We start from the raw sequence: 141,233 nt of genomic DNA, 5'->3' as shown, positions 1-141,233 counted from the left end.
ATACAGAAGAAAATAAGAGGAATAGCAGCAGCAGAAAAAGGGAAAGGAGTCGAGGCAAAAGTAGGGTACAAAAAGATGATATGCGCAGGAGAAGTCTGGCATTGGGATACTAAATTAGACAAATTAGTGAAAGCATCTTCGCACCCCAAAGCAAATCCAAAAAACTAACAGAGGAAGAAACCACACACCGGAAAACAATGACGACGTATGCAAAGCTCATGGATGACCCGATATGAATTACGAAGAGAAAGAAAAACCCGAAAATTAGAATAGGAACATGGAATGTTTGAGGAACATATAGCGAAGGAAAACTCAAACAAATAGATCAAGAATTACAAAGGTATAATATAGATGTAGCAGCTATACAAGAGACGAAACAAAAAGGCAAATTCATCACTGAAATAGACAACTACATATTATTTAATAGCGGAATTGACAACAGAGAACTAGGAACAGGATTCATGGTGAAGAAGAGCCTGAAAGGAGCAGTAAATACCTTCAAACCAATCTCAGAAAGAATGAGCTATATAAGATTGAGAAGTAAGTACAGGAAAATAAGCCTAGTGAATATACATGCACCGACTGAAGATAAAGATCTAGAAGTAAAAACAGAATATTACGAAGAACTAGAAAGAGAATATGTGAAAATACCAAAGCATGACATTAAAATGGTTATAGGAGACGCCAACGCAATGATAGGTAAAGAGAATTGCTACAGGCCAACAATCGGGAAAGAAAGCAAACACCCAAAAACGAATCAAAATGGAGAAAAACTGATAAAGTTTGCAGAAGAAAATAAAATGGTAGTCAAAAGCACCTTCTTTGCGCAGAAAGAGATCTACAAAGGCACATGGATGTCACCTGACGGAAAAACGGTCAACCAAATAGACCACATACTGGTAGAAAGGAGAGATGCCCAACTAATAACCAGATCAAGAAGCCACAGAGGAGCAGAAGCGAATTCAGACCACTTTCTAGTAAGAGCAGACCTCAAACAAGAAATACCGAAGAAAAAAGAAGGGAAGAAGACGCAACGTGATATAAATGTAAACAAACTTAAGAAAGCTGAAGTACAACAGGAATACGAACAAAAGATGAATGAGAGAATAAGATAATAAGATCAACAGAGCAAGACATACCTATAGAAGAGAGGTGGGAAGAACTACAAGAGAACATATGGAAGACCTCGGAAGAAGTACTAGGGTTCGTCAAAAAAGACCACAAAAATAGAAACGAATGGTTTGACGAGGAATGTAGAAAAGCAATAGAAGTGGGGAGGTCAGCCAGACAGAAATATCTAAAATCAAAAAATGAGAAGAACCAAAAAGATTACCAAGAAAAAAGGAAAGAGTACAAGAAGATATGCAGAAATAAGAAACCAGCAAAGATGGAAGAACAAATACGACAAATAGAAGAAAGCTTCAACAAGAATGAAATAAGGAACTTCTACCAGGACGTGAAAAAAGAGAAAAGAGGCTATCAACCACGAGTAATATATTGTAAAGACAAGGACGACAACCTGATAGGAGACGAACAAGCAAGAATAAAACGATGGGCAGAATACTTTGAAGAGCTGCTAAACGGACAGGATACACAGCAAGATACGAACGAAACAGTGAACGACTCGGATGACCCAGATGAAACAATAGAAATTGACGAAGGAGAGATCAGAGAAACACTAAGGCAGATGAAAAACAACAAAAGTCCTGGTAGAAACGGAATAAAGGGCGAGATGCTAAAGTACGGAGGAGAAGCAGTAGCATCAGAGATACATCGACTAGTGCTAGAATGTTGGAAGGAAGGAAAAATGCCAGAACAATGGAATGAAGCAGTACTTTGCCCGATATTTAAAAAAGGAGATATTACGAAATGCGGAGATTATCGCGGAATAGCGCTGCTAGACGTAACGTATAAGGTAATGGCCACTTGCATCAACCGAAGACTAAAGCAGCATATGGAAAAAATAGTAGGAGAATATCAAGCAGAATATCAGTTTAGGAAAAATAGATCTACTGTTGACCAGATATTTATATTGAAGCAACTACAAGAAGTACATTACGAGCAGGGAATCAATTTATATCTGCTGTTCATAGACTTTAAAAAAGCCTATGACACGGTTAACAGGAAAGAACTGCTAGAAGCCATGAAAGAACTGGGAGTCCTAAGAAAACTAATAAAACTAACAAAGATGACCCTGCAGAGCACCAGAAACAGAGTCAGGATAAACGGTCTGTTGTCAGAACCATTCCAAGTAAGAACAGGACTCCGGCAAGGAGATCCAATATCAACTAGTTCAATCTAGTACTCGAAGCAATAATAAGGAGAAGTGGCATCCACAGAACGAGCACGATATACGAAAAAAGACACCAAAATATAGCCTTTGCAGATGACGTGACATGTATAACGAGAACAGAAGCAGAAATGAAGAAAATGACAAAAAATCTAATCAGAGAAGCGAAACGAATGGGTTTAGCGATCAACCAAAAAAAAAAAAAAATGGCGACGTCTGATACGGACGTACCTACCAGTGATCCGACAATTTTATTACAGTTAAAGTGTGAAAGATGCAAGAAAGTTGTCACAAATGCGTGCATTCGTTGTGTAAAATGTGGTGTAACGTATCACCGTAGTTGTGCCTTTACTAAAAATGAAAGAACTAAGTGTTTTCATTTTCTTAGTGAAAATGAAATGCAGTGTATTCACCACCAAGTTGATGATCAAGTTGATACAGTTGATGTCGTAACTTTAAATGAAGATGAACCAATGTCACAAGCCATTATTGACTTTCTAAGTAGCAACAAATTTTCGGGAATTCTACGTGATGCAATTGTTGCAGCTACTGCTCCGTTGCTAAACACTATTAAAGAACTTAAGCAAGAACTCTCAGATCTGAAGTCTACTAATATCGATATGATACGATTATTTAATAACTGGCCAGAGAAGAATTTAATAAAATCATCGGATAAGGAGGTTGGTGCTTTATCTGACTTTTTTTTTTTTTAGACGGTGATAGTAAAACTTTTCGCAACGGAGGTCATCGAACTCTGCTGTTTAAAACCCAAAAAACAACGACTGAAAGAACTATAAACACCAACTTGATTTCGGATGTCCCGTCAAATTCTAATTCAATACAATTCAAAACAAATAGTAACTATCTACAAGTTCCGAAAATTATTAGTAATGATGATGGTTCACCGAATTTTAATCTCGAACCAATTATGCCAACGACAAAAACACAGAGTCAAGGGAGCATCTATAACAAAAACACAACATCTTACAACAACAGCATTCTAGTTGATGCAGATGGGTTTCAAACAAAGTTGTCTGGTGAATTAAATACCAATGATGTCAATGATGGGTTTAAGAAAGTGACATATAAGAAAAGGAATGTCAATGTCATAAAAGGTAAACGCAAAATTGATGATAGCATTAAGTTCAAGGCTGCTCCTAAAAAAACCCATATCTATATCGGTAATTTATCAGTTGATTCCAGTAAAGAAGATTTGCAGGAGTATCTTGCTTCTAAATTTCCTAATAAATTATTTGAAATTGAAAGTCTACCTCGTAGGGCAAACGCTCAAAGTATTGCTTTTAAAGTGTCAGCAGTGGAAGGGCTGGAATCTGACCTTCTGCAGGAGGAACTATGGCCAGTTGGGGTTAACATCAAGAAATTCATTTTTTTTCGGATGAGAAGCGAAGGGAGGTCAGTGCCTCTGTGAGCAGGGGTAATCCCATCAACATAACAATCTACTACCAGAAAGTCAGGGGTATTAAAACCAAACTGAAGGACATCTTTTGTGCTTGCTTAACCGAAAATTTTAGTGTCATTATACTAACTGAGACTTGGCTAACTGAGGATGTTTGTGATAATGAAGTGCTTGATGATCGATATGCAATATTCAGGAATGACAGATGTGCTGATAATAGTATTAAAGGTCATGGTGGAGGTGTCCTAATTGCAGTAAGAAAATTCCTATTGTCAACTCAAATACCTTTATGTACGGTGTCCGTTGAACAGCTCTTTATCAAAATCTCTATAAATACTCATACAATTATAGTGGGTACTGTATATCTACCTCCTCTATCTGATCTATGTAAATACTCTAGTCATGTTAAGACTGTGTGTCAAATATGTGAAATGTATAGCGACTGTGATATATTTCTGATTGGTGATTATAACTTACCAAATGTTAGATGGTATCAGGATGATGAATATGTTGGTTATATTCCTTGTTCACTTGGTGGTGAACGTGAAATTTGTATATGTTATAATTTTGTAGCTCTTAGTTTTAGTCAACTTAATGGGTATATAAATGATTCAGGTAATGTTTTGGACCTGTGTTTTACCAATTCTAACTTTTCTCAGATAATGTTATGTGATCCTATCTCTAAAATTGATAATAACCACCCTCCTTTTGTTGTTGATTGTGGGAATTATTGTAATATAAATGAAGGTCATAATTTTGTTGAATATTATTATGATTTTAAGTGTGTACCGTATGACTATTTGAATAATTATCTTGCTACCATTGACTGGCCTGCCATCCTGCACAATAAGGATGTTGATACTGCTGTTGATGTTTTCTATAGTTATTTTTATGCTGCATGTACCAAATTTGTACCGCTCAAATGTAAAACTTTTTCCACTTACCCAGTATGGTTTAACTTAGAAATTATTAAAATTATTAATGCTAAAAAGGCTGCTCATAAATGCTATAAGATTACTAAAAACATGTCCGACTATGCTAGATTCTCTGACCTTAGACAATTATGTAAAATTAAAGTTAGGCATGCCTATGATGATTACTTAACTAATGTTGAGAATGATTTAATAGTTAACCCGAAAAAGTTCTGGAGGTATATACATAATAAATCATCTAATAATCATATTATTTTACCTATGACTGTCAATAATAAATTCCTGCATAACTTCAGTGATGTATGTGAAGCATTTAGTAAATATTTTTCGTCAGTCTATTCGTATAATAATGTATCTAACTTCAGTATTGACTTCAACATTAATTCGATAAATCTTAGTAGTATAAACTTAAATTTTAATGATGTTGCAGGTGCTTTGTCGAGGCTTGATGTAAACAAGGGTGCTGGTCCTGACTGTATACCCCCTAGATTTTACAAAGAATGCAGTTCATTGGTATTATCCCTTGTAATATTATTTAATCTTTCTCTTCAATCCGATAAATTCCCGTCTTCATGGAAAACTGCATATGTGGTGCCTGTGCATAAATCTGGAAGTAAGTCAGTTGTCGAAAACTATAGACCTATCTCAATTCTATCAACACCTACCAAGGTTTTTGAATCATTAGTACATGTGCATGTTACCTCTGCTCTTAAAGGTTTTTTCTCTGATCATCAACATGGCTTCATTAGCAAAAGGTCAACAGTAACTAATCTGTTGCATTACACCAATGACATAACGACTATTGATGCTGGTCATGAGGTACATGCTGTATACACTGATTTTAGTAAAGCTTTTGATAAACTCAATCATGAAATTTTGATTCATAAACTTATGTCACTTGGAATTTCTGGTTCATTGCTATCATGGCTTGTCAGTTATCTTACCAACAGATATCAGCAAGTGAAATGGAATGATTTACTATCTGATTTCCAGCATGTGCCTTCAGGAGTTCCTCAAGGTTCAATTTTGGGACCTTTGCTATTTTTGATATATATTAATGATGTTAGCTGTAATTTTCTTTGTAAATTTGCCCTGTTTGCTGATGACCTTAAAATGTACAGTGTTATAAAAGACGAATCAGATATGAAATTATTGCAACATGATCTTGATTGTTTAACGAAATGGTGTGCTAAAAACTTGATGGTATTAAATCTTGATAAGTGTCAGGCTATTAACTTCAGTAGGAAAATAAAGCCTAATAAACCGTGTTATTTGATTGACAACAAAATTCTGAAAATAAATACTGTGATCAAAGATCTTGGAGTCTTCCTAGATAGCAAATTAACCTTTAAATTTCATTGTGACTTTGTTATCGCCAAAGCAAATAAATTGCTTGGGTGTATTAAAAGGTTTACTAGGAACTTTACCGATGTTCGCACCCTGACTATATTGTTTATTACATTTGTGCGATCTATACTTGAATATGGGTGTTTAATCTGGGCCCCATACTACAGGACTCACGTTGAGAGAATTGAAAAAATTCAGCATAAATTTATAAGATCCATGCTTCATAGGTTACCCACGAATGTAAGTTCTTCCATGGAACTTAGTAGATCCTACTTAGGACTTGATTTATTAGAATCTCGTAGGCTTTTTCTAAAAGTATGTTTCGTTTATAAAGTATTAAATAATCAATATGACGTACCGAATATTATTAATTTACTGCAGTTTAACGTCCCTTGTTATACCCTCAGGTCAGTTCCGTTGTTCTACATAGATTTTTGCCAGTCTAATTATGCGTTACGATCACCCATGAATTCTCTAATGTTTGCATGTAATAGTGTAAGTGATTATGTTGACTTCTTTGCGGACATGTTACCCACTTTTAAGAGAAATATTAGAGCTATATTATTGTAATCTTTTTGAACCATGTGTACCTTGTGTTATCGTTCTTTCCATGTACCGATGTATGCTGTAAAGGCTTTTTGCCGTAAATAAACTATATATATATATATATATATATATATTAGGGTGATTCAAAAAAAAAAAATAATTTTTTTTTTCGTGCAAAGAGGTTCAAAAGTTTCTTTTCAACGTAAAAAAATACCAGTTAAAATTTGAGCTCTTAATATTAATATTAAGACCGTCCGCATCGCGTTTTTCTATTTCCCATAAGAATAACATGGGAAAATTTTTGTTTGCACCTTCTGATTTTTATTGCTAGCCCGTCGTGTGTCGTGAAAAAAATTCAATCACATATTTTTATAGAGAATTGAACGCTCTACAAAAAGTGTCTCCTATGATTGTGCGAGAAACCTGATAGTTGAAGAGTTATTTTAGGCTAAAGTTAAATTTATCCAAATTTTGACGTTTTTGATGCATTACAATAAATTTGATGGTCTTATTGGAATAAATCACCACAAAAATTTATACACATTTTAAATTTAGTTTTTTAAACAGTAATTGTTTATAATTTTATGCTATAATAAGGCCAGTAAAACTCTTTCCGAACATTTTCAGCATCAGTGGGTTAAAAAATCATAGTCAGGTTTCTCGCAAAATCATAGGAGACACTTTTTGTAGAGCGTTCAATTCTCTATAAAAATATGTGATTGAATTTTTTTCACGACACACGACGGGCTAGCAATAAAAATCAGAAGGTGCAAACAAAAATTTTCCCATGTTATTCTTATGGGAAATAGAAAAACGCGATGCGGACGGTCTTAATATTAATATTAAGAGCTCAACTTTTAACTGGTATTTTTTTACGTTGAAAAGAAACTTTTGAACCTCTTTGACACGAAAAAAAAAATTATTTTTTTTTTTTGAATCACCCTAATATATATATATATATATATATAAAACCAAGAGAAAACGAAGTTTATGAAGATGGAAACAAAACAAACCCCAGCAAAACCACTGAAAGTAACTACAGAAGAAGGAACAACATACGAATTCGAAGAAGTAAATAGGTTCAAATATCTAGGAGTAGTAATTACAAACAAAAATGAAATGAACGAAGAGATAGAAGAACGGATCGCGAAAGCAAAAAAGAGTGTAGGAAGATTAAGCAGATTTCTGAGGATTAAGAATGTAACACAACGAACAGAGAAACAAGTATATAAGACAATAGTAAGACCTACAGTCCTGTACGCTAGTGAAACATGGACGCTAACGAACGAAAAGGAACAGAAGTTGGAAGTATGGGAACGCAAGATATTACGAAAGATATATGGAGGTATAAAAGAACTAGACCAATGGAGAAGAAGAACAAACCGAAAGATCGAGGAAATATACGGAGAACCAACAATCACGAAGATAATCAGAGCACAGAGACTAAGATGGCTAGGCCACGTCGGAAGAGCACCAGAGGCAAGGACAATCGGGAAAGTATTAGACCGCCTAAACAGAGGAAAGAAAAAGAGAGGAAGGTCAAAACTGAAATGGATAGACGATGTTCGAAAAGATTTTCAAAACTTAGGCACTGAAGATTGGAGATCCAAAGCAGCCGACAGGAACAAATGAAAAATTATTGTAAAAAAAGCCCAGGGCCTTTAAGGCCTGCAGAGCTGAATTATATATATTATATAATAAATTGACTGATCCATTTTTTTTGAGTCACCCTGTATAAGAAAATCTGTCTAATAAAAATCCGACACGGCAGACAAACGGACAGATAGAAGAACAGACGGACGGACAGACAGACAGACAGACAGACGGAAACGGGAAACCTATTTCTTCGTCCTCTAGGGGTCATGATAGGTCGAGATCGAGAAAATGTATAAAAGTTACTAACATACCTAACATTTAAAGTTAATTACTTGTTAAATGTTCCTCAGAGATTAACCTTACATACTTATATGACTTTTTCATCGTTAAAAGTAATCAGTATTTGTCATAAAGAAAATTTAATTTGTTATTATTTAAAAGTGTGTAATTAATTCATGTTTATCAAATGTTGTATTAATAAAGTGCTTTACATTATAAACAATGAATATTAATTCTGATACGAATAAATCCTCCGTCATGCTACTAAAACCCGAAATAAATGAGAACACACATTTTTTAAAGTCATCGTCTTCCCTTACCGTCGTAACAAACAAAACCTCATTGATAAAAATTTGCTTCTTCACTGCAACATGTAACAAAGTGGCAATGTAATCTTCATTACAGTTTACTAGTATAACAATCATGAATATTAGAGTATATATAACTACAACAATTGCCAAATGTAATATTATCGATTATTAGTGTCTCTGGTATACTTCTAAGTAATTAAACCAAAATGTTTCAGGTAAGTGTATCAAGTTCAACAGTATTGGAGCTCTTGTTTACATTCATCACAATCTCCGTGTTAACATGGTACCTCTACTACCTCTACTGCTTCAACTACTGGAAGAAGAAGGGAGTTCCAACCATCGCCCCTCGATTTCCAGCTGGTAACATCCTGAAACCAATCATAGGCAAAGAAAACCTCTTTGACGCGATTGCTAAATACTACAATGATTTTAAAAGCAAAGGACACAAACACGCTGGCTTGTACTTTTTCAACGGTCCCATATACTTCCCCATCGACCCCGAAATAATAAAAAACATCTTAACCACCGACTTTGACCATTTCATGGACCGAGGAATGTACTTCGACGAAGAAAAGTTCCCTCTTAGTGCCCACTTATTCTCAATCGAAGGCTCAAAATGGCGAAATCTGCGTACCAAACTATCTCCAACTTTCACATCCGGAAAACTCAAAACCATGTACGAAATTTTCGTCAAAATGACCGAAAATTTCATCCGCACCATTGAACCAACAGCTCAGAAAGGTGGCGAAGTGAATATTAAATACGTGTCGGCAAATTTTACAGCTGATTTGATCTTATCAACTGCCTTTGGTTTAGAGGGTAATACCTTAAAGAATCCTGATAATGAACTATCACAAATTGTAACGAAACTCTTCGATGTTCCGACGTGGGACTTTGTTAAAACTGTCATGGTTGAAGGATTTCAGAATCCCGGTAAAATAGTGAAGGCACTTTTGAGCAACAGATCAAAGGAGTACATTTTCACTGAAATCCTCAAAAACGCCGTTAAACAAAGGGATGAAAATAATATCGCCAGGAAAGACTTTTTGTCATTACTGCTTGAAGTTCGGGACAGAGAAGGACTGAGTTTTAACGAAATCCTCGCTCAGTGTTTCTTGTTCTTTTTGGCTGGATTTGAAACGTCTTCACAAACCATTAGTTACTGCATTCACAACTTGGCTCACAACCAGGAAATACAAGAGAAGCTTCGTAGTGAAATTTTTGACAATTTGGGAAAAGATTACACAAAGTACTCTTATGAAGACATTTTCAATTTACCGTATCTGGACCAAGTTTTCAATGGTAAGTCACTGAATTTAACAAAAGAAGCCGTTTTTTGATTATTTTTCTTTGCAGAGACATTACGTTTGCACCCTGCTTTGGGTTTCCTTAATCGAATTTGCGTAAAGAACTACACAGTTCCTGGAACCGACGTCGTCATCGAGGAAGGGACACCGGTTTTAATTCCAGTTTTGGGACTGCAGCGAGATCCTGAGTACTTTCCTGATCCTTTAAAGTTTGATCCCGAAAGGTTCGGTAAGGATCAGTCGCAAGTACCTTTTACTTTTATGCCTTTTGGTGAGGGTCCTAGATTTTGTATTGGTGAGTTATTAGAGGAATCGTTGACACAATTATAGCAATGTTTTGTAGGAATGCGGTATGGCAAACTTCAGGTCAAGTTAGGACTTGCTGCTTTGTTATCACAGTTCAAGTTTCTTCCCAGTCCAAACACTCCAAAGACTATCCAGCTGGATAAATATTCCAAAACACTTGTCATGACGCCTTTGAAGGGGATCACAGTAAAGGTCGAAATGTTGCAAAGTACAGTGAGATCTACAGGTTAACAATTTTTAGTCGTTGTTTTGACTTCTATTAATATTCCAACGACAAATTCTGTTTTCTAAAGATCTAATATTTGTTGCATAGTTTGTTTTTTTTTTGTAAACGATTTAAGATAAATAAAGTTATATAACAAGCTCTCTCGCTATTATTCAAAAAAGAGTTTTCTCAAAAAAAATGTATTTGATTAGCGTACAAGATAGGGATATGTGGACAGATATAAGGTAGAGGTTAAAAAATTGACTTTATTTGTATCGTGATTACGATCTACAATTTTTCAACTCTTACAGTGACCCCTTTGGCCGGCACTCCAGCCAGAGTTTTCGAAAATTTATCAAGTTCAATATATTTGGGTGTGCTTGGACTCGGGAAAAACTTGAACTGGGATATTAAGGCAGCAATGCCTAATTTAGTTTGAAGCTTTCCATATCGCATACCTACAACGACACGAAACATAATTCAGAAAATAAATTATTCCAACTATGTATCATTTACCAATACAAAATCTAGGTCCATCTCCAAAGGGCAGAAAACTAAACGGTACTTGCTTTTGATCTTCATTAAACCTTTCCGGATCAAACTTCAAAGGATCAGGAAAATATTCAGGATCGTGCTGAATCCCTAACACTGGAATCAACACAGGCGTCCCTTTATCAATAACAACATTCGTCCCCGGAACTTGGAATGGTTTGACACAAATTCTGTTGAAAAATCCTAGTACAGGGTACAGTCGCAAGGTTTCTACAACAAATATCCTAAAAAATGTTATCGAACAAATTTACGATCTCACCATTGAAAATTTTGTCCAAATACGGAAGTCTGAACATGTCTTCGTATTTGTATGTCCGAACATCTGGTCCTAGCTCATCAAAAATTTCCTTTCTTAGTTTATCTTGTAGATCTTGGTTGTGAGCCAATTCGTGAATGCAGTAACTAATCGTTTGCGAAGAGGTTTCAAAACCAGCCAACAAGAAAAGGAAACATTGTGCTAAAATTTCATCCGAAGTTAAACCTTCACTATCTCTAACTTCCAAAAGCAAAGACAAAAAGTCTTTTCGCTTAATTTTATCTCCGTCTCTGCGTTTAATCGTGTCTTTCACAATATTTTCAAATAAATGTTCATTGGTGTGATACTCCAAAAACCCTTTAACAATGTTTCCTGGATTTTGAAACCCTTCCATAATCACCGTTTTGAAGAAGGTCCAGGTTGGAATATTAAACAAACTGAGCACGGTGTTCCCAAGTTTGCTTTTAGGGTTCTCCAAGATATTACTTTCCAAGCCGAACGCTGTTGAAAATATAATATCCGCAGTGAATCTTGACGAAAGATATTTTATATTGATTTCGCCACCCTTCTGAGCTATTGGTTCAACAGTTTCCATGAACTTTTCAGTCACTTTTAAAAAAATTGCGTACATGGTTTTGAGTTTCCCGGACGTAAAAGTTGGAGATAACTTGTTCCGAAGGTTTTTCCATCTTAAACCTTCTATGCTGAATAGGTTTCCGCTGAGAGGAAATCTTTCTTCATCGACGAACGTGCCCCTGTCCACGAAACACTCAAAGTCGGTAGTTAATATAGACTTAATTATTTCTAGGTCAATGGGAAAGTAAATGGGGCCGTTGAAGAAGTATAATCCTGCGTGTTTGTATCCCTTTTTTCTAAATTCCTCGTAGTATTTGGCTACTGTTACGAAAAGATTTTCTTGGCCCAGTATTGGTTTTAGAATGTTACCTGTTGGAAAATTCGGAGGGCTAGTTGGAACCCCTTTCTTCTTCCAGTAGGTGAAGCAATACAGGTAGTAGAGGTACCATGTTAATAGAACTACTGTGGTGAATATGCACAGAATTTCTGTTACTGGTGAATTCGACACACTTGGCACGACCATGGTAGTTTGATGAGTATTTTCCACTACACATTTGCTTAGAGATAATTACCAATTGAACCATATTTGATGAAGATAACACACAGTAATTTAATTATAGTAACAAATATTTTCGTTATTGCTTAATATTAGGATTTTTTTTTATCTCAATCTTATCGGATGTGTTGTAGTTCAAGATTAACGTTTAACTTTCAACTATAAATGTACTGAAGAATACAACGTAAAAAAAGTTGGAAAGAACACCTTCGTTGCAGTGGTGTTCTTTTTTTACTTTTAAAAATGAGTAGATTCAAAGTTTATCACATGCTATTTTGACTTAGTAATTATTATTACAATTATTATTATTTATATGCATCCAAATAAATAACAGCTGTAATTCTTTTTCTTGCTATAAAAACCACAATTCATAGCATTCAGTGTAAGCAAGCACATTTGTTATCACAACAAAAACTAATAATTTAATATCGAAGATTTTTTTAAATTTTGACTGGAGGTTTCAAAAAGTTGTCATACGAAGACATTTTCAAGTTGCCATATTTGGAATTTGAAAAAGTCGATTCTTTCAGTTTTTCTTTTATTTAATAGAAACCTTACGCTTGTACCGGCTTTGGTTTTCTTTAATCGAATCTGTGACCCTATGACTGATGTTTTCGTTGAAAATATTATTTTGTCCACATTTCATAACTTCTGGCTCGAGATTTATAATAACTTTTAAACTAATTTAAAGATGTAAGTCCACTATGAAAAAAAAACACTTTCAAAATTATGATCGTTTATATTAATATCCTCGTGGATTCAAGAAACGCGAGTTAAGTTTAGTAAATGCTTGCGGCTTGAATTTGGACATTTATTCTTGTCAGAGCCGCTTTAAAGCGCAGTGTTCCCGAGACCAGCTCATTTCGATTTTGATCGTATTGCATTCGTATTTTGTTTGTGTGTGATTTGAGATTTCACTTCACGAGATGACATGTGAATTTTTTATCGTTTAAAATTGTTGACAAAGTGTTGTATAATTTGACTTCATGTAAATCAGCTTAGTGTTACGTGTTTTAAATTTGCGAAATTCAAGTATTTGCACTGATTCGCACATTTATATTTGATTTAATTTGTTGTAATCTAAGAGGTTTTGTATCCTTAGCAAAAAACCGATTTGTTTCTGTCATTTTTAGTAACAACTATTTTTACCACATTTTATTAAATGCGCAATGAACAATTAATCTTGAAAGTGATGTAACGAAGATATTAAAAATAACACATTGTTTTGACAGAACTAATCGTAAATTAATTGACTTTGTTGCAGATATAAGCCAGATTACCTTCACATAATCTCTTTTAAAAAAATTACTACGCAACATTAAAAATATTAATAAATGTAAAGTCTCAGTTTCAACAGCAAAAGAACGAGTAGTTACAATGTTCCACCGTGAAATTTTGTGAAAATCGTGTTAGCAGCAGATTTCCAAAATCCAAGAAGAATGTTTGATTTTTAAATAATCCTTTTCCTAAAAGTTTTATTTTGCAGAGATTGTATGCCGTTGTGGTATTGTGCTGTTATATAAGAAGAAACACTGATCCTGATTCTAGTTTTAGGGCTAAATCTAAATCCTGAATTATATCTTATTCCTGGAACATTGATTAAGATTAAACCGAGATAAAACGGGACCTGGAAGGAAAATTACTATCAGAATTGTGAAACTGTGAAAACAAAATACAAACAAAAGAAGCTTGTTAAGTAAATTTATTTCTTCATGAATTGATATAATAAGTCTAAATATAAATGTTCATTGCATTTCAATAATCTCCACCAATAAAATTATTAAAAAAACGAAAAGTTCGACGACTTTGTGCATAAAAAGTCAAAAACATTCATTTATACTCCTGAAACTTTAAAACTGAATATAAAATACAACCAAAATTCTGCTTATTGTTTTTTATTTTGACTTACAAAAACTCATTTTTATAAATATGAATGCTTGGTACAAGGTCACGTTATTTTTGATAAACTCTCATTTATTATACAGGACAAGTCATAATTTGTTCATTTATGCGTGATACACCCAACAGTCTACGACCATGTCTTCAGTGACAGAACTTCTGTGTATATTTATTTTAATATTTTTGTTAACGTGGTACTTGTACTACCTGTACTGCTTCAACTACTGGAAGAGAAAAAAGGTTCCCAGTGCTACCCCTCTCTTTCCAACTGGTCACATTTTGAAGCCAATATTAGGCAAAGAAAATATTTTTGTGACCACAGCCAATCATTACAAAGAATTCAAAAGTAAAGGCTACAAACACGCAGGTCTGTATTTTTTCAACGGCCCTGTGTATCTACCAATTGATCCAGCGATAGTTAAGTCTATACTAACCACCGACTTCGAACATTTCGTGGACAGGGGAACGTTCGTAGACGAAATAAACTCCCCTCTTACTGGAAATTTATTCTCACTAAAAGGCCTAAAATGGAAAAGTCTCCGAAGCAAATTATCTCCCACGTTTTCGTCAGGGAAACTCAAAACCATGTACGAAATCTTCATGAAAATGACCCAGAACTTCGTGAGTACCGTTGAACAAACAGCTCGAAAAGACGGCGAAGTTAATATAAAATACATATCGTCGAATTTTACTGTGGATCTCATTTTTTCCACCGCTTTTGGTTTAGAGGGTGATACTTTGCAAAAGCCTGATGGAAAATTGTCACAAACCACGAAGACTTTTTTCACTGTTTCCACGTGGGAATTCTTTAAAAATGTGGTTCTAGATGGGTTCCAAAATCCGGGAAATATAGTGCGAGGGGTATATGGAAAAAAATCTTTAGAAAGCTTCTTCATGGAGCTTGTCACTAACACGATTAAACATCGAAGCGAGCAGAAAATTATCAGAAGGGACTTCATGGCACTGCTTCTCGAAGTCAGGGATAAAGAAGGTCTAAGTTTCAACGAAATTCTCGCCCAATGTTTCTTGTTCTTTTTGGCCGGATTTGAAACCTCTTCTCAGACTATAAGTTACTGTATTCACGAATTAGCCCACAATCAAGACATACAAAATAAACTTCGTGAGGAAATCTTCAACAATTTAGGAAAAGATTTCACGAAGTACTCTTACGAAGATATCTTCAAACTTCCGTACTTGGACCAAGTTTTCAATGGTGAAAATTTTGCTTATCAAGTGGAGTGTTTTTTCTAACTATTGATTTTAGAAACGTTACGTTTGTATCCAGTTTTGGGATTCTTTAACCGAATGTGTGTTAAACCATACAAAGTTCCTAGCACGGATGTTGTTATTGAAAAAGGGACGCCTGTTTTGATCCCAGTTTTGGGACTACAACGAGATCCTGAATATTTTCCTGATCCGATGAGGTTTGATCCTGAGAGATTTAGAGAGGGACAGTTGCACGTTCCTTGTACGTTTTTGCCATTTGGCGAAGGACCACGATTCTGCATTGGTACTACATAAACATAATCATAGAAAATAGTCGGTGTTGTTTTTGTTTTAATTTCAGGTATGCGATATGGAAAGCTCCAGACGAAACTAGGGATAGCAGCTTTGGTATCCCGGTTCAGGTTTTCACCAAGCTCTACTACTGCAAGACATGTCGAATTTGATAAATTTTGTAAAGCGTTAGTGATGGTACCTAAAGAAGGCATAAATGTGAAAGTAGAAGAACTATAACCATACAAAACCTATTAGATAAGTTAATTAAATTGTTTATTTTTTACTTTTCACAACAGCTTGCACTTGAACTTATCATTTAAATAATAAATCTTGTCAATTATTATCCTAAAAATAGTATTATGTAAAAAAACCGATTACAATAATATATTTACGTCAGATCTATGTATAAATATTTTATCGTAAATTAAAGTTCGTTTGATAATAATTTGCATTTGCATAAAAATAAACATAAAAGCAGAGACAAAAAAATCGCCTAAAGTTATATGAACTATAATCAGCCAAGTCCATTTTCTTAGATAAATTCTAGAAGAATTTTTTTGTTTATGAAAACGTGGTTAGATTAAAATGGTAATAAAAAATAGTGTGCCCAGCAAAATTATTATTTATTAATATGTAAGAAGTACTTAAGAGAGCAAGTCATACTATAAATTTCAGGTAAGATTTACGATTTTGACGTCATCAAGTTTTTGGAAGGGGTAAAAATATGACTTTTGATTATTGATTAAACTCATCTCTCAGGTTAAGTTAAGGATATTGGAGTAAACATTTTTATTGTTATATTAGATAACATGATAACAGATTTACTTCCGTTATCATTTTAAATAACATCTCTTTGGTTTGTTTACAAAACATGATGTTATGTAAAAACGAACAGATTATAATTAGATTTTTGCGTCAAAGCTGTGTTTAAATAAATTATGATAAATAAAAGTTCGCTTGATAAGTGACATTTGAAACTGTACAGACAACCAGTTTTACATTAAATTGACGTGATTAAAATTATCAATGCTTTCTAGAAAAATGGGGAAAAATTTTAAACACCAAAATTGATAACTTCAGAATATAGACAATATTCTAAGTGAAACGTAATTTTTTTAAATGTTTGCTCTACTTGGCCATGACGCGTACGTCATCAGTGCAACTGAAACGGCAGTCGTAAGCGTCATGGCCAACTAGGCCATAAATTTAAAAATCACCCATATTATTTTTGAGAACAATAAAGACACTTGGGAGTAACACTAATTACCAGGAACCATTATTAAGTTTCATCCTAACTAAGAAATAACAAATCTATATCAACAAACGAAGTGAGTAATACCAATGATTAAAACAATAATACGATTATATTTTCCGAAAATTCCAAAAATATATGTAACAAAACAATATAATTTTTTAATTTAAAAAAAAAAGCTTTAATTGACCTTGAAACACTAACTACATTCATTGTTACTGGTTTTTAAATCTTATAAAGAAATTTATTCGTTTTCAACTACAATTCGTAAATTTAAAAATTAAACATCAGATCAACGTTCTTCCTTTCCTGTTATGCATTTTGGATTTTTTTGCGAAAATCTGGACGCTTAAGGTAAAAAGTTAAGGCAGATTCATAAACCACAAGTACAGGAGTATGTTATTTTACGAAATTTGAATGGCATTTGTTGCACAAAATTTTGAGATGACTTCATCAAATTGTTGGTGGGGATGATTAAACAAATTTTAATTAGTGTTTCATCATCTACAGTCTACACGATGTTCCAAAAATAGTAGTTTTAGAGATTATCTACCTATTAGAGCCGTACTTTAGGGTTCATAGAACGTCGAGAAAACATAAAAGTAGCCGTTCAACAGATGAACTCGTTTAGCTTACGCTGGAAAAGTAAAAATATGGATGTCGACGGATAATACCCTATGATCGAGAGAAAAAAAGTCGTCTGATAACCTTTGAAATTTAATATTAAAAAATTATGTAGGCAACACCAACACGTTCATTGTTAATCAATTTGATATTACAATCAAATAAAGTACGGGATCCTACAAAAACTGCTGAAAATGACTACCATCAGCCAATCTCATTACTATTTTTTTTTTTTTTTTTCTAAATATACACAGGTTGATTTCAACACCATATAAGTATGAGCTTTTGCAATTAAACTCCGCCCCTGGGCTCAGAAGGAACAACATCATTACAACTGAGATGGCGGTGGGTAGGCGGGGCTTCAATTTTGCCTTTTTGATCTTTTCATGGCAAGATATTGAAAACATTTTACTTTTTTTTCTAATTGTGCCTTCTTTTCACAACAGGAAACTTGAAACATGTTTGAAACGGTAATTTTTTTAGGGAAATACCGATTTTGCAATTACGCCCCGCCCCTCAGTCTACCAACGAATGAAAAATCATCACGAGTAAGATCGAGACAGATGGGTGGAACCTATCTTTGATTTTCTTTTACTTAATAAATTTAGTTTTCTTTGAACAACACGATACTCAAACACATGTTTTTAATTTCTTGTAGAGAAATAAGGATTTTGCAATTATGATCCGCCCCCTTGCCTGACGACGAATAAAACAAATCATCACAATTGAGTCAGAGCGGGTGGGCGGGACTTATATTTTGCCTTTTGTTTCTTAACAAACGTAGTCATCTTTTTATAACAAGAAACTTGAAATGGTACATTTTTATGGACAAATATGGATTTTCCATTTAAGCTGCGCCCTTCGATCTGACTACTAAGTAAAAATTCATCACAATACGGATGATGGTAATTTTTTTTTTTTTTTTTGGAAACATCGATTTTACAATTAAACTCCGCCCCTCGGTCTGACAACGAATGAAAAATTCATCACATTTGAGGTTGGGGTGGGTGGGCGGGGCTCCATTTTTGCTTCGTTTTGCTTGACACATACAGTTTTCTTTCAATAACATTATACTTAAAAACATGTTGCTAATTTCTTGCAGAGAAATGAGGATTTTGCAATTAAGATCCGCCCCCTTGGGTCGGGACGAATAACATAAATCATCACAATTGAGACAGGGAGGGTGGGCGGGGCTTACATTTTGCCTTTTTTTTCTTAACATACGTAGTCATCTTTTCATAACAAGAAATTGAAATGGTACATTTTTATGGACAAATATGGATTTTCCAATTAAGCTCCGCCCCTCGATCTGACAACTAAGTAAAAATTCATCCCAATACGGATGATGGTAATTTTTTTTTTTTGGGAAACATCGGTTTTACAATTAAACTCCGCCCCTCGATTTGACAACGAATGAAAAATTCATCACATTTGAGGTTGAGGTGGGTGGGTGGGGCTCCATTTTTGACTTCGTTTTGTTTTGACACATACAGTTTTCTTTCAAGAACATTATACTTAAAAACATGTTGTTAATTTCTTGCAGAGAAATGAGGATTTTGCAATTAAGATCCGCCCCCTTGGCTCGGGACGAATAACATAAATCATCACAATTGAGACAGGGCGGGTGGGCGGGGCTTACATGTTGCCTTTTTTTTCTAATATATGCAGCCTTTTTTCGCAACAAGAAACTTGAAACATGTTTAAAATAGTGAATTTTCGTAGGAAAATGTCGATTTTGAACGACTGAAATCGTGACCGATGGGTGGAGCTTACCTTTGGTTTTCTTTTTACTTAATACATTTAATTTGAACAACAGAACTCTTAAGAACATGTGTCATATGGTAATTACTCGAAATAAATAAACATTTTGCATTTAAGCTCCGCCTCCGGCTTACGACGAATAAGAAAAATTCATCACAATTGAGATAGGGTGGGAGGGCGGGGCAACATTTTGCTTTTTTTTTCTTAACATATGTAGTCATCTATTCATAACAAGAAACTTGAAATGGTACATTTTTATAGACAAATATGGATTTTCCAATTAAGGTCCGCCCCTCAATCTGACAACTAAGTAAAAATTCGTCACAATACGGATGATGGTAATTTTTTTTTTTTTGGGGAAACATCGGTTTTACAATTAAACTCCGCCCCTCGGTCTGACAACGAAAGAAAAATTCATCACATTTGAGGTGGGGGTGGGTGGGCGGGGCTCCATTTTTGGCTACTTTTTGCTTGACACATACAGTTTTCTTTCAATAACATTATACTTAAAAACATGTTTTTAATTTCTTGCAGAGAAATGAGGATTTGCAATTAAGATCCGCCCCCTTGGCTCACGACCAATAAAACAAATCACCACAATTGAGACAGGGTGGGTGGGCGGGGCTTACATTTTGCTTTTTTTTCTAATATATGTAGCCTTCTTTTTACAACAAGAAACTTGAAACATGTTTGAAATGGTAAATTTTCATAGAAAAATGCCGATTTTGAACAACTGAAATCAAGATCGATGGGTGGAGCTTACCTTTGGTTTTCTTTTTACTTAATACATTTAATTTGAACTACAGAACTCTTAAGAACATGTGTCACATGGTAATTCCTCGAAATCAATAGACATTTTGCATTTAAACTCCGCCTCCGACTTACGACGAATAAGAAAAATTCATCACAATTGAGATAGGGCGGGTGGGTGGGATTTGTATTTTGCCTTTTTTTCTTAACCTACGTAGTCATCTTTTCATAACAAGAAACTTGAAATAGTACATTTTTATAGACAAATATGGATTTTCCAATTAAGCTCCGCCCCTAGATCTGACAACTAAGTAAAAATTCATCACAATACGGATGATGGTACATTTTTTTTTTTGGGAAACATCGATTTTACAATTAAACTCCGCCCCTCTGTTTAACAAAAAATGAATAATTCATCACATTTGAGATTGGGGTGGGTGGGCGGGGCTCCATTTTTGACTTCTTTTTGCTTGACACATACAGTTTTCTTTCAATAACATTATACTTAAAAACGTGGTAGTTTTTTGTAGAGAAATAAAGATTTTGCAATTAAGCTTTGCCTCTCGGTTCACGACAAATAAAAACAGTTATCACAATTGAGAAAGGAGCGGGTGGGCGGGGTTTGTATTATGCTTCTTTTTTTAATAAATGTACATAGTTTTCTTTTCACGACAATAAATTGAAAACATGTTTAAAAGGGTAAATTTGTAGAGAAATGTGGGGAATAAAATTTACGATTTCAAATATATTTCAGTTTTTTGTTGTGAAGGGAAGACTATGTATATAAAGAAAAAAAATGCAAAATATTCACCCCGCCCACCCACCCTATCTTATTTGTAAAGATTTTTCTTTGTTCATCGTGAGCCAAGAGGGGGGCGGAGCTTAATTGCAAAATCCGTATTTTTCTACAAGAATTACCATGTTTTTTAGTGATCGTATTGCTCAAAGTTTAAAAAAATATTAACTATGGACATCAAATTATGAGTGATCCCCACAAATCAGTTACATTTTGGTTAACAATTTGACTAAAATACACATAAACTTTTACAACAATTAAACCAGTAGTTGCAGAAAAATCCCTTTAATAAAACCGCTAACAGACGACAGACAGGCAGACAGAAATGGCAGACATATGGTTTCATACTTTAGAAACTGTGAAACGTCGACAAAATAGAATAATAAAAACGTGGATTCCAATGCTAAATTATATGAAAAGGCTTCAAAAAAATCATAAAATGGCTTGTTTTATACCATATTTTCAGATATATCTTTATTTAAATTGAATGATTTTTGGACAATTTATTCTTGAATTCACCTGTATCCTTTTTACTGAGGAAACAACAAAATTAATATTTACACAAATTTTATATAAATATGACGGAAACAGGACACCTATTTTTCCTGTTTTAGAGATGATGAAAAGTCGAAAAAACATTAAAGTAGCCATTCTCTGGATGGAGCCTGTTACAATATTTCCTTACGCCCGGGAAGTAAAAAGAATAAAATTACAAACAGAATACTAAACAATAGTACCATAAATACTAAACGCAAAATTAATTAAAACAAAATATTGCAATAAAATTTTAAAAAATACAGGGTGAGGCACTAAGCGTGCGTTCCTTAATATCTCATTTATTAGAAAGAAAAAAAAAACAAACGGTCAAGGAGCAAAGTTGCTCTAAAATTATTTTTTACATATTTTGACTGACCTTTTCTTAGACTTTAGAACCACAGTTTGTTCATTTTTAAAATTCCGAAGCGACGTTGCCATGTTATTCCAATTTTCTTGATTATTTTAGTAATAGGAGGGTTCAAAAAAAATTTGCAGTAGCCTTATTTTTAAAATCTCTGTTACAATACTGTTACAGAGTGTTTATAAAAAAATAATTATTACAATTTTTAAATATCCATATTTAATTTTTTTTGTTTTTAAGGGAGACGTCGCCATATTGGAAGAATGAGAACAAAAAATAGTGTCAGACACAATAATAAAACACAGGCTATTGTATTTAAGAATACTGAAATATCGATATTTGAAAATTGTAAAGTTTCAGATTTTTTTATAAACACTGTACATTAAAATTGTTTTAATTGGTACCACTACAAAGCGCGTAGTTTTATTTATTTCTCCACAAAATACGGTAACACTGATTTTAAAAATATCCCATTTGAAATTTTTTTGTAAATTTGAATTCCATACAAATTTCAAGAAAATGGGATAACGTGGCAACGTCGCAACGAAATTTCAAAAATATTTTTTTATGTTTATGAATTTTATTTTTTATCATCTGAAAGGGAAATAAATATCTGACGTTATATATCATTGAAATCGTAATTTAACTGTCGATAATAATAATATATAATAATAATAACTGATAATTCATATTTTACCGTCTACACGATATTCTTAAAATTTCACAATTAGTTTTGTCGGCTCGCAGTTTATCTCCAACACACACACGACAGACAAAAACGGGCGACCTACTTTTTCATATCCTAAAAGCTATGAAACGTAAAAACATAATCTTAAGGAAGAATAAACTATACACTGTAAGAAAAACAAAAAAGATAGCCAAGGTTACTTTTCCTGTTTGTTTCTTTTATCTTTTGTTTCCAAAATATACCTCTAGATAAAAACCATTTTAGCACTGTTATTAAAATAAACACATGTCTTAAAACATGCAACCGTTTCAGTGTACTGTATAATTACTGATAAATTACTGTTCATTAACAAACTACAACAAAAGATTAGATCACTCTAAATCCACTACACTTATTTTGTATAAAAATGTTCCTTCCAAAGTGACAGTTGATATTCGATCTTCAAACAAACATGATACTATTAAATTCAGTTTTTGTGGAAACAGTGATTACGTTTTCGGTGTTTCTAGTTCTAGTGTGGTACGCCTATTATCGTTATTGCTTCAACTACTGGCGAAAAAGAGGCGTCCCAAGCCACCCTCCCGATTTCCCCACTGGTAACATAACAGAGGCCGTACTAGGAAAAGAAAACCTCTTCAACTCCGTTGAAAATTTTTACCACCATTTCAAGAAAAAAGGATACAGACATGCCGGTTTGTACTTTTTCAACGGCCCGGTTTACCTCCCCATTGACACCGACATCGTAAAAGCAATTTTAACAACAGACTTCGAGTACTTTGTTGACAGAGGGTCGTTCATAGACGAGACGGAGTTTCCTTTAAGTGGACACTTGTTTTCCATCACAGGTATGAAGTGGAAAAATCTACGAAACAAGTTACTTCCAACATTTTCCACCGCTAAGCTTAAATCCATGTACGAAATTTTCCAAAAGAACACCGAAAGCTTCATGGAATGTGTTGAACAAGTCGCTAACAAAGGTACAGACTTGAATATCAAATACGCAGCTACTAACTTCACAGCGGATATTATTTCTTCGACGGCTCTTGGAATCGAAGCTGGTACTTTGAAAAACCCCGACAATGAGATTTCGAAGATCACTTTTCGCATGTTCAACCCCCCGTTGTGGTTGTATTTGAAACTGGTACTGCTGGATGGGTTTCAAAATCCTGGTAACATAATCAAAGTTACACACTGTGATAGAAAAGTTGAAGATTTTTTCAAACACTTAGTTTCAAAGATAATGAACCATAGAGAAAATAGTCAACTAATTAGGAAAGATTTTATGTCGTTGCTACTGGAAATTAAGAAAAAAGAAGGATTGTCGTTTGAGGAAATCCTGTCTCAGACTTTTCTTTTCTTTCTTGCTGGGTTTGAAACGTCTTCACAAACCATAGCGTTCGCGATACACGCCCTTGCCCATCAACCCGACCTACAGGATAAACTTCGAGACGAAATTTTCAAAAACATGGGGAAAGATTTTAGGAAATATAGTTACGAAGAGGTTCTAAAGTTACCATATTTAGACAAAGTTTTCAATGAAACTCTAAGACTGTATCCAGTGCTGGGTTTCCTGAACCGAATTTGTGTCAAACCCTATAAGGTTCCTGGGACTGATGTCACTATCGAGAAGGATACTCCGGTTTTAATTTCAACTCTAGGGCTTCAACGAGATCCCGATTATTATCCCGATCCGTTGAAATTCGATCCTGAAAGGTTCGACGAGAGTGGGTCAACGGTTCCTTTCAGCTTTTTACCATTCGGAGAAGGACCCAGGATTTGCATAGGTAACAAGATCACACTTTCGAATCCAAACAGACTTTTCTTTTTCCAGGGAAACGATACGGAATTCTTCAAGCCAAATTAGGAATTGTTGCTCTGATTTCCCAGTTCAAATTTTCACCAAGTCCTCAAACCCCACCGTTCGTGGAATTTGACAAACTTTCAACTTCTCTCGCCATGACGCCCTCCAAAGGAGTGACCGTGAAAGTCGAAAAGCTCAAATTTTAAATAAAGTGAATGTTTTTTATTGGAACTTAACACAATTTCAAAATTTTATACTTATATTATATTTTTTTGATTTTTAAATAAATGCCACCCTTTACGGTAAACACAACTGAAGTAGTACTAGGGTCAATGACAAGGTGTCGAGATGACTCTTTAACAGGAACAAACTGGAAGTCGTTCAAAACAGCAGCAAGGGCAAGTTTGGTTTGAATCAAACCTAACCTAAAACCTAAAAAAAGGTTTACCATACCAACTTTCAAAAAAAAATTGAGGTACCTATACAGTTCCTGGGACCTTCACCAAATGGTAAGTAAATAAACGGGGTCACATCTTTTTCATTGTTGAAACGTTCTGGATCAAACTTCAGTGGATTTGGAAAATAGTCGGGGTCTCGATGAAGACCCAACATTGGAATGATGACAGGTGTGCCTGGATCAATAGTGACATTAGTCCCAGGTATTCGGTACGTCTTCACACATTGTCTGTTAAGCATTCCAACAACTGGATACTTTCTCATGGTTTCTGAAAAAGAACGATTATTGCTAGTTGGTTGACAAAAAATTCGGACAAACCTTTAAGACACTTATCAACATAAGACAGACTTAAAATTCCATCATAAGTGTACTTGGAAGACTCAGTTCCTAGTTTTTCTCTAATTTCTCTTCTTGCTTTATCTTGGATTTCTTCATTGTGGGCAAATTCGTGCAAGCAGAAACTTAGAACACTTGACGACGTTTCGTAACCAGCTGTAAAAAATAAAACAGCTTCGGAAACAATTTCCTGTAAAGTCATTCCAGTCGATCTTAGTTGCATCAAAATATTCATAAAATCATTTCTCAAGACATTATTTTTGTCTCTATATTCTATCGTATCTCTAACTAAGTCGAAAAAGTACTTCTCTAGACTTCTATTATCCATGAAAAGTTTGTTAATGTTTCCTGGATTTTGAAGACCTTCTTCCACCACCAAGCGAAATAGTTTCCAAGGAGACAGGTAAAAAAGTTTTGAAATGGTTTGTGAAAACTCACTCTCTGGATTTTTGAGACTGTTGACGTCAATACCGAACGATGTGGTACCAACAACGTCTGCTATGTACCTCAAGAAAATGTCCTTCATGTCTACTTCTAGTTCCTTCTCAGCTAGTGGTTTCAACGTCTTTAGCAAGTTTTGGGACATTTCCAGCACAATATTGTACATACTTTTGATTTTCCCTGATGTGAAATTAGGTGTCAGTTTTGCTCTAATAGCCTTCCAGTCATCTCCCGGCATTGTGAACATATTAGACGATAAAGGCACTTTTTTCACGTTGATGTACATCCCTCTATCCACAAAATGATCAAACTTAGACACTAAAACCTCCTTTACGAAAAAAGGATCCACCGGGAAGTAAATAGGTCCATTGAAAAAGTATATCCCTCCGAATTTGTGACCACCGTTTTTGAACTTGTGGTACAAGGTTTGCAAACGGACATAAACACTTTCTTTGCCCAGGGCTGACACTCCTAAGTCTCCTACAGGGAAAGTAGGGTTAAGTTGAGGGACTCCTTTTCTTTTCCAGTAGGTGAAGCAGTGGCTGTAGTAGATGTAAAAACCCACAAGGGTTGTAAATATAAACACAAGGAAAAGTTCGATTACTGGTAAGAACATGGTTCACGTTATCAGAACTGTTATTATGAGGTACGAGTTAAGTGTTATTAAAGAATAGGTACTTATCTTTGACATTGACATAAGGATGAACTTGAAATATGTTAATAGAAATTCGTTTGCGTGTGTGCCAAAATCTAGTTCAAATCGTTGTGAGATAACTGAAGTAGTTCCTGAATGTTGCTGTTCACTGTTGTTTTCAGATCAATTATTGAAATCAGTTTGCTTTGCATTTGTCTTGACAAACGTATACAAATTTGAATAATGTTTTATCTTTTGATAAGTGAAATAAATTACTTCATTTTTTTTTTGAGTCCAAGAAAATCTAACGAAAATTTTGCAAAAAAAAATACGACGAAGTAAGAGTTTTTCAACTCTTCAAATTTTCGATTTTTCAAATTCCCGATTTTCAAGTTTTTAAATTTTCAGTTTTTCAACTTCGATTTTTCGACTTTTCATTTTTTGGGTTTCTCAATTTTTTGTTGTTTTAGTTTTGGGATTATTCAATTTTTCGATCACCCAGTTTTTCGAATTTTCGATATTTCAGTTATGGGATTTTTCAGTTTATATTCTTCATTTTTCAGTTTTTCAATTTTTCGATTTTTCAATATTTCAATTTCTCGATTTTCAATTTTTCGGTTACTCAATTTTTCAATATGTTGGGATTTCTCAATTATTCGATTTCTCAATTTCTTCATTTTTCGGCTTCTCAATTTTCCAATGTTTCACCGTTTATCAATTTTTAATTTTTCGATATTTTAATTTTTCAATTTTTGACGTTTCTGAGTTTCCAATTTTTCGATTTCTCAATTTCTCTATTAACCGATTTTTTTGATTTTCTCATTTCTCGAATTCTCGACTTATATAGTTTTTCAATTTATCGATTTTCAAGTTTTTGATTTCTCAATTGTTTAACTTCGAGTTTTCGGCTTTTCATTGTTTGATTTCTCCATTTTTCGATGTTTTAGTTTTGGAATTTTTCAATTTGTCTTTTTCTTGGTTTTTAGAATTTTCGATTTTTCAGTTTTGACATTTCTCAGTTTCTTTATTCTTCAATTTTTCGATCTATTTTTCAATTTCATGACTTTAATTTTTTTATTTTCAATTTTTTGGTAACTCAATTTTTTAATATTTCAATGTTGGGGTTTCTAAATTTTCCGATTCTTGTAATTTTCAAATTCTGGATTTCTTCATTTTTCGATTCCTCAATTTTTCGAATTTTCGGTATTACAGTTTTGGAATTTTCAAATTTGTAGATTTCTTGGTTTTACGAATTTTCGATATTTCATTTTTGAGATTTCTCAGTTTTGTTAATCTTCAATTTTTTGATCGATTTTTCAATTTCTCGACTTTTCAATTTTTCAATTTTTCGATTTTCAATTTTTTGGCTACTCAATTTTTCAATGTTTCAATGTTGGGGTTTCTAAATTTTCAGATTCTTGTAATTTTCGAATTCTGGATTTCTTCATTTTTCGATTTCTCAATTTTCCGATGTTTCAGTTACACGATTTTTCAATTTTTAATTTTTCTATTTTCCAGGTTTTCAATTTTTGACGTATCTAAGTTTACAATTTTTCGATTTATCAATTTATCAATATTTCTATAAACCGATTTTTTGATTTTCCCATTTCTCGACTTTTCGATTTCTTAGTTTTTTAAATTTTCAAATTTTCGATTTTTCAATTTCTCAATTTTTTACTTTTTCATTTCTCAATTTTTCAATCTCGATTTTTCGACTTTTCATTTTTTTGATTACTCAATTTTTTGATGTTTTGGTTGTGGGAGTTTTAATATTTCGATTCCTCAATTTTTCGAATTTTGTTCAATGTTTCTATTTTTCTCTTTGCCACGTTCTCGATTTTTCAATTTCTTAGTTCCTCGATTTTCAATTTTTTTAAATTTCAATGTTGGGATTTCTCAATTTTTCGATTCTTGAAATTTTCGAATTCTCGATTTCTTCATTTTTCGATTTGTCAATCTTCCGATGTTTCAGTTTCGCGATTCTTCAATTTTTCGCATTTTCGAAATTTCAGTTTTGAGATTTGTCAATTTTTTATCTTTCAGTTTTTCGATCGAATTTTCAATTTCTCGATTTTCAACTTTTCAACTCTTCAATTTTTCAATTTTTAGTTTCTCGATTTTTCAATTTTTCAGTTTTTGACGTTTCTAAGTTATCAATTTTTCGATTTCCCAATTTCTCTATTAACCGATTTCTCGACTTTTCAATGTTTCGATTTCTTAATTCAACTCTTTAAATTTTCGATTTTTCAATTTTTCGATTTTCAAGTACATATTTGATTTCTCAATTTTTCAAATTCGATTTTTTGACTTTTCATTTTTTTGATTTCTCAATTTTTCGATGTTTTGGTTTTGGAATTTTTCAATTTTTCGATTTCTCAATTTTTCGCCTTTTTGAAATTTCAGTTTTTAAATTTCTCGGTTTTTTATTCTTCAATTGTTTGATCGATTTTTCAATTTTTCAAATCTTCAATTTTTCAATTTTTACTTTTTCGATTTTTCAATTTTTCAATTTTTGACGTTTCTAAGTTTTTAATTTTTCTATTTCACAATTTATCTATTAACCGATTTTTTAATTTTCCCATTTCTCGATTTCTCGACTTTTTAATGTTTCGATTTCTTAATTCAACTCTTTAAATTTTCGATTTTTCAATTTTTCGATTTTCAAGTAGGTATGTATTTGATTTCTCAATTTTTCAAATTCGATTTTTTGATTTTATATTTTTTTGATTTCTCAATTTTTCGATGTTTTATTTTTGGAATTTTTCAATTTTTCGATTTCGCAATTTTTGGCCTTTTCGAAATTTCAGTTTTTAGATTTCTCAGTTTTTTATTCTTCAATTGTTTGATCGATTTTTCAATTTTTCAAATCATCAATTTTTTAATTTTTAGTTTTTCGATTTTTCAATTTTTCAATTTTTGACGTTTCTAAGTTTTCAATTTTTCGAGTTCACAATTTATCTATTAAGCGATTTTTTTATTTTCCCATTTCTCGATTTCTCGACTTTTCAGTGTTTCGATTTCTTAGTTTAACTGTTTAAATTTTCGATTTTTCGATTTTCAAGTAGGTATTTGTTTTCTCAATTTTTCAAATTCGATTTTTTTAATTTTTTGATTTCTCGATTTTTCGATGTTTTGGTTTTGGAATTTTTCAATTTTTCGATTCCTCAATTTCTAACCAATTTTTTTATTTTCCCATTTCTCGATTTCCCGACTTTTCAGTGTTTCATTTCTCAACTTTTCAATGTTTCGATTTCTTAGTTCAACTCTTTAAATTTTCGATTTTCAAGTACTTATTTGATTTCTTAACTTTTCGACCTTTAATTTTTTTGATTTCTCAATTTTTCTATGTCCTTTCATTTATTTGATTTCTCAATTTTTCCATGTTTTAGTTTTGGGATTTTTCAATTCTCCGCATTTTCAAAAATTCAGTTTTGAGATTTCACAGTTTTTTTGTTCTTCAATTTTTCGATCGATTTTCAATTTCTCAATTTTCCAATTTTCCGATTTTCAATTTTTTGGTTACTCAATTTTCCAATATTTCAATGTTGGGATTTCTCAGTTTTCCGATTCTTGCAATTTTCAAATTCCCGATTTTTTCATTTCTCGATTCAGTTTCACGTTTCTTTAATTTTTCAACTCTTCGATTTTTCAATTTTTAATTTTTCGATTTTTTAATTTTTGACGTTTCTAAGTTTTCAATTTTTCGATTTCTCGATTTCTCTATTAAGCGATTTTTTTATTTTCCCAATTCTCAATTTCTCTACTTTTCAGTGTTCCGATTTTTTAGTTTTTCAACTCTTCAAATTTTCGATTTTTCATTTTTCGATTTTCAAATTTTTTGATCTCTCAATTTTTCAACTTCGATTTTTCGACTTTTCATTTTTTTAATTTCTCAGTTTATCGATGTTTTAGTTTTGATTTTTCTTCCATTTTTCAACATTTCGATTCTTCATTTCTTCGATTTTTTGACTTTTTAATTTTTAAATTTTAGATTATTTAATTTTTGGATATTTCACTTTTCGACTTTTAAAATTTTAGATTTTTCGATGTCTCAATTTCTTGGTTTCTCCATTTCTCGATTTCTTGATTTCTTGATTTCTCTATTTTGTTCTTTTTTAAATTTTACAGTTTTAGATTTTCCAAATTTTCGGTTTTACTATTTTTTGAGTTTCGATTTCTTGACATCTCGGTCATTCGATTTTAAAAAATTTTTGATTTTTTGATTTTCCAAGTTTTCGATTTCTCAATTTTTCAACAATTCAATTTTGGGAGCTTTTCAGTTTTTGGATATTTTAATTTTTTTGATGTTTGTATTGCTCGATTTTTCGGTTTTTTCAATTTTTCAACATTTTTTTTCCTTATTAGATGATTCAAAAATGGCCCACTAATTCAGCGGTACGTTATTAAGCTCCCAAGTCTAAGTTAGAGAAAAATTAAAAAAATCGTTAAGTCAAATATATATTTTGAATGAAGAATTTTGATTTTTTTTTTTGCTCAAAAAACAGTGTTTAACAACGTGTCATAAATTTAGTCACAATTTTTTAATCATCCTGTATATACCGTTTTTCCCTAAAAATGCAAATATCTTGAAAACGTTTGTGTTTTGAGACAACATAAATAGGACACTCTATACATTTTTACATATTCTCTAATTCTAATTTAATCACCTTGAAATTTTTTAATAATGCAAAGATAAAAAAAAATCGCTGTAGGTTAATTGTAAATTCTATGTTACACAATATTTCGTACCGAGATAAACAAAGATAAACAAAAATAGATGCTTTGTTGTGGTGTAAATTAAATTAAGTTTGAATAGACAGTGTTTATAAAAAAAATCTAAAATAATACAGTTTTCTAATATCGATATTTTAAACAATTTTAAATACCTAGTCGGTGCGACGTGCTTTTTCCAGTGCCTGTGCCAAATATTGAGGACTTATTTTTTGCAATCTACAATAAACAATAAAACAAATAAAGATAATTATTTTAAAAAGGTCAAATCCTTAAATGGAAAAATGGAGTAGAACACAAAAATTAAATCGACCTCACTTATCTGTTATGTCAACAACGTATGCATTTTAAACGCAAAATTTATAAAGTCGCTAAATAATGAATATCAAACCCACAAACAAGTTTGACGTATTATCAGTGAACAAACTTATTAAATTCTCTTTTCAGTTGTTATTAAAAGTTTGTGAAAGATTCCATCATGCAGATAGTGCTGATAATAATAATAATAATACTTGCATTACTGTGCTACCTGTATTACCGGCATCGTTTCTTCACCTACTGGAAGAAAAAAGGTGTACCAACCTACCCGCCCAAATTTCCGGCTGGCAACATCACCGACATACTACTGGGTAAAGAACACGTCTACACCTGCATTGCCAACTTTTACACAAAACTCAAAAACGAAGGCCACAAACATGCAGGTTTATACTTCTTCAATGGCCCCGTCTACTTACCAATAGATCGCGAAATAATCAAGTCGATTTTGACAACGGACTTTGAGTATTTCACCGACAGAGGAGTGTTCCTCGACGAAGACAATTTCCCTCTAAGTGGACACTTATTTGCCTTGAGAGGCTCCAAATGGAAGACCCTTAGACAAAAACTAACCCCAACCTTTTCATCCGGAAAACTCAAAGCCATGTACGACGTTTTTCTAAAAATTATAGAAAATTTCGTCAACACTGTTGAAACAAATGCTCAAAAAGAAGGCGAAATTAATATCAAACACACGGCTATGAATTTTTCCACTGACATCATTCTTGCCACTGCGTTTGGACTGAATAGTAACACTCTGAAGGAACCTGACAACGAGTTAGCAAAGTCAGTACTGACGTTTTTTAAGCCTTCCAACTGGATTTTTCTGAAGGCTGTAACAAAAGAAGGTTTTTCAAATCCGGGGAATTTGTTAAGAGTTATAATGAGCAATAAACCACACGAAACTTTCTTTATGAAGCTTGTCAAAGACGCGATTGACTACAGGGACAAGAATAACATAGTACGGAACGATTTTCTCTCTCTGCTTCTGGAAGTTCGGGACAAAGAAGGACTTTCCTTTAACGAAATCGCCGCCCAATGTTTCGTTATTCTGTTTGCGGGTTTTGAAACTTCTGCTCAGTCGATCAGTTATTGTATTCACCATCTTGCACACAGTCAAGACTGTCAAGAAAAACTAAGAAAGGAAATTTTCGATAATTTGGGCCAAGATTTTACACAGTTTACTTACGCAGGAATCAAGGCTTTACCTTATCTAGATAGGGCATTTCAAAGGTACCCTCTAACTGTATCAACAAGAAATAACATTACTGTTATTGTTTCAGAAACTTTAAGGATGTACCCTACGTTGGGGTACCTCAACCGAATTTGTGTCAAGCCATACAAAGTTCCTGGTACTGACGTGGTTCTAGATGCAGGAACTCCAGTTTTAATTTCACATTTAGGTATCCAAAGAGACCCTGAGTACTTTCCTGAACCTCTGAAGTTTGATCCAGATAGGTTTAAGGACGAAGATCAAATTTTGCCTTTCTCGTTCTTGCCTTTTGGTGAAGGTCCCAGATTCTGTATTGGTACGTTTTAAGGTGTAAGAGTAAAAGAGGTTGGTTTTAACCCATCAAGTAAACTTTCAGCTTCAAGATATGGAACAATTCAAACTAAGCTAGCCATAGCAGCTCTTGTTTCCCAGTTTCGTTTCTATCCAAGTCCAAAAACACCCGAAACCATTGAATTTGATAAGTTTTCTAAATCGCCCTCGATGGCGCCGGCGAAAGGGATCGTAGTGAAAGTTGCTTCGCTTGGTAAACAAAAATTTTAAATTTAGTGATTGGGTGATAATGGTTAAAAAATGAGTCACCTATTTAACGATCAACTTGGAACTAAGAAAATAAATATTTCTTTTATATTTATCTCTACTTTTATTTTTCTTCTTCCATACGTTTCTTTATGTCATATTTTTATTTTTAATATTCTCTGAAACTTATTTTTTTTATTCTCTTGTGTATATAGGGTGAGTCACTAAGTGCGCGGTCCTCAGAATTTCATGGTCTAAAGTTATTTTTAACTATACAGAGTGCTCTTTTTTAAGGCATAACACACAACTGAGTGTTTTTATTAAATATTTATAACTACAGTTTATTTTTGAAATACCAATGGGACCTTGCCATGTGATTCACAAAAAAAATCGCAATTAAGTTACTTTTAAAATCTGCCTTATAATATTTTTGTTGCAGTATCAATTAATTTTGATTTTAATATACTGAGTGTTTATAAACAGTCTAAACTTTATAATTTTCAAAAAAACACACTGTGTAAAAACTTTAATTTCATTTATAAGTACCATAACAAAGTGCATATCTTCATTTATCCTTCCACAAAATATTGTAGCACAGTTTCTAAAAATAATCCCACTGCGATTTTTTTTTCTTTCTATTCCTAAAAAATTGGTCGAAGAACTTACTAAGATAAGACTTGTTTGTATTTTTTTAGAATGTATCATTTGCCAAAATGAATCTTATCTTGGTAAGTACTAGCCCCGCCCACCCGCCCTCTATTTTCTTATAGGTTATATCATTGGAAAAAGTCAGTCTTACCTTAGTAAATACTAACTCCACCCAAACGCCTCAAAAAAAAGGACAAGTGAGCAGGGTTAGTACTTGCTAAGATACAATTGATTTTGGCAAATGAAACGCCCTCTGAAAAAATAGAGGTCGGGTGGGCGGGGCTAGTACTTACTAAGATAAGACTTATTTAGGCAAATGGTACACTTTTCTATTTATTAGAACGTATCATTTGCCAAAATGAACCTTATCTTACTAAGTACAAGCCCCCCCCACCCGCCCTCTAGTTTCTTATAGGTTATATCATTTGAAAAAGTCAGTCTTATCTTAGTAAATACTAACTCCATTCACCCACCCTCAGAAAAAAAGGACAGGTGTGCAGGGTTAGTATTTGCTAAGACAAGATTGATTTTGACAAATGAAACGCCCTCTAAAAAAATAGAGTGCGGGTGGGCGGGGCTAGTAATTACTAAGATGAGACTGACTTTTTCAAATAATATATCCTCCAAGAAAATAGAGGGCGGGTGGGCGGGGCTAGTACTAACTAAGATAAGACTTATTTAGGCAAATGATAAATTTTTTTTTTTTTAGAACGTATCATTTGCCAAAATGAATCTTATCTTAGTAAGTACAAGCCCCGCCCACCCGCCCTCTAGTTTCTTATAGGTTATATGATTTGAAAAAGTCAGTCTTACCTTAGTAAATACCAGCTCCACTCACCCCCTCTCAAAAAAAAGAACAGGTGAGCAGGGTTAGTACTTGCTAAGTTACGATTGATTTTGGCAAATGAAACGCCCTCTGAAAAAATAGAGGGCGGGTGGGCGGGGCTAGTATTTACTAAAATGAGACTGACCTTTTCAAATAATATATCCTCCAAGAAAATAGAGGGCGGGTGGTGGGGGCTAGTACTTACTAAGATAAGACTTATTTAGGCAAATGATAAATTTTTCTATTTTTTTAGAACGTATCATTTGCCAAAATGAATCTTATCTTAGTAAGTGCTAGCCCCGCCCACCCGCCCTCTAGTTTCTTATAGGTTATATGATTTGAAAAAGTCAGTCTTATCTTAGTAAATACCAGCTCCACTCACCCCCTCTCAAAAAAAAGGACAGGTGAGCAGGGTTAGTACTTGCTAAGTTACGATTGATTTTGGCAAATGAAACGCCCTCTGAAAAAATAGAGGGTGGGTGGGCGGGGCTAGTATTTACTAAGATGAGACTGACTTTTTCACATAATATATCCTCCAAAAAAATAGAGGGCGGGTGGGCGGGGCTAGTACTTACTAAGATAAGACGTATTTAGGCAAATGATACACTTTTCTATTTTTTCAGAATGTATCATTTGCCAAAATAAATCTTATCTTGGTAAGTACTAGCCCCGCCCACCCGCCCTCTAGTTTCTTATAGGTTATATGATTTGAAAAAGTCAGTCTTATCTTAGTAAATACTAACTCCACTCACCCGCCCTCAAAAAAAAGGACAGTTGAGCAGGTTTAATACTTGCTAAGACAAGATTGATTTTGACAAATGAAACACCCTCTGAAAAATAGAAGGCGGATGGGCGGGGCTAGTAATTACTAAGATGAGACTGATTTTTTCAAATAATATATCCTCAAAGAAAATAAACGGCGGGTGGGCAGGGCTACTACTCACTAAGATAAGACTTATTTAGGCAAATGATACACTTTTCTATTTTTTCGAACGTATCATTTGCCAAAATGAATCTTATCTTAGTAAGTACAAGCCCCGCCCACCCCCCTCTAGTTTCTTATAAGTTATATGATTTGAAAAAGTCAGTCTTATCTTAGTAAATACTAACTCCACTCACCCGCCCTCAAAAAAAAAGGACAGTTGAGCAGGTTTAATACTTGCTAAGACAAGATTGATTTTGACAAATGAAACGCCCTCTGAAAAAATAGAGTGCGGGTGGGCGGGGCTAGTAATTACTAAGATGAGACTGACTTTTCAAATAATATATCCTCCAAGAAAATAGAGGGCGGATGGGCGGGGCTAGTACTTTCTAAGATAAGACTTATTTTGGCAAATGATACACCTTTCTATTTTTCTACAATGTATCATTTGCCAAAATACATCTTATCTTAGTAAGTACTAGCCCCGCCCACCAGCTCTCTATTTTCGTATAGTTTATATCATTTGAAAAAGTCAGTCTTATCTTAGTAGATACTAACTCCACTCACCCACCCTCAAAAAAAAGAACAGGTGAGCAGGGGTAGTACTGGCTAAGATATGATTATTTTGGCAAATGAAACGGCCTCTGAAAAAATAGAGGGCGGGTGGGCGGGGCTAGTATTTACTAAGATGAGACTGACTTTTTCAAATAATATATCCTCCAAGAAAATAGAGGACGGGTGGGCGGGGCTAGTACTTACTAAGATAGGAATTATTTAGGCAAACGATACATTTTTCTATTTTTTTTAGAACGTATCATTTGCCAAAATGAACCTTATCTTAGTAAGTACAAGCCCCGCCCACCCGGCTTCTAGTTTCTTATAAGTTATATGATTTGAAAAAGTCAGTCTTATCTTAGTAAATACTAACTCCACTCACCCACCCTCAAAAAAAAAGGACAAGTGAGCAGGGTTAGTACTTGCTAAGATACGATTGACTTTGGCAAATGAAACGCCCTTTGAATAAAATAGAGGGCGGGTGGGTGGGGCTAGTATTTACTAAGATGAAACTGACATTTTCAAATAATATATCCTCCAAGAAAATAGAGGACGGATGGGCGTGGTTAGTACTTACTAAGATAAGACTTATTTAGACTAATGATACACTTTTCTATTTTTTTACAACGTATCATTTGCCAAAATGAATCTTATCTTAGTAAGTACTAGCCCCGCCCACCCGCCCTCTATTTTCTTAGAGGTTATATCATTTGAAAAAGTCAGTCTTATCTTAGTAGATACTAACTCCACCCACCCGCCCTCAAAAAAAAGGACAGGTGAGCAGGGTTAGTACTTGCTAAGATACGATTGATTTTGGCAAATGAAACGCCCTCTGAAAAAATAGAGGGTGGGTGGGTGGGGCTAGTATTTACTAAGATGAGACTGACTTTTTCACATAATATATCCTCCAAAAAAATAGAGGGCGGGTGGGCGGGGCTACTACTTACTAAGATAAGACGTATTTAGGCAAATGATACACTTTTCTATTTTTTCAGAATGTATCATTTGCCAAAATAAATCTTATCTTGGTAAGTACTAGCCCCGCCCATCCGCCCTCTAGTTTCTTATAGGTTATATGATTTGAAAAAGTCAGTCTTATCTTAGTATATACTAACTCCACTCACCCGCCCTCAAAAAAAAGGACAATTGAGCAGGTTTAATACTTGCTAAGACAAGATTGATTTTGACAAATGAAACACCCTCTGAAAAATAGAAGGCGGATGGGCGGGGCTAGTATTTACTAAGATGAGACTGATTTTTTCAAATAATATATCCTCAAAGAAAATAGACGGCGGGTGGGCAGGGCTACTACTCACTAAGATAAGACTTATTTAGGCAAATGATACACTTTTCTATTTTTTAGAACGTATCATTTGCCAAAATTAATCTTATCTTAGTAAGTGCAAGCCCCGCCCACCCCCCTCTAGTTTCTTATAGGTTATATGATTTGAAAAAGTCAGTCTTATCTTAGTAAATACTAACTCCACTCACCCGCCCTCAAAAAAAAGGACAGTTGAGCAGGTTTAATACTTGCTAAGACAAGATTGATTTTGACAAATGAAACGCCCTCTGAAAAAATAGAGTGCGGGTGGGCGGGGCTAGTAATTACTAAGATGAGACTGACTTTTTCAAATAATATATCCTCCAAGAAAATAGAGGGCGGGTGGGGGGGGGCTAGTACTTACTAAGATAAGACTTATTTAGAAAAATGATACACTTTTCTATTTTTTTACAATGTATCATTTGCCAAAATGCATCTTATCTTAAGTAAGTATTAGCCCCGCCCACCAGCCCTCGATTTTCGTATAGGTTATATTATTTGAAAAAGTCAGTCTTATCTTAGTAAATACTAACTCCACCCAAACGCCTTAAAAAAAATGGACAGGTGAGCAGGGTTAATACTTGCTAAGACAAGATTGATTTTGATAAATGGAACGCCCTCTGAAAAAATAAAGGGTGGGTGGGCGGGACTAGTATTTACTAAGATGAGACTGACTTTTTCACATAATATATCCTCCAAGAAAATAGAGGGCGGGTGGGCGGGGCTAGTACTTACTAAGATAGGAATTATTTAGGCAAACGATACATTTTTCTATTTTTTTAGAACGTATCATTTGCCAAAATGAATCTTATCTTAGTAAGTACTAACCCCGCCCACCCGCCCTCTAGTTTCTTATAGGTTATATCATTTGAAAAAGTCAGTCTTACTTTAGTAAATACTAACTCCACCCACCCGCCCTTAAAAAAAAGGCAGGTGAGCAGGGTTAGTACTTGCTAAAATACGTTTGATTTTGGCAAATGAAACGCTCTCTGAAAAAATAGAGGGCGGGTGGGCGGGGCTAGTATTTACTAAGATAAGATTGACTTTTTCAAATAATATATCCTCCAAGAAAATAGAAGACGGGTGCGCGGGGCTAGTACTTACTAATACACGATTCATTTTTAAATGATACGTTCTAAAAAAATAGAAAGATGTATCATTTGCCAAAATAAGTCTTATCTTAGTAAGTACTAGCCCCGCCCACCTGCCCTCTATTTTCTTGGAGGATATATCATTTGAAAAAGTCAGTCTCATCTTGCAGAACTTCCCTCGCCCTTGAAATACAATAAAACAAAGCCAGCTTTTTCGAAAAATTATAGAATGTCATTATGCGATTTTTTTTATGAGAAGCTTTATAAATTAAAATAAATATATGTATGTAACTTTAAAGTAAATGTAAAGAATCTTGCTAGGCGTACATCATTTTGGATAGGTGCAGTGTTATACTAATAACAGTATTGTATACTCAAATTCTTCTTCTTCCCGATTTAATCAATAAAATAAATTGACTCATACATTAATTTTTATGAGTCTCCCTGTATAAAAAATTTAAAAACTTTTAATTCAATGATAAATCACAAGTGACAACAATCGGACCAGTAGTTTTGGAGATTACTTGTCTAATAAAAATGGATACAAAAACCAGACAGACAGACAGACGGAAACGGGAGAGCACTTTTTTCGTACTCTAGAGGTCATGACAAGTCAAGAAAATATGAAAGTGGCAATTCGGCCGATGGGCTCTATTACAATATTTCCTTAGCTTACGCTCAAGAAGTAAAAAATTCAAGAAAATTGGAATAGCGTGATAACGTCGCATCGGAATTTCAAAAATAAACTGTGGTTGTAAAACTTGAAAAGAGGTCAATCAAAATATGTGAAAATATATAGGGTGTTTCATTAAAAAAAACTAAGTTGTGTGTTACGTTTAAAACAGAACACTCTGTATAGTTGAATATGATTTTAAAGTATAGTGCTCAAAGAACCGCACAACTTTGGTCTGTGATTTTTCCTGTATTTATAATAATTAATGAGTTATCCAGAAACATGTGCTTAATGATTTACCCTGTATAAGGTCAGATCTTCTGCGATTTTTGTAATGACGATTTATTTTCACAACTCATAGCAAGTACTAGCCCCGCCCACCCACCCTTTAATTTCTTACAGGGTATGTCATTTACCAAAATCAGTCCAATCTTAGCAAGTACTGACCTGACTTGACCTGAAAAAAACTGAAAATTCGGAAAATTTTAAACCGAAAAAATTTAAAAACCTGTATAAATCAAAATTAAAGAAACAAAAATTTTAAAATCGGAACATTGAAAAATCTAATAATTGAAAAAATTAAGAAAATAAAAAACCTGAACGAAAAATTGAAAACTCGAGAAACTCAATAAAAAATATTCAAAATCTAAAAATTGAAAATTTTCACACTGAAAAAAAATTAAAGAATGGAAAAATTGAAAAATTAAAAATTGAAACCTGGTTAAACTGCAAGTCGAAAAATCCCAAGCTGTAGCCCCGCCCACCCACCCCCTCTTCATTCCAGCGACTACTCTTAATATTGTTGCGTCTTACCTTAGCAAGTTTAATCCCGGCCCATCCACCCTTTATTTTCTTAGGGGGTATGTCATTTGCTACAATCAGTCTTATTTTAGCAAGTTTTAGCCCCGCCGACCCACCCTTTATTTTCTTAGGGTATGAAATTTACCTAAATCAGTTCTACCTTACCAGGTACTACCTCCGCTCACCTATTCTCATTCTAACGATTTTATTTCTATTGAGTATAAGATCCACCTTTCATTCTGACCAGAAAAAAAGTAATCACTGAAATAGAGGCGGGGTGGGTGGGCGGGGTTAATTTTCTGTTCTTTTGTAGAATGGGAATGGAAACTAATAGAACGTAGGATCCTAAAAAAAGACAAAAAATTACTAATTGTAATAATGTAAATTTTCGCATAAAACACGTGACGGAATTTCACTTATTCAAGTTCAACTTGTTCTAGTAACATGCTGAAAGTTCTAAATGTTTTTACTTAAGTTATTTCATTATCCACACTTCACAACTGCTCACTCGAGATTTATAATATATACATTATTGGTTCATTTCATTTAAACCAATCGTAAACATTAATCCATTTTGAGACAAATGACCTTGAAAATTATCATCAGTTAAATTAATATCACCATTGAGAGCTTCAGTATTTTTGCCTTTCGACCTGGTAGTCCACGAGAAGATGAGTATATGTTGTAGCACGTGCATCTCATAATACAACTAACCGAAAACTGAGGAGAGCTCGATCACCTTGATCAGAGCCATCGATCCCATGGTCTATGATTTGGACTCCAGATACAGTTCTTAGATTTTGTTCGAAATTAAATTTGCCGGCACACCATAGTAATAACAGCAAATCCTTCAAAATATGTTTGAGAATAAACTTAGAAGGGTTTAGATTGTATTTACAGCAAGCGGGACGCTTTCACCTTTCACTATTTCTACAAGCGGCAAAATTCTTTGACATAAAACAATCTTCTTTTAACGACTGCTCGATATATGAATCATTTTATACAGTTTTATCTATGATTTTACTCTATCTGCCTGTTTTTTACGGTTTTTAGATTTTTGGTTCAGCTGTTTACAACTGATTAACGTATTTTTATATTTCTCGTAAGATGAATGAATTAAATGGCCTCAAATGTCACATTCTCGCAAAATACTTTGATCTAATCTATCTGAGGTCATTTGTTTCTGATTACTTAACCATTATAAAGAAAAACGATGACCTCATTTTTAATTACGACTATTGCATGCTATGTGCGTCTATCAAGTATTTGGTTAAAAAAACTTTAGTGAAAATCTACACTGAATTTTTTGTAAAAACATAAGTCCGGGACACATAGTTTTATTTATGTACATTCACAATGCCAATATTTAAAAATAAGCCTCAGACTTTTGTTGTTTGTGCATAATTAAGATTATAACTACAAAAATACATGCTTCTTAATCAATATGTGTAAACGTTTACTTAACAAACGACAAACTATTCATTACCAAATATTAACAATAACACGAAACTTGTGCCGGTTGAGCAGTACCACTGTAAACAGCTATTATCCAATTTTTGTTACAATTTGCACGCAACTTTTATTAACAGATCACGAAAAACAACTAAACTTACACCATGGTATAATTTATACCTACTCATAATTTCTGCGAGATTTTTATCCCACAACCTTAAACCTTAACTACTTTGGTATGAACACCACCCAGAATATTAAACACAATAGTCGTAGTACTCGGATCAACAGCCAGATGTCTCGGAGACTTCGGACTCGGCAAGAACTTGAAGTCGTTCAAAAGCGTAGCAAGCCCGAGCTTCGTCTGCATTAGACCAAACCTCAAACCTTAACAAACATATAAATAAGAAAAATCTAAATTTGTATAGTACACTTACCAATACAGTTCCTGGGACCCTCACCAAATGGTAGATACGTGTAAGGTACGACATTATTGTCAGAGCTGAAACGGTCTGGATCGAACTCCAAAGGGTCCGGAAAGTACTCAGGGTCTCGGTGCAGACCGAGTACTGACACAAGAACAGGGGTACCTTCCTCAATGATAACATCAGTTCCGGGAACTTGATACTTCTTGATGCAAATTCGGTTAAGCATGGCCACTGGAGGGTACTTCCGCAAAGTTTCTAAAAACGAATTCATGACAGAAATAAATTGTAATAAGTTGCAAAATAGTACCTTTGATACATTTGTCTAAGTACGGTAAGCCCAAAACATCTTCATATGCGTAGGTAGAAGACTCCCTCCCCAGTTTTTCATGAATTTCTTTCCTAAGCTTGTCTTGTATGTCCTGGTTGTGGGCTAACTCGTGTATGCAGTTACTCATGGTAGAAGACGATGTTTCAAACCCAGCGGTGAAAAATAGGAAAGACTGAGAAACTATCTCCGGAAGCTGCATACCACTAGACCGCAGTTGCATCAACATGTTCAAAAAATCGTCTCTAACGACGTTATTTTGGTCTCGATATTCTACAGTTTTTTTCACCAGATCGTTAAAGTACGTCTGTACTGTTTTATTGTCGTGGGCGATCTTTATAATGTTCCCGGGGTTCTGTAACCCTTCCTGGAACGCCATCTTGAGCAATTTCCACGGAGGACTGTTGAAAATCATCGCCACCATTCGGGCAAACTCTGTCTCGGGGTACGTCAAACTATTAACATCAACTCCAAAGGCTGTGGACCCAATAATATCAGTTGTGTACCTCAACAGGAGTTCTTTCATATCCACTTCCATTTTCTGCGCTCCAAATGGTTCAAGTATGTCCACCAGATTCTTCGAAATCTTCACCAAAATGTTGTACATACTCTTCATCTTCCCGGAAGTGAAAGTAGGTGTGAACTTGATTCTAACATTTCTCCACTGCTCACCCTTCATGGAAAAAATGTGCACACTTAAAGGCAATTTCTCCTCGTTTATGTACATCCCTCTATCGACGAAGTGGTCGAAATCTGACACCAAGAGTCTCTTCACCAAGTCGGGATCCACCGGAAAGTAAATCGGGCCGTTGGTGAAATAAATCCCCCCGAATTTGTGTCCGGCGTCCTTGAACTTGTGGTAGAGGTGCTGCAAGCGCAGGTACACGCTCTCTTTGCCCCATGCCGCGCTTGCTAGGTCTCCCACGGGAAAAGATGGGTTGAGTTGCGGGACTCCTCTTTTTTTCCAGTATGAGAAGCAGTGTCGGTAGTAGAGATAAAGCGCGGCTATTAGGGTGATAACGAAAACGGAAAGAAGTTCCACTGCTACGAGTAGTACCATGTTGACGCCGCTTTTACCGGATTTAGACTGGGAACTATTGGGTGTCGGAGCGATAGCTAATTGTTCGAATCATGATGACGGTGGAGGCTAATTTGAACTAAAGCGAGCCAAGGGCAACATGTGATTGACACAGTCGTGAAACATGTGCAGTTTTCTTTTTCCTTTCATCTTATAGCGATTTATTCTAGTTAGTTTAATTACGTAACGAAAGATATACAGATTTTTTTCATTACTTAATGCACACTTTATGATATAAGTAAACAGTCTGACAACCTAGATTAGGAGTAAAGATGTTACTAATTATAGTAAATGATGTTTGTAAGAGATTAACACATTTTTGATAACAATTATCAAAATTAATAGGAATTTTAAAACAAGAACAGACCTCCTGTAAGTTGACCTTAAAATTAATTATAACGCAGTAAATATATTAAATTGCGGTTTTATACAGGATATCTAATAAAATTATCACACAAAGCTTGAAAAAAAAACATGTTTAGAAACTGATTTAGGCTCTTATATCAAAATTTTATCTCGAATGTTCCAAGAGTTTGTTCAGAAACATGAAAACGTACCAAGAAAAACAATGGACTAAATTTTATCTTTTTTTGCTTTTATCAAAAGCAAACTTTTTTTTATTTATGCAAATGACCCTTTTTCGATTAATAATAATCAATTTATCTGGCAACAGAGTTTCAAGCGTTCTTCTACAGGAATTTTCAAAGTACATTTCATTTTTGTAAATTTTCCTGTTACTGTATCGAGGAAGGAATAACTTTTACAAAAGTAAATGTAGTTTCTATTAAAAACTGATCTAAAGTTGTTTAGAGGAACTTCCCTCGTCCCTGAAGCACAGTCTCTTCTGTATACAGATTAAAACGTGCTCTTCAGTAAGTATATATTTATGAATTTTGCTCATTTTCTTGATACTGGTATTTCAGCCAATAGCACGGTATTAGTTTTTCTATATTTAAACAGCCACACGCTCCTTTCTCGATATTTGGCGATCGAGGTTGTTCTAGAATGAGTCGCCTCACAAACCAGAAAATCCATAGAAGTCGTACCGGGGCGACATATAGGTTTATTTCGTAACAATATTGTCGCATGTGCGCCTCCTATCCAGATCTTCCTTTTGAGGCTGCTTGGTTTTTTCGTGCCTAAACATTATTTTGAAGAGTGAGTTAATACTTTAATCAGATTTCGTAGTTGTTTCCTGATGTGCTGCACACATTTTAAGTCTTTATCTAACCAGACTCCTAGATAGTTGGCATCCGGTTGATTTTCTAGCTTTCTCCAACGTACTGACACTCCACTTTTACTAATTCCCTTCGCCCAGCCAACATTGTCACTTCCGCCTTCCCAGCGACTAATACTAATTCTTGTCCCTAAATCCAGGACCCCACATTCTCACAGGTACCTTCACGGTTTGCATGAGTTCTTTTTTGTTTTTAGCTGTTACTACAAGAACCAAATCATTGGCTGAACCAATAAATTAAGAACCACTCGGTAATCCTAAAACACGACCTGATCTTACCTGTCCTGACCTAACCGACCGAACCTGACCTGACCTGACCCAACGTGACCTAACCTGAGCTGATCTGACCTGACCTTTTTCTTGTCAATGGAAGGGTAAACCCTTATGGGCACCAGATGCTTAGGTTCGATCATTCCTGGTAGTGCCTGGACTCTTACCGGCTAAAACTTCTTCCTCGACTACCTGTTCTCCTACCCCCCGGAACCGCGTTAGCATTACTTCAAGGGGGTAGTTGGTCGTCGCCTTCTTCTTGGTCTATATTCATGTATCTAGTTTCTTTTTTTTATTCTTTGACCCTAACTTTTGCGATTTGTCTATTTTACAGTCGTTGCCTGTCTTCTTTTCTTCTTCGGTGTTTTACCTAACTTTTTCAATTAGCTTCATCTTCTTCCTTGTGTCTCTTAATTTTTTTTTTAATCTCTTTTTGTTCTAGTTAGTCTCTTCCGGTTTGTTTCATCTTATTTCTTGTCATCTTTTTTTTTTCTCTTTTCAACTTGTAATGTTTTATTAATTATTGCCTCTCTGTATTTTTTTTCTTTCTTTCACTCACATCTCACTTCCTCACATTTCGCTTTCATTATTGTAACTACCATCCTTTCAATTGCCGTCCATCCCTCTTCATTCTCTAACATCATCTCAATCATATTATCCACATTCACTCTTTTTCCCAGTTCCACTTCGCATTCTTCTCTCACTCTCCCCTATCTGTCACAATCAAAAATCGCATGCTCTACGTCTTCTTCCATTCCTCCCTCGCAATACCAGCAAGCTGAGCATTCAATTTTGCCTATCCTTTTCAGATAGGCCCCAAAACTCCCGTGACCAGTGAGCACTTGGGAGGTGTAGTGGTTAACCTCCCCGTGCCCCCTGCTGATCCATTCCGTGAGGTTCGGGATTAGCCGCCTTGTCCAGGCGGCCTTCTCCGTCTACCTCCTTTTACACCACGCTTGCATCAATTCCTCTCTCGCCTTCCCCTTACATGCTACTGAGGGAGCCGAACTCGACTCCCTCACCCTTTCATTCTTTCTCCTCTTTCATTCCCGAAGACGCACTTCCGCCAGCAGGTCCAACGGGGGAACTCCAGCCAGCACGCAGTGTCTCCCCGGACAACGTGCGGTACGCACAACATACTCGTAGAAGCATGTTTCTGTGGACACCCAGAAGCATCTGTCGATCTGCATGGACGACACTGCATAACACTCTTCTTTTGCTCGCCTTGGGTCCTCCTACACCCACAACCATCTTTGACTTCCGTACCGCCTGTTCCACTTGCTCGATCACCCTGAGGTTTCTTTGAAATTCCACCCCAAGGTAGCAACACCACTTCTACGCCCTCGCTTCGGACATTCACAGCTAATTGCTGAGGAAGTAGTCCTCTAACTATTTCTTTCTTTTTTTTTTTCGCTGCTCAGTTCTTGTATGGGTTTCTTCAGTGGTTTCTTGGCAACTATTTTGTGACCAATACCCCATACGTGGTAATCCACCTCTTCGCACAGTTTGCGCCACACCTTTTTTTGGAAGTCTTGACCGCCATCTGTAATTTTTTGTGTAATATTCCCGTACAAGTAGATATTTTCGCGCCAACTCTCTCGTTTTCCTTTGACACTGTTTCCTGTTCTGGCTAATTTCTTCTGCCCACCAGTACACTGGTCTCGTTTTGTATGTCCCTATTTTCCTTTTCAGTAACTATTTTAGCATTACATTCTTCTTGGATGTGGTTCCTTGTTTTTTTTCAAATTCCCCTAATCTCTTGAGCAACTCTCCATCTTTTCATTAAATTTACTATATGTAGGGGAAGAGAGCCCAAAGCGGGTACCATAAGGAAAAATATAAAAAAAAAATAGTTTATGGATAATCTAGATCCTTTAAACTTTTATATTATAATGCTTGATTTAACCCTTTTCAATGATGCATAACTAAAATTGAGGAAAGTGTATTAAAAAAAAAAGTTAGAAGCAGATGACTAAATCTTTACAACTGCCCGCTTTACCCTACGGGGAGGCCTAAAGCGGGCATTCAGCTAGGGCAAACCAGGCTGGTGCCTGGTTTGGTTTCGGTCTATACTAAATACATTGAAAACATTGTCGGGGTTTCCGGAATTGCATTTTAAAAATACTGAAGTCTGCAACCAAACCAAAAATAAGTTTTAGTAAGGTACTTGCTAAGATAAAACTGATCTTGGCAAATGACAACATCTAAGAAAATAAATGATAGAAGGTATATCATTTGGCAAAATCGGTCTTATCTTGACAAGTATTGGCGTCGAGGGTATGCCATCTGGCAATTTCGACTTTATCTTGGCAAGCACTAGCCCGCTCACCCGATCTTTATTTTCTTAGAGGACGGAGTTCGTACGTGCAAAATAAGATCGATTTTGGCAAATGACATACCCGCTACGAGAAAAGTGGGCGGGTGGGCGGGGTTAGTACCTGCTAAGATAAAACTGATTTTGGCAAATCGTAAACCCTCTAAGAAAAAAGAAGGTGGGTGGGCGGTTATAGTACCTGCTAAGATAAAAGTGATTTTGGCAAAAATAAAACATCAGGTGACCTAAAATTTCGAATATTTTAAACGTCGGATTTTGAAAAATGTGACAATTTTTGATAACGTTATAGTTGAGGTAATCAGTAAATATTTATTTTTCATAAAAAAACACCTTTCTTCTTATACCGGATGTTTGGAAAATAGCGGATTAAGTTAGTCGTCAGTATTTGCCAAGATAAAACTGATTTTGCCAAATGATAATACCACATTTTACATTTAATATTTTCGTATTCGAGGTTAATCACCTCTTCCGTTCTTTCTATTAATATGCCATTTTCCTCACATTTTTTTACTTCCATTCCTTTATTTCCAAAGCGATTCAGTTCTTAATTTAACTTTTTTCTAGTTTTATGAGCAAGCAGTAGCCCCACCCACCCACCCCTTCTTCATTCCAGTGACTACTCTTAATATTGCTCAGTTCTATCTTAGCAGATTTTAGCCCCGCCCACCCACTCTTTTTTTTCTTAGCAGGTATCTCATTTGCCAAAATCACTCTTATCTTAGCAGGAACTAGCCCCACCCACCAACCCTCTCTTTTCTTAAAGGGTATCTCATTTGCCAAAATCACTCTTATCTTAGCAGGTAGTAGCCCCGCCCACCCACCCTCTCTTTTCTTAAAGGATATCTCATTTGCCAAAATCACTTTTTATCTTAGCAGGTACTAGCCCCGCCCACCCACCCCCTTTTCTTAGAAGATATCTGATTTGCCAAAATCAGTTTTATCTTAGCAGGTACTAGCCAAGAGTGATTTTGACAAATGAAATATCCTCTAAGAAAAGAGAGTGTGGGTGGGTGGACGAGTTAGCAGCTGCCAAGATAAGACTGATTGTATCAAATGACATACCTTTTAAGAAAAGAGTGGGTGGGTGGGCGGGGCTACAAGGTGCCAAGATTAGTCTGACTGTGGCAAATGACATACTCTCTAAGAAAAGAGAGGGTGGATGGGCGGGGCTCGTACTTGCTAAGATAAGACTGATCTTGGCAAATGACATACTATCTAAGAAAATAAAGGGTAGAAGGTATATTATTTGGCAGAAGCAATCTTTTCTTCACAAGCATTGGCCCCGCCCACCCACCCTTTATTTTCTTAGAGGGTATGCCTTCTGGCAATATCGGCTTTATCTTGGCAAACACTAGCCCCGCCCACCCACCCTTTATTTTCTTAAAGGGCAAGTTCCACCTGCTAAGATAAGACTGATTTTGGCAAATGAGATCCCTCTAAGAAAGTAGAAGGCGGGTGGGCGGGGTTAGTACCTGCTAAGATGAAACTGATTTTGGCAAATCATAAACCCCCTAAGAAAAGAGAGGGTGGGTGGGCGGGGTTAGTACCTGCTAAGATAAAACTGATTTTGGCAAATCATAAACCCCCTAAGAAAAGAGAGGGTGGGTGGGCGGGGCTAGGTATCTGCTAAGATAAAAGTGATTTTGGCAAAAATAAAACATCAGGGGACCTAAAATTTCGAATATTTTAAATCTCGGATTTTGAAAACTGTGACAATTTTTGATACGTCAAACATTAATTTTAATTATTTTGCGTTTAAAAAAAAGTTGCTCAACTTTATATATATATATATATATATATATACAGGGTTAGTCACGAGAGAATTACTTCTGAAAATTATTTTTACGCAACCCAAAATACTAATACTCTGTACCACTTGATATTATCTAAATTTAAAATGAAATGCCTAATCCATGATTGCTTTGACTTTGGCAGTGTCACTTTGACGTTAATTAATTTTTAACATTTTTTTTCATCGTTGACTCGGCTCTAGAGCCCCATTGGATCGACGACATACGGTCAGATCAATCTGGGCTATACTGAAGCCGTAAGTGCTCTACCAATGTTGTTCGCCGCTAATGTGCATGTGTTAATTCGCCGTCTCTGCGTCACCTAGAGCCTCTTCGAAGTGCAAATCTGCAACCTCTGGGCTTCTTCGGCCATCTATTTACAAAAAAGCCGTAGCATCCCCCAAAATGCCCAACATTTTCAACAGATTAGTAGTTAAATTATTTACTTACTTGTTTGAGTTTGTGTTGTAACCTCTGAATAAAATGCCGTAAAAGGAATTTTTAGAAATAATTTTCTCGTGATTAATCGGTTGCAAAAGATCAAGAGGCACACTGACAAATTTATTAGCGGCGCCGGAGGAGATTTCCGACTGGCTACGGTACCACCACGGACACTCGCATAACCTCCTTTTCCACAATTGTCAAAATGAGATTGCCAAACTCAAAGCAATCATGGATTAAGCATTTCATTTTAAATTCAGTTAGTATCAAGTGGTACATGGTATTCGTATTTTGGGTTGCGTAAAAAAAATTTTCAGAAGTAATTCTCTCGTGACTAACCCTGTATATTTTTTTTTTTTTTGTAAAAACTGTAGACTAGATATGAATATAAATATGGAGGTCCCCTGGACTGAAGTTTGGTAATTCGAAATATAATTTTTTTAAAGCGATATATCTCGTATTTTTCTTTTTGGTTTTTTCACTTTACTTAGACTTCGTTTTATCTTCAACAAGTTCTTCTTTTATAATTTGTTTCACAGACTCCACATTGCCTTTATTCTTCTTTTCGAAACAACTATAGATATATAGTAAATACACTAGAAGGACAAATCGGACAAGTGCCCGCTTTGCCCTGCCCGCTTTGGCCATTTCGACATTTAAAATTGCAAACAACATCTAAACTCAAAATGATGCGACAAGTGGCAGTTAACTGCTACCTTATGGCAGCTGGATAAACACAAATTGACAAACGAATTTCATTTTTAGCTTAAAAATCACAAACATAGAAAAAACAGATGTGACACACTTTGCAACATTTTTCAAAATCATGTGAAAATTATTTATTTATTACAGCACATAATTGGGTACTCGCAGGAGACCCGGGTGACTGATGTGAAGTATGCGGGGGGGGGGGGGGGGGATGCACTATGTCCGCCCGGTTAGGGCGCACCATCTTTTGAAACGCCAAAACTAAAGAGAGTGCCCGCTTTAGGCTCTATGCCGCTTTAGGCCCCCTTCCCCTACAGAGTTTCGGGGGTTTTGGTGGTCACTTAAATTTTTTTCTTCGTGTACTGTCCAATCCGTTATATACTTCGTGGCTTACATGTTGCTTACAGTTAGGTCTATGTGAGTTCGACTATTATCCCTCCTGAATCTAGGTGAGTTTCCTTCATCAAGAGTTATCAAATCCTCTTGTGCTAGTCATTCGGTAGTATTTACTCCACTTTGGACTTGATGTGGTGAAGCCCACAGCGGGGATTTGGCGTTCAGGTCCCCGCCAATTTATTACCCGTTTGGTTGCTACATATACCAGTCTTTCCAACTCTCATAAAAAATTCACAAAGCTTCTCATATCTTTGTTGACAGGGGAGAAGTAGAATTCAACGACCATGTATCTATGCGTTTATATCCAGGTATAAACATTTCCAGCCCCAGCCTTTCTCATTTTCGCTTCTTCTCCCAGAACGATTTTTCGATTTCGGTCTGCTATTGTGATATGTGGGTATGAACCTCCCCTGACCTGATCTGACCTGACCTAACCTGACCTGACTTGGCCTGATCTGACCTGACCTTTTTCTTTCAAAACGAAAAGGAATCCTTCAAAAGGTTCGCCGAGGAAAAATATTCAATTCCGCGGAGAAGTGTGGGACTTCTACCTCACTAAAACCCCTCCCCTTTACTTCCAGGCCCTGATACTGTTTACCTCTAACTTGCCTCTATTTTTTTTTTCGCTATTTGCAATTTACAATCCATAACTTTACCTTACTCAACTTCACGTTTTCTCTAGACTAGGGTTGGGTCTAGTACCGATCCCTTTGGAATTCCCACTCCTATCTCCAGTATGGTACTTATTCGAGTCTCTTTGGATGTTCCTTTTGATAAGGTAATCTTTGATAACGTTCACTAGATACTCAAAAATTATTCTTTTTTAAAGTTGACTGATTATTATCAGTTTCCAGTCTACTGTTCTGACCGACTATCAAAATGAAAGCGGATCACTCAAGTGCTGTGATTTCGTCATTTCCTTTTGACATCTTTATGACTTCTTTTGTGGCATTAATTGTAGATCTTCCCGATCTAAAGCAATCTTGCTTTTCTTGCAGGTTACCCCTTTTGTTTATCGCTTTGTTTAGTCTTTTGTCTATCAGATTCTCATACACTTTACCCAGAAAATTAAAAAGGCAGATCGGCCTATACTTTCTTTTCTCTGGACCTGATCTAACCTGACCTGAGTAGTGAAATTTTTAGCAAAATACACAACCAAGAGGTCTAAATGAATGAAAATTGACAAAAATGTTTGAATTTTTGATTTCATTTGTACTCTGTTTTTTTTTTGTCTTCGCTCACTTCCCGCAATATTTCCTATTGTTAACTTAATTTTTAGAATTAGAAGCGTGGTAATTTTCGCGTAAAACCGTATCTGCTCTAACTGCGACTGGTATCCAAGAACATTTCCCGCCATTTGATTGCACATCTTAATGAGTCTTCCACTTTGATGAAACAGCAGGTCAGAATTTTAGATTTTCTTTGACATCAGAGTGCCTTTCGGCGGAAATTGGGGGTTATTACAAAATTAGCCATAGTTATTTAACCAATAATTTTGCAACGAAATTTATGATAAAAGGAAGACAACATTTTAAACATTTATCTACATACATATATTGTATCGGCTTGTTTATTTGGTACATTATGTAATAATTTCATGCCAGCTGATATATTATCAAGTGCAATACTTCATTTTTCTTACGACGTTCACATATTTCATACGTATCACAAGTGTGTCATGGTTACCAAATATCAAAATTTTTAAACAATGTATTTATTGTCTGTGACAGAAATTCTTAACACTAAGCGAAATGAGAAAATAAAGAAAAAATCTTGCGAATACTGCATGTGATAATGCATAGATTAAAAAATTATGACTTAAAAATGGACGCAAAAATGTGCATTGTCAAAAAAAGTATTCGCTTTAAGTATTTACTGCCCTATAGAGCACCCGATCCGTAGTAAGAAATAAAAGGATTCCTTTTCCTGTCTAAAGAATCCAAACTTTCCGTGTCTCACAAATGTTTTCAGCGCGAACACGCCACCGCGTTCATTTTTAGCAGAGATTCTTAATGTAGGCAGATAGGAACGAGCAGGCAGGATATAACCAAAGTCAATAAGGAGTAGTAGAATTGCGACGCTTTGCCCACCTCTTGCATAAAGTCATGAGTTCATCTCGTTTGATTGAAATCCTCTCTTATTCTTGTGTTCTATTTGAAAAACCCCACACCATGACTTCATTGTTTTAGCGGCCTCATGCATACTTCATGCGACCGCAGAATGTGACCGTACAGGCAGCCAATACTTTATATAATAGATTTACGTGAGTAATTGGGGCTCGACTTTAAATCAAAAACACATAAGAAAAATACGACGCCCTTAGATAGCATTTTAGCGGGGATGTATTTTCAGGTTTTGGGGATGCTCACTGTTATAACGGGGTAATCGGGAAGTAACAACAGGTGTGGTGAGAAATTTGGGCTAATTCTATGTCCTTAAGGGGACTCGCTAGACGAGGTATAACATTTTTTTGGTTTTTTGTATGAAAAAATGATATTAATATAGATGTATCTACATCAAACTGCAGCTTTTTTCATATTCTAGAGCACAGAGACCAGTTCAATCAACTAAAAAAATATGACTGAGAAATATCGTAAAAAAAGCACCATTGTACGTTTTCTTTTCAAGTTTTTTGAGTCATAACCATCACAGAATCGCTTGAAAATTCGCACATGGATAAAACATCACTTTTTACAGGCCGCAGAGTCATTAAATGTTTGTTAGTGGTGCAATTTGTTTAAATAATAATGTGTTTATTAAAATCAAAATATACCACAAATTAATGCAAAATACGTCGAATAATTTTAACAGGAATATCAGAGGAAAATTAATGATCTATTGGTTAGCAGAGTTTTTAACAAAAACTAACAATTATTGAAAAAAATGGGTATCAATTCGACAGAATTTGAGCAGTTAGTTCAGTACTTTGCCGATAGGAGCGCCACTAAAATTTACGGAAGCGACTTTCCAGGTAAAACCCTTATCGCCTGCTCTACCATAAGCTGATTGTTAGAGTTCTCGGCTGATTTTTCTAATTTATGGCAAGGAACTCAGTTTTATAACAAGCCGTCAGGACCGGCCGTAGTAATCTATTGTTAAGGAAATTAACTTTTACGCAATGAGGTACTATCATAAAACCGAATTAAAACTGGGGAACTATAATATTTTTACTCCACACAGGATCCTGAATTCAATACACATGATTACTAAATATTCATTGTAATATTATTATTAATATATATTTTGCTTTGTTAATTAATAAAACTAATAAACATATTTATAATAATAATAAAAAATATATAAAACACAGCTTTTGTTTAACACGTAGGTATAAGTAGCTAAATGTAGCTACTACTTATCCCAGAAAGGAGGTGTTTTAAAAAAGCCCTACGCCCAGTAACTTCTCCCTTCATTGTTTACTCGAAAAAAGTGCTCGTATATGTTTTCATTTGCCGAGAGATCATTTTCAAAATATATTTATAATAAAAATATGCAAGTCTTGGTGATAAAAAATGTACTCCTAATAAATTATTAAAGTACATAAAAAAATAGAAACTGTGGTATCCTTCCTTGTTCGAAGCCCCACGTTAGGGCGACAGATTGTGGTAGCTCAGCGGTTTATTGATAATAAGCAAACAATACAAAGCAAAATATGGGTATGGGTTATCGAAGTGGTGGCAATTCTCGTCGGGGATGGTGGCGGCTCCTGGGACTTAGAGCGTCGTAGGGGATGACGGCGGCGATGTATGTAGCACAGGGCACCTGGACAGTGCGACCCTGGAGATGACGACGTCGGCGGTGCGGCACAGGAGACCTAGAGAATGCGACCCTGGAGATGACGACGTCGGCGATACGGCACAGGGGACCTGGACAGTGCGACCCTGGAGATGACGACGTCGGCGATGCGGCACAGGGGACCTAGAGAGTGCGACCCTGGAGATGACGACGTCGGCGATGCGGCACAGGGGACCTAGACAGTGCGACCCTGGAGATGACGTCGTAGAAGCGGCGCAGGGGGACCGTAAAACAGTGCAGCCCTGGTGAAGATCTCGAAGCGGCGCAGGGGACCGTAAAACAGTGCAGCCCTGGTGAAGATCTCGAAGCAGCGCAGGGGACCGTAACACAGTGCAGCCCTGGTGATGATCTCGAAGCAGCGCAGGGGACCGTAACACAGTGCAGCCCTGGAAACGACCAGAAGGGGACCGAGACAGTGCAACCCTTAAGGTGGAGATGGTGGAGTTCCATCTGCCTGGAAAGCGTCCGAGTTGCCCTTTTATAGGCAGGGTTGAAATGCGTGGGAGTACCTGCACAATGAAGTAACTTCAGGTGGGGTGCGTTCCAGTGGGGGTGAGCTTGGTGGGGTTGATATCGGCGCTGCCGAGGACAGCGCCCTCGAAAGGGTACTAGCGGAGCGCTTTGAAAGCTCCGCTACAAAACAAATTTTATTTATTTAAAAAAAATCTCTCGCAAAGGCAGGTTCCTATTTCTTCTTGAATCAATTATTTCGGGCAATAATGCGCCAAAGTAAAATCTGCCAAGTTTTTACATATATTTCTTCGTCTTTATAAATTGTTTCTATATTTATTCCTTTGGGTGTCCATACAACAAAATAAACTTGTGAAATACCCGTAACAAGCATTTGTCCCTGGACTTGAAAGTAGTAATCATGATTTTTTTTAGTTTCAATTCTCTGTCTGTCAATGTACAAAATTTGATTATTTTTTTTCTAACCGCTTCTTCGGGAGACAAATCTTGCGATTTTGAAGGGTATTTAATTTCGACTAATGCATTCCTATCCTCTAGAACCCTGTCTGGACTAGCAGCCAAGTAAGGAAATTGTTTTGAAATAAACAAGCCCCACCGTTCAGTTTTTATATTTTTATTTATTTCAAAACACTTGACAGCTTTTTCCTCACTTTGCTGTCCATAGTATATATGACTATTACCTCTAAATGTACTGTACAACAAAGACTCCACAGTTTTAGCTATTGCTGTAGTCGGTCTAAGTTTGTAAATACGTCCAAAATTTGAAGCCGTAACCCTAATTTCTCTTTCTTTTGCCCAAATGTGCCTGTTGCATAGTGTCTATTTCAATTTGGTCTAAATTCAAAGATAATTTTCTCAAAAAGACCTCTTTGGCTGTCACAAATGTTTCTACATCCATGACAGGATTTTCTAAAAAATATTTAAACCATAATCGCATTCGGGACCAGCATACGTAAATTTTTTTACGACATATTTTTTTACGAATACTTTGTCTAAGACGAGCTTGTTTTATAGACGAACAATATTTTTTTGTTATTAAACCAGAACCGTTTTAATCACAATATATTTACTTATCCCCTCTAAAAAATTGATGACGTCACCCCAAAATTTTGCTGAATAAATCCTATCTAAATTGTATAAAATATGATGAGTTTCTTCTTGTGATTCATCATTCCATTCATGTTTTTTGGATTTGCATATACAGGTGACCCCAAAAATTAATGAATGCGTAAATTTATTTTATTGATTTAATCAGGAACTACAGAACCCAATGCTTTTAAATCTTGCAAATGTTTTAAGGTTATAAAGAGCATAATAAATTTTTAGTCAAAATATATTTGCTTATCCCCCCCAAAAAATTGATGACGTCAGCTCAAAAGTTTGAAGCATAATCTTATTTAAAATTTACAAAATATGATGAGTCTCTTCTTGTAATTTATCATTCCATTCATATTTTTTGGATTCGGATATACAGGGAGACTCAAAAAATTTAATGAATGCGCAAATTTATTTTATTGATTTAATCAGGAACTACAAAACCGAATGCTTTGAAATCTAATGTGAAAAAAAAACATAATAAGCATGCAGTCATCACGTTTCCGATAGCGAGGGAAGTACTGTCTAAACTCTTTAGACCAATTTTTTTGATTTTCCCATTTTTCCATTTCTCAATTTTTCAATGTTTCAGTTTGGGATTTTTTCACTGTTTCGCTTCTTTAATTTTCCTTCCATTTTTAGGTTTTTCAATATTTCAGCTTTGGAATTTTGCAATATTTCGTTTCTTCAATTTTTCAAATTTTTGATATTGGTTTTCTCGGTTTATAAATTTTTCGATATTCTAATTTTTTATTTAAAGTTTTAGGTTTCTAGATTTCTCGCTATTTCGACTTTTCGATTTTTCAGTTCCATGATTTTTCAATTTGTCGAATTTTTAAATTTTAGATTTTTTGTTCTCGATCATTCAATTTTCTGAGTTTCAGGCTTTGATTTTTTTTGTTGTTCAATTCTTTAATTTTTAAAATTTTTGTTTTTTAAATTTTCCTATTTATCAGCTTACTGGGATTTCAATTTTTTGATTTTTTGATTGTTCAATTTCTCGAATTTTTGAATTTTTAGTTTTTGATACAATTTTTTTTTCAAAAATTTTCAGTTTTTCAATTTATTAACTTTACGATATTTCAGTTTTACGATTTTAAAATTTTTTTATTTTTCAGTTTTCAATTTTTGACGTTTCTAAATTTTTCGATTTTTCAATTTTTCGATTAACTGATTTTTTGATTATCCCATTTCTCTATTTCTTGATTTTTCAATTTTTCGATTTCTGGATTTTTCCATGTTTCAGTTTTGGATTTTTTCACTTTTCCGATTCTTCAATTTTCTTTCCATTTTTCAGTTTTTCAAGATTTCAGTTTTGAATTTTTTCACTTTTTCGATTTTTCAATTTTCCTTCCATTTTTCAGTTTTTCAGTATTTCAGTTCTGAGATTTTGCAATGTTTCGGTTCTTCAATTTTTCCATTTTTTGATGTTTCGATTTCTCGGTTTTTCAATTTTTCGATTTCTCGGTTTTTCAATTTTTCGATAGGTATTTTAATTTTTCAATTTTTAAGTTCTAGATTTTCCGTTAATTTTTTTGTTTTCCTTGATGTTTGGATTTCTCGATTATTCGATTGTTCAAGTTCTCGGTTTAGATTTTTTGGTTTTTCAATTCTTCGATTTATAGATTTTTCAATTTTTCGGTTTACCGATTTTTTTCATTTAAAATGTTTCAATTTTTCAATTTTGGTGTAATTTGAAAATGGTATTAATAATACATTTAGGCGAATAAACTAATAGACGGGCTTGATAAGCCTTGTTTGCTCTACAGTGTCTAAATTGTGTTTGAATAATATAATAATTATCTCGAATATTAAAATTAATATGTCAAAAGAATACGAGAAATGATTATTCTGTGATGAAGGTATATTGTGGGCCGCCTGTCATAAATTATCATCATTCTGCATTATCGGCTTACGATGCTTTTATGACCCACGTCCGGTAATCGTCTATCCCAGCGCATCAGGTAGATTTAAAGAAGAATTGCTGGTTGCGTTTAAGGCAACAAATGGCGCCCAATTCAAACTTGTCTCTTGTCTAGCGTTCCCCCTTAAGTACTTCTTCAAACTCCTGTAGATAATATTTTAAACCCTATTATGCACACAACTGTCAAAGTAGAAGACTGTAGGAAAACATTGCAGGCTGTATTTACTCTATATTTTATTATATTGGGTGATTTTTAAATTTCTGCTCTAGTTGCCCATGACCCAGTCAGCAGTTTCAATTTTACCAGACTGACAATCCAATGGTGGCTGATTTTCTCGTGGACAAGGATTTGGAAATTGGTAAGAAAGCACAACAGTGTCAAATAACATTTTATTAAGAATATGTATTCAACTTTTATAGGTACATAAGCCTTATAAACCAAACAGGACAATAAAGTAAGTAACAACAGGTATACCAGCAGTGAAAATAGTGTGGCAAGAGTGGACTAAAGCTAGGTACTTGGTTATTCTTCCGACCACACTACTTTTACCGTTTGAGTTTAAAGAAATGACTAGAATGTAATTTTCACCGTTTTCATAATTAGTAAAAATGTTAATTATAAAATTACCAAGAGATAAGTATGAGAATTAAAAATACCGAAAGGCTTTAGGAATACTTTTACAGCTTGTGGAAGACATAAACGAAAAGACGTTTAGGGTAACCTAAACACGCCTCTACCTTCCCCATAGCTGCCATGGTGTATTCACGAAAGCTCCAGTCACCATAAAAACCCTCGTTACCAACCTTCAAACACCAACGATTGACGGCTGGTTGTAAGAATTTCTTGGGAGCTAAACCTTTCATGACTACACTACACACACCAAGTCGTGGACGAAGTTACGCTAAAAAAGTATTACTTTGTTAAAAAATTATAAATATCACAACATAGTAATTGCACTATCTACACAGCTTAAGAATTTTTGGCACTTCGTAAATCACACACAGTATTAGTACACTACGCTATTAATTGCACTTTGTCTAAGTTACGATCACAATACTAAGTTATTTTGGCAATTTAGTCAAGCTGCTTTGCAAAGCTCACCCTATTTTTGCACGGCACAAAACTCCCCTGCCTTAAGACACCCCAACATCAAATTCTGCAACCCCCCACAACTATTCGCCATATTTAAAATCTGCCTCAACTGGTCCAACGTTTTTAAACAAACCACAACACAGCAATCGCTCTTGTCGTCCCCGCAGCCCAGACTCTTCACCGGTTTATTGCCACCCTGACAACACCCACCCTTCCCCGAGCAACAATCGCCCTGAGCAACCGACTGTCGGTCAACCCTATCGTGACCTTCACAACCGTGGCAGTTGTTAACCGAATCACACTTACAATCCACACATTTGCAAATATCCGCGTCGGCTGTCAAATTTTTCAACAGATTGTTGTCTGTGTTCGTCGTTTGTTCAACCGCGCCGCCCAGATTTTGCAAAATGAAATTGTAAGTGTTGTCCAGTTGATCATTTGTGTTAGTTTGAGCAGGTGGCAGGTTAAGGTACGATTGCACGGCAGTAGGAACAGCGATCACTTGATTGTCAGAAGCGGAATTTTGTTCAAACACGTTGGCTTGGCCTGAATTGTAGTAGTTCATGACGTCGACCCACATAGAAGGCACCTCTTCGTCGCAAGCCAGCGACATCTGCAAAGCTTCCGGAGTATAAATTTGCTTATCCAAATTCACCGACGGGTTCTCCGGAGGAGGAATTTTCTTCACACTTATGATATTGACTTTCTTGTTCTTGTCTTCGTTGAAGACATTATCGAACATGTCTACGTCGAACCCGCTGACGCTGGCGTTCTGGCTAGTTAGATCGTACAGGTTAATTCCGGCGTCTTCAATCTCTGTTATGATGGAACTGTCTTCCAGTTCCATTTGAGTATCATTTAAGGTTTCTCCCGATTTTCCGTTCTCTATGTTTTCGGTGCCGATGTTGAAGGGTAGTTGCGTGGGGATGGGTTCTGCTGTGTTTACGGTTGCGTAGTTCTTTAAGCCGTTGGCCATTTCGAATTCGGAACTTAAGTCGGTTTCGATGACGGCAGCAAACTTAGCTTTGTTATCTAGAGTTAGTGAGGATAGGTTAACGTCGTTGATGTTAGGATTTTGGGTTACGTAGTTGTTATTGACTAGATTGTACGTGTTCTTGAAGAGGTTGTCGAAATTGACGTCTTGTAAATTCGGTTCGGTTTGGCTTAGTTTTGGGTCAGGTACTTGTTTAGAGTTCGAGGCTGGGACGTCTGAAAAAAATAAACAAGATTAAGTTGTTGAATAAACAATGTGGCGTTTTCTATGAAGTGAACTGCACTTGAATGGAAGTACTGGATAGCATTGATTTGCTCCGCTTCTTTTGGACTATGGGGCCAATTACAAGTTTCATAAAAACGTCCCTAAATTTTTGCCGGAAATTTTTGTATCTAGTACACTATAGATTTTTAAAATCAGTTGGTACTTCTTGCAAATTTCAAACTGAACTTGACAATCTGTCAGTAGTACCAATTTACAAACAAAATGGGTGGCCTACTCGACATTAAATATTAATGAAAGCCCTGTGGAATCAAGACAATGAACGGAAACTAATACAAAATTCTATGCTAATATTTGTTCTTCCAAAAAGGGAAACGTTCAGAATTCGTCACTTACTACTCGAATTATAATGTAGCATTGACTACCCACTCTTTCTAAATCTTCTTCTTACTTTAGCATCTACTTGGTGTTCACTTTAATTGTCCCCTGTCTATTTTACGGGGACAAATAAGTTTCCAAATAAAAAAACCTCTATAACGAAAATGTCTATGAAAAAAATGCGTTAGAAAGAAGATTTTCTGAAAATAAGCTTTGTAAAAAATATTATCATAAGCAAAATGGATAAGTTGACATTCTATATTCACTTTTCTGCATCTATTTTCTACATTTTTCTTTTGCAACTAATCGATTTTCAAAAAAAAGATCCTTCTAGCTAATTTCTATTTTTGTTCTACCAATTTTTTCAGTACTGATTTCTTGAAGTCTTTAAAACTCTGTCCATCCACGAAGCGACAAATTACTTACCACACAAAATATGCCAAAAATTCTGAGAGAAGTTTCTTGAGCTCCTATAACCAAACCTGATTCAAATACTTGACGCTGTCATTTTTAAGAGCTCAAGAAAGACTACGATATTTTAATAATAATTGATAACAAATTGGTAGAAAGTTATTTCTCCAGAACTTCCCTTGTTTCTGAACTACAGTCCAATGCTGCTTCCCTGAACAATTATAACATTTGATTTTGCGGAATTTTACTTTTTTGTGACAACCTATATGAAGTAAAAACAATATAGAAGGTTCTAGCCACAATGTAATAGAAAGAAGGAAGGTTTCACCTTCTTAAAAAAGGACAGTTGAGAGCCCCGAGAAGATTTTATATTCTTAAAAAAAATACCCTTGGGCCCCGAGAAGGTTTCACCTTCTTTAAAATAAGTCAGTTGAGGCCACCAAAAAGGTTTCACATTCTTTAAAAAAAAAGAACAGTTGAGACTCCCGAGAAGGTTTCACATTCTTAAAAAAAAAGACATTTGGGGCACCTGAGAAGGTTACAAATTGTAAAAAAAAACAGTTGGAACCCCGGAGAAGGTTTTACATTCTTAAAGAAGAAATTTAGCGCCCCCGAGAAGGTTTTACATTTTTAAAAAGGCAGTTGGATCCCCGAGAAGATTTCACATTAAAACAAAGACATTTGGGGCTCCCAAAAGGTTCTACATTTATAAAAAAAAAAACAGTTGGGACACCCGAGAAGGTTTCACATTGTAAAAAAAAACATTTGGCGTCCCCGAGAAGGTTTTGCATTTTTAAAAAAAGACAATTGGGACCCCCGAGAAGGTTTCACATTCTAAAAAAAAATACATTTGGCGTCCTCGAGAAGGTTTTACATTTTTAAAAAAGACAGTTGGGAACCCCGAGAAGGTTTCACATTAAAAAAGATATTTGGCGCCCCCGAGAAGGTTTTACATTCTTAAAAAAAGACACTTAGGATCGCCGAGAAGGTTTCACATTAAAAAAAGACATTTGGGGCCTTCGAGAAGGTTTTACATTTGTAAAAAAGGCAGTTGGAACCCCCGAGAAGGTTTCACATTCTAAAAAAACAATTGGGACCCCCGAGAAGGTTCCACATTCTTAAAAAAAATACAGTTGGCGCCCCCGAGAAGATTTTGCATTTTTAAAAAAAGACAACTGGGACCCCCGAGAAGGTTTCACATTCTAAAAAAAAAATACATTTGGCGTCCTCGAGAATGTTTTACATTTTTAAAAAAGACAGTTGGGAACCCCGAGAAGGTTTCACATTAAAAAAGATATTTGGCGCCCCCGAGAAGGTTTTACATTCTTAAAAAAAGACACTTAGGATCGCCGAGAAGGTTTCACATTAAAAAAAGACATTTGGGGCCTTCGAGAAGGTTTTACATTTGTAAAAAAGGCAGTTGGAACCCCCGAGAAGGTTTCACATTCTAAAAAAACAATTGGGACCCCCGAGAAGGTTCCACATTCTTAAAAAAAATACAGTTGACGCCCCCGAGAAGATTTTGCATTTTTAAAAAAGACAATTGGGACCCCCGAGAAGGTTTCACATTCTTACAAAAATACATTTGGCGTCCCCTAGAAGATTTTACATTTTTAAAAAAGACAGTTGGGAACCCCGAGAAGCTTTAACATTAAAAAAAGATATTTGGGGCTCCCAAGGAAGTTTTACATTCTTAAAAAAAGGCACTTGGGACCCCCGGGAAGGTTTCACATTAAAAAAAGACATTTGGGGCCTTCGAGAAAGTTTTACATTTGTAAAAAAGCAGTTGGGACCCCCGAGAAGGTTTCACATTCTAAAAAAAAAAGGGCCCCCGAGAAGGTTTCACATTCTTAAAAAAAAAATACAATTGGGACCCCCGAGAAGGTTTCACATTGTAAAAAAACATTTGGCGCCCCCGAGAAGGTTTTGCATTTTTAAAAAAGACAATTGGGACCCCCGAGAAGGTTTCACATTCTTAAAAATATACATTTGGCGCCCCCGAGAAGGTTTTACATTTTTAAAAAAGACAGTTGGGAACCCCGAGAAGGTTTCACATTAAAATAAAGATATTTGGGGCCCCTGAGAAGGTTTTACATTCTTAAAAAAAGACACTTGGGACCCCCGGGAAGTTTTCACATTAAAAAAACACATTTAGGGCCTCCGAGAAGGTTTTACATTTGTAAAAAAGGCAGTTGGAACCCCCGAAAAGGTTTCACATTAAAACAAAGACATTTGAGGCCCCCGAGAAGGTTTTACATTTTTTAATAGATAGTTGGGACCCTCGAGAAGGTTTGTTTCACATTCTTAAAAATACATTTGAGGCCCCCGAGAAGGTTTTACATTTGTAAAAAAACAGTTGAGACCCCAAGAATATTTCACATTCTAAAAAAAACATTTGGCGCCTCCGAGAATGTTTTACATTAAAAAAAAATGGGACCCCCAAGAACGTTTCACATTCTTAAAAAAGACACTTGGGACCCCGGAAAGGTTTCACATTAAAAAAAGACATTTGAGGCCTTCCAGAAGGTTTTACATTTGTAAAAAAGGCAGTTGGAACCTCTGAAAAGATTTTACATTAAAACAAAGACATTTAGGGCCCCCGAGAAGGTTTTACATTTTTGAATAGATAGTTGGGACCCTCGAGAAGGTTTGTTTCACATTTTTAAAAATACATTTGAGGCCCCCGAGAGGGTTTTACATTTTAAAAAAAAACAGTTGAGACCCCCAAGAAGGTTTCACATTCTAAAGAAAACATTTGGCGCCCCCGAGAATGTTTTACATGTTTAAAAAAAGGCAGTTGGGACCCCCGAGAAGGTTTCACATTCTAAAAAAACGATTTGGGGCCCCCGAGAAGGTTTTACATTAAAAAAAACAATGGGACCCCCGAGAAGGTTTCACATTCTTAAAAAAAATACAGTTGGGAACCACCAGAAGGTTTCACATTAAAAAAGATATTTGGGGCCCCTGAGAAGATTTTACATTCTTAAATAAAGACACTTAGGATCCCCGAGAAGGTTTCACATTAAAAAAAAAGACATTTGGAGCCTTCGAGAAGGTTTTACATTTGTAAAAAAGGCAGTTGGAACCCCCGAGAAGGTTTCACATTCTAAAAAAAACAATTGGGACCCCCGAGAAGGTTTCACATTCTTAAAAAAATACAGTTGGGACCCCCGAGAAGGTTTGACATTGTAAAAAAAAACATTTAGCGCCCCCGAGAAGGTTTTGCATTTTTAAGAAAGACAATTGGGACCCCCGAGAAGGTTTCACTTTCTTACAAAAATACATTTGACGCCCGCAAGAAGGTTTTGCATTTTTAAAAAAGACAGTTGGGAACCCCGAGAAGCTTTAACATTAAAAAAAGATACTGGGGGCTCCCGAGAAGGTTTTACATTCTTAAAAAAAGACACTTGGGACCTCCGGGAAGGTTTCACATTAAAAAAAGACAGTTGAGACCCCCAAGAAGGTTTCACATTCTAAAGAAAACATTTGGCGCCCCCGAGAATGTTTTACATGTTTAAAAAAAGGCAGTTGGGACCCCCGAGAAGGTTTCACATTAAAAAAAAAACGATTTGGGGCCCCCGAGAAGGTTTTACATTAAAAAAAACAATGGGACCCCCGACAAGGTTTCACATTCTTAAAAAAAATACAGTTGGGAACCACCAGAAGGTTTCACATTAAAAAAAGATATTTGGGGCCCCTGAGAAGATTTTACATTCTTAAATAAAGACACTTAGGATCCCCGAGAAGGTTTCACATTAAAAAAAAGACATTTGGAGCTTTCGAGAAGGTTTTACATTTGTAAAAAAGGCAGTTGGAACCCCCGAGAAGGTTTCACATTCTAAAAAAAACAATTGGGACCCCCGAGAAGGTTTCACATTCTTAAAAAAATACAGTTGGGACCCCCGAGAAGGTTTGACATTGTAAAAAAAACATTTAGCGCCCCCAAGAAGGTTTTGCATTTTTAAGAAAGACAATTGGGACCCCCGAGAATGTTTCACATTCTTACAAAAATACATTTGACGCCCGCAAGAAGGTTTTGCATTTTTAAAAAAGACAGTTGGGAACCCCGAGAAGCTTTAACATTAAAAAAAGATATTTGGGGCTCCCGAGAAGGTTTTACATTCTTAAAAAAAGACACTTGGGACCCCCGGGAAGGTTTCACATTAAAAAAAGACATTTGGGGCCTTCGAGAAGGTTTCACATTAAAAAAAGATATTTGGGGCCTTCGAGAAGGTTTTACATTTGTAAAAAAGACATTTGGACCCCCGAGAAGGTTTCACATTAAAACAAAGACATTTGAGGCCCCCGAGAAGGTTTTACATTTTTGTATAGGCAGTTGGGACCCTCGAGAAGGTTTGTTTCACATTATTAAAAAGACATTTGGCGCCTCCAAGAAGGTTTTTTTACATTTTTAAATAGAGGGGCGTATTCTCACCTTTTTGAGAAACACAATGCAAGAGAAAAAGAGGGAAAAAACGATAACTTGCGCTAATGGTAAACTGTTATTATACCGTGCATTATGTTTTTGCAAAAATTTGGATGGTTAGGGAAAAACTAAAAGCGGATTCGTACACCACACTTTTATGACTATATTGTTGTGTAACAGTTAAATCAGATAAATATAGAATTATTTGAAATGACGTCATCGAATTGTTGGTGGGGATAATTGGCAAAATTTTGGTTACCATGTAACCATCTACATGATATTTCTAATATAAATACAAAAGTCCGTCTAGCAGTTTCGGAGATTACGTGTCTAATAAAAATGGATACAGACACCACAGAAAGACAGACGGAAACGGGAAACTACTTTTTTGTACTGTAGGGGCTTGAAACGTCGAGAAAATATAAAAGTGGCCATTCTTCCGGTGGACTCGACTACTAGGTATACTTCTTTACCTTACGCTCGAGAAGTAAAAACATGAAACCTAAAGATATTATTGAATTTTACTTAGTTATAGTAATTTGTAATTAAACCAAAATAAAATTATATTAAAGACGTAGGGCGTATTTTAATTATTTTTTATATAAATATCACCGTCATTGTCACAAATTGAGATTAAACTAATTAAACTACGTCTTATGTCTTTCACATCTTTTGTTTCCAGAGCCTTCCCTTACGCCCAATTTAAAAAATCATTCGATATATAATTAGCCAAATACACTGACGTCATCCGAGGTCATCAAGATGGCAGCGTTTGACAACTAGCCGATTTTCTCATAAGAGTCAATGCTAATATTTTCGGAATTCATTTAAATTTGAGAGTGTGTCAACTATGTTTTTATAGTTTGGTAAGTTTGTTACAGTTTCTAGACTGTGTAGATATCTGTAAAACGCACCATAACGTTTGAATATCCTTAAAAAATAATGTTTTCCAATGTGATGTACAGGTTAACTTCGCTGCATCTTATATTATTTGTTTTGCAAATTAATTCTGTGTTAATGTACATCAATGTTTTTTAAATACACTAGCATCTTAATATTATAATATTTTGTATTTTAGGAGAAAATGCCTAAATTTTGTGCTGTTGTGGGTTGCGCGAATCGAAGCACCAGAAATGCGGACAAATTTTATTTTCTTTTCCCAGCAATTAGCAACAATAAAGGTAAATATATACAGGATGGGGAAAAAAGGCGGAAGTTTTGGTTAAAAGCCTTGAAACGAGTACAGTAACTACCTATTAGATTTACAGTTTCTAATAAATTACTACATTGGTGCTCTTTTAGGTAAACCTGCAGATTTGTCGGATGTGGATCACCCTGATTATGTTCCATCACAAAATTTAGGATATCAAAATAAATCCACTCATAATACTTGTAATGTTGAAAGACTAGTCGTTTAAAAAAGAGAAAACTGAATAAATGCCTCTAGACTTTTGAATGCACGAATTTCATTGTGGGTTATTTTACTTATTCCAAAAATAAAAAAGTTTAGAATGGTATTCATTGTTATGGTAGGGACATCGTCTAAACACAAATTAAAATCACTTGCACTCATTTTATAAGGATCTACGCCGTTTAAATTGTTTAACTTTTGTACATATCTGTTTTTCTCTTTGACGGAAAGACATCGTGCATAATCACTTAAATTATCCATACTTAGAAACAAATTACACACCTTCACTTAAACCCGTCACATTAACCTCAAACGAAAATATTAATTTCCGATTTACCGCTTAAAACACACGGATGTATTTTGGGTGACGAGGAATTCAGACCAAAACAGCGTTCTGTATTTTTATTTTTATTATGTATTTTTAAACTCAAATCGCCAAAAAAGGCACCCTGATACACAGAAAAGATATGAAAGAAGCTAGTCACATGTTTATTTTCTAGATAAATACCCACACTTTTAAATAAAATGCGAAAATGTTAACATTGTCACTTATGGAGTTTCACGGCGGTTGTCAAACGCTCAGTTCCCGCCACAGCGTGACGTCACGTGTTATTGGCTAATTGCTAGAAATCCACAATATGTAACCAAGCGAAAGACTCTTTGTGTCAACAAATAAAAATCTTTAGATGTTAGGGTTGCATGGAAGAAATATACTACAGGATGGTAAACTTTGTGGACAATCCATGGATGACAAAGCACAGCATTTTATAGGCTACACGCGGTTTTTTACCAATAGTGGAACAAGTAGCGGTGTCTAAGCCAAAAATGTGGTCTTCTGATCTGCTATAGTTCACTTTTTCCTTGATTGCCATCATATTATTAACAATTAGTGAACATACACGTTCAATGGGATGTTTGAACTGCTTTATTTTAGCTTCCAAACGTTGTCGAATCAACTCATTCTGACCTTTGTATTTATCAACATATTTGTACATTAAGTTATATTCGTGCACTTACATCTAGTAACCTTAGCACCTTTGCTTCACTAATCCACCTCGACTCACATTTTTTTGACATAACAAAAAAGAAAACTTAAAATCCACTTAATAGGTTAGACATTTTTTAAAAAGGCTATCCAAAATTATTATTTTGTTCTGGAATATTGTCAATTTTAGTTTGTAGCTGATTTATTGGGCGGCTGTTGTAAATAGCTTACGCACTGATATTTCCTGTAACATACTAGGAATATTTTTTAAAGGCAAAAATATTTACAACAACTTTCTATTTCTAAGATCAACATAAATTCTTAAAATACAAAAATAAAAATAGAATCTTTTGTAGCGGTAAAAATCATAGCTGTACACTTTCCAAGAGCTCATTAAATATATATAATGTACCCGTAAATAAATCCTTATAGAAATGAAGCGAATAATTATCTGGCAATAAAATCCACAGTGATTTAAATATATTGATAAATTTAGAATGTAAATTAAATGCAATGGTGCATTTAACACTCACTTTATAATTCAAACCGCACAATAAAAACTTCTCAAATTTTATACCTCTCCGAGTATTTACAGTATGCGTTCATTCATGTCTCACTCACAAAAAACGTTAAAGAGAAGTATTTTTAGCTCTTGCAACACATGCTCAAGCAAGTGGCTTCTTAATTGACGTCTAATAATAAATGAAGGTAAGGATTAAAAATACCAAAAATAAAAAAAAAGTATTTCATAATCATAACTCACCGGTTTTCTTTCCTTCGACGTCCCATGGATCACCTAAGGCAGCATTAAAATTCTCATAATTATAATTCCCCTCAAAATCAAAAGGCACGCTAATCTGAGCATCTCCGGTCTTCTCCAAAAGCTCCATCTCATTTTTGATGTCTGAGCCGTCTCCACCGTCCACCTCCTCCACGAGCTTCTGACTATCAGCCTTACCCTGCGACTTCTGGTGGGTCTTGATGTGCGACTTTAAGCTGTGAGGAGTCGAAAAGGACCTAGTGCACGTCGACTCCTTGCAAGTGTAGGGCCTTTCCCCGCTGTGTATCCTCTGGTGCGTCTTCAGGTGGTGGCTGGCCGTAAACGCCTTCCCACACCCGTCCTGCTTACATCTACAACCGAAAAAATTCTTTATTAAAATTTTCAAATTCCGTCGACTTACTTGTAGGGTTTCTCGCGTGTATGAGTACGAGTGTGTTTCTTTAAGTCACTTAGTGTGGTAAAGAACTTCATGCATCCCTCAGACTCACAGTTAAAGGTTTTCCCGTTGTGCAAGCGCTCGTGGGCTCTTAACCGGTACAAGGTGTTAAAAGCCTTCCCGCAACCGGGAAATTTGCACTCGAAAGGCTTCACTTTAGTGTGGACTCGGATGTGGATTTTTAGACTGTACGATGTTAGAAAAGCTTTCCCACAGTTAGGTTCTGTGCACTTAAACCTGTATTCACCTGAAAGGCCCGGTTAGTGAGGGGTGCGAGTGGTGGAGGTGTTTACCTTTGTGGGTCTTCATGTGGGTTCGCAGGTTGCCTACCGTGCTGTAAGTCCTGGTGCAGCCGTCGTATTCGCAGTGGTAGCGGTTGACTGTGGTCTCTTTCGTGGAAGGGTCGGTGCTGGTGATGGTCAGGGTGGCATGGGAGGGCTTCTCGGGCATTTTCTTCGACGCTCCAGGGTTGATTTGCATGTAAATTTCGTCCAAAGAAATCGATTGGTGGATGTAACTACAATAACCAAGTGCTTAGATGAAACTCCCTTGGAACCATTTTTTTTTTAGAAAGAGCCAGGTTATAAAGATACAAGTTATTATAACTCAAAATGTTATTGAATAAAAACGACGTCGGAATCTGGAGGTTAGAAAGAGCAAACAAAACTCAATGTAGTTAGTAGTTAAATGTTTCTATTTAATGCAGTTAAATGAAATCTGGAAGAATAATCCACACGGTAAAGACAGCATCCAATTTTATATTTTCTTGATGTTTCCTTGATCCCAATACGAAAATTCAACCTTCTCGTTTCCGAGTGTCTGTCTGTAGTACGTCTGTCATTAATTAGACAGATCATCCAAGATACCGAAACCGCTTTCTCTCATTTGAGAATACTGTACGACGTCAAAACGCTAACTAAAATATAGCTCCTCGTCCCCTCAAAAAACTCAAATAACAATGATTAAATAAATTTTACTCAAATATGAGCGAAGTTTGGGGCTCCTGGTCGTGGCTGTTCTCTCCCCACGATAGTGATTCTATCTATCGCAAGCATTGCCGCCCAGCACGAAGAACATACCTAGACGAGCAAGCTGTTACGGTCGCAAACTCGCAGTTGGGTCCCCGCTATGGGGTAGAAGCCGACAGCGTTACGTCATCTCAACCGCCCCTGAATTCCATTCTAACCTGCATCTTTTGTGCAGATAGCGCGATAAATCCCGCCAGCTCGACTAAGAACCGCGCACTCCGCTTCCACCACGTGTTTCTGTGTTATTTAACCTCAATTCCATCTATATGTTCAATTCTTATAACTCTGATATTAAACTACAACTGAATATGTGTCAGAGTTTCAAAAAGACCAATAAACAACATTTAAATTCGCCCTACATTGGATTGGACATCAAATAATTTATATGATGGAAACATTCATCAACAAAATATTTACACAAAACAAAAAAACAAATTACTGAAGTTAACTGTATAAGATGAAAATTCCAAAGCTAACAAATTTACATGAGATTTATATTTGCCACACTAAATTTAACGGAAATATTTCAAAAAAACTGACACTGATGTCATTATTCTTTACATGATTGTAGTATCAGTTTGCAAAAGTTACATTGTTTTACAAACGGTGTTCTTCCCATGGTAAATATCATGTTTTCCAATGTTCTGAAGTTCTCAATCTAAAATTGTACAGCGTGATTAACAAATACTCCCTGGGTTATTAGCAATAGAATAATTGTGAAGTATTTTTCTTAAGCGGGTATTGGCGAACCTGCTTCAATGCATAACGCTAAGTCACTTTAAAACGCTCAAAAAAGTTAGGTTATGACTGTGTCAAATTTTAAAAATAACGGATAAACAGATATAGTTTTGGAAATTTCATTCTACCCTATAAATTTTTATTGACATTATTGACAATAACTAGGCGAAGGCGAGAGTTGCAATATTTTTTATCTGATTTTATTCAAAATATATGAGACATAAAAGACAAAGTCAAATCAATTTTTCAATCATTTTCTTATCATTCAGTAAATACTTTGAAGTTATAATACCAAAGTCACTGAGTAAACTCAGTCCTCGACTTCGTCTCAGACAAAAGAAGAATTTTTAACTATAAATATAAAATTATGCAAATTATTTTTCTTTTGAGTCAATGTTCCCATAAAGAAATTATAGTAAAAAAATCTTCACTTATTTATTTATTTAACAAAAATCGTTTTTATAAAAAAAATAGATTTAAAATAGGTACAAGATGAAATTAATTTTTCAATAATTCTCTAATCATACAATCAAAATATAAGCCCCGCCCACCCACCCTGTCTCAATTCTGATGATTTTTTTTATTCGTCGTAAATTACCATGTGAAATATGTTTTTAAGTAATCGTGTTATACAAAGAAAGCTAAATGCATTAATTAAAAAAGAATTCCAAAAGTGAGGCCCCACTCATCCGTCTCGATCTCAATCGTGATGAATTTTGTACAATTTTGAACTTTTTTCCAAGTATAGAAACATTTCTTATAAAGGTTTAATAAATTACCTCGCGAAACTTTGCAACGATGTCATCAAGTTGGTAGTGGAAAAGAACAAACTAATTTAGTAAGCGTTACCGGGTTAGTAATCGGTCCAGTAATTTCGGAGTTTTTACTTGGTTCACGTTGCATTAACCCAGTAACCCTTTCAAAGTCACAGATTTATATTTAACATAATATAATGTAATTATATGTAACATAAGTGACATACACGTACTAACAGACATTTCCAAATTTGCCGCTCTTTTCTGCCTATGACAGAGGATATTTCAGAATTTTGAACATCTCGGTTGGCCATGCTTATATAAACTACCCCTAACAATATAAAACGACCTCTAGAAATTTTACAATTTTAGTTATAAAACTGTCAATGTCCATTTTAGGTTATGTACGAAGACAAAGCAAGCGAAAGTGTATGCATATATTTGACAAGATGACAATTATGGTTGTCAATTTATGTTTTTAAACGCGGTTTTGACGATTTCACCAACGCAAATTTGAATTTCCAACGTACACTGAGATGTCATTTTTTATGAAATTTACTTTATAGGATATGGTATACAGGTGTGTCACTAAGCGCGCGGTCCTCGATATCTCATTAATTATTAGAGATAAAAAAAGTCAAAGAGTTGTACGGTTCTTTGAGGACTATACTCTATTTTTAACTATACAGAATGTCCTATTTTTAAGGCGTAACACACAACTTAGTTTTTTTAAATGAAATACCCTATATATTTTAATTAACCTGTTCTTACGCTTTCCCACTACAGTTTACTTTTGAAATTCCGATGCGACGTTGCCACGTTATTCCAAATAAAGGTATGCGCTTTGTTGTGGTATCAAATAAATCAAATTTTAGTATACAGTGTTTATAAGAAAATCTAAAACTTTACAATTTTCAAATATCGATATTTCAGTTTTTTCAAATTACTGTACCTTACTCTATTTGTTGTCCTCATTCTTCTAATATGTTGATGAGTCTCTTAAAAAATCAAAAAATACTCAGCAGAAAAGAAGATAACAAAAAATTGTATAAGATGCAATAGTAAAATACAGGGTGTTCTATTTGAAAAAAACTGAAATATCGATATTTGGAAACTGTACTAATTAAAACAAAAATGTTGTAACAGATTTTAAAAATAATTCTACTGTGATTTTTTGTGAACCTTTCCATTACTAAAAAATTTCAAGAAAATTGGAATAACGTGGCAACGTCGCATTCTAATTTCAAAAATAAACTGTGACTGTAAAGCCTAAAAACAACTGAATTAAAATATATAAAGATAAAAATAGGATGTTTCATTAAAAAAAAAACTAAGTTGTGTGTCACGCCTTAAAAACAGAACACTCTGTATAGTTAAAAATAATTCTAGAGTGTACTTTTTTACTTCGAATAGTTAATGAAATATCGATGAACGCTTAGTGAATCACCCTGTATATTACAGCCATCTAAAACAATATGAATGTTGCAAAGAGAATAATACAAGAACAGCATTTATACATTATGTTTACAAAAAATGATAGATCTTATAGGTAAAAACGTAAAGTTAAAGAAAGTAAACGAAATGTAGTACAGATTTAAGAAATATACAGGTCGTTGTTATTTAATAACAGTTGTTGAACAGTAAACTTCATATTACCTTGTATTACCTAATAACTTTACTATTTTACTGAAAAAATACCGAATGACTATATTGTGATTTCTTTTGTAAGATTGGCAACCGATTTAAAATTTTATGATGGATACCTGATTGTCAAAGTGACATTTATGACAGCTGCCATCGTCTGTTAGGCGGGCTCATGTCAAAATTGACAAGTGTGAACTGATTACGTGTGACGGATGCCAATAATTCAGAACTGCCAATACAAAATTTGCTTCAATCATTAATCTTCACTCGGTGTCATAACATAAAATTCTTATACGTCAAATTCCACAATATGAACAACGCGCGACTTTCACATCAAACGTCAAAGTTCAAATTGTATTTGACAATCTGTCAGTAGTACCAACTTACCAAATTTGTTAACATTGGAAACAAACTAAAAACTGTCGACAATAAATTATCATGTTTTAAATTAATAAAACGTCATCTTATGAAAGAAACCACTATTTTTTTTTGTTTACTACAATACTTAATTAAAGCATGAAAAAGTCTTCAGAACTCTAAGAAAATATTGAAGGTAACACCATTAAAAGCAGATTTATGTTACATAAATTATTATTTTCTCAAAAAATGCATTCTTAGCCATTTCTGTTGAAACTCCACGTGTTAATTTTTCTTAAAATTTGACAACTGGCTGATTGCCAACAGCCTTTAGTTAGAAAGTTGTCTGAATATAAACGTTGCCAAATTTACGATATCAACAAGTGGTGTCTCAACAGAAATGGCAAATAATACCTATATATTACAGTTGGTTTAATATATGAGATTTTTGTCTAATAAAACCGTAACACACAAACAAAACGAGAAAACCTACATGATCGTATTCTACGACTAAAAAACAAAAAAAAATTAAAACTAAACACTCGTCAAAATACTACAAGTCTTGCTTTAGCTTTGGCTCGAGTAGTAGGAAATCAGATGTTTTTAAAAGCTAGACTTGTGTCAAAACAGGATGTGGAACAATTACACTACATTAAAACTGCGACTTCCGGCAACCATAACTAATTAAAATATTGTACATCATTGTCAATGGAACACAAAGCGATATGTACATTCTCTTCCATTTATTTTATTTTTTTTCGGTTTTTATACAGAGTATAAGCTACTGTCACCTTACCAATCAAAGTATTTTCCAACAACAATTGCTAGCACCAACATAATATCATAATAATTTAAACTAAAGCTTACATTTGACTGGGATGGTGCGGGATGGAAAGCCATCGCCTCGTTAATATTTTTCATCCCTTATTATCTCTTGTAATTTGGACTTAAGATCTCATTCACAGCTTTATAACTTTATCTCTCCAAACTTCCCAATTATAAAAAATAGTGTCCATAGTCATATTAAAGAAAAACAGCTAAATTATAAAAAAATATTAGAAATAAAAATGTTAATTAAAATTAATATTTCTTTTGCTTAAAATAAAACAAACCAGCTGAAAGGGGTGTTAATAAAGCAATAAAATAAAATAAAATTAATAACAATAACCTCAAAAACAAATGTCACAAATGTCAAAAGTGTCAAACCGAACATAACCTCAACACTTCCACTCCGTACAATTTCCCAATTAAATAAGGAATTCTATTTATAATAGATAGTTCGTAATTTCTCACAGATTTATCGCTTTTTTCAAGTGTCGATTTTTTGTAATCTGAGTTATCTCGGTTTCAAACCAAAACAGCTGATTCCAGATTCACGGATTACTAAATTTGGTCATTGTGGAAAATTTTCAGGAATTTAGTAATTTTCACACTGAAAGCTTACCCAGAATTCTCATCGTTTTCTTGCAATTTAACAAGATAAGTCGAATTATGCGCTTTCTGGTCGTCATCGCTCTTCGTATAATTTTCGATCGGTCTTTCGCACACATTATTAAAACTGAAATCGAAACTATCGTCGAGATAATCGTTATTCATCGTGTAAGAATTTTCATTTTCCTTTTGCACTTTTTCTGAACTACTCCACACCTCCATGGCGTTAAAAAAAATAAAACTACCACATTACACATCCCAATGTCGACTTACAAAAACAAAAACAAGCTAATTAAAGAGGTATTTACAAGTTTCTTAGACTTAAGTAAACTACTTGCCCCCTGCTTCGCCAGGGGGTGCTGAATGACTTAAGTCACAAAACACCAAACAACATACCTAAGTGCACCGAAACCGATTCCTCCCACGGATTCATGTGCACAATATCCAGAATATTACAGAACCGTCACACTTATGTCACTGTTATCATATCATATTAAAAACAAACATTATCGCAATTAATTCCATCTAGAGACTTTCGCGGCCACGTTGGCACCAACCTAGTGACTTTCGCCGCTCGCCGTTGGTACGGTCTTTCTGTCTTTCGTCAAATTTACACACGTTGTGAAATTGTCGAATTTGCTCAAATTTTTCGGTTTGAGCCGTTTTTTAAGTAAGTTTGAACGCGCCAAACGTAAACAATGAGTTCCCTGAAGCTCCAGAAACGTTTGGCCGCCTCTGTAATGAGATGCGGCCGAAAAAAAGTGTGGTTAGATCCGAACGAGATCAACGAGATCGCCAACACCAATTCGCGTCAGAACATCCGTAAACTAATCAAGGATGGTCTGATCATCAAGAAACCGGTGGCCGTGCACTCCAGGGCTCGCGTCCGCAAGAACACCGAGGCCAGGAGGAAAGGTCGCCACTGTGGCTTCGGCAAGAGGAAAGGTACAGCCAACGCGCGTATGCCCCAGAAGGAGCTGTGGATCCAGAGAATGCGAGTGTTGAGGAGACTTCTGAAGAAGTATCGCGAGGCGAAGAAGATCGACAGGCATCTCTACCACAACCTCTACATGAAAGCGAAGGGTAATGTGTTCAAGAACAAGAGGGTTCTTATGGAGTACATTCATAAGAAGAAGGCGGAGAAGGCACGTGCCAAGATGTTGAACGATCAAGCTGATGCCAGGAGATTGAAGGTTAAGGAGGCCAGGAAGCGACGCGAAGAAAGAATCGCCGCCAAGAAACAAGAAGTGTTGCAGAATTATCAGCGAGAGGATGAGGCTGCAGCTGCAGTTAAAAAATAGATTTTTATTTTTTAGCAGTGTATGTTTCTTCTGTGTAATAAATAAAAATCTGGTTTCTTATTTTTGGGTTTTATTGATGGTTGAGAATTTTGTAGATAATTATCGAGAACAAAAAGTTACTTTATATTTCTGAATAATATATTTAATCAGGTCATTACTAATGTGTCATTTTATGTTGAGTGTTTAGCTCGCACAGAATATGAAATATAAATTTCTATGGTAAAACAATAAACATGATTTGTCTGTTCTACAACTATTTTACAGTTTTTAAAAATGTGTTTATCGAATTTCTTTAAAATTTTGATGACACCTATACTATTTTCATGAATTTGAGGACTCAATGCTTTCATCTTATAGAATTACATATGTATTATAAATAAACCCATGATTACTAAAAGGGTGAGGGAAGTTCAGTGTTTAAAAATTTTGTAATTTTTTCTTGCCTATTCTAAACACAGAGTTACAAACGTGCAACGAATCATATTTTCAATTTTGAATGAAATAAACGTTTATTAAATGAAGACAAATTTTACTAAGATTTAACAATTCGCCTTTGAATTGGAATTTTTGTGCTTTTGACTAAATTACCAGTACCTAGATCATAAATAGATGACTGAACAGCAAATTTCAAGAAAATTTGTTTCACGTTTTTTTTTTTTATTCACTACGGTTTTTATAAAATCATAGAAAACGATTTTGGTGAGGGTATTTTAGTAGTGCTTATCAGTATTATTGGTTGCCTATACACGAAATTAAAAAATACATTAATATTTTACATACTAAATCCATAGAAATAGACTCAAATATCGGATGTAGTTATTTTAAACACTTTTTTTTACCTATATAACAGTGACTTATTTCCCGAGTGTAAGCTAGGAATGAATTGTATTAGAGTCTATTTGACGCACCATTAATTTCCCGGTTTTCACTACGTTTCATAACCCCTAGAACACGAAAAAGTAAGTCTCACGTCACCGGCTATCTGCCGTCTGTTGGCGAATTTATTAGACAGATAATCTTCGAAACTACTGGACTGATTGTTGTTAAATTTTAAGTATATTTTAGGAATGGTGAAATACTAAACAGAATTTATTTGACCATCCTCACCAACAATTTGATAACGCCATCTCAAAATTTTGTAAAGTAAATCGTACTCAAATGTTATACAGTTAGCTTTTTTACAAATCATGTATTAGTTAGCCCTTATTGTTTACTTTTGACGTTTAAATTTTTTGAGAAAAAAATCAAATTTTTTGTTCATCCACTGCATTTGTGGTCTATCATGTCTGTAATTTTTTTCTTCTTCTAGTTGCCTTTTTTTCGTGTTTTTGTTCCTCTTTTATGTCGCCTTTTATCATTTTTCTATGTCGCATTTTTAATTTTTTTATTGATTAGGTGCATTTTTTAGTTTTTTCTGGCCTCTTGTCGCACTTTTTTTCCATTTTTTTTTCTCTACTTTAACGTTTTCTCGACCTTTCATGACCCCTAGAGTACAAAGAAATAGGTTTCCCGTTTCCCTCTGTCTGTCTATCTGTCCGTCTGTCTACTGTCCCGGATTTTTATTAAACAGATAATAATCTCCGAAAGTATTGGGCGGATTGTTGTCAAATTCTGTATTTACATATATTACGAATATCATGTAGATGGTAAAAGCTAACCAAAATTTGTCTAATCATCCCCACCAATAATGTGATGACGTATCACTTCAAAATGGGTTTTAAATTGTATAAAATAACATAGTCCAACACATGTAGTTTATGACTCCATATAGAGTTTTTAATCTAAGGTTTTCACCCGAAACGTCCAGATTTTTGGAAAAAAAATCAAAATAATAAAACAACATTTTGCATTTTAATTTTGAATCTGCAAAACCGAATGTTTTGAAATCTTGCAGATCTTTTAAAGTTATGATAAGCATGATAAATTTTTATTCAAAATATATTTACTTATCCCCTCTAAAAAATGTATGACGTCAGCTGAGAATTTTACCATATAAATCCTATCTAAATTGTACAAAGTATGATGAGCCTGTACTTGTAATTTATCATTCGATTTGCATATACAAGGTGACTCAAAAAAATTAATGAATGCATGAATTTATTTTATTGATTTAATCAGGAACTAGAAAACTAAGTGCTTTGAAATCTTGGAGATGTTTTAAATTTATCATAGCCACGGTAAATTTTAAAACGTTTTCGTCATCAAAATGTATCTGTTTGTCAACCCCAAAAAATTGATGACGTCATCTCAAAATTTTACCGAATAATTCCTATCTAAAATTGCAAAATATGATCATTCTATGGTTGTAATTTATCATTGCATTCGTATTTTTTAGATTTGCTTATACAGGATGACTCAAAAAATTAATGAATCAGTCAACTCACTTCATTGAATAAATCAATACTTTGAAATCTTGGAGACGTGTTAACGTTATTGTAAGCCTGGTAAATTGTTAATCAAAACATATCTGTTTATTCTCTCCAAAAAATTGATGACGTCATCTCAAAATTTTGCTGAATAAATTCTACTCAAAATGTGCAAAATATCATGAGTTTTTACTTGTATACATATTTTTTAGTTTTGCTTAAATAGGTGGGTCAAAAAAATTAATGAATGAGTCAATTTATTTTATTGACCAGCACCATCTGAGGGTCCGCCCATTCGAATATACTGGATATGTTTCATTGCACTTCAGAAGCGAGGGAAGTTCTGTCGAAACAACTTTCGACCAATTTTTTCGTTTCTTTTCTTTATACGATCTTTTTGTTGGCCCTTTTTTCGTCGTATTTTCTGTCCCTTCTTTTGCCTCCTTTTATCCCCTTTCTTGTTTCATTTTTTGTTCGTCTTTTTTTTGTTGCTTTAATTTTTGTGGATCTTTTTTGTTGTGTTTTTTTGTCTCATTTTTGTCGCCTTTCCTGGCACCTTTTTTATTAATGCTTTTATTTCACTTTTTTTGTTGTTTATTTAATCGCCTTTTTTCGTTTTTTTTGTCGCCTTTTATTTTGTTGTGTTTTATGTATCTTTTTCTCGTATTTTTCTACTTCTTTTTTATTGTATTTTTAGTTCTTTTTTAGTCATTTTTTGGGGGCGGTTTTTGTTTTTTTTGTGTTTTTGTGCGTTTTTTAGTCCCCTTTTTTTGTCGCATTTTTTGTTCTTCGTTTTTATTACTTTTTTGGACTGTCTTTTATGGGTACATTTTATCAATTTTCTTAGCCTTTTTTCTGGTTTTTGGTTTTTCATTTTGTTGTTGCTTCTTTTGTCGTATTTTATATTCCTCTTTTGTTTCCCTCTTTTTCTTCTTTTTTGTAATTTTTGTTAGGCCAATTTTTTCCTCTTCCGTACTTTCTTGTTTTTAGTCACATTTTTTATGGACTCTTCGTTCCTTTTATGTTATTTCCTTTTCATTATTACCTATCCTTGGTCCCATTTTGTTTTTTTTGCTTTTGGTGTAGATTTTTTAATCGCCTTTCTTTCGTTTTTTCGTCACGTCTTTTTTGTCATGTTTTAATATCTCTCTTTTTTTTGTTGCTTTTTTTATGAGCGTTTTTTCACTTTTATTTTACTATCTTTTTTTTAAGTTGCATTTTTTGTGTACTCTTCTTGTTGCGTTTTCTTTCACCCCTTTTTTCTGTGATTTTTTGGTCGCCTTTTTTCATTTTTTGTTGTTGTTTCTTATTTTGTTGTGTTTTATTACCCTTTATTGTGTCCCATTTTTTCTTCTTCATTATTGCATTTTTTGGCGCGCTCTTATTGCTTCTTTTTTCTTTTGAAGCGTTTTTCGGTTTTTGCTGTTTTTTGTACGTTTTTAGTGTCCTTTTTGCTTGTATTTTATCCTCTTTTTTTGCATTTTTTGTGACTTTTTTAGGCTCGTTTTTTCGTTTTTTACTTTCGTTTTGTTTAGTCTCATTTTTTGTGCTTCCTTTTTATCGCATTCACTAGGCCCAGTATTTCAACGGTTTTTTTTTTTACTTTTTTTTATGGTGTTGGTCATTTGTGCGTTTTTTAGTCCCCTTTTTTTTGGCTGCTTCTTTTTGCCGTGTTTTTATAGCCTTTTTTTTGTCGCCTCTTTTTTTGTTGTATTTTTTAGACGCCTTCTTTTTCATTTTTTTAACAAAATATTTTATATCCCCATTTTGTATCTATATTTTGTTTTTTTTTTTAGATTTTTTGTTTTTTTCGCATTTTTATGGTCACTTTTTATTGGGTTTTTGTCACCTTTTATCACCTTTTCCTAAAACCTATTTCAACATTTTTTTCACGTTTCCCTTTTTTTTGACGTCTATTCGCTATTTGAAATTTTTTGTGTTTTAAGTCACCTTTTGTTTGCCGTATTTTTATTCCTCTTTTTTGCACCTTTGTTTTTGTTGTTTCTTTGATACTTTTTTCTTTCTTTTTTACTTTACTTTTTTTTTAGTCGAATTTTTATACCCTCTTTTTGCCGCGTTTGTTTCCATTTTTATAAACTGTTCTCAAGCCTCCTTCCCGTATTTTTAGTTGCCCCTTTTTTTGTTGTGTTTTATACCCCTCTTTTTTTATTTTTTAAGCGGGTCTTCCGTGGTTTTTTACTTTTTTTACGCACCTTATATCTATCGTACTTTTTTGCAATTTTTGTACTCGCTTTTTTTATCGACTTTTTTATTTTTTTTCTGTGTCCATTTTTTTATCTCTATTATCTAGGGTCTAGGGGTTGGCATTAAGAAATAAAGTTCGTACAATCAAATGTTATAATTTATTAAATAACTTCAGGCGCAAGGCAAGTTGTCTTTCAATAATTTTAGAACAATTTTTATTAACTGAAATTTAAAGTAAACACAAAAACCCCGACATCATCTCCACAGTTATTCTATTGTTAGCGTGGTATGGGTTTATTTCGTAACCAGGCGCGGATACAGGATTTCGTTCAGGGGGGGGCAATTTTTGTGCAATTTTACCATCTACCAGAAATTCGTTCTAAACAAAAAAAATTTATAAAATTTTAGCTAGTATACTCTTTTTCACATAACATGGGTGACATTTGGTTCTTTTCATTACACGTATAGTGTACAGTAGAACTTCGATAATCCTAATTAATTGGAAAAAAGGTGTGTTCGGATTAACGATTTGTTTGGATTAGCAATTTTCCCAAAAATCTGAAAGGCAATTGAATAACAACTTCATACACAACTTACTGAAAACAAACTTCAAGAAATAAACCTAAATTTTATTAAACAAAAATTAAAGAATTCTTAAGCAACAGTGGATAATAGATACATTCTAAAAAAATATTACTCCGTGACCATAAACACGCTTTAGATGAATTTTTCAAAAATGAAATTTTCCATTATGTATTCGTATTACCTCCATTATGCAAATTTCGACCCATTCTCGACGATTTTCGAAATTTAACTAAATGTATTTTCTAGTAGATTTTGGACCTCAGAAGTCACTTCTGGCTTCATTTCTTCGATAACTTAAACCATTTTTCCAGAATCGTTGAAATATCGCAATTTTTAAAAATTTCGAAAAATTCGTATTTCGCAGCGAATTTTCCGAAAATATTGCTCCGTTACCATAAACATGGTATATTTTTGGAATCAGCACGTTGGGATATATATCTCTGAATTTTTTCAAAATTTTTAGAAAATTTTTTCGAAAATGAAATTTTTCTCATGCAAATTTCGACCCATTTTCGACAATTTTCGAAATTTAACTAAATACTTTCTCTTGTAGATTTCGGGTCTCCGATAGCTTCATCGGTTTTTCCAGAATTAGTTAATTAATTCAGTGCTTTGAAATATCGCAATTTTTAAAAATTTCAAAATATTACATACAACATATGCAGAAAGATCTTGCGTCATTTTTTGAAGTAGATGCATGTTTTCAAGTTCAGATCGGATTGCAGAGTTTTTGTTCGGATTAAAGAGGCATCGACTTCAAATAGCCTCTGTTCGGATTACTGGATGTTGAGACAATCGTGAGTTCGGATTATAGAGATTGTACTGTATATACAAAATGAAATATGATTTCAAAATTTTGAAACTGGTCAAAATAAAGGACCTCGGTCGTGTGTCAGGGGGGGGGGGGCAATTGCACCCATTGCCCCCCCCCTGGATCCGCGCCTGTTCGTAACACTATATTTGAATGTATGGAAAGTGTTAACGAGAGAGGAAGAAGGTTAAAAAAAGGAAGAAAGATAAGTACTAGATTTTTAATAAGTTATAATTATACCAACATGAAGAGACAATTATTTACAATTTTTTAACAATAAATTTGTCTTCCCTAAAAAGCGACTTGGAATGATATCATTTTTTACGCTTCTTATTTTTATTTATCTATCCATAATTCCGTAGGGATTAAACCACCGTTAATCATAATTTTACGACATCAATATAGGGATATGACAAAAATTTATTTAAATAAAATAAAACAATAAACAAGTAATAAAAACATCTTAAAATCATTAAAACATGACAGCTGTACTAAGACAATTTTTTTGGTTCTTAAAGTTAAACACACTTTTCTCAAGATGGGGGGATTCTTCAGAACTGCAGGTATTTTTCTACACATTAAAAATAGTACATTTTACAAATTGTTTTATGTTTTAGCAATTACACAAAAATGGTCGAATTATAGGGGGTCAGGAAGCGAGAGCTGGTCAACTGCCATTTGCTGCTGCCATTTACATCACCACCAGCGACGGTTCATACTTTTGTGGAGGCACGCTAATAAGTGACCAATGGATTTTAATTGCCGGTCAGTGTGTTAACAGGTTCTCAAAAAGATTAATAAAAATACTAGCGACAGTTTAACATTTACTATTATGTTTTTGTAGTGCAATTTTATTAACTATCCATTTAGGAGCTACAAACTTAGTTGGAGATGACCCTAATCGTATAATTGTCGCTACTTCTGAATACATTATCCACCCAGATTTTAATTCTGAAACACTCGACAATGACATAGCTCTTATTAAACTGCGATTACCCATTGAATTTACTGGTCAGTCTTTTTTTATAATAATCTATCACCGGAAAAAATATCACTTGCAGGTTATATCAAACCAATTGATTATTTGGCAACCCATACGCTACCGGTTGGTGACAGAAGCGTTTCAATTGGTTGGGGCCACACAAGTGACGGTATGAACACAAATATTCGCTTTTTTATTAATTCCACAGAAAAAAGTCCTCTAGTAGGCCATGAAATTTAGTTTTAAAATAATGATGTTGGCGACACTTGTTCCTTGTTCGATTTGACAGTTATGACAGTCAATATCAGTATTTTAAAAATAAATTTCAACATTTTTCTGTGTAGAAGCAGCAGAACTTTCCAATCAATTACAATGGGCCAATGTGATAAGCATATCGAACGATCAGTGTAAAATATACTACGGCAACCAAATTACTGAAACCATGGTCTGTATTGAAGGGATTTATTACAATGAGGGCACATGCATGGTAAAAAAACACTTCTCTTTAATTTAGTTTTAAATAAATGTTTTAGGGTGACAGTGGTGGTCCCTTAATACAATATGTCAGACAATATCGGTACCATGCTGGTGTTGCAAGTTTTTACAGTGCAAATGGGCGTGAAAGTACCGACCCATCTGGTTACACAAGAACATACCCATATGTAGAATGGATCAAAAATATAACTGGAGTAATATAACCCCATTTCGGTTTTTACACTTTTATTGAAAATATTGTAATATTACAACATTATTGGGTCTTGGCAGCCAATCTCTTGTCCCTTTCTTCGGCAATAGTAAGTTTGACTCCTTTCCCTCTCGGCAGAGAAACATACGGTTTGCTACCTTTTCCAATGATAAATACGTTATTTAACCTGCAAACACACAAAACCCACAATCAACCACCTCACTTCATGCATATATTTTAAAACAAATGTCTTCTGTTTGGGTAATACTGCAGAACCATAAATCGGCTAACCAGTGACCAATTACAGAAATTTAATTTAGGCCTCATTTTGACTGCATTTTGTCACAGTCAACAAAACGCAGCTTCGATAGGGCCCCACAAACCTCAAAAACTTACCTAGTTGCAAATGTGTGGCCATTTGCATCCTTAATATGCACGATATCGAACGACCCTGGATGGCGCTCCCTACTCACGACTGTACCAACACGCCCCAAGTTACGACCTCCAGTAATCATGCACAGATTGCCAGACTCAAATTTGATAAAGTCCAAAATTTTGGAAGTCGCGATTTCCAACTGGATGGTGTCGTTGACCTTGATCATGGGGTCTGGGTAGCGGATGGTGCGGCCATCGCGGGTAACCAGGAAGGGAATTCCCTTAGGGCCAGTTTGCACTCGCTTAACTTTGCACAGCTTGTACTAAAACAAAAAATTCTATAAAATCTGAGTAAATTTTCATGTGGAATTGTGTTGAAATTAACTCAGATGAGTAAGTGTTTGCTCATTTTAATCACTTTTGAGGAGTGGAACTCAACCCATGTGCCTTTGTTTTTCTCATCACAAAATCTACAAAATAATTAGTTATGCAGTAACTTACTTTAGCTTCTTCTCCCGTGATTCTGTGAATGGTGAAACGTCCTTTAACGTCATAAATCAAGCGGAAGAATTCTCCCGTTTTCTCAATAGTGACCACATCTGCAACACCCCATATTCACACCATCCAACACAACAAAAACACACTTACCCATAAAACCAGCTGGATAGTTAGGGTCTGTCCTTACTTTTCCGTCGACTTTGATCAATCTCTGCATTACGATTTTAGTCACTTCTGAATTGGTCAAAGCGTATTTCAACCTGTTTCTCAGGAAAATTACCAAAGGTAAAGACTCCCGCAGTTTGTGGGGGCCAGTGGATGGACGAGGAGCAAAAACGCCCCCCAATTTGTCCAACATCCATGCTTTGGGCGCATTGAGACGCTTCAAGTGCTTTTTGGGACCTCGCGCCTAAAATTTGAGGTTATGTATAAACAAAACTTATCAACGAACAATAACTGCACAAATATGAAAAAGTCGTACTTTTATAGTGTAAAACAACCACAAAGCGAGCCATGACAAGACCTTTGAGCACTATTAAAAGTAAACAACAATTAGAAAACCTGCGTGTTTTGGAAGTTGACATGTCAACTTTTTTATCAATTATTTCGTTTATGTGACTAGATCTGACAAAAATATCGGATCTGATGGCAATAAGTTAGTTTAGGGTTTGATTTTGTGGCGGTTTTGGTTGATTTACACTATAAATAACTACGATGATTGATAATTTTTAGAAAAAGTATCCCGGACTCACCATCTTGACACTTTCGGCGGATGAAAAGAGCTGTGTTGGTAAGGTAGAGCGTGAGAGTGTCAAGTGCGGCTGGCGCCCTCTAGTTGAGTTTACAGGGCGGGAAATTCAAAATTCGTTTCTTTTTAGATGTTTATTATTATTTAAAAACCAGTACATATTATTCAACCTCATTACAAATTATTAAAATATAAAATAATTCGTAGCATACAGATTACAGGAAATTCGTAAGCCAGTTGGTTCAGAATCATCTGTCTCTGGGACTGTACAATCAGAAACTGTAATGACACGATAGGCCAAGTTACCTCCTGAACAAATTCGTTCATAGCATTTGCCAAACGTTGATGTTACAATAAATGTTACAACAAACAAGATAAAAACAACGTTATCAGGAAAAATACATCAGTTTACTAAAAACATAACAAATATTTCAACTTACAGTAACAAAATGTTATCCTAGACTACAGCATGACCCTGAATAGTCATTGATATTTTTCATTGGCTTTGAAAGTTATTAATAAGGAAGATTCTTTTGCGTTTTTGTTATCAATAGAAATACTTGGCTGTGGCACAAATCAACTTTATAAATTCACAAATCACCAATGAAAACAATTTATATCCTAATATCACTTTTCAAAATTTTTGAATTGCCACCTGTAGTGTCAATTTTTGAGAATAATGTTAATCTAAAAAACACCTAAATCTAAACTAAATAGTCTTTAATCAGTAATTTCTAGTGTTATTGAATGTAACAAATCGCAATCGGCTACAACATTTCAATTGAACAATTGAAATGGTGTTACAAATAAAATTGTGTGAATATAAACTATCAAAGACGTTATTTAAAGCTATTTTTATTATTGCATGATTAAAATATTGTACGAATATTAGAAATAAAAGTTGGCAGAACGCGGTGTACAAAAGTGAACAAAACCTAAAAGATTACATCAACAAATTCTGTCACATTCTCTTAACGAAAGTTTATATATCACAAACATTGTGAAAATTGTTGGCAATGTTTCGACATGGCATAAGTCCTGTGACAAATAATTTGCCTTACTAGTTGAAAAATCACTTATGAACATTTAAATATGGAAATATTCTTAGAGCTAACCATAATAAAGCTCCCTTTACATTATACATCATTAAGTACACATATTAAAAGCAAAGCAGATCCTGAAATCAATGAAAACACAGCTGCCCAAATCGAAAATTCAGTAATATCTAAACAAGGAAAAACAATGTATCCAATAGCTTCACAGTAACACCATGTAGTTTTATTAAATTTATTTGTTTAGAACTTGAAGCTCTTATACAAATAACATGCAGAGAAATCCAACAAATCTTTTCACCACCTGGAAAAAAAAAACTTCAGTAGTTAGTGTATATTGTATGGCAAAGTCTCTACCTTATTCTTATTCCTTAGTGATTGAAGTATCCATCGGACTAGCTGGTTGTGGTGCTGGAAGCGCCGGTTTGATGAATCTTTCGCTAGTCCTCCTGTGGGGAGGAGCTGGAGGGCTGCTTGAACCTACGTTGTGTAATGCAGACGACACGCAAGCCGATGTCAGTAATTGACCACAAGCTGGGCAACGAGGGGGGCCACCCACGACGAGCGAGTCTCGAGGTGACGGGGCTTGCATCGAAGACAAACCTACAAAGAAAATAAATATACAGTTTGGATAGGATTCTTTGATAATATTTTTTTGTGAAAAAACATTGAAAAAAAAATCATCTAGTAAGCCATGAAATTTATTTTTAAGATGTTGGTATCGCAGTTGACATTTTATTTGAGTTATGTAAATGTCAAATTTACTGCCACATAATTTTGAACATTTTTTGTATGCTTCATTTCTGATTGTACCCCATAAATCATGTTATGGTATTATGATTTTGAAGGGCAACAAGTTAGCCGGAGATATATATAGAACCCCCTTTTCCTACCTGTCCATCCTAATCCCTCTGAATACCGCTTTCACCAACCCTCCGGGTCTTTCCCAAAACTTTCTAGATTCCTTCCAGGAAAACTGACCACCTGTGCTCATATTTTTTACCTTCAACCGTTCGTCCCAAATCTCTGAATTTCTCTCTTCTCAACAAACTCTCAACTCGAAAACATCAAAGTAAAAATTTAGCCCAGAAAGACTGACATTTTTTTGTAATGTAGATTTGCCTTTTTTTGCAGAGTGGTGGGGCGTTTTCGTTGCTCACTGTAGATTCAGATTCATTCAGTCAGTAGCAGTATGAGGACGCAAATCTACAGTGTTGAAGTCACATGTGTTTGAGACTTGGACGTTTCATTTTATTTGGAAAATTTAACCAAAAGGCAAATCCGCAGTACCATCATTACTCAGGTGTAAGTAAAGTTTACTATGATTTTTAATTAATAATTCGTCGATCTCACGCCAGTCGCGACGTTCAGAAATTCGACACATTGCGTCATTGATTGTTTAAACTACAGTTGTTTGTTTGTTATTTAATTTCACGAAATCTATAAATTATACATTTTATTTTCTTGTGTAACAAAAAAAAAAACATTGAACTTGAACGCACCTCTCAAAGCGATGTGCATATCGAACGACATTTTAGTCTTTTAGACCATATTTAACATGTGTTTTATGTATTTACTATTTGTGTTGGGGAATTCGTTCCACGATGTACTCGTTTCATTAGTTTTGCTTTATTGAATTTGGTTGGCGAGTTCGATCTAAGTGTAGATTGACAAATTTTTCCTGTCATTCATTTGACTGTAAAAAAAGAAAGAACTTAATCAAATTATTCCCTCCATAATTTTGTGTCGTTAAATTCCAGGTCACTTTTCCACCTTTTGCATCAAAACGCATTCCGCCATTACAAAAACACAACGCAGGGTGCCATCTTATTGACAGTTCATGGCCACTTTTTGAATTTTCGCGGGTTTTTCAAATTTTGTTCACATGTCAATTTTTATAGGAATGTTTGGGTTATTACATTATGAAAATTAAAATTAGAAGACCAGTCAACCGACAACATTCCCTAGAGAGATTTTTGGTGTCAAGAAGTATAAAAAAAATTGAGGTTAGGATCATATAGTTTTCATTTAAGACGTTTTTTTTATTTGTGCTCACAAAAAAAAATCTCAGCACTTCCTACTTTAAATCACTCCAAAGAAAACATGTTTTATTTGACTAAAAATCAGAAATACTAAAAAAAAAAAAACGCAAACAAATTATACAAATTTTCCATTTTAAATGTTTTAAGTTTCATGTTGTGAAAAGACGTCTACACATATTAAAACAAAAAGGCAAAATGTAACCCCGCCCACCCGCCCTATCTCAATTGTGATGATTTTTTTTTATTCGCCGTGAACCAAGGGGGCGGAGCTTAACTGCAAAATACTTATTTCATTACGAGGAATTAAAAACATGTTTTTGAGTATCGTGTTATCTAAAGAATACTATGCATGTTAAGAAAAAAAGACAAAATGTAAACCCCGCCCACCCACCCCATCTCAATTGTGATGATTTTTTTTATTTAAAATGGTTAATTTTTGTAAGGAAATATAGATTTTGCAATTATGCTCCGCCCCTAGGTGTGTCAACGAATGAAAACTTCATTACTATTTAGATCAGGGCAGGTGTGGGTGGGGCTTAATCTTTGGCTTGAATTTTTTCTTAATATACATAGTATTCTTTGAATAATACAATACTCAAAAAATGTAAATAACAATTGTATTTAAATTCCACTCCTTTGGTTCTCGACGATAAAAAAAATCATCACAATTGAGATAGGGCGGGTGGGCGGGGCTTATATTTTGCCTTTTTCCCAATATACGTAGTCGTCTTTTCAGAACAAGAAACTTAAAACATGTTTAAAATGGTAAATTCTTGTAGACAAATATGGATCTTGCAATTAAGCCCCGCCTTTCGATCTGACCACCAATGAAAAATTCGTCACAATTGAGAATTGAGATCGGCGCAGGGTGGGGCTTAATGTTTGGCTTCATTTTTTTATTGATATACATAGTATTCTTTAAACAACACGATACTCAAAAACACATTTTTTAATTTCTTGTAGAGAAATAAGGATTTTGCAGTTAAGCTCTAAAATACAAAAATTCAAAAACCGAAAATTCGGAAAATCGAACATTTGAACAATTGAAAACATGAAAAATTGAGAAATTGAAAAGGAAGCAAATCGAAAAAACGAATATTGGAAAATCGAAAATTCGATGAATCACATATTCGAAACAATGAAAGTCTGAGAAAACGGAAAACCGAAAATTCGAAAAACTAAAAATCGAAAATGAAAAAACCAGAAAACCAAAAAAACGAAAATCGAAGATCCTAAAATCGAAAAATCGGTAAATCGAAAAAAGGAAAAATTGAAAATTCGAAAAACGAAACAACTGAGAAATCGAGAAATTAGAAATCGAAAAATTTGAGAAAATGAAAAATTTTAATATAAAAAAAAAATGAAAAATTGAAAAACCGAAACAGAAATCTCGAGCAGTCGAAAAATTGAAAATCGAAAAATCAAAAATTTATAAAATTTGAAAATGGAAAATCGAGAAATCAAAAAATCGAAACATCGAAAAATCCAAAATAATGAGAATTCTAAAATTTAAAAATTAAAAAATTGAAAAATAGAAATGTCGAAGGAATAAAAAATCGAAAAATTTCGAAATCTAAACATCTAAAATTTTAAAAACCGAAAAATTGAAAATTGGAAAACTTGTAAAAAATCGAAACATTGAAGGGTCGATAAATCAAGAAATGGGAAAATCAAAAAATCGACACTTATCAAAAATCGAAAAATAGAATATTCGATGAATCACATGTTCAAAAAAAACGAGATCCGAGAAAACGGAAAACCGAAAATTCGTAAAATCCAACAATTAAAAAACAGAAAAAACGAAATTTCGTAATCCGAAAAATCAAAAATTCTAAAATCGAAAAGCCTAAAATGGAAAAACGACAAATCAAGAAATCCAAACATGGAAAATTGAAACTGGAAAAACTGAAAAATCGAAACATTTTAAAAATTAAAAAATTGGAAAACTGAGAAATCAAAAAATCGAAATCGAGAAATCGGAACACCAAAATACTGAAAACTCTACAATTTAAAAATGAAAAAAATTGAAACATTGAAAATCTAAGAAATGAAAATCGAACAATTGAGAAATCAAGAAAATCGAAAAATTGGAGGATTGAAAAACTAAAACATCGAAACATTGAAAAGTCGATACACCAAAAATGGGAAAATTAAATAAAAGAAAAATTCGAATGTATGTCGAAAAATCGAGAAATCGAAAAGTCGAAAAATAAAAAAATCGATTAATGGAGAAATTGAGAAATCGAAAAATCGAAAATTTAAAAACGTCAAAAACTGGAAAATCCAAACATTGAAAAATCGTAAAACTGAAACATCGGAAAATTGAAAAATCGAAAATTCAAAAACCAAACTTTGAAGTTCTTTAATTAGACTCGAAATGTAATTAAAGTGATTAAAATTTTACCCAAAACGTCCAGATTTAAGCAAAAAGACTTCCAAATAAATACCTAATAAAAGTTATAAAAACCTAATAATAATTATATAATTTTTATTAACAAAAAAAGTACCTATTTAATATTTTTCTCTTGAAAATATGTTTACTTCTAATTGCAATTTGTTTTTTTAAAGAGTGTGAATAAAATTCAGTACTATTCCGTTGGTAGGCAAATATACATTTATAAATACACTGCCCAACAAAAAAACGCGGACACTTGAATATTTGTAAATTTACGCTAATTTTACTTTTTTTCTGTTTTCACATGTGTCCGGGTTTTTTTGTTTGGCAGTGTATAAAATAATACCACAATAACACGTTGGTAAGCGAAGAAAGATAAGCGGGCTCGTCGTCTAGTGGTCAAGATACCTGCCCGGCAAGCGGGTGACGTGTGGTTCGATTCCCACCGAGGTAGCGACATTTTTCTTCGCTTACCTTCAAATCTTTATTTAATAAATTTATTTTTCGATTTCTCAATGTCTCAGTTTTTGAATTTTTTGATGTTTCGATTTTTAGATGTGTGGATCTAACCTTTACCTTTCGGCTTTTCTATTTTTCGATGTTATGATTTTTGAATTAGCCGATTTTTCAATTTTCCAATTTTTTATATTTTCGAGTTTGATTTCCCGATTTTTTTGATTTTTTGATGTTCGGAATTATTCAATTTTACGATATTTTAATTTTTCAATGTTTTAAATTTTAGATTTTTCGATTTTTCAGTTCTTCAATATTTTTTAATTTTTCAAATTTTGACGTTTCTAAATTTTCAGTTTTCCGATTTCTGAAATAATCTTTTTTTTATTTTCTCATTTTCCGACTTTTCAAAGTTTCAATTTTTTTCAATTTTTCAATTTTGTAAGCTTACGATTTTTCGGCTTTGCTTCTTTAGTTTTTCAATGTCTCAATTTTTAAATTTTTTAACTTTACAATTGTTTGGATATTTTTTCTGTTTTGGGATTTTTCAATACTTCGATTTTTCGATTTTTTAATTTTTTATTTTAAATTTTTCGTGAAACTTTGGATTTTTCAATTTTTCGAATTGTTTATACTTCGATCTCCCAATTTTTCAACTTTTCGATGTTTTAATTTTTCAATTTTTAACATTGCAAGTTTTTCCATTTCTCGGGTTTTCAGTTCTTCTTCGTCTGAATTTTTCAATTTTCCGAATTCTTTAAATTTTCGATTTACCAATTTTTCTTTTCTAAATTTTTCGATTTTACAATTTTTGATTTCTCGATTTATCGAATTCAGATGTTTCGATATTTTGATTGTTCAATTTCTCGATTTTTCAATTTTTCAATTTTTTACATTCTTATAAGCATGAAATAGCCCACTAATAATGTTTTAAATTTTAGATTTTCTTTCCTCGATTTTTTCATTTTTCAGTCATTCAGTATCTCTAACTTTTAATTTTTCAGTTTTCCGATTTCTCAATTAATCTATTTTTGATTTTCCTGTTTATAGACTTCTTCAATTCTTAGATTTTTCGACTTTGCTTTTTTGGTTTTCGATAATTTCTCAATTTTCCAATTTTCTAATTTCTCAATTTTTGGATATTGTTTTCACCTTTAGGGTGTTTCAATATTTCGATTCATCGACTTTTCGATTTTTGTTTTTTGAATTTTGAGTTTTTCGTTTTTTAAACTTGGGATTTTTCAATTTTTGAACTCCTGGAATTTGTTTGATTTCTTTTAATTTTTCAACTGTTTTATACTTAGATTTCTCAATTTTTCAACTTTTCGATGTTTTAATTTTTTAAATTCGAAGTTTTTCGATTTCTCGAGTTTTCAGTTCTTCCAAATCAATTTTTCAATTTTCTGACATTTTAAATCTTCAATTTTCCAATTTTTCTTTTTTAAAATGTTTCGATTTTTCAATTTTTTGATTTCTCGATTTATCGAATTCAGCTGTTTCGATGTTTTAATTGTTCAGTTTCTCGATTTATCAATTGTTCAATTTTTAACTTTTTTTCTCGGCTTTTGACTCCTCGTTTTCTGGGTCCTCTGATTTTTCGATTTCTCGATGTCTCAGTTTTCCAATTTTTCAATGTTTCGATTTTTCAGTTATCCGATTTTTCAATTTTTCAATTTTTTAAATTCTTATAAGCAAGAAGTAGCCCTGCCCACTCATCCCTTCTTCATTCTAATGACGACTCTTGATATTGTTCAGTTTTATCTTAGCAAACTTGAGCCCCGCCCACCCACCCTATATTTTCATGAAGGGTATATCATTGTCCAAAATGAGTCTTGTCTTATCTTAACAAGTACTAGGCCACATCCACCCGCCCTTTATTTTCTTAGAGGCTGTCATTTTCCAAAATCAATAATATCTTAGGCAGTACTAGCCCCGCCCACCAGCCCTCTATTTTCTTAGAAGGTTTATCATTTGACGATCTTATCTTCACAGGTACTAGCCCCGCCCATCCACCCATTATTTTCTTTGAAGGTACGTCTATTTTCCAAAATCAGTAATCTTAGGCAGCACTAGCCCCGCCTACACCTCCTCTACTTTCATTTGTGAAAATCAGTGTCTTATTTTAACAAGTAGTAGCCCCACCCACCGGCCCTCTTTTTTCTTAGAAGGTGTGTCATTTTCCAAAATAAGTCATATCGTAAGAAGTACTTGGCCCGCCCACCCGCCCTTTATTTTCTTAGAGTATTTATCATTTGCAAGAATCAGCCTTACCTTAACAAGTACTAGCCCCACCCACCCGCCCTGTTTTTTCTTAGAAGGTATGCCATTTTCCAAAATCAGTCATACCTTAAGAAGTACTAGCCCCGCCCACCCGCCCATTATTTTTTTAGAGGATTTATCATTTGCCAAAATCAGTTTTATCCTAGCAAGTTTCTACGCTTGACATCCCAATTTTTGGAAAAAAAACAAAGCTGTATAGCAACGTTTTACGATTTATTATACCAAATAGATGGAAAAATTTGGTCAACCCAAAGAAGTTAAGATTTTATTACAAAGTGAGGGCTACCATGTTTCGGTACTTACTGGTACCATCACCTGATCACATTATCTGACTTAGTTTTGAAACAGAATTTCTTTAAGTTTAACAATACTTTGTATGAACATACTGGTTTAGCAATGGGATTTTCCCTATCTTCATTTTTAGCAGAAATTTTCAAGAAAAATATTGAAACAAAAAAGAATCCTCCATTTACATAAAAATTACATTCTCTCAACTCAGAACAATTTTATCAATCCTATCCATCCTTTAATAAAAATCACATACGAAATCGAAACTGATAATTCCATTCGAGTTTTTTTGACTTAATTGATTTATTTTCTTATTCTTTAAATCTCTAAATTATTCCACATTTCCCGAAGTTATGAAGCCTTTGAGAGTGAACTTGGTATCACTAAACAAATTTCCATTAATAATAAATTTCCCTCAGTCATGAACACAAACTCTCCTTTGGTTTTCTTTCTGTCCGTTTTCAAAATTTTCAAAAAACTAGATTATAACATTAATATAACTAATAATTACTAAATACGATTTTATTGATTAAATTCGCGGTCTGCCAAATGGTGTCAATAAGTTTTTTTTTTTTTTTTTTTATTTAATTTTATATTTCCACATTACCCCGGTACGTGATGCCGTGGTTACAATTATTGCATATATTTCGAAATCACCCTGTATATATTAAAAATATTACAATGACTTTGTAGTAATAGTAAAATAGTACGTAGTCTTGCTCTACCATGGACTAGAAATTTAACAATTATAGAACTCATTGTCCCAGACGATTTGTGTAAAATCGAATTCGTTGTCATAAGTTAGAAAAATCAGCCGAGAAGGTTAATAATAATAACTTTATTCCCCCTATACAAACCTGGACTGAGCGGACGACTCTGACTGGGCGACGGATTGTACGGAACGGGCGAAACCGTATGCTGCCTGGCCCCCAACACCTGCTCGTTGTAGTGCCTCTCCTCCTCCATCTCCAGCGAGCTTTCGCTCTCCGACAGATGTCTGCACAGCGCCTCGCGCCTCTCCACCTCCAGCTGCAGCTTGCGCTGCAACCTGAGGTTCTCCTCCTTGATGTTACGTTCCTCTTGGGCGTATCTCTGCATCTTCTGGGTGTGCTCCTGCTGGCTGATGGCCAACGTCTGCCTTAGCCGCGCCACCTCCGAGCGCAGAGTCTGGATGTGGGCGCTGAGATTGGTGGCGGTGTCGCCGTTGTTGATGTCGCGTGGACTCGCCGGGTCGGACACCGGCTGGTCGAGCTTTATTTGGAGCATGCGCTTTTCGGCCTCGAGCTTGTCCATCCGCTTCCACAGCTTGTTGACGAGGGCTTCCTGTTCTTGCTCGAGGGTGTTCTCGAGTTCGACCTGGAAAGAAATCGCAGTTTTGGAATGGACAGATAAATTTTGATTCACGATTTATCGTTGCCACCGATAACGATCTGTCTGTCTGTCTGCATGTCTGAATGCGATAATCTCAACAACTACTGTACGGATTTTCATGCGGTTTTCACCAATAGATGGTGATTCACGAAGTGAATCATTTATGCAGGTTTTGTGTAAATTGGTTGGAATATGCTAATAATTCTCGGCAAGTCGGAGAAAATCAGTCAATTTTAGAAGTCAATTGACGTATTTTAATACACAGAATTGAACAGTGTTTGTAATATTTTTTATCTTTACAAACAAATTTTTTAATAAAAGTTCTCTTATGTTATTTAATTATCTGTTGATAAATCATTATGTAAGTTTATTAGCAGTTATAAGCAGAAAATTTTTATCGCAATAAAAACAGTCAATAAAGATAGTATAATTCTTAGAATGTTGTAACAATTTTATATAAAAAGCAATAAAAAAAATGTTTATATTTTTAATTCATAATTTATACCAGTAGGGCGTGAGTGACGTAGACCACTTAATTAAAAAATAATAAAAATTAAACTTAATGTTGATTATATCAGATTCTAAAAACGCCGCGTCATGATGGTTATGCTTGCCAACAAATGACAGATGTTCCTTGGTATTTAAGACACACATTTGCAGTCACATGAAAAAACAATACCTCTGGTATTACTCACTTTCTACAATTACCCAAATGTTAGTGTTACTTTGGTTATTTCATACCCACTGACCAACCCACCTTTACTTAATTTCGTACCTATGTATTACTAATAATAAAAAAATTCCTATAAACTGCGTAAAATTCTTCCTGACCTACTTACCTTCTCCCGACGCAACTGCTCTAAATTACTCTGTTTGGCAAGAGTTTCAGCCTCAAGTTTCTCGATTTTCCTCATTAGACGGTTGACAAGGCACTCTTGTTCCTGTTCTAAAGTTTGTTCAAGCCGACACTTCTCCTGCCTCAGCTGAGTCAGTTTCCTCGACAAATCGTTCGTGAGACACTCCTCCTCCCTCTCATAATGATGCGCCAACGACTCCTTCTCCTTCTTCAGCGCCTGAATCTTCTTCAGCAACGTGTTAGAAATAAACTCCTCTTCTTGCTCGGCCTTCGCTTGCTGCAACCCCACATTATCAAAAACCCCACTCAATAAAAAGACTCACTATGATGACCGAAGCCTGGCGCAAGCCCCGATTTTCCTCCTGCAAGGCCTTCACCCTCAGCTTGTACGTCTCCAGCTCCACCTTCAGCACCCGGTTCTGCTGCTGGAGACTTTCGATTCGCTTCTGCAGTTGCTCTCTCGTGATGGGGCTCGGAGGCATCATGATGGGGCCGCCGTCTATGCTGCTCGAATCAGATTCGCTCGCTGAATCGGCCATATCTTTAAACAGAAGTTACCGCAACGGGATTAGTGTACGAGTGGCAAATCGGCGGATTTTTTTCACTCATCAACAAATTTTTTAACGCATTTTTTAGTTCAGGGCTGGGTTAGCGGAAGGTGGGGGGGTGGGATTGTTATTTTTTGGGTAAATGTGCAAGTTCACACCTTTGTTGCTTCACTGTAACTAAAAAATTAAACAATTAGCAATAAACATGAGGACAGATGACAATTTTCGGTTTCGTTTCTTGACAGCCGCCATAAACAGTGCTGCCAACGGGGATTGGGTCGGTAGGAGACCGGCAAGGGGTTTTTCGGTAAAAAGTGGGCAATGTGGGGGCGCCAAAAATAGAAATGAGCAATTATCATTTAGAATTGCGGCATTTGCTGTGTTTATTTGCGTCTTAAAGGCTTTTTTTTAGGAGTTTTGAGGTAGACGGTGTTAGTGATTTTGGCGCTTTAAGTTTTAATCATGGTTTAGTAATTTGTTGATAGGCAAATATGCCAGGGTTGGATTTGCGACTTTTCACTTCACCATAATAATAAAAACGCTACAATTTTTGAAACTTAAACATGTTTGATTCTTTTATTGGCAGCAAAGTTTATAAGAATACATTCTGGTTACCATCCATATTAATTTGTGACTTATTTATTAAGAAACAAAATTAAATTAATATTTTAAGGCATTTCTTCTAACTTAAAGTCTAATAATCGCTGGACCCTGGCAAGCCTCTGGATAAGCGCTTGATATTAAAGTGCACACAACTCTTCTAAAGTCAACAAGGCTTGCATCTTGAAGATCTTGATTAAATTGCTAAAAAATATAAAATATAGAGAGGACAAAAAATAAGTACATAAGTCAATCAAAACCACCAAAGTCACTACAAAAAAATTCCTGATTAGACTAAGATTAAAAATGACCAATCAAATTAAAGCTGAAAGTACACTTACGCCGTTATATAAAATGGTAGGGACAAATTTGGGCGACACTTTAGCCGTCACTTCTTCCGCCAAAAGCTGAAGTCGTGTCCCAAGAGCTGAAGAATAACACTCCGAGATTTGGTTAAAATCAACGCCTGCAGCCTCAGCACACTGGAAAATTCAATAACTTTCTTATTTCGCAAATTCTAAAAAAAAAAATATATACCGTTTGACCGAATTCTTGCTCGTTTCTCTGTTCTTTTCTAAAAGTCTTCATAAAGCAGTTAACATAATCAACTTGGACGCTTTGGTCCGGGATTGTGTTAAGCACGCAGGACTGGATTTTGTTACCTTTGCACTCTTGAGGACCATGTTGGCAGACGAAATGAGCCCCATTTTCTAAACTCTTAAATAAACGTAAAAAACGAAATATAACACTAGATACTTACGGCACTTTTACCAAAGGGTGTCAATTTCAGGTCGACGTAAGGCGCTAATTCCTTAAAAACTGGATGGAGCTGTTGCGTAATAAAGCTCAGACTGTCCGGACATAAAGATTCATATAAAACCTCCACGTGTAACTGGTGATAAAAACTTGCATAGTTATGTAAATGAGCTTTAGAGAAAACAAACTTACTTTAGCTTGACAGTTTAAATGGTTGACCAACGCGAAGCAGAAAATAAGTGAGAGGTAAAGTTTACACATGTTGAGAGTGTCAGAGGTGAATTTCGAATAACAAGGTATTTTTTAAGGAGATACAGAGAAGAGAAAGTCTTGATATGGAATTAACTAGCCCGCATGACGACACAAAGTTTCCTTGTCTAACAAACCAGTAAATGCTAATTGTAGGTGGCTTAATTTACTATAAAACCTTGAATTGGGAACATACTTAATTTAAATGTTGTTTTTTTCAACATTGATGCCGTATACTGTTTTTGTGAACGGTGGTTTGTGGCTATTTAAACTACGCTGCGGTATTTATAATTACATATACAAAGTGAGTCACTAAACACATGCCCCAATATTATATTATTTCTTAAAAAAAAATAGACTAAAGTCGTATGGTTCTTAGGTGGTTATATTTAATTAAATATTAAATTTCTGTATTCAATAAAAAAATTAAAATTTTACTAAATAAAGCTACTCTAGTTTTATTAAGAAAGAATTATATAGATGTTTAATATTTTTCTCTTGTCAATATGTATAGTTCTAATTACAGTTTTTTTAAGAATGTGAATAAAATTCAATGCTCTTCCGATAGTAGGGAAATACACTTTTTATTGGTAGATATATTTTTTTATTTTTCTTTTTTATTATATCTATTCAGTTTATTAGAACATTCACTAATAAACTATTTGCTAAAGAAAGATCTATGCGAGGGGCTATTAGACTCCTCCGCCTCCTCAGTGCGGGTTTCCATAATCCTTAAACACTTAGATTGAATAAAGTAGACAAGGATCAAAATTGTCTGGTTTGATTATAGAAAATTTTGAATTGGAAACGAGAACTTTTAAGATAATATTTTAAATTAAACTATAGAGTCATTTTTTAAGAATTAACCTTTAGTTATCAAAATTATTAAGAGTAGAGTTTAGATAGGAAAAAAATACAGAAAATTAAGACTTCGTCACAAAATTTTCCCGAATAAATGTTATTTAAATTTTTTAGAATAACATACGTACATCTGCACTGGTGATTTATAATTCCGTGTTGAGTTCTTATTCGAGATATCCAGATTTTTGGGAAAAAAAAACTATATATATATCAATATTTATACTCCTGCAGTTATTGTGGTTTATGAGTTTGTGCTCAATTTTTAATTTTTTACCCTTGACATTTAAATTTTTGGAAAAAAATCAAAACTGTATCACAAATCACAAATTGTTTTAAATTTAATAAAGACATTATTTAAATAAATTGTACTACTAACAAACATTTAATATGGCAGCATTTAAAGTACGTTACTTTGTCAGTGTGAGGATTTTCAAGTGATTCTCGATTTGATGTTTAACACACAAAGAAGAGGAAAAAATAAATAGTTTTTTTACGATATTTTTCTGTCACATTTTTATGGTTGATTGTATAGCCCCTAGAAAGTACATATTTCTAGGGGCTATAGTTGACTGAATGGTTTTCAGGTTTAGAACATGAAAAAAGCTGCAGTTTGATGTATAATATATACATCTGTGGCGACACAATAATAAGTAGTAGTAAGCGAAAAAAGATAAGTGGCTCTGTAGTCTAGTGGTCAGGGCACCCGCCCGGCAAGCGGGAAATGTGTGGTTCGATTCCTACCCATTGTTATACAAAAAAGGAAAAAATTGTTATACCCCCTCTGGAGAGTGTTTCCTTGCGGTCTTGGTAATCTATAAATCTTTCTGAAATATTGGTTCCCTATCTATCAGGCGGAAACACGCTGAAATAGATTTAAGAAAGTTAGGTTATGATTGACATTTGTGACTAGCAAGGATGAGTCATCACAAGAAGGCAGAAAAATTTTAGGAAATTTCAAAGCCAAGTGCTGGTTAAAAAAATGTAAAAACATTTTTTTAACCAGCACGTCAAGATCTCTGGTTACAATTTTTTGAGAGTTTTCTATACTCATGAAAATTTTGATCTTTTTTCAACCACATTGTGGTGACCGAATTTGAATCAAATTTTCGCGCTGAAATTAATTAACAGCGGTGCGAAATCACATTTGCATAATTTGAATTTGAGAAAAAAAAATCAATCAAAAAAATCGTTTAACATAGGCAACCATATGCACGTTAGCGCTTGGGGTTAGCGTAATTATTGTTTGATTCGGTGTTATTTGAGCATGGTGAAAAGGACGTTGTAAGTTGGCTAGGTTAAATTAGTTGATTTGGTAGTTAATAAAAGGGAGGAAGCCTTTGTTTAACGAAAATTAATCGTAATGATGACGTCACAGTTTTCCCCAATACGCGCAGCTAATTTTTGCGGCTTTCTAATCGGAAAAATCTAATTTTCGACCGACGCTACACGTGCTATAAATTAGTTTTATTATTTGTAAATTCACCGATCAGGTTAGGACTTTAATTGTTAACTGGTGTTAACACAATTTAACAGACACTTACTTGGAGATTTCATGAAACTCACTTGGTCAGAATAACAACCTTTGTTTACAAGTTATGAATGCTAATACTTAAATGATACATTATTTTGTTTGAATCGTTGATAAAGAGTGGCAAATGTTAATCTCATGTAAATTTATTAGCCTTGCAAATTTCACCTCATACAATTTTTCTCTATCTCACAATTTTTAACTTCAGTATTTGTCTTTGTTGTATAATTTAAATTGAACGTAAATTTTCATGCTCTGCAGTTTTAACCTCATGTAATATTTTTATTTGCACAATTTGCAGATCTTTGTTTTTATAAATCTTTGCTAGTTGTTGGTTTGTAAATATTTTGTTGATTGTTTCCATCGTATAAATTATCTGATGTCCAATTTTAATCTCACCTAAGAATTGTTTGTTGTTAAAACTTTGACAAGATTGTATAGCGAATTTAAATGTTGTTTATTGCAAAAGAGCAATCTTTATCTTGATTTTTTAAGAGCGAGAAATTGAAAAATTCGAAAGTTGAAAAATCGAAAAACTGAAAAATCTAGTAGATAAGACTGATTTTGGCAAATGAGATATCCTGTAAGAAAAGAGAGGGTGGGTGGGCGGGGCTAGTACCTCCCAAGATAAAACTGATTTTGGCAAATGAGATACCTTCTAAGAAAAGAGAGGGTGGGTGGGCGGGGCTAGTACCTGCTAAGATAAGACTGATTTTGGCAAATACTAGCCCCGCCCACCCGCCCTTATTTTCTTAGAAGAATAAGTCATTTGCCAAAATCAGTCTCATCTTGACAAGTACTAGCCCCGCCCACCCACCCTTATTTTCTTAGAGAATATGTAATTTGCAAAAATCAGTCCATACTTGCCAAGATCAGATTGATTTTGGCAGATGAGCTACTCTTTCAAGAAAATAAGGGGTGGGTGGGCGGGGCTAGTACCTTTTCTTAGAAGAATGGGTCATTTGTCAAAATGAGTCTTATCGTAGTGAGTACTACTAGATTTTTCAGTTTTACGATTTCTCAACTTTCGAATTTTTCAATTTCCCGCTTTTTAAATTTTCAATTTTCTGAACTGTCTTTAGATTTTTGATTTCTCAGGGCAACTGAAAAAAACTTTCGATTTTTTAATTTTACAGTTTTGGCTTTCCGATTTCTCAATTATTTGGTTTTTAAAAATATCGAGAAAATAGATGTTTATTTTTTTTTAATTTTCGGTTTTAGATTTTTTGTCGCCGAGTTTTTGGAAGGGAGTACAAAGTAATTTTGATCAGCGATTGCCATGTTTACCGTAACTTTAAAACATTTGAAAATTTTGTTTCTAATTTTCAGTTTTTGGATTTTTCGATTTTTCAAAATTTCGGTTCGAATAAATTTGTTCTTTTAGTTAAAAAATCGAAACATGACAAATCGTGAAAAGGAAAAATTTTAATTTGAGAACTTGAAAAATTAAAAATCAAAAAATTCCAAAATTCTAAAGATAAAGCTTGAAAAATCAAAAGATTGGAACTAAAAACTGCAAAATTGTCAAACAAATTATCAAATGAAATATTCAAAAGTTGAAAAATCTAAAAACGAATTCGATTTTATAAGATTTGTTTTTTTTTTCAATTTTTCGATATTTCAGGTTTTGATTTTCCAAATATACAGTCGTACAATTTTTCGATTTCTCAGTTATCCGATTTTTCAATTTGTCATTTCTGATTTTTAAGTTTTTTTATTTTTAGCAGTCTTACCTTGACAAGTACTGGCCCCGCCCACCCACCCTTTATTTTCTTAGAAGAGAGGGTCATCTGCCAAAATCAGTCGTATCTTGAAAAGTACTAGCCCCACCCACCCACCCTTATTTTCTTAGAGAATATGTCATTTGCAAAAATCAGTCCATACTTGCCAAGATAAGATTGATTTTGGCAGATGACCAATCTTCCAAGAAAATAAGGGGTGGGTGGGCGGGGCTAGTACCTTTTCTTAGAAGAATAGGTCATTTGTCAAAATGAGTTTTATCGTAGTGAGTACTACTAGATTTTTCAGTTTTTCGATTTTTCAACTTTCGAATTTTTCAATTTCTCGCTCTTAAAAAATCAAAAATGATAAATCGTGAAAAGGAAAAATTTTAACTTGAGAACTTGAAAAATTAAAAATCAAAAAATTACAAAATTATAAAGATAAAACTTGAAAAATCAAAAGATTGGAATCTGCAAAATTGTCAAACAAATTATCAAATGAAATATTCAAAAGTTGAAAAATCCAAAAGCTAAAAAAAAATGAAAACTGGAATTACGAATTCGATTTATATAAGATTTGTTTTTTTTTTCAATTTTTCGATATTTCAGTTTTTAATTTTCCGATTATACAGTCGTACAATTTTCCGATTTCTCAGTTATCCGATTTTTCAATTTGTCATTTTTTGATTTTTATTTTTTTTTATTTTTAGCAAGAACTAACCCCACCCACCCAGCCTTTATTTTCTTAGAAGAATAAGTTATCTGCCAAAATCAGTCTTATCTTGGCAAGTACTAGCCCTCCGCCCACCCTCCCTTATTTTCTTAGAGGATGTCATCTGCCAAAATCAGTCTCATCTTGCTTGCTTGTTTATTGCTCTTTTGCAATAAACAACATTTAAATTCGCTTTGACACTTGTTCAGTTGTCCTTAATATCGGGGTCATAGAAATTGAACATTAAAAATGGAATTGAGGTTAAATAACACAGAAAACGTGGCAGAAGTGGAGTGCGCGGTTCCTAGTCGAGCTGGCGAGATTTATCGCGCCACCTGCACGAAAGATGCAGGTTAGAGTTTGCGACCGTAACGGCTTGCACGTACATTTAATTTGATTTCATTTAAATTTCGTCCAAAGTTCAATAAGTTTTTTTTTTGGGGCTGAGCATTAAGGGGTCCGACATAATAATAATAATAATAATAATAACTTTATTGCCCAACAGTTTCCCATTAACAGGACAAAATACATATTTGTGTACATGTTCAATAAAATAAAATTCAATTCAATTAAATTAACTTAAAATAAATTAAATTACAATAATAGAAGAATATAAACTTAAATATTACAAAAACATAAATTAAAAAGTTATTTGTTTGATCCCATTAGCAAAAATATCATCATATAACTTATTACCACAACGATATAGGTTAGTTATTGGAGATTTTTTTAACATATTAGTCTTGGGTTTGGGTAAATAAAATGTCACCGCATGACGATTATTCAGACGTGGCACATAGAAATTGATCATCGATAGGATGTGAGGACAATCAACTCTATTATGTACAATTTTCCAAAGAAATTTCGCAGAGTGCATATCTCTTCGCATGACCAAAGACTGAAACTTATGCTGATCAAGAAGAGCACTATATTCCATAGTTCTTTCGGGAAAATAACCATACAGCTTAAAAGACATAAACTTCAGAAATCGACGTTGAATACGCTCAATAATAAGTTTGTATTGTAAATAATAAGGTGACCATATTACTGCAGCATATTCGAGTTTACTGACTACAAAACAAAAGTAAAATGATTTGAATAAAGCTGGAGTTCTAAAATATTTCGAAATGCGTATTACAAATCCCAGAGATTTTGAGGCAGATGATACAAGTGTTTCAATGTGCTCTGAGAAAGTTAACTGTGAATCAAAGACTACGCCCAAGTCTTTAACAGTGTCATTTTTAATAAGATTTTGGTCATTGATGTAATAAGCAGAAAACAAATGATTTATTTTGCGAGTAAAAGTCACAAAACAGCACTTAATAATGTTCAAAAGAATTTTATTTTCTACAGACCATCTGTAAATCATGTCTAGGTTGTCCTGAAGAAGCTTCATGTCATTAAGATTATCAATGGAAGAATATATTTTTAAATCATCAGCAAATCCAAGTCTAGGACATGTAAGTGCCCTCAATAAGTCATCAATAAATAATATAAAAAGAAGAGGTCCCAGGTTGGAACCTTGAGGTACACCTGACGTTGACACATACTCATGTGATAAGTAACCATTATAAAAGAGTTAATTCGTGCAACCAAGTAAGATTCAATAAGTTTAATAAATGATGGAGACATGCCAAAAAAACTGAGCTTATTCAGCAGCAAGTTGTGATCAACACGGTCAAACGCACTAGAAAAGTCCGTGTAGATTACATCCACTTGTCCACCTTTATCTAATTCTTCAGAAATATATTGCGTTACTATCATGAGGTTTGTAATGGTCGATTTACCAGTTAAAAAACCGTGTTGATAAGGAGAGATGTGAAGATGAGTATTAAGATAGATGGTACTGTATATAACTTGTTCAAATATTTTCGAAAAGTTATTTAATATAGCTATTGGTCTATAGTTTTTTAGTTGAGAGATATCATTCTTCTTATAAATCGGAACAACTCTAGCACGTTTCCACAATATGGGAAAACAACATGAAGAAATAGCTAAGTTAATAATTGTACATAACTTAGTCACAGTTTTTTTTTCTTCTTTTTTTGTCAGTGGAGGAATAAATAACTTTTGTGTCCTCCATAAATTTTGTCTTTTATTTAGCAGTACTTTTCCAACCTTAGGGTTCACCACTTGCATCTGAACGCATCCCGCCATTTTTCAAAAACATAATACAGCCAACGCCAAATTTTGAATTTTTAAATTTTTCGCGGGCTCTCATTTTTTTTTCACATGTCAATTTAAGGCGGGATGTAAAGAGCTTTTTGCATAGATTTTGACCTTCCGAAGTTATCTCTGGCCACATTTCTTCAAAAATTTTTACCATTTTTCCAGAATCGCCAACTGAAATATAAATTTTTTTAGGATTATTGAAAAAAATTGGATTTTCAATCGAATATTCCTAAAATCTTGCCCCGGGACTACGAACACGCTATATTTTTGGCATTGGCAAGTCGAATTCTATATCCCAGCATTTTTTGACATCTTTTCGGCAATTTTGTGAAAACCCCCTTATGAAAATTTTGGCCAAAATTCTACCTTTTTCGAAATTCAACCGAACACATTTACCCTCCAGAAGTCAATTTCGGCCCTACTTCTTCGATAACTTCTACCATTTTTAAGTGAAATATGGCTTTTTTTTGGGATTAAAAAAATTGAATCTGAAATCGAATATTTCTAAAATCTTGCACTGGGACCATTAACACATTATATTTTTGGAATCAGGGCGTCGAAATGTATATTCCAGGATTTTGACCATTTTTCGGCAACTTTTTGAAAAGAAAAATTTTTCAGTAACCTCCGCCTTATGAAAACTTCGGCGCATTTTTGACCATTTTCGAAATTCAACCAAACACATTTACTTGTAAATTCCTACTTTCTCCTACTATTTTTCCAAAATCGCCAATTATAATATGGCAATTTTTAGGATTAAAAAAATACTTTCAAATCGAATATTCCTAAAATCTTGCTCCGAGATCGTAAGTTCAAAACTTTTCAAGAATTTTTGGGCAACTTTTTTCAAAATCTCAATTTTTAATACACATTTTAATCTTCGAAAATTACCTAGAGATATTAGAGATATTTTTTTGTAGATGTCGGGTTCATTTCTTCTTTTTACAAAATTCGACTATTAAATGAGTTAATAATTAAAACGAAGATATAGATTTTTTTATAGACACCTATATGTTAAAATTTAATTCAATTGATACCACAACAAAGTGCTTGCATCTGTTTTTCTCGCCATAAAAATTGCAACACAGATGTTAAAAATAACACTAGTGCGATTTTTTGTGGACCCTGGCACTGCTAAAAAAATTGTATGAATCGGAATTTTAAAAATAAACTAGAACAGTTATAAAAACTAAGAAGAGATAGTCAGAATATGTAGACACATATAAACTGTTCCATTAAGAAAAAACTGAGTTGTAAATGACGTCCAAAAATAGAACACTCTGTATAGTTGAAAATAATAATACTCAAAAAAACAATTCTAATAATTAGTAACTCATCTGCATATAAATTTTTAATATAAATTACCACAATTGTTTATAATTTTTATATTTTACATTAATAATAATTAATAACTAAATCAGTGATGTCAACACCATGTCACTAAAAAACCTGCTCAGTACTGACAGTTGTGTAGTTTTTTTTCAACAACAATCAACTTAACCTAACATTTGTTTGTATCTACGAAAACGTACAAACAATGGCCCAAACATCCCAAGTGAACTCCGTAAACAACATAAAAGCTTTAATAAACCAAAACAAGCTACTGGAAAGTTTAAAAATAGAATTAAAGAAGTATGAGCCCCCCAGACCAGACCTAACCTCAACACACAGCACCTTCCAGTTTAATACCGAATGTTACCAACTTGCGACCTGGCTGTGCGGTTGCCCCAAAAGAAACATGCTCTTTTGCTACATTTGTTTATTGGCTAACACACCTAAAGACAGTCACGAAGACAGCAACATATGGGTTGACGAAGGCGTGACATATCGTCAAGACTTAAAAATCCAAATAAAAGAACATGAGCGCAGTTCCAAACACTTGGTTAGTAGTTTAAGTTACATTTTAATAGGTAATAAGGATTTAGTAGATCAGTTGAGTCGCGAACACTTATTGAGTGTAACACAACATAATAAACAAGTGCTGCAAAACCGCTACGTTCTGAGTAAACTCATTGAGTGCGTGAGGTATAATACGAACTACGAGTCAGAAATGAAAGCGATTTTAAAGGAATGTAATAGTCGAACGGGGCCGATTTTTTCAGAATTATTAGAGTCAGTGTATGAAGTTTGTCTCAACGTTATTCGAAAGGAAATCGCCCAGACTAGTTTTTTGTCGGTTGAGATAGATGAAGCAAATGTTATGGGAACATCACCGCAGTTAATTTTTATTGTAAGGTATGAACTTCGAGGCCAAATTCATGAGCGCTTTGTCGGATTTGTGACTCCTGCTAATAAGCATGCAACCGGTATATCTGAGGTTATTTTATGCACTTTACAAAAATTAGGTGTGGATAAAACCCCGGATAAATTTATTTGCTATAGTTATGATGGATTTTTAACTGTGCACACTAGAAATTGGGGTATCCAACTAACGATCCACGCAGTTTATCCAATAGCACGATTTGTACATAGTTATGCTCACAATCCTGAGATGATCATTGAACATTTGGCAATTCATTTTAAAGATATCAAACTCTTCTTCGCTCAATTGGAAAGTTGTTCGGAATTTTTTTCGCACACGGAAAAAGTTTCCAAGTTGCTTAATTGCGATTGTAAGTTTAGTACGAAAGGACAAGTTGTGAATACGCTTTCAGTAAACGTCGAAGCGATAAATGCGTGTCTCGACTACATCATAGACGTCGAGAGTGAGCAATCACTAGTTGGTGAAGCTGCGACTATAAAAACCCTACTAACAGACTACAATTTCAACTACTGGTTGGACTTTTTCTGGAAATTGTTGCCGCATTGTAATGACCTTTTTTCCCACTTACAACACTTGGAAGTTTACCCGCTTACGAAAATCCAAAGATTGGTAGACGCTTTCAAAGAACAAGTCCGACATATCCGTTGCCAAATCGAGCGTAAATACGCCATTACCTACCCTTTTGCGACGGTTTTCCTCCAAGACGACACCCCCATTGAAAACGGGCCTCTAACAACCCCCGTTAAACAAGAACCGCAGCCCGGAAACTACCCCGAATACCCCCACCAAGAACGAATGAACGACGAAGTCGCCAAAAAAATTTGTGGTTTGATGGTGGAGTACGTCGATGAGCGTTTTTGTCAAATGCCTGGGTTGGCAATGGCCGCTTTGGTCCCCATATCAGGCGTGCCAGTCGCAGAACTCGCCATTGCTGCCAACGTCTTCAAACTCGATAAACTCGCACTGAAGAACGAGCTCAAGATTCTTTGTAAAAGGGAGGAATTTGGCAACGTTGCAGGTGCGCTAGTGCTGTTGCAGTATTTTTACGAAAATGATTTGATGGACGTGTTTCCTGAAACGTTCAAATTGTTGAAAATTTGTTGCACGATGCCCGTGACGACGTCGGAACCGGGAAGGTGTTTTGCGACTCTCGCACGATCCAGAGATTTTTTTAAAATTGCTCAGAGTGAGGAAAATCTGGATGTTTTAGGGATGTGTTGGTTGGAGAAGGATCTCATGAAGGGGACTCCAAACTTTTGCGATATGGTGATTGACCATTTTTGTGTGAAGTACAAAAGGCAAGCGGATTTTGAGTACAGAGAAGTTTGTTGAGGTTTAGGTGAGCAGGTTGTTTATAATGTTTTATTGCACTTTAGGGAGAAGTTTCAGTGACTGGATTTGAAGGGATTATAAACGAATTTAACTGAAATGAACTGACGGTCCTAGTACATTTTTGGATGTTGTTCCAGAAATTCGAAGATCAATTTTAAACATCCGTGGTGATGATTAAAGCAAGACGTTGGTATATTTATTTTTTCAAGAATGTATGTAATGTATTTTTTAATAAACAGTGTATCTTCACATAAATGAGTATATAGTAGAGGTAGTCATCACGATCTGTCATTTAGGCCATAACTAGTGACGTACCATTTGCGTTTTGAAATGGGGGCATTCTAAAATATGTATATTTTTTAAATTAAACAATATGAAATATAAAAAAACAAAATCTGAATTAAAGTAAATGGATGCAAATATACAAGTTATTACGGGCGTGTGGCGTCAGATTTTAAAGTTACGGCAGTTAACAGGAGCACAACAAAAGTACCGCTGGGGCGTTCTAGCACAAGCGGAGTTTGGGGCTACCGGTCGGGGCTGTTCTCCCCCCTCGACGGTGATTCCATCTATCGCAAGCTCCTGTCCGAAACTAGGCCGTTACGATCGCAGATCCGCAGTTAGATCTCGACTGTTAGTATTATCCTAACAAAGTGAATTTCATGCAATCTTCTAGCAAGTGATTTATTTAAATAATCCTGATTGTTAAATTGTGTTTGTACTAGCTGACAATTAAGAAAAAAGTAACTTGATTGGTGATTTACAAACAATAAAACAAATTTACAGCACGTGTTTCGCGTTGAACGGAAGTCTGCACTTTTTCGATTAAAAGGCCGCAAGAATAGTTACACGTGTTGGGAAAAACTGTGTCGTCATCATTACTTTTCGTTAAACAAAGACTTCCTCCCTTTTTATCAACTGCCAAACCAACTAATTTAAATTAGCTCTTACCATGTCTTTACATTCACCAAAATACATTCAGACTGACGCTCCGCCATACCGCCCTCTGTCTAACCACCAACCCTCTAACTAAAATCCCTAGCGCTGCAAATTGTCCAACTATCCAGCAGGCGTTACCGTGCACCTGGTTGCCTTTGTTTAACGATTTTTTTGATGAATTTTTTTTCTTTCTCAAATTCAAATTATGCAAATGTGATTTCGCGCCGCTGTTAATTAATTTCAGCGCGAAACTTTTGATTTAAATTCGGTCACCACAGTATATTATTTTATGAAATTTAAGTAACATTTACTATGAAAAATTTTGAGTTGACGTCATCGCAATGTTGGTGGGGATGGTCAGACAAATTTTGGTTAGCGTTTTACCATGTACAAGATATTCCTAAAATACATACAAAATTTTGCAACCATCGGTCAAGTAGTTTCGGAGATTATCTGTCCAATAAATATCGAAACGGGATACCCTGTTTTTCATACTCTAATGATTACTGGACCCTTTATCACTTAAATAATCTACCAGTAAATTGTTTTAAGGGTATGATAGGCATGATGAATTTTTAATCAAAATATATTTACTTATCCCCTCCAAAAATTGATGACGTCAGCTCAAAACTTTTACGAGTAAATGTAGAAAATATGATGAGTCTGTAGGTAATTGTGATTTATCATTCCATTCATATTTTTTGGATTTGCTTATACAGGTGACCAAAAAAATTTAATGAATGCGTGAATATATTTTATTGAATAAATCAAGAATTGCAAAACTGAATACTTTGAAATCTTGCAGACGTTTTAAAGATATTGTAAGCATGGTAAACTGTTAATCAAAATATATCCGTTTATTCTTCCATAAAAATTGATGACGTCATCTCAAAATTTGGCCGAATAAATTCTACCAAAAATGTGCAAAACATGATGAGTTTTTACTTGTCATTTATCATTGCATTCATATTTTTTAAATTTGCTTAATTAGGTGGCTCAAATAAAACTAATGAATGAGTCAATTTATTTTATTGATTAAATCAGGAAAACAGAAAATTTTGGGAATACAATACTGTTATTTTTAGTATTACACTTGTGGTGACCGAATTTGAATTAAAATTTCGCGCTGAAAAAAATTAACAGCGGCACGAAATCGCATTTGAATAATTTGAATTAAAAAAAAAATCAGCCAAGAAAATCGTTAAACATAGGCAACCATGTGCACGTTTAGTTCTTTTTTTGGTAGTGGGTAGTTCTGCTAGGGAATTTTGCTTTGTAGAGGGTGGGGAGAGAGTCACTCTTGGTTTGTTGTTGGGAGTGAAACCAAGTGGTGAGTTAGCTAGATTAAGTTTAGTTGATTTGATAGTTAATAAAAAAGGGGGAAGCCTTTGTTTAACGACGGTTAATCGTAATAACGACGACGCCACAGTTTCCACAACACGCATAGGTAATTCTTGCGATTTTTCCAAGCGGAAATAAGTGCATTTTCGACGGACGCTAACCCGTGGCGTAAATTTGTTTTATTGTTTTTAAATCAACAGTTCATGTTAGGATTTTAATCGTTAACTAGTTCTTACACAATTTAACAGTCAGGAATTTGTTTAGATCAAGTACTTGCTACGAGATTTCATGAAATTCACTTAGTCAGGGCTCATCCTTTGTGTATCTAATTATGAATAACGTTTCTGGATGCGTATACTTGAGTGTTACATTATAACCCTTCTTAATTCCTCACACAGGATTGCTAATAGTTCATCATCATCACATCACCGAGATATTTTCTTGTAACGTGGAAAGCTATATCACGGAGATATATTTTCTCGTAACGTTGAAATATATCACCGAGAAGCTTTTCTTGATACATTTTGCGTTGTTTATTTATCATGTAGTTCATGATATAAACTTTCAAAACTAATGGTTTTAAGTAACCAGTCACTTGGATCAAGGCATCATTTAACATAATGTAAATTCTTTGATTGAACCGTTGATAAAGTGTGGCACAATTTAACATAATGTAAATTCTTTGTTTGAATCGCTGTTAAAGTGTGGCATAATTTAACATCAGGTCAATTCTTTGTTCTGGCAGCCGCCGTGTGTTTTCAAACCAAGCACATGTTTGGAATGTAAAATCTCATCGACCAAATTAACAACATTGTGGATCATGTGGGACGTGCATTTTATTCTTTCGATTTAGACCATTATGTGCACAGCGCCACAGGATTGATCACATTTCTGGCATTTTGACGCATATTTCTGACGCATTTCTCGAACGACGCATGCGTCCGACGCCATCTTGAACCTTCAGATTGCCTGCTATGTTTTTATTTTGTGTTTGTTTGGTGGGAATGTAAACGATAGCCCACAATGCAGCTGAATAACTTCACTTTTAAAAAATAACCAATAACTCGACATAAAATATTAAATTCATGTAATTTTGTTAGCTTTGCAATTTTTTCTCAATTTCGCAGTTCTAACTTCAGTAATTTTCTTTGTTGAATAATTTAAATTGAACTTAAATTTTCATGCTCTGCGGTTCTAACCTCACGTAATTTTTTGTCTGCACAAGTTTTACTTCACACCAGATTTTTTTTGGTTTTATAAATCTGCTAGATTTTTTTTGTAAATATTTTGTTGATTACTGCTTACATCATATAATTGTCTGATGGCCAATCTTAATCTCACTTAAGAATGCTTTGCTGTTTAAAAATTTCACGAGAGTTTATGGCGAATTTAAACGTTGTTTATTGCTCTTTTTGAAACTTTAAGACTTGTTCAGTTGTCATTAACATCAGAGTTATAGAAAGTGAACATTTAAATGGAATTGAGGTTAAATAACACAGAAACACGTTGTAGAAGCGGAGGGCGCGGTTCCTAGTCGAGCTGGCGGCCACGCCATCTGCACAAAAGAGGCAGATCTTGAATAGAAGTCAGGGACGGTCGGAATGGCGTCACGCTGTCGGCTTCGTGATAGACCAGGAGCCCCAAACTCCGCTCGTGGGTAATTCTGCTGTGTTCTTGCCGCCACACGCCCGTAATAACTTGTGTATTTGTATCCATTTACTTTAATTAAGATTTTTCTTTGTTTTTATTAAATTTGTGATATTCAAATACTTGCATTGATTTATAACGTTTAATTTGATTTCGTTCCCACTTTGGAAAGTTTTTTTCTAGTCGCAGCTTTTTTTTTTGTCAGTGGAGGAATAAATTTTGTGTTTTATTTAGCGGTACTTTTCCAACCTTGGGGTCCACCACTTGCATCTGAACGCATTCCACCACAAAAAAAAACACACAACGTAGGGTTTCATTTTGTTAGACGATCACAACCAAGGCCAAATTTTTGAATTTTTGCATTTTTCGCGGGCTTTCAATGTTTGGATTATCACAAAGTTGTCTTCACTTTGGACATTTTTCACAAAATTTAGCACCAGCGGCTTTCTTCATTCAAGTTATGAATGAATTCGAAATATTTTATCAAATTGTTCTCCTCATCTTAAGAGTCAATATCAGGTATAGGTATAAAATACTGTATGCGTAAACACGGTATATATACTAAAGCATTTATTTGTCATATCAAAAATACTCTACTCTTTATTCATCAGTGGGATAAACAGGGCATTAAATGGAATGGTATGAATGTCAAGAGTGCCCTTTCAAAAGTAGATTTTATTCTACTTTAATTAAACACGCGAAGTTGTGTTACCTCTGGACCAAAACAGTTTCAGATGAAATAAATGCAAAAACTGTTTAATTGGTTGCATAATTTCAAATATAAAAATTATTCTTTAATTAATATTAGTAATGTAATGTTATGACTGTATTAAAAAAGAAAGTGTTTGATTTATACATTATTTATAAGCGATAAGCGTTAATAATAAAAATTTCAAAAACCTCCGTAACGAAAATATAACAGAAAAGAAGTAACAAATGTCATAATTATTCTGACAGATGACATATTCATAAAGTTCGATTCGTGTCCATCCGGGTGTCCATCAGGGAGTACCATAGAACCCCTCACTTTTAGAATTTTCAATGGGGACTGTCCAACCTCAAAAACGCTTTTTTGGACGGCATCATTTTTGGAGGTTATGTTGCACAATATTTACAAACAATTGATTTATTTTTGATTTCTTCAGAAAAGGAGGTAAGAAAAGCCTACTAATTGCTGTTAGTCTCAATAATGATTAAATCTAGGTAAACCAAAATGTCTTCGATGGAGTGTTTCCAGCCACTTTGTCCCAAGAAGCCCCAGAAGTGTAACGGTTTTAACTGTGAAAATACCAAACTTGAAGTTTATTATTGCAAACATTGTGATTTCGTCACAGAATTAACCGTGATTTTCAAAAATCACGTAAAAACGTGTCATAACTTGACAAAAAGCTTACAGAATGTAGATCAAGAATATACCACACAGGACTACTTTTGTAGTCAGTGCAACTTTGAAACACACTCTTTGATTATATATTATATTAAACATACTACGACATGTCAGAGTTCTGTATGGAACAACTGTGATCAGTGTGATTTCAAATCCAAACGCAAACATGCTTTAAGTATGCACAGAATTTCCAAGCACTCTAATGATAATGAAGTAACTTGGTATTATTGTCCACAATGTTCATACAAGGCTAAAGTCAAACGCTATGTATACATTCATACCCGTGCCCACCATTTAAATGAACAAGATATTAAATGGTATGAATGTGACAAGTGTGCCTATAGAAGTAAACTGAAAGAAACTCTAAGAGTTCACATAAACGCGATGCATTCAGACGGACAAGACATTAAATGGTACAAGTGCAAAGAGTGTCCATTCAGAAGTAAATTTCATTCGAGTTTAACTAAACACTCGAAGTTGTGTCACCTAGATGAAAACAGTTTAAAATGGTATAAATGCGAGAAGTGTCCATACAAAGGCAAACAAAACTCCAATTTAAAACGTCACATGATTGCATGCCACATGGATGAACATAATTTGAAGTATCAATGTAATAAATGCCAGTTCAAGGCTAAAGCTAAGTCCAATTTAATGCGTCACATAAATCAGCATCATGGTAGTGATATTAAATGGTATGAATGCCGCAGGTGCCCATATAAAAGCACGCAAAACTATGAATTAAAAAATCACAGAATTGTGTGCCATTTAGATGAACGAGGAATCGAGTGGCATGAATGCCAAAAATGCGAGTACAAAACTAAATTCAAACATTCTTTAAAAAGACATGTGGAGGCGCACCACTTTGATGGAGGAGAAATCAAATGGTATGAATGTAATGAGTGTCCATATAGAGCTAAACAAAGTCGGTCGTTGAAGAACCACATTATTACGCGGCATTCAGCTGAACAGAAGTTGGCACAGGATAACTTGGATGATGAAGACATTAAATGGCATGAATGTAGTGAGTGTCCATACAAAGTTAAACAAAAGCGGTCGTTGAGGAAACATATTTTGAAGCGCCATTCAGGTGAACTGAATTTGGGTAAAGAAGAAATTAAATGGTATGAATGTAGTAAGTGTCCATACAAAGTTAAACAAAAACGATCTTTGAATAGACATATTATTGCGCGCCATTCGGCTGAACAGAATTTGACACAATAAAGCAATTGTAGTTTTTTGTGCCTTTTTGTTGAAGATCAAACCGTTTCGTGGTAAAATTAAATTTAAACCGCCTTTGTACAAGACAATAAATAAATAATCCTGAAATCAGTCAAGTGTTTTACTTGTTGTGGTATTTTCACTAAATAATACGTTTTCTCTGCCATGTGTAAATAGTTAAACTACAACAGTTATTATGCCTTTTCGACACGGTGGGTTTACAACGTGACCTTGAACTAATCAGAGCCGAGTTTTCTGTAAATGTTAGGTATCGACAGTCGTTGGAAGTAATTCAATTCCTTTTCAAGTAATCAGTAATTGTAACGAATTACTTTTTTTTACAATTACTTTTAACCCAAATACTCAAAAATATTGTTTTGTTTTTCTTTACGGATCGTTTACCTGATCTGCTGGGATTATTATACCTAGTTCGTCCCCACAAAGTGAAGATTAACCCAGTAGGCAGTTAAAATCTAAAACGAGTTTAGCACAGAATTTGTTAAGAAACCAGGTAAGCATAATATACATAAGCTCTTTATCATTTTAAGGGTGAGCTAAAGCATATTCCACATATAAACTTCTGCCCAAGTTTTTGCCAAAAGTATACGTCCGATTGTAATAAATTTCACACCGTTGAAATGAGCGTAAAAAACCCTACCCAGACTGCTTTTCCGTTTTTTAAATTTTGTTGTCAAAAAAGAACTATAACGCCTTAAAATTGTGATGAGTATGAAATTATCTGGTTTTCGCTATTTATGGATCAATTTTAAATTTTCAAAAAGTAGAAATTGTATTAAAAATTCCATTGTGCTTTACAGAAATAAAATATCTTAATAAATATAATTGAGTAAACATGGGCAGAATAACTAATTTTTTTCATTATTGTCGCCTAGACAATGTTGATTGCACCTCACCCAAAGAAAACTTTTTCGTCCTCACCTGATTAAAAAACTGAAGCAAATTTTTGGGTTGGTAATCCTGAATTATTGGCAGCAAAGTTATTATGTTAGTTCACAATTTCAATTCGACTTAGGTATACCATAATAAAATTTTAAATGTACTGCTAGTCTAACAAAAATCACAAATTTTAATAGTTACTTGGTAGGTATTGTTACGAAATAAACCCATACGCCGCCCCGGTACGACGCCTATGGGCCGTCGAGAACTTTCTAGTGTGACTCATTGTCGAGGACAGCCACCGGCGTTCGCTAGAGAAAGGCCTGGACGCGGAAGTCGCGATGGATTCCAGAAAGACCTGGATCATGAAGCTTCTAGAAGGAGAGTATGGCTTTAAATTGAGGCCACTTTCGGGAGCGATCATTATTCAATCAAGAAGTCGAGTCCACCACGAAGTTATTTTGTACATAATCACTGTAATATGTATTTAGTTAGTCGTGTAAATTTGAGTTAGTAAGAAATAAATTGTTGAGTTTAACTCATGCCGATTTTATTCACCGATCTACGTAACAGTATATATAATTATTATCCCGGCGCCTCCACCCTAAATTGACATACTTTTTTTTTTGTAATGGTTGATGTATGCTAATTTATACATATTTTGTGTTTTTGTGGTAGGTATATTAAAAACTAAAAAAGTTGTCTATTTATTTGTCACAATACTAATATTCACAAATTCAACAAATTGAAAAATTGAAAACTTTTTTAAAGAACGAGAATTTTCAACAAAGACAATTATGAAAGAACAATTGCCGAAAATGTTGCCTTTCTATACATATAGATACTATTGATGACGGAAATGACTAAATATTGATATTTTCAACACTATTTTTGATAGAAGTCTGCTTATTTCTGATTATTGTTACTAATCCTCATATTATTAATTTGTTAAAAATGCATAAATTAAATTCTAGCGTAAACTATATTAGTCAAAAAAGAAAATTTTATCAAATATTTGACTAAAGTTATAACATTTTTTTTTATTAGAACATACACTATGTGTTTAAAGATAGAAGAGCCTTGGAAGTAGAAGGTCGGGATTTGGCTTAAGTTCGACCTCAACCATCCCAAGGTTGTTTTTATTATTTTCTACTACTCCTTTAATGTTCCTAAAATTCGAGAGCAGAGTAACGTTATGATAGTTTTGTAATAAGTATGACAACTAGTTGATTGTCTTTTGTTGTTTGTCCGAGAGAAAGAGAAAAAGTTTTATGCGCAGTTTTTCCACCACTATACATACGTTTGTCTTAACTGCGATCATGGTTTAAATATTTTAGATACTCCTAACATGGAAACTTGAAGTTACTGGACTTTCATTAAACGCTTCCTTTCTGGAATCATAATAATAATATCTTAATCTTAGCTGCTGATACGTGTTAAACAATGGCGTGGTGAGTTAACTTGGTTAAGTTTAGTTGGTTTGGTAAATAATAAAAAAAGAAGAACCTTTGTTTAACGAAAATCAGTCGTAACGACGAGGACGCCACAGTTTCCCCAACACGCGTAGCTAATGCTTGCTGCTTTCGAAGCGGAAATAATGCGAATTTTCGACCGACGCTAACACGTGTTGTATTGTAAATTTGTTTTCTTGTTTGTAAAATCACAGGTCTTGTTATGAGTTTAATCGTTAACTAGTTCTAACGCAATTTAACAGTCAGGAATTTGTTTAGGAGATTTCATGAAATTCACTTTGTCAGGACTCGTTTGATTTTGTTTGTCTAATTATGAATAAGGTTTCTGGATGCTTATACTTAAATGTTACATTATAACACTTCTTAGTTCCTCACACAAGATTGCTAATAGTTAATTTACGGTAGTTAAATTAACCTAACGTTGCCCCACTCTGGGAGAAGACCGTGTAAGTGCTATAGAATTCATAATATCATTACCGAGATATTTTTTCGCCACGTGGAAAGCTATATCACCGAGATAGGTATATTTTTTCGCAACTTTGAAAATTACATCACCGAGACGCATATTTCTCGTAATGTCTGATACATTTTGTGTTCTTTATTTATCATGTGTTTTGTCTGGGATAAGCTGACACAGTCCACGATATAACCTCTCAAAGCTAATGGTTTTAAGTAGCCAGTCACTTGGATCAAGGCATCATTTAACATAATGTAAACTCTTTGTCTGAATCGTTGACAAAGTGTGGCATAATTTAACGTAATGTAAATTCTTTGTTTGAATCGTTGATAAAGTGTGGCATAATTTAACGTAATGTAAATTCTTTGTTCTGGCAGCGCCTATATTGAAAGCGTATTTTCAAACCGAGCACATGTTTGAACTGTAAAATCTCGTTAAACAAATTAACAACATTGTGGGTCATGTGGGACGTGTTTTTATTCCTTTGAGTTACACCACTATTTGCACACATTGGGAGACATATTTTTGACGCATTTTTTTGAACGACGCATTGGTCCGATGCCACTTTGAACTTCCAGATTACCTGTTATGTTTTTTTGTGTTTGTGTGGGGGAATTAAAACGATGGACACAAAATATTAAATTCATGTAATTTTGTTAGCTTTTTCAATTTTTCACCTTATACAATTTTCTTTGCTGTATAATTTAAATTGAACGTAAATTTTCATGCTCTGCAGTTCCAAACCTTACGTAATTTTTGTCCGCACAAGTTTTACTTCACACCAGATCCTATGGGTAATTTTGCTGTGCTCTAGAACGAAATTGACGTAGTTCGATGACCACACTTTTATAGCGCTTTGGGCCGCTGAATAGTTTTTTATTAGAATTTTGTCCTCTTGTTGACTGCCATAATTTTAAATATGCCACCACACGTCCGTAATAACTTGGTGATTTGCATCCAGTTACTTTACTTCAGATTTTGCTTTGTTTTTGTGAAATTTGTGATATTCAAATATTTGCATTGATTCAGAACGTTTAATTTGATTTCATTCAAAGTTTTTTTTTATAGCTGAGCATTAAGCTTTGAGTGTGTGGAGTGAGTGAGTGAATCTCGCGATTATTTCTGCTCCGCTAACGATAAATTTTTATATAAACACATCATAGTGTTCCGTAAGTTTTGCTTTTTATTGTGATATAACTCATTGTTAGACAGGCAAAGCTGAAGTGTTTAAATTAATGCAATTTGTGACAACTTATGCTATTTTACGCTATCTTTTAAGTGGCCTGAACCTTTTACAAGTAGTTAGAATCTTTTTTGTGTCTGCGTACTTTATTAATTTTTATTCAACTCAATATTAAATATTGTCGCATTGTTGTAATTCCTATAAGGCAGAGGTGTAATTTTAGCACCTTACTTGCATATCCACTCACTATATATTTTTTTCTTTCTTTCTCATTACTAAAATGACTGTTCTATGTAAAATCTGTAATGGAGCAGTAACTCCTACTGTACCTGCAATGAAATGTAGCTCGTGTGCTATTTACTTCCATATTAAATGTATAGGTATTGATAAAGCCCATTTTGATATAATTAAATCTTTAAATGGAGTCTCCTGGAAATGTGATAACTGTCGCTCATTAAATAATACCACCGAGGCAGGACAGTGCAATTGTTGTAAATTACTTCCAAATTTAGTTGAAGCTATTAACAAACTTAGTGAAACCGTTAATACATTGCAGCAACAACTCCTTAATTTTCATTCTGATAGATCCAACGAAGAAACCATCATTCAGGAGGTTAATGAAAGGCATAAACGGGCTAAAAACATAATTATTTTTGGCAGTGCCGAAAAGGCTGATGTGTCGATTGACGAGCAAATTGAACAAGATCGCTTATTCATTCACCAGATCCTTGAACAACTAAATTTACCAGTTCAACCTAATGAATTGAATGTCCATAGAATCCGTAGACGCAATCTTGTAAATCTACGTCCAAGGCCTATCAGAATCACTCTTAAATCCGAATCCGACGCTCATATGATTGTCAGAAAATTTCAAAATCTACGCAATATAGATCTTTACAAAAATATTTCAATGAATTATGACAAAACGCCTAAGCAGATTGCGTATTATAAATCTGTGAAGCAAGAATGGACAGATAGAATTAGTCGTGGTGAAGCAAATTTAAAAATTAAATATATTAATGGCACACCAAAAATAGTGACTTTAAACTAGCTTGCTCACTCAGTTATGATGGTAAATTCTTACAGTGCTATTATCAGAATGTTAGAGGTTTATGTTCTAAATCTGTTGAATTTTTTAATTCTGTATCATCCAATTATTTTGATTTTATAGCTGTTTCTGAAACTTGGTTAAAGTAAGATATTTTTGACAATGAACTTTTCCCACATAATTTTGTTGTACATCGTAATGATCGTAATTTAGCTGAACTTGGTTTGTCCAAAGGTGGTGGTGTACTTTTAGCAGTCAGTAATCAATATAACTCTACGAAGTTAGATCTTTCGTCCATTACAAGCTTGGTTCCTATTTTAGATATTGTAGGTGTTAAAATCACCGGTAAATTTAGTCAAAAATTACTAATCTTTGTTTTATATATACCACCATCAATTACTCTAGCAGAATTTGAGTTATTTTTTGAAACATTCATTAATCTAGATTTTATACAGAATGAAAAATTAATAATTCTGGGTGACTTTAATACGCCTGATTTTAGCCTTAATCTTAAAACTAATTCAAACTTAGTGTTAAATAATTTTAAAGAATTCTATAATATTTCACAGTACAATAATGTAAGTAATAGTATGGGTCGGCTTCTAGACTTGGTTTTTTCTAACTTGCAGTGTAGTGTCACAAAATCTGAAGATCCGGTTGTAAAAGAAGATCCTCTTCACCCAGCGCTTATTGTTGAATTCTCCGTAACTGATAAAATGTTTAAAGAATTTTGTATGAACTCACAGTCTAAATCTTTCAACTTCAAAAAAGCGAACTATCCATTAATGTATGATCTCCTCTCGAAAATTGATTGGTCTTTTCTTGATGACATATCTGATGTCAATACTGCTTGCGAATTACTTTATAAAACGATTTATGAAATTTTTGAGTGTACTATCCCCAAATATCATTTCAAAAGTTATCATCATAAATATTATCCTCCTTGGTTTAACACTGAAATCCTAAATTGTATTCGTAATAAATCTTTAGCTCATCGCAAGTACATAAAGCATAAATCTACACATTATTACAATACTTTTAAATACCATCGATCTCAACTAAAAATAATGATTAAGAATGCATACAAAAATTATATGTCAAATATCGAGGATAAACTGCATATAGATCCAAAAAAGTTTTGGGAGTATATTAACAACAAAAAAGGCCATTCGAGAATCCCCGACTTAATGAAATATAATAATGAAGAACTCGACACTCCGAATACAATTGTTGAAGGTTTCGCAAATTATTTTAATGGAGTCTACAAAAATTCTAATTCCAACACAACTGCCAACAACTATGAAATCAATCCATCGCTACTACTGAATATCAATAATATTTCACAAAAAGAGATTTTATCTGCTTTAAAAAGTTGTAAAAATTCGCTTACAATGGGACCTGATGGCATTCCAAGTTTTCTGTTACGAGACTGTGCGCATATTTTTGTAGATCCTTGCTTCCGGTTATTTCATAAAATATTAAATTCTTCCACGTTCCCAAATATCTGGAAAAGAGCAACTATCTGTCCAGTATACAAAAAAGGAGATGTAGCAGAAATAAAGAATTATAGACCTATCTCTCTTCTTTGCAATTTTTCCAAAGTTTTTGAATCTATAATTTATAAACATATCTATTCCTCAATTAAAATGTTTTTGTCGCCTCACCAACATGGATTTATGGAAAAACGTTCCACAATTTCAAACTTAGCCTGCTTTACACAATTTACGTCCAAAGCAATTGATAATCGTCAGCAAGTAGATACTATTTATTTTGACTTTCAGAAAGCGTTTGATCAAATTGATCACTTTATACTACTCGACAAATTAAAAAGATTTGGTTTCTCAGAAGGTCTTTTAAAACTTTTTGAATCATACTTACTTAATCGTGAACAATATGTTAAATATCGCAATTACAAATCGAATATTATTAAGCCTGCCTCTGGTGTTCCACAAGGCTCTAACCTCGGCCCCTTGCTTTTCCTACTTTTTATAGATGATCTTGGAGACGTTATTTCATGTCAGAAATTATTTTTTGCAGACGACCTTAAATTGTTTTTAAAAATTACCTCAACATTGGACTGCCAACATTTACAACAAAATATATGCTCAGTATGCGACTGGGCTTCCAAAAATAGATTGTCGTTAAACAAAGATAAATGCTTTGCTATGACCTACTCTAGAAAAAAGGAGAACATCATTTTTCCCTATCGAATTGAAAACAGTTTAATAAATAGAACTGAAAGGATTAAAGATCTAGGTATACTCTTTGATACTAAACTTCAGTTTATAGAGCACATTCATGAGATGGTATCCAAAAGTTTTAGAACGTACGGATTTATCTACAGAAATTGCCGAGATTTTACTTATACACGAATCTTGTGTTCTCTATTCTTTTCTCTGGTGCGATCACAACTTGAATACGGAGCTTTAATTTGGTTCCCAATATATCAGATTCACATTCAACATATTGAACACGTCCAACGTGTTTTTTTTTAAATTCCTATGTTTTCTACTTGATGGTACTTACCCAGAAAGAGGCTATGACCATTCTGCTTTACTCTCAAGATTTGACTTTTTACCTCTCCACTTAAGGAGAATTATAATAATAATAAAATTTTTAATACATCTTATAAATAATAAAATAGACTGTCCGTTACTTTTAGAACAACTCAATTTTTTAATTCCAAGGATTAATACTAGACAAATTAACATATTCTATTGTGAATCAAGCAGGACCAACGTATTAGTAAGATCGCCTATTGCATTAATGTGCGAATTATTCAATGATATTGCCGCCTATTGTGACATTTATAGTGACTGTTTTAAGTTCATTACTAATTGTATTAAAAACCATTTCTGTTAAATAGGTTTATTTTTAGTTTTTTATTTCTTTTTCTCTTTTTTAGGGTTTTTTGGTTTGTAATCAATATTATAATTATTTTGTTATCTTTATGTATTCACTCTCACTCTATTAATCAATTATTTGTCAATATTTCCTGTAACTGGGTGTAAATACCGTAGGAAATAAAGATTTATTATTATTATTATTATTATTATTATTATTATTAAGCGGTGTCTACAACGGGCACAACTTATTGAGTCACACAGCCAAGGCCAAATTTTGAATTTTTGAACTTTTCGCGGGCCTTTCAAACTTTTTCAAGTGTCAATTTAAGGCGGGATGTTTGGGTTATCACAGGATTGAACTTATTTTCCTTGACAATTTTGCAAATAAAGAACTGGCTAATGCCTACCATTTTTGCCAATTCGTGTTGCCCCACATGGGGTTCCTCCTCAAGAATTTGAATGACTTATACTTAGTTCGAGTTTCTGATCGGTAGCTACCCTTTGCTTTAATAACTTAAATACATTTTGCACAAATTGTAATAAATCTGCAGAGTTTATCAAAAAATAAGCAGCGTGGATTGAAAGTGACTTTTAAAAGAAATATAGCGAAGTAGGCTGTGAAAAGTAATGTTGGTTGCATCAAAAAGTTTGAAGGCTTATTCTTCCTCGTGAATCGCCCTGTATAATACATTTACATTAATATCAATTTTTTATTTATCATAGAAAATAGCAAAAAATTGTTATATCGCCTCTAGCGAATTCCCTTTAACAGGGATCGTAATGTTTGAAAGCGTCTACCAATGTCGGGATTTTCGTAAGCAGGTAAACTTTCAAGTGTTGTAAATGAGCAAAAAATATCAATTAAAATTGTAGTCTGAAGCTCTTTATAATTGCAGTTAATAACAATAATACGAATTTTAAGTTTTAAAAAATTTGCAAACAATAACACTTTATTTTATAAAAAAAGTTACAAAGGATTAGTTTTAAATAACAAGACTTTAAAAGAATGTTACATATTGATCATTTTAAAACACAAAAATGTTTTCATCATCGTTCGACAGTTTCGCCAACATTCAAAAAATGTTTTTGACTACTAAATAACGTCACATGGTCCGCTTTAGATTTAAACATTTTCTTTCTTTCACTGGAAATCTTAGCGACCGGAATTTTCAACGAAACGACAACCGAAAACGGAAAAGTGTAACTGCGCCTTAGTAATTTTTCGTTTTTAATTATACATTAATACAACTGTTGGAACGCAAATCGGGAAAAGTCCGCATCCCCTTTTTTCTGTCGGCACAAATGTTCAATGACCAACTCATTAAAATTCGGAGTACTCTTCATCAGGTCCTTTTCTAAGAAACACACAGTCAGAACGTCAGACTTCTTTTCGCCTTTTCTCAGGAATTTTTTAATTTGTTTCAAAGTACTAAAACACCTTCCAGGTTCAGACGTCATCATAGGCACAGTACAAACTATTTTCAGTAATTTAAAACATTCAGGAAGAATATCAGCTAGCTGGTTTTCGTACCAGTACCCCAAGAGAGACAGAGCGCCTTCCGCTTGAGACAACTCATGTCTGTCATATATAATTTCCAGTTCGGCGGTGAGTGCGTCTTTGTCCAACGAGAAAAGTTTCGCTACTTGTTCTACTTCCGCTTTCGGGAAAGCTACTTTATACTGAGCGAAAAAACCCGGATGGACCAAGGAAGCTAACACTAAGAAAGGACTTGGTGTGACGCGTTCTTCAATGTATGCCATAATCACGTTAAAAACCTGATTAGTTTTCACCGTCCGCGTGAACTGTCTTAAGTCTTGCGTGGGCGGAGCTTGATCGTAAACAATATCGTTCACTTCTTCCTTAATATATACGGTTTCTCCCATACGGAGTTTCTTACTCGGTGGAGAATTCGCCTCAACATTGTCACCAATGCTACTTTTCACATAATTCATCTCAGTTTTGAAATTTTCTACAATCGTTCTGACTTTCACCGCATCAAAAGCTTTCAGTTGTTGCATTTGGTAGAAGAGTTCGTCACACACAGGCATAACTTTCGCAAAGAAATCCACCCAGTAATTAAAATCTTCATCGTCGAGCAAGTTTTTCAAAGCCACGGCTTCAGCAATAATCGATCGTTCCACCTCTACATCTATAATTAAATCCAAACATTCGTCAATATCGCTTTTGTGTGAACATAGAGTGATCACTGTGGGTGACGTCGCTTGAAAATTCCACTCAGTTTTGAACTCTCCATGCAGCCGATTTGCCACCACACCGTCAAGAATGGTGATGTATTTTTCCGAACGTGAAAAAAAATCCCGGAAACTTTTCAAATTGACGAAGAAGATTTGAAGTTCTTTGTAAAGAGACCCCGTGTGTTCAACCACGAAATCGATATTGTGCGCATAGCTGTGAATGAACTGGATTTTTTTAAAATAGTCTTTAAGTTTTGAATGTAGACCCGACCGACGAGAAAATATCGACGCCAAGCCGTCATAGCTAAACGATATTATATTGTCGGGTTTCGTATGAACAGCAGCCAATTTGTGAAGTTCGCACAACATAATATTCGCAACGTTATGTGAATGGTTTGATTGTGTTTCTGCATATTTCAAAAAGCGTTCATGGATTTCACCTTGTAGTTCATACCGGACAATAAAAACTAGCTTCACGGGAGATCCGACTGTGCTAACTTCATCAGTTTCCAGAGACACAAAATCTGTTTGTCTAATTTGTTGGTGGATTAAGTCAAGACAAACTGCATGAATGGAGTCTAATAACACATCACACACTTGATCTGGGAATAAAGCACCACTAACTGAACTTTTGCTCTCTTTCATCACTTGCGTCATTTCAGCTTTGTAATCACTCTCACCACTAGTGTACTTTACACAGTCAATCAGTTTACTCAGAATGTAACGATTTTGCCGCACTTTCTCATTATGTTGTGTCACACTCACGAAAAAATCGTTCTTCAGATGCGGTTGAACATGATTTTCTCCCAGTAGGGCGTAATCGAGGCTGCACTGCATATGCTGTGGCGTTGCTTGGTGTTGATTGATTTTCTCCATTAGTTTCGTTTTTGACGTAAGCCAATAATATGACGGCCCGTTCAATATATCTGTCTCCTTACCGTTCATAACTAAACAAATGTAGCAAAAAAGGGCGTTTTGTTGTGAACAGCCACACAGCCAATCTGCCAAGTTGTACATCTCCATGTCGAATTTTTCAACCAACACTTTGTAGAAACGTTGGGTTGGTAAGGGATGTGTAATGACCAAATCTGGCCGAGATGGGCCAAGTTTTTTTAGTTCGGCTTTGACGGCTTCAGTGAGTTCGCCTCTTGGTTGGCCTTTGTCCGCTAAAGTTTTGATGTTTACTACTGTGTTCATGCTGCACTGGTTTGAGACTGCAGCTAGTGATGTGAAGACTCTAATCTAAAGCTCGCCTTTTTGGAATAACAAAATACACAACAAATGTACACAAAGAAAATCGAATGTTTTGGAACTCCATAATATTTATCAAAGAATGAGGTTAGGTTAACATAAACATAAATGTGTCAATTTTGCTTCCTGTAGATTATGCAACCAATCTGACATGGTATTTTAACTGAAGGCGCGGTACAAATTTGAGCTGTAAAGGCCCAAACACAATGCAAAAAATAAAAAATAATAATTATTTTTTGTTGTATTGTGGGTTTATACTCAATTTGTACGAGCTGAAAATTTGTATTCGTTATTTCTTATCGCCTATTTCCTATTTCTTACATTGTGTGGTTTAGGCTTTTAGGCGCATATCTTTAGTGTCTTGTTGATTTTGCTTAAAATTTAGCAGTTGGTAACAGCTTTCGGTTGATTGAGAACGGCTTTATATAGTAAGGTCGAAAATAAATGTTGCCAAATTTACAAGCAATAAGTGGTGTTTCAATAAATATCGCAAAGAGTTATAATTTATTTAGTACGAAACAATAAAGATTCTTCAATAATATCACACATTTAGGTGGATTTATAAACTTGCCGCTGACGTTGCCTTGTAAGATAAATACGCAGCGAAGGTATGCGTCGTTCATCTCATCCGTTGACGTTGCCGTTGAAAGTTGGCACGCCGATTCGTTGTCGTTGACGTTGAGTTATCAACCAATCAAATTGCGCTAGTGTGCAGTGCTTGCCAACTTGAAGGAAAATCCTCTGAAGTAGGCGGGACATTTTTCTAGTTGACAGCACTAATTCCACGAAAATAAAATTTTGATAGAGATAATGAGGTCCACTAATTGTAGCCATTCATTAATCAACTGTTTACAGAAACTGTCATATTTTAAATATCTATTTTAAAAAGATAGTTTTCGAGGTTTAAATCAACAAGATTTATTGCTATTCCTCTCAAAAACAGATTACGTATTATAACTCCAAGTATAGTCTTCTTTTCACAAGTAAGATAAAACAGGTTTATTAAAATGGTAAATTTTTGTAGGAAAGTATCGATTTTCCAATTAGACTCCGCCTCTCCGTATTTCAACGAATGAAAAATTCATCACAATTGAGATCGAGGGGCTTTACTTTTGGTTTTCTTTTTTAATTAATACATATAGTTTTCTTTGTATAACATGATCACTTACGAACATATTTCAAATGGTAATTTCTCGTAGAAAAATAAGGATTTTATAATTGAGCTCCGCCCCTCAGCTTACGACGAATAAAAAAAAACATCACAACTGAGATCGGGCGGGTGGGCGGGGCTTATCTTTTGCCTTTTTTTCTTAATATATGTAGCCATCTTTTCACAACAAGAAGATTAAAACATGATCAAAATGGTACATTTTTACAAGGAAGTATGGATTTTGAAATTATAGGGCAGAGCTTAAAAGGCACCTGCCCACCCGACCTATCTCAAGTGTGATGATTTTTTTATTCGCCGAGAACCAAGGGGCCGGAGCTTAACTGCAAAATGCTTATTTCTTACAAGAAATTAAAAACATGTTTTTGAGTATCGTGTTTCAAAGAACACTATGTATATTAAGAAAAAAAGGCAAGATTTAAACCCCGCCCACCCACCCCATCTCAATTGTGATGATTTTTTATTTAAATTTTTGTAAAGAAATATGTATTTTGCAATTAGGCTTTGCCCCTAGGTCTGGAAACGAATAAAAATTTCATTACTCTTTAGATCAGGGCAAGTATGGGTGGGACCATGGTACAAGGAGACATGGTATAAGCATCCGATGTACCAATTTAAAAATGGTCTGCGCATCTATTTGTGACGTTAGGTGGCATCAACGACCTTGTGACTCTTGTGAGCTTCGCTTGTGGCTTCGCTAAGGAAGTCTAGGGAATTTCAGCTTCAGTTGTCATTGCTCTGTCCAATACGTCAATTAGTTGTCGGATAACGAATTGTATTTTAAATTTCGCGCTAATTTCACCCCACTTGACGTCACACCCGATGCGTATGCCTATACCATGTCTCCTTCTACCATGGGTGGGACTTTAATTTTTTCTTAATATACATCGTATTCTTTGAATAAGACGATGCTCAACAACATGTCTTAAATGGTAATTTTTTGTAGAGAAATAATAAGGATTTTGCAATTAAATTGCGCTCCTTTGGCTCTCACCGACAAAAAAAAAACATCACAATTAAGATTGGGCGGGGCTTATAGTTATAGAACCTTAAAACATGTTTGTAGACAAATATGAATCTTGCAATTAAGCCCCTCCCCTTGATCTGACAACGAAATAAAAAATTCATCACAATTGAGAATTGAGATCAGGGCGGGCATGGGTGTGGCCTAATCTTTGGCTTTATTTTTTTCTTAATATAAATAGTATTTTGCAGGTAAGCCCCGCCCTCTTGGCTCACGATATATAAAAAAAAACATCACAATTGAGGTAGGGCGGGTGGGAGGGGCTACATTTTGCCTTTTTTTTTAGTATGTGTAGACTTATCTCGACAACAAGAAACTTAAAACATGTCTAAAATGGTAAATGTTTGTAGTGATCAACTTAAATCCTCCACTAAAGAAAGAACAAGAAATTACAAATAAAAACGCGGGAAATGTTTGTAATTACATTATTTATTACCTATAACATAATTTTACATAAAACATAAATACGCTATAAACTACACATTTTTTACTGTTACAGTTAACAGTCAGATGCTTTTGCAATTTTGTTAAAAACAGTTTGTGATCACATTTTTCTTTTAATTTTAGTCAAATTTTTGCACAATGTATTCTTAAAAATCGATATCTCCATTATTAAACGGTTTTCAATACTGTTTTCACTTTACAAAATTTCAGAAATCATATCAAATATATTTTCGATTTTTTTGTTAGAAACGATACACAGTAAAAAAAGCTTGTGTCATAGAAGTTGCTAACTTTTATTTTTACCATAACATAGTCCCAACAAATAAAGTCAAAAATAGTCCTAGTACGATTTCTAAAGTTTTGCAAGCTGAAAACAGTGGTGACAACCCCGTTCCAAAATTTCCATGAACAACTGAAATATTGATTTTTTAAAATACGTGATGCAAAAATTTCAACAAAATTTTAAAAATATATAATAATAATCAATTGTTAAAAAAAAATGCCCTCGCAGTTGCGTAGTGACAGTTGTGGACAAGTTACATTTAAAATTTCTTAACCATAGGTGTGTTAATAATGGAGATATAACATTCTGAAAATATATTGACAACACAATAAGAGCCAAATGTAGTGACTCCTCTTAACGCACTAATAGTGTCTCGACCTAAGTGTACATTAATATATAGCGATTCACCACTTAAAATTAAACAGAAGTTTTCATTTGAAAATTCTAAAATCATTTTTTTTATTTATTCGAAATGTACTGCGTAAAAATTCCTGCGTTTAATCAAATACCCCATTGGGTAATAACAGGTTCAGGTGATAGTGGAGTATTTGTCAACGTCTCTATGTAGGTATTTGCACCGTCAAAGATGGTTTTACCAATATTTTTAGGATCACTTATCAAGGAATTTACAATTGGAAATTTGCCTATTCATCCCTGCCAACAATGTGAAAACATCCCCTCAAAATTTTTTACAGTACTTAAGTAGGATTTAAATTTTTAAAAATAACACACTCCTGTATTTGTTGTTTATGAATCCGCTTTAAGATTTTCTCTCTTAGTCTCTTTGATTAGAATAGTGTCTCGGAATATAATTATGAATTATAAAAGACACTAGTCAAAGCACAGTAAATATATTGTTACGATTGACGGGCGAATAATAAATCGGGCGTTGGTAAAACTCAAAAATGTATTTCTTCAGGTCGAATTACAACACTATTGCAACGAATATGTACAGAAATTATTCCGGCGCTCTCGACTGTCTTCACTGGATGAATGAATCCATTACCTACGGTCGCCTCTATTTAAACCCATAGTCTCTGATCGAGATCCTTCACGAACATCCATCGCGACTCCGCTTCGAGACTCCCCTGGACGCCGCTTCGAGACGCTCCAGACCTGTCTTTATGCGCCCGCCTCTCGGCCGTCAACAGCGATGATTCACCCATCAGCGCCGTGCGTACGTCCAGAAGGCTCTCGACCGCCATAGGCGTCGTACTGGGGCGGCGTAAGGGTGTATTTCGTAACACTGCCCCCCTCTTCAAATCCGATCGTCCCGATCGGAAGCGTCTTCGTTGTTTCCTTCGTACCGTTTTAGTCGATCGAGATGAACGATCTTCATCTTCGTCTTTGGTCCACGTTGGATCCGATAAACTACTTCATTTATTCTAGTGACGATAGTGTATGGACCTTCCCAGTCAGGAGCCAGTTTTGGGCAACGTCCCTTCTTCCGTCGGGGATTATACAGCCACACTAAGTCATCTTCCTGGAATCCGCCACAGTTGGCCTTCACATCATAACGGGTCTTCATTCGGTCACTGGCAATCTTGATCCGGCCCCTCACTAGTTCATGCACGTTGACCAACTTCTCTTTCAGTTCGTCCACGTAGTCAAGTACTTCCATTGGTTCTTCGGATGGCAATCCAAAGACTAGGTCACAGGGCAGCCGCAGTTCCTTCCCAAATACAACGTGAGCAGGTGTTTGGCCCGTGGTGTCGTGGATAGCTGCGCGGTAGGCCAGCAGGAATAGTGGAAGGTGCTGGTCCCAATCCCTTTGGTGCTCTTCTACCACTTTCGAAAGGTGTTGCTCCATAGTCCGATTGAAACTTTCCACCATGCCGTCGGACTGTGGGTGTAGTGGCGTTGTCCTTGTCTTACGTATTCCCAGTAGCTGCATCACTCTTTGGAAGACGTTGGATTCGAAATTGCGTCCCTGGTCTGAGTGAAGTTCCAAGGGGACGCCAAACCTACTGATCCAATTGTCAACCAGTACTTTCGCGACCGTGACGGCTTCCTGATTTGGAATGGCATAGGCATCTGGCCACTTGCTGAAGTAGTCGCTAGCCACCAGGATAAACTTGTTGCCGTCGTTTGTTACAGGGAACGGACCGGCCACATCAATGGCGATTCTTTCGAAAGGTGCCCCAACATTATATTTCTTCATTTTTCCCCTCGCCCTGGTATGAGGACCTTGGCTGGCCGCACACGTCGTACACTTGCGACACCAACTTTCGACGTCGTCACGATAGCCTACCCAATAAAACCTCTCCCGGATTTTCGACAAAGTTTTGTTCACTCCGAAGTGGGCTCCAGATGTTCCGGCATGAACTTCCTCTAAGACCTTGGAAACCTTTACCTTGGGGAGGACCAGCATCGTCTTAGAGGTACGCCCATCAGGACTCTCCCACTTTCGCTTCAAGAGCCCATTTTCCATGACCAAGGAATCCCATTGGGCCCATAACGCCTTCAAACTGGGGGATTGGTCGGACAATTCTGCCCAGCCGGGTCGTTCGACTCCTTCCTCCTTCCATTTTAGTATTGGCCCGATTATGTCGTCTGCTTCTTGTTCACGCTTTAACCGCGCCGTTGTCCATTCTTCATCTTGCTCAAAAATCGTTCGACGAACGGGCAGATTCCCTTCTTCCGCGTCGATCCTGTCGCAGTGCTTGCACTCTCCGCACGGACGTCTTGACAAAGCGTCAGCGTTGTTGTGAAGTCGACCCGCTCGGTGTTTGATCCTAAAGTGGTACTCCTGTAGTCTTTCCAGCCAACGCGCTACTTGGCCATCGGGATTCTTTATCCGCAGTAGCCACGAGAGGGCAGCGTGGTCGGTTCTAATCAGAAACTCCTGTCCGTATAGATACTTGTGGAAGTGGTTGACGGCTTTGACAATGGCTAGCAGTTCTTTCCTTGTGGCACAGTAATTTCTCTCTGGTTTGGAATGTAATTTGCTGAAATATTCGATAACCCTTTCCTCCCTATCTTGTATCTGCGACAATACGGCCCCAACTCCCGAGTTACTCGCATCGGTATCGAGGACGAACATTCCTTTGTCCTTGGGGTAAGCCAAAATGGGGCTGGTGCACAAAGCCGTCTTCAGTCTTTTAAAGGCCATCTCACATGTACTGCTCCACTTGAAAGTCGCCTTCTGCTCCGTCAGTTGGTGTAACGGTGCTGCGATGTCGGCATACCCTTCCACAAATCGTCGGTAATATGTGCAGAGTCCCAAGAAGCTTCGTAGTTCATGCTTGTCTCTTGGTATGGGCCAATCCCGGATAGCAAGAACTTTCGTCGGGTTGGTTTCTATTCCTTTCTCCGACACGATATGGCCCAGGGATTCGACTCTTTTCTGGAAGAGCGAGCATTTCTTGGGATTTAGTTTCAAACGAGCCTTCTCCATTCGTTCTAGCACCTCCTCGAGATTCTTCAGATGGTCGTCAAACGTTTTGCCCATAATCATGACGTCGTCGAGGTATACCAGACAGGTCTTCCATGTCAATCCTTTCAACACCATCTCCATCAGCCGCTCGAATGTTGCTGGCGCATTACATAATCCGAAGGGCATAACGGTGAAGTGATAGAGGCCACTTCCGGTGGAGAACGCAGTCTTTTCTTTGTCGTCCGGGTGCAAGCCTACTTGCCAGTAGCCACTCTTCAAGTCCAAGGTCGAAAACCACGCCGAGCCGGATAAGGTCGTCAAGGTATCGTCTATTCGAGGAAGGGGGTAACTGTCTTTCTTCGTGACGTCGTTCAGTTTCCTGTAATCGACGCAAAATCGGGTAGTCCCGTCCTTCTTGGTAACCAAGACTACTGGAGATGACCACGCGCTGTTGGATTCTTCGATTACCCCATCTCTCAACATGTTGTCCACGAGTCTTGTAGCTTCTTCTTGTTTGGCTAGGGGTAGTCTTCGAGGAGCCTGACGGATCGGTTGCGTGTCACCAGTGTTTATTCGGTGTTCTACGATGTTGGTCTTCCCGAATGGTTCCTCCTCTGATAATGTCTGTAGAATCTCCAGGGCCGCACCTCGTAGTGCTACTACCAAAGCGGTCGCTTTCTGTTGGTCATTCCAGCTATTCGACAAGGCCGCAGCTTCAAATTGCTTCTTATAAGTAGTCCACGACGTCTGCCCATCGAAAATAGGGGGTTGAACTCTCACCGGACTGAATTCTGCAGGGGTCGCAATTGTAGGTCGTGGTGTTTGCAACCTTTCTTCGAGCTCCTTGATCTTGTTTTCCATGTCATTTCTCACCTCGTCCACTTCATTTCGCACGACTTGGAGGATTTCGCTTCGGCTGTTCAAAAGTGTAGTTTGCATAGCTTTTAAATTTTCTTCCATTATTCTTCGCTCTTTTTTTCTACTTTCTTCCATTATTCTTTGATTTTCTTCCATTATTCTGCGATCTTCTTTTCTATTTTCTTCCATTATTCTTCGATCTTCTTTTCTACTTTCTTCCATTATTCTTTGATTTTCGCTCAACATTTTCATCATTTTTGTCAGTTGTTCCTCCATGTTGGCTGTTTGCGCTCTTGTGGTAGTCGGCATAAAATTTTCTTCTAGAAACTTCTAGAGCCTTGACAGATGTCAATTCTCGAAGCCAATGTCAGGTGATGAAAGTCTAATTCCGTTATTCCACTCTTACCGCGGGAGAGAATGTTCTCGAAAGTTCACTTTGTTCCGGTCTCCCCTAGTAGCACCAACCAAATTCGAATCCCGATTTATTTCACAATTGACCCCACTTCTGACACCAGTGTTACGATTGACGGGCGAATAATAAATCGGGCGTTGGTAAAACTCAAAAATGTATTTCTTCAGGTCGAATTACAACACTATCTATTGCAACGAATATGTACAGAAATTATTCCGGCGCTCTCGACTGTCTTCACTGGATGAATGAATCCATTACCTACGGTCGCCTCTATTTAAACCCATAGTCTCTGATCGAGATCCTTCACGAACATCCATCGCGACTCCGCTTCGAGACTCCCCTGGACGCCGCTTCGAGACGCTCCAGACCTGTCTTTATGCGCCCGCCTCTCGGCCGTCAACAGCGATGATTCACCCATCAGCGCCGTGCGTACGTCCAGAAGGCTCTCGACCGCCATAGGCGTCGTACTGGGGCGGCGTAAGGGTGTATTTCGTAACAATATATTTATACTTTATGCAAAAATGTGTTATAGTATAGGTAATGTGATAACCCAAACTTCCCGCCTTAAAATTTTGACCTTGAAACAGTTTGAAAGGCCCGCAAAAATTTCAAAATTCAAAGTTTGGCCTTGGCTGTGATCGTCTAACAAATGAGAACCTACGTTGTGTGTTTTTTTTTTTTTGTTTTTGAAAAATGGCGGGAAGACGTTCTTTCATACAAGTGCATACACTGTCGAGAGCGCAAGAAATAATAGACAAAAATTGTTTTGGAGGGGGGGAAACGGCACCACCCTCACAGGGGGAAAGACGCTGCGAAGAATTACCCCTCAGCGTAAAAACCCCCTTTGGTTTTATTCCCGGACGACATATTATTACATTTCAAACACCTTAAGATATGTGAAAGAAAAACACTCGCGAATTGACAGACATACACACACGAAAAACGAACAAACGGAAATTCTGTACATCTGTTTGGAATCAATGCAAATATTGGAATATCACAAGTTTAATAAAACAAAGCAAAAACCGAATCAAGTAACTGGATGCAAGTACACAAGTTATTACAGGCGTGTGGCGGCCGATCTCTTTCCCCTTTTAAGTTACGGCAGTTAATAGGAGCACAACAAAAGTACCCCTGGAGCGTTGTAGCATAAGCGGAGTCTGAGCTACCGGTCTGGAACTGTTCTCCCCCCGCGACGATGATTCTATCTATCGCAAAGCCTACCCCACACGCATATCCCATAACGAACTTTGCCCTGCGGAACTAGGCCATTACGGTCGTCCAACCCGCAAAGATCTCGACTATTGGGCCAAATCGAGAAATTCACAACGTCGGCGGCCGCCCCCTGAATCTATCCAAACCTGTGGACTTGTACAGGTGGCGCGATAAATCTCGCCAGCTCGACTAGGAACCAAACCTCGCTTCTGCCACGTTTTCTGTGTCATTTAACCTCAATTCCATTTTAAAACATTCAATCTCTTATAACTCTGATGTTAACAACAACTGAACAAGTGTTAAAGTTTCAAAGAGCAATAAACAACATTTAAATTCGCCATACAATCTTGTGAAATCTTAAACAACAAATAATTCTTATGTGGGATTAAAGTTGGACATCAAATAATTTATATGATAGAAAACATTCATCAACAAAGTATTTACAAAACAAAACTTAGCAAGGATTTATGAGACGAAAGGTCTGGTGTGAAGTAAACTTGTACAAATAGAAATGTTATGTGAGGTTAGAACTGTAGAACATGAAATTTACGTTCAATTAAATTTATACAACAAATAAAATTACTGAGGTTAAGGTAAGTTCCCCATGAACGCGTATTTGCGAAGTGCGAATGTCGCGTATCTCCATTCGACCAATGAAATCCAAGAAAATTTTGTACGCGCGTATCCAAGGTCACTTCGCTTCGAGTTGATTTTACTTTAACTTTTACGCGTAGAAAAGAGGTGCTACGGCGGTCAAATTCGAATGGTTTGCAAACATAACCTCAAATATTTTTCCGGATCAGAATCTCTCATTGTGTGTGACAAATTTGCACTGGCCCCTTGCAATAATCGGTTTGTTACAGTAAAAATAGGTCGCACCCAAAACTGTCTTTCATTTGCTTTCTTTGCTTCCAGATACAAGGCGTACACTTTAATAATTTTTTTTCGTAATGCTATCTTCCTTACTTTATTTTTCCTTTTTCGGTGTATAAAACATAATTTCGTGATGAGTTCTTGACACAGCTCTACTGCTATTTTCTTATTATATTTCCCCATTTCGAATTACATATGAAAGTAATGACAGATCTGATGACAACTTGGTTATATTTTGAGGTTATATTAACTTATATTTTATGCTACGCCCACGGTGGTAGAAGTAAGGTGTGGAAACAAGCCGCTCCAATTTGTTGAATAAAACACGCATCCCAGTAGGCTTATTTACTACGAAATAGTATGCAGCACAGTATGTCCATCTATGTATTAACATTTCAACTTGTCCGTGTATTTATGAATGAAATAAGTGACAGATTCGTTGGAGGGAAAATAAATCACAGCACTACGGTTTGTGGTTGGTCTTTGGTGTGAATCGTGTGATTGGTAGATGATTCGACATTTGTGATTGGGTAATAAATGACATTGGCATAAATGTCAAAGATTTAATACAGTTTTCTATTACTTAATTTCAACTGATCTCTCTAGACGTCGCTGCGGTGTGGACAGATAATGACATATAATCCAAACCACGCGATTTGTGTTTTCTACCAATGATTTTGAGGAAAGTTATGAATGAGGTTTCCACACCTTACTTCTACCACCGTGGCTACGCCTTTACGCGTTTTACGTTTATACGCACGCAATGGGGAAGCTATGTTTAAATGCAAGCTTGCGAATGCCAACGATACGCGTACGCAGATTCGCAAAAACGCGTAGATGGGGAAGCGGCCTAAGATTGTGAGATTAAGAAATATAGTATGATGTGAAAAATTGCAGAGTTAACATAATTTACAGGAGATTAATATTTGCCACACTTTATCAACAGTTCAAACAAAGAGTTTACATTATGCCAAATTATATCATGATCTAAATGATTGGTTACTTCAAAAATAATTTACTTTGAGAAGTTAAAATACTACGAACTGGTTACCCCAACAAAACACATAATAAACAAATACAAAAATATCCAATCATCGCTCCGAGGGAAAAAGCGTCTCGGTGATGTAAATATCCAAAATCGTTGCGAGGAAAAAGCGTCTCGGTAATGTAAATTTTCTGTAGCGTTGGGGGCATGCCTTAATTAATTAATCAATCTGGCGTTGCGAAACATGCCCCGATGAATTAATCGTGATAACGATGATAACCACCTAAGGGGAGAAAATATCATAACCCCCCGCCAGTCCGCAGTATAATGAACTTGTTTAACTGCCGTAAATGAACTATTAGCAATCTTGTGTGAAGAATTTAGAAGTGTTATAATGTAACACTTACGTATATGCATCCAGAGACCTATTCGTAATTAAACATAAGGTGTTTTTCCTGACTAAGTGAATTTCATGAAATCTTCTAGCAAATGGTTAATTTAAATAATCCTGATTGTTAAATTGTGTTTGCACTAGCTGACTATTAAGAAAAACTAGCTTGATTGGTGAATTTACAAACAAAGAAACAGATTCACAACACGTGTTCGCGTCCGACCGGAAGTTTGCAATTTTCGATTAAAAGGGCGCAAGAATTTACCGCGCGGGTTGGGGACAACTGTATCATTATGAAAAATACGTTTGCTCGTCGTTAAACAAAGGCTTCCTCCCGTTTTATTAACTACCAAACCAACTAATTTAAACCTAGCTCTTACCACGTGGTTACACTTACACGAAACACACCAGAATGACACATTCTACCGCCATGCCGCTTTTCTACCAACCCTCTAACTGAAATTACCCTAGCGCTACGTGCTGCCATCTAACCCAAAGATCATGCAACTAACTCCTAAGCGCTACGTGCATTAGACCATCCATGCATATTTGGTTGCCTATGTTTAAGGATTTCCTTTTTGTGATTGAACTCTTTTTTTTTCAAATTAAAATTATTCAAATGTGATTTCGCGCCGTTGTCAATTAATTTCAGCGCGAAAAGTTTGATTTAAATTCGGTCACCACAGTAATAAATGTAATTGCAGACGTTAATTGTGTTTTTGTTTGTAATTTATTGTATAATTAGGAAAAGTTGTGTATATTACAAAAAAATTTTGTGCATATAAATGCGCCCAGTTGGACAAATATTTATGCATATAAATCCGTTCTTTAAGCTGATGAGTATTTTTATATAAAAGTCCAAATATTTTGACATTTTCCCCATTTTGAATACAAATAAACGCAATTTTCAAGAATTTGTAAATTTTTTACATAATCAACTCGATATGATTAAAGAATCTTCACTGTTTCACCAAAATATGATTTAGTTTAGTTGGTTGCATACCTCCACCAACTTTAAACAATATGTATGCAACCATACGTGACCGATCTAACCTAACTTTTGCAGAAACTTATAGTAAATATAAATCTGTGCTGATTAAACTGCGTTTATTGCTTGTAGTGATTTTTGTCAACGGAACCATGACTTGACATCTTCACAGTGTGTAATAGCCCCCTTAGAAATGAATTCAGTAGCAAACATCAAATCTTTAGTCGATGCGGACAAAGTAACTGTAGCTGTCAGAACCGAACTGAAAAAATTGGGTCCACCGCGTCCCGCACTAGTCAACGTACAGGAAACCCCCGTACATGTGTATAAAATCCACCTCGAAAAATTCAACCCAGAACTGTACAACTTGGCAGATTGGTTATGTGGTTGCCCCCAAAGAAACGCCCTTTTTTGCTATATTTGTTTAGTAATGAGCAAATGTGCAGACAGATTTAATGGAGAATCGTATTATTGGGTCATATCTGGTGTAACTAGAGAAATTACGTGTAAGCCGAAACTGCTACAGAAAATTAACAAACATCAAACAACGCCACAGCATATGTCACTCAGTCTTGATTATGCTTTGCTGGGGGAAAACAACGTGTTACATCACTTGAGGGGTAAATTTTTCTTAAGTGTGACGCAACACAATGAAAAGGTGCGGCTAAATAGACACATCTTAAGTAAACTAATTAACTGTGTAAAATGTGCGGGGGTTGGAAGTGACTACAAAGCCGAAATGAAACAAATTCTGAAAGACAACAGTACTTTGGTTAGTGATATTTTTCGTGATTTCTTCGACACTATATGGTGTGAATTACTAAATTCAATCCACGCAGTTTGTGTCAGTTTGATCCAACAGGAAATCGCACGCACGGACTTTGTGTCAATGGAAGTGGATGAAGTAAACTCAATAGGGTCTCCAGTGATGTTAGTTTTTATAGTTCGGTATGAACTTCACGGAGAAATCCATGAACGCTTCCTGAAATACATAGTAACACAATCAAACCAAGTACTTAATATGCCTTACATAATTCTATGCGAACTTGATAAATTAGCCACCATAAATAAGGCGCCGGAAAATTTCATTTCAATAAGTTACAACGGCTTAGCCTCGATTTTCACCGGCCGATCTGGCGTACACTCAAAATTGAAAGACCGTTTTAAAAAAATCTACTTCATACATAGCTACGCTCACAACATCGACTTCGTTATTGAAGGCACGGGCTCTCTAGGACAAGAACTGCGAATTTTCTTCATTAATCTGAAAAGTTTCCAGACTTTTTTTTCCCGTTCCGAGAAATACATCAACATGCTTGATACTATCGTGTCAAAACTACCGAACCGGAAACTTCAAACGGGGTGGAATTTTCAAGCAACGTCACCCACTCTACTCACTGTATGTTCGCATAAAAGCGATATTCGTGAGTGTTTGGATCAAATTATCGACTTGGAGGTGGAACGGTCGACTATAGCTGAAGCCGTAGCTTTGAAAAATTTGCTCAATAACGACGATTTTAATTACTGGTTGGATTTATTCTCGAAATTGTTGCCTACGTGTAACGAATTGTTCGACGTCGTGCACGAACTTACAGCATTTGACGCCGTACAAGTTCGAACTATTGTAGAAAACTTCAAAACTAAGATGTATAATGTGAGAAACAATATTGAAGTAAATCCTCCACCGATCAAGCGGCCGTGTATTGAAGAAGTGTACATTAAGGAAGAAGTAACGGACGAACTAGTCGTAAGTAACAGTATATCACAAGCTCCGCCCACTCAAGACTTAAGACAAATCACGCGCACTGAGATGGTTAATAGAATTTTTTACGTGATTATGGCGTACATAGAAGAACGAGTCACGCCGAGCCCTTTCATACTACTAGCGTCCTTAATCCATCCCGGTTTTTTCGCAAAGTATAGAATAGCTTTCCCGAGAGCGGAAGTAGAACAAGTATCGAGACTTTTTTCCTTGGATAAAGACGCACTATCAGCCGAATTACGAATCATTTATGAGAGAGAGGAGTTAACGCAGGCGGAAGGTTCTTTGTTTCTCTTGCAGTATTTGTATAAAAATAGTTTGGCTGATGTGTTCCCTGAAACGTTCAAGTTGCTGAAAATGGTTTGCACTGTGCCTATGACGACGTCTGACCCTGGAAGATGTTTCAGTACTCTGAAACAGATTAAGAGTTTTTTGAAAAGTTCGAATAGTCAGGAGAAAATTGACGTTTTGACTATGTGTCTATTGGAAAAGGATCTTATGAAAAAGACTCCAAATTTTAACGAATTGGTTATTGAGCATTTGTGTCGCCAGAAAAATGGGGATCTGGATTTTTCTTGTTTTGCCTATAAACAACTGTATTAATAGATTTAGCCATAAATAGAAAGAAAAGTTTAGTTGGAAAGTTGCTATGTGATGGCTACTAATTGGCGGTTTTTAGAAAGTTCGATGAAATATCTAGAGGTGATAAACGTGTACATATGTATAATAGTTATTATTATATTTAAAATTATATTT

At 35.0% G+C, this 141,233-nt stretch overlaps 16 protein-coding genes and 1 non-coding gene across 21 annotated transcripts; 8 read left to right on the top strand and 9 right to left on the bottom strand.

The window, feature by feature from the left end:
* The first annotated feature begins 8,874 nt into the window (after positions 1–8,874).
* Positions 8,875–10,562, top strand: LOC135130607 (cytochrome P450 6a2-like). Its single transcript, XM_064058010.1, has 3 exons — positions 8,875–10,020; positions 10,075–10,320; positions 10,369–10,562. Exons 1-3 carry the CDS (start codon positions 8,925–8,927, stop codon positions 10,560–10,562), a joined length of 1,536 nt encoding a protein of 511 aa, XP_063914080.1. The 5' UTR covers positions 8,875–8,924.
* A 220-nt stretch (positions 10,563–10,782) lies between these two features.
* On the bottom strand, positions 10,783–12,477 carry LOC135130396 (cytochrome P450 6a2-like). The gene is made up of 3 exons (XM_064057772.1): positions 11,348–12,477; positions 11,053–11,298; positions 10,783–10,994 (listed from the first exon to the last, which is right to left on the bottom strand). Exons 1-3 carry the CDS (start codon positions 12,441–12,443, stop codon positions 10,825–10,827), a joined length of 1,512 nt encoding a protein of 503 aa, XP_063913842.1. The 5' UTR covers positions 12,444–12,477; the 3' UTR covers positions 10,783–10,824.
* A 1,997-nt stretch (positions 12,478–14,474) lies between these two features.
* On the top strand, positions 14,475–16,262 carry LOC135130130 (probable cytochrome P450 6a23). Its single transcript, XM_064057464.1, has 3 exons — positions 14,475–15,588; positions 15,640–15,885; positions 15,943–16,262. Exons 1-3 carry the CDS (start codon positions 14,514–14,516, stop codon positions 16,110–16,112), a joined length of 1,491 nt encoding a protein of 496 aa, XP_063913534.1. The 5' UTR covers positions 14,475–14,513; the 3' UTR covers positions 16,113–16,262.
* Positions 16,263–23,095: 6,833 nt separating this feature from the next.
* LOC135130606 (cytochrome P450 6a22-like) lies at positions 23,096–24,651 on the top strand. The gene is made up of 2 exons (XM_064058009.1): positions 23,096–24,428; positions 24,476–24,651. Exons 1-2 carry the CDS (start codon positions 23,096–23,098, stop codon positions 24,649–24,651), a joined length of 1,509 nt encoding a protein of 502 aa, XP_063914079.1.
* A 19-nt stretch (positions 24,652–24,670) lies between these two features.
* Positions 24,671–26,334, bottom strand: LOC135130371 (cytochrome P450 6a2-like). Its single transcript, XM_064057739.1, has 3 exons — positions 25,221–26,334; positions 24,925–25,170; positions 24,671–24,877 (listed from the first exon to the last, which is right to left on the bottom strand). The coding sequence occupies exons 1-3, from the start codon at positions 26,293–26,295 to the stop codon at positions 24,708–24,710; spliced, it is 1,491 nt and encodes a 496-aa protein (XP_063913809.1). The 5' UTR covers positions 26,296–26,334; the 3' UTR covers positions 24,671–24,707.
* A 5,076-nt stretch (positions 26,335–31,410) lies between these two features.
* LOC135130370 (cytochrome P450 6a2-like) lies at positions 31,411–33,177 on the top strand. Of its 2 annotated transcripts, XM_064057738.1 has the most exons (3): positions 31,411–32,888; positions 32,949–33,054; positions 33,099–33,177. In XM_064057738.1, the coding sequence occupies exons 1-3, from the start codon at positions 31,523–31,525 to the stop codon at positions 33,118–33,120; spliced, it is 1,494 nt and encodes a 497-aa protein (XP_063913808.1). In that variant the 5' UTR covers positions 31,411–31,522; the 3' UTR covers positions 33,121–33,177. The 2 variants fall into 2 exon arrangements, with proteins under 2 accessions (XP_063913808.1, XP_063913807.1); XM_064057737.1 differs by having other exon boundaries at positions 32,949–33,175.
* An 8,090-nt stretch (positions 33,178–41,267) lies between these two features.
* On the bottom strand, positions 41,268–43,401 carry LOC135130322 (cytochrome P450 6k1-like). Its single transcript, XM_064057686.1, has 3 exons — positions 42,134–43,401; positions 41,836–42,081; positions 41,268–41,785 (listed from the first exon to the last, which is right to left on the bottom strand). The coding sequence occupies exons 1-3, from the start codon at positions 43,209–43,211 to the stop codon at positions 41,616–41,618; spliced, it is 1,494 nt and encodes a 497-aa protein (XP_063913756.1). The 5' UTR covers positions 43,212–43,401; the 3' UTR covers positions 41,268–41,615.
* A 14,666-nt stretch (positions 43,402–58,067) lies between these two features.
* LOC135129813 (zinc finger protein 148-like) lies at positions 58,068–75,293 on the bottom strand. Of its 3 annotated transcripts, none has more exons than XM_064057072.1 (5): positions 75,178–75,293; positions 69,122–69,345; positions 68,793–69,075; positions 68,375–68,742; positions 58,068–59,993 (listed from the first exon to the last, which is right to left on the bottom strand). In XM_064057072.1, exons 2-5 carry the CDS (start codon positions 69,306–69,308, stop codon positions 58,795–58,797), a joined length of 2,037 nt encoding a protein of 678 aa, XP_063913142.1. In that variant the 5' UTR covers positions 69,309–69,345; positions 75,178–75,293; the 3' UTR covers positions 58,068–58,794. The 3 variants fall into 3 exon arrangements, with proteins under 3 accessions (XP_063913142.1, XP_063913141.1, XP_063913143.1); XM_064057071.1 differs by lacking the exon at positions 75,178–75,293 and adding an exon at positions 74,795–75,169; XM_064057073.1 differs by lacking the exon at positions 75,178–75,293 and adding an exon at positions 74,218–74,412.
* Positions 75,294–75,358: 65 nt separating this feature from the next.
* Positions 75,359–76,142, top strand: LOC135129814 (large ribosomal subunit protein eL19). Its single transcript, XM_064057074.1, has one exon. It carries the CDS (start codon positions 75,480–75,482, stop codon positions 76,080–76,082), a length of 603 nt encoding a protein of 200 aa, XP_063913144.1. The 5' UTR covers positions 75,359–75,479; the 3' UTR covers positions 76,083–76,142.
* A 6,352-nt stretch (positions 76,143–82,494) lies between these two features.
* Positions 82,495–83,800, top strand: LOC135130679 (brachyurin-like). The gene is made up of 6 exons (XM_064058113.1): positions 82,495–82,612; positions 82,667–82,830; positions 82,894–83,060; positions 83,111–83,200; positions 83,376–83,518; positions 83,565–83,800. The coding sequence occupies exons 1-6, from the start codon at positions 82,529–82,531 to the stop codon at positions 83,727–83,729; spliced, it is 813 nt and encodes a 270-aa protein (XP_063914183.1). The 5' UTR covers positions 82,495–82,528; the 3' UTR covers positions 83,730–83,800.
* LOC135130680 (small ribosomal subunit protein eS4) lies at positions 83,735–85,415 on the bottom strand. The gene is made up of 5 exons (XM_064058114.1): positions 85,342–85,415; positions 84,740–84,998; positions 84,593–84,690; positions 84,113–84,414; positions 83,735–83,903 (listed from the first exon to the last, which is right to left on the bottom strand). The coding sequence occupies exons 1-5, from the start codon at positions 85,342–85,344 to the stop codon at positions 83,780–83,782; spliced, it is 786 nt and encodes a 261-aa protein (XP_063914184.1). The 5' UTR covers positions 85,345–85,415; the 3' UTR covers positions 83,735–83,779.
* Positions 83,961–84,095, bottom strand: LOC135130712 (small nucleolar RNA SNORA16B/SNORA16A family). Its single transcript, XR_010280839.1, has one exon. It is a non-coding gene; the product is annotated as a small nucleolar RNA SNORA16B/SNORA16A family (small nucleolar RNA).
* Positions 85,416–85,456: 41 nt separating the features above from the next.
* On the bottom strand, positions 85,457–96,893 carry LOC135130677 (coiled-coil domain-containing protein 6-like). The gene is made up of 6 exons (XM_064058112.1): positions 96,781–96,893; positions 96,398–96,615; positions 96,058–96,351; positions 94,705–95,203; positions 86,747–86,992; positions 85,457–86,693 (listed from the first exon to the last, which is right to left on the bottom strand). The coding sequence occupies exons 2-5, from the start codon at positions 96,611–96,613 to the stop codon at positions 86,754–86,756; spliced, it is 1,248 nt and encodes a 415-aa protein (XP_063914182.1). The 5' UTR covers positions 96,614–96,615; positions 96,781–96,893; the 3' UTR covers positions 85,457–86,693; positions 86,747–86,753.
* Positions 96,894–97,184: 291 nt separating this feature from the next.
* LOC135130206 (GILT-like protein 1) lies at positions 97,185–98,332 on the bottom strand. Its single transcript, XM_064057561.1, has 5 exons — positions 98,171–98,332; positions 97,983–98,114; positions 97,760–97,939; positions 97,564–97,704; positions 97,185–97,426 (listed from the first exon to the last, which is right to left on the bottom strand). Exons 1-5 carry the CDS (start codon positions 98,237–98,239, stop codon positions 97,310–97,312), a joined length of 639 nt encoding a protein of 212 aa, XP_063913631.1. The 5' UTR covers positions 98,240–98,332; the 3' UTR covers positions 97,185–97,309.
* An 8,368-nt stretch (positions 98,333–106,700) lies between these two features.
* Positions 106,701–109,071, top strand: LOC135130378 (uncharacterized). 2 transcript variants are annotated; one of them, XM_064057748.1, is made up of 2 exons: positions 106,701–108,823; positions 108,874–109,071. In XM_064057748.1, exon 1 carries the CDS (start codon positions 106,759–106,761, stop codon positions 108,814–108,816), a length of 2,058 nt encoding a protein of 685 aa, XP_063913818.1. In that variant the 5' UTR covers positions 106,701–106,758; the 3' UTR covers positions 108,817–108,823; positions 108,874–109,071. The 2 variants fall into 2 exon arrangements, with proteins under 2 accessions (XP_063913818.1, XP_063913820.1); XM_064057750.1 differs by having other exon boundaries at positions 108,868–109,071.
* Positions 109,072–113,690: 4,619 nt separating this feature from the next.
* LOC135130110 (zinc finger protein 711-like) lies at positions 113,691–115,459 on the top strand. Its single transcript, XM_064057436.1, has 2 exons — positions 113,691–113,896; positions 113,947–115,459. The coding sequence occupies exon 2, from the start codon at positions 113,957–113,959 to the stop codon at positions 115,349–115,351; it is 1,395 nt and encodes a 464-aa protein (XP_063913506.1). The 5' UTR covers positions 113,691–113,896; positions 113,947–113,956; the 3' UTR covers positions 115,352–115,459.
* Positions 115,460–124,490: 9,031 nt separating this feature from the next.
* LOC135130605 (uncharacterized) lies at positions 124,491–126,644 on the bottom strand. The gene has a single exon (XM_064058008.1). The coding sequence runs from the start codon at positions 126,642–126,644 to the stop codon at positions 124,491–124,493; it is 2,154 nt and encodes a 717-aa protein (XP_063914078.1).
* Between the last annotated feature and the right edge of the window lie 14,589 nt (positions 126,645–141,233).

Source organism: Zophobas morio, unplaced genomic scaffold (genome assembly GCF_036711695.1).
Source record: "Zophobas morio isolate AGI-343-1 ecotype UQ-CSIRO unplaced genomic scaffold, CSIRO_AGI_Zmor_V1 ptg000017l, whole genome shotgun sequence".
NCBI lineage: Eukaryota > Metazoa > Arthropoda > Insecta > Coleoptera > Tenebrionidae > Zophobas > Zophobas morio.
This window is presented reverse-complemented; position numbering and strand designations above follow the sequence as displayed.

Bases quoted from the DNA above. Each gene is read 5' to 3' on its own strand.
- LOC135130370 (XM_064057737.1), top strand. From the start codon at position 31,523: ATGCAGATAGTGCTGATAATAATAATAATAATACTTGCATTACTGTGC. The intron at 32,889-32,948 runs GTACGTTTTAAG...GTAAACTTTCAG, and splicing joins AGGTCCCAGATTCTGTATTG to CTTCAAGATATGGAACAATT.
- LOC135130396 (XM_064057772.1), bottom strand. From the start codon at position 12,443: ATGGTCGTGCCAAGTGTGTCGAATTCACCAGTAACAGAAATTCTGTGC. The intron at 11,299-11,347 runs GTGAGATCGTAA...TATTTGTTGTAG, and splicing joins TTTGGACAAAATTTTCAATG to AAACCTTGCGACTGTACCCT. The intron at 10,995-11,052 runs GTAAATGATACA...GTGTCGTTGTAG, and splicing joins TGGACCTAGATTTTGTATTG to GTATGCGATATGGAAAGCTT.
- LOC135130206 (XM_064057561.1), bottom strand. From the start codon at position 98,239: ATGTGTAAACTTTACCTCTCACTTATTTTCTGCTTCGCGTTGGTCAAC. The intron at 98,115-98,170 runs GTAAGTTTGTTT...TTTTATCACCAG, and splicing joins ATTTAAACTGTCAAGCTAAA to TTACACGTGGAGGTTTTATA. The intron at 97,427-97,563 runs GTAAGTGTACTT...TATATTTTTTAG, and splicing joins CTACCATTTTATATAACGGC to CAATTTAATCAAGATCTTCA.
- LOC135129813 (XM_064057071.1), bottom strand. From the start codon at position 75,003: ATGGAGGTGTGGAGTAGTTCAGAAAAAGTGCAAAAGGAAAATGAAAAT. The intron at 69,346-74,794 runs GTAAGCTTTCAG...TGGTTATTGTAG, and splicing joins GAAAACGATGAGAATTCTGG to TTACATCCACCAATCGATTT. The intron at 69,076-69,121 runs GTAAACACCTCC...CGGGCCTTTCAG, and splicing joins CCACATGAAGACCCACAAAG to GTGAATACAGGTTTAAGTGC.
- LOC135130605 (XM_064058008.1), bottom strand. From the start codon at position 126,644: ATGAACACAGTAGTAAACATCAAAACTTTAGCGGACAAAGGCCAACCA.
- LOC135130322 (XM_064057686.1), bottom strand. From the start codon at position 43,211: ATGGTACTACTCGTAGCAGTGGAACTTCTTTCCGTTTTCGTTATCACC. The intron at 42,082-42,133 runs GTACTATTTTGC...ATTCGTTTTTAG, and splicing joins CTTAGACAAATGTATCAAAG to AAACTTTGCGGAAGTACCCT. The intron at 41,786-41,835 runs GTAAGTGTACTA...ATGTTTGTTAAG, and splicing joins GGGTCCCAGGAACTGTATTG to GTTTGAGGTTTGGTCTAATG.
- LOC135130677 (XM_064058112.1), bottom strand. From the start codon at position 96,613: ATGGCCGATTCAGCGAGCGAATCTGATTCGAGCAGCATAGACGGCGGC. The intron at 96,352-96,397 runs GTGAGTCTTTTT...GTGGGGTTGCAG, and splicing joins GCCAGGCTTCGGTCATCATA to CAAGCGAAGGCCGAGCAAGA. The intron at 95,204-96,057 runs GTAAGTAGGTCA...ATTTCTTTCCAG, and splicing joins AGCAGTTGCGTCGGGAGAAG to GTCGAACTCGAGAACACCCT.
- LOC135130680 (XM_064058114.1), bottom strand. The intron at 84,691-84,739 runs GTAAGTGTGTTT...GGGGTGTTGCAG, and splicing joins CTATCCAGCTGGTTTTATGG to ATGTGGTCACTATTGAGAAA. The intron at 84,415-84,592 runs GTAAGTTACTGC...TTTTTGTTTTAG, and splicing joins TCACGGGAGAAGAAGCTAAA to TACAAGCTGTGCAAAGTTAA.
- LOC135130130 (XM_064057464.1), top strand. From the start codon at position 14,514: ATGTCTTCAGTGACAGAACTTCTGTGTATATTTATTTTAATATTTTTG. The intron at 15,589-15,639 runs GTGAAAATTTTG...TATTGATTTTAG, and splicing joins CTTGGACCAAGTTTTCAATG to AAACGTTACGTTTGTATCCA. The intron at 15,886-15,942 runs GTACTACATAAA...TTTTAATTTCAG, and splicing joins AGGACCACGATTCTGCATTG to GTATGCGATATGGAAAGCTC.
- LOC135130679 (XM_064058113.1), top strand. From the start codon at position 82,529: ATGACAGCTGTACTAAGACAATTTTTTTGGTTCTTAAAGTTAAACACA. The intron at 82,613-82,666 runs GTATTTTTCTAC...TTTATGTTTTAG, and splicing joins GGGATTCTTCAGAACTGCAG to CAATTACACAAAAATGGTCG. The intron at 83,519-83,564 runs GTAAAAAAACAC...TAAATGTTTTAG, and splicing joins ACAATGAGGGCACATGCATG to GGTGACAGTGGTGGTCCCTT.
- LOC135130606 (XM_064058009.1), top strand. From the start codon at position 23,096: ATGATACTATTAAATTCAGTTTTTGTGGAAACAGTGATTACGTTTTCG. The intron at 24,429-24,475 runs GTAACAAGATCA...TTCTTTTTCCAG, and splicing joins AGGACCCAGGATTTGCATAG to GGAAACGATACGGAATTCTT.
- LOC135129814 (XM_064057074.1), top strand. From the start codon at position 75,480: ATGAGTTCCCTGAAGCTCCAGAAACGTTTGGCCGCCTCTGTAATGAGA.
- LOC135130378 (XM_064057748.1), top strand. From the start codon at position 106,759: ATGGCCCAAACATCCCAAGTGAACTCCGTAAACAACATAAAAGCTTTA.
- LOC135130110 (XM_064057436.1), top strand. From the start codon at position 113,957: ATGTCTTCGATGGAGTGTTTCCAGCCACTTTGTCCCAAGAAGCCCCAG.
- LOC135130607 (XM_064058010.1), top strand. From the start codon at position 8,925: ATGTTTCAGGTAAGTGTATCAAGTTCAACAGTATTGGAGCTCTTGTTT. The intron at 10,021-10,074 runs GTAAGTCACTGA...TTTTCTTTGCAG, and splicing joins TCTGGACCAAGTTTTCAATG to AGACATTACGTTTGCACCCT. The intron at 10,321-10,368 runs GTGAGTTATTAG...AATGTTTTGTAG, and splicing joins GGGTCCTAGATTTTGTATTG to GAATGCGGTATGGCAAACTT.
- LOC135130371 (XM_064057739.1), bottom strand. From the start codon at position 26,295: ATGTTCTTACCAGTAATCGAACTTTTCCTTGTGTTTATATTTACAACC. The intron at 25,171-25,220 runs GTTTGTCCGAAT...GTTCTTTTTCAG, and splicing joins TGTTGATAAGTGTCTTAAAG to AAACCATGAGAAAGTATCCA. The intron at 24,878-24,924 runs GTACCTCAATTT...ACCTTTTTTTAG, and splicing joins AGGTCCCAGGAACTGTATAG to GTTTTAGGTTAGGTTTGATT.